Here is a 137,558-nt window from a genome sequence, read left to right as displayed (position 1 = left end):
CACTGTTTCCTCTGAATACATTTCCATATCCCACCTTAACAACCAGAAGTAAGCACTGCCCTATACCAAGCTTCCCACTGCTAATGCGAAGCAGAATATAAGCCCCTTCTTTGAGAAGGTAAATAAAAAATCAGAAATAAATCCAAGGAAATCAGATTTAAAATATATAGGCCAGGCACAGTGGCTCACACCTGTAATCCCAGCACTCTGGGAGGCCGAGATGGGTGGATCACCTGAAGTCAGGAGTTTGTGACCAGCCTGGCCAACATGGTGAAACCCCATCTCCACTAAAAAGTAGGAAAAATTAGCCAGGCGTGGTGGTGGGCACCTGTAAAATCCCAGCTACTCAGGAGGCTGAGGCAGGGGAATCACTTGAACTCGCTAGGCAGAGGCTGCAGTGAACCAGGATTGTGCCACTGCACTCCAGCCTGGGAGACAGAGCAAGACTCCATCTAAAAATAATAATAATGACTCCATCTAAAAATAATAATAATGCTAGTAACATACAGAAATCAAATGGATCTTCTATTTAATCAGGTGCCACAAAAAAATTATTGTCTTGTTTAAGAATGTTTACAGGCCGGGTGTGGTGGCTCACGCCTGTAATCCCAGCACTTTGGGAGGCTGAGGCAGGTGGATCACAAGGTCAGGAGTTCGAGACCAGCAAGGCCAACATGGAGAAATTCCGTCTCTACTAAAAATACAAAAAAAATTAGCCACGCGTGGTGGTGCGCGCCTGTAGTCCCAGCTACTCGGGAAGCTGAAACCAGGGGAATCGCTTGAGCTCAGGAGGCTGAGGTTGTAAGTGAGCTGACATAGCGCCACTGCATTCGAGCCTGGGCGACAGAGAAAGACTCCATCTCAAAAAATAAAATAAAAAATAAAAAGTTTACAAATACTTTGTGAGCTACAGAAAGAACCTCATTAGCCAAATTACTGCTAAAAGCTGAATTTGTTAGGCTAAGATCAAAGACCCTCAGATTTTCACTGTATTTTGCTACAGTCAGTTTTTCTCATGACTATCCCTTGCTTTTCTGAATACAACATAAAAGCTATCTTCAACCCTATTTCCAAACCATTAGTCCTCCTTCCTTGTGTAAAAAACCCTTTCTCCTTTGTTCACACTATTCAGCTACACTACCCTCTATTTTATCTTCTCATATCTCTGCTATCACTTGGAAACTCATCCAGATTGAGGACCTGAGAACTCTGCATCATGTCCTGACATCAACATCTCAGTGACACCAGTGTCTACGCAAATGAAACTAACATTGCAGCTTTACAGTTCCTTGACTTTGAATCAAAGAACCTTCACCTTCACCCCACCTTAGCTACCCACTCCCATAGACACACACTAGATTCTGTCATAACCTGAACTGAACCACACCAAAATCTATTACTATTCTTTTCTTTTTACATATTCTTTCTTCAAATCCAACAGTGCAAAGATAAAAATCTAACTCAGCTCTATTTATAATGTTTCAAATTCAACAAATGTTATCTACAAAAGGTGTCAGGTACTGAAAAAACAGCTTTTATTTTTGTTTTTGAGACTGGATTTCACTGTCACCCAGGCTGCAGCACAGTGGCACAATTACAGGTTACTGTACACTTGACCTCCTGAGCTCAAGTGATCCTCCCTACCTCATCTTCCTGAGTAGCTGGGACTACATATGCATGCCACCATGCCAGGCTAATTTTTGTATTCCTTGTAGAGATGGGGTTTTGCTATGTTGCCCAAGCTGGTCTTGAACTCCTGGGCTCAAGCAATCCACCCGCCTTGGCCTCCAAAGGGCTGAGATTACAGGTGTGAACTACCACACCTGGCCAATGGATATCTACATAAATGTTAGTGAAGAGTGGTGGAGTGTGGAAGAAGCAAATGAAATCTTACTTGTAAGAAGGACTCTGCCCTGATGATAGTATCCAGGAAGTTGGTAAATTCTTTTCCAGGTTTATAATTATTCACCTTCTACCAAATACATTCTAGAGCAGAAACAGTAAATGTAAGCATCTAGCTGTGCCACAATAAAAAAGTGCAAAAAACGTAATTATCACTAAAGTGACAAGTAAATGACAAAGTAAAAAAGCCACTAGTCTCATACATCCTAGCTAACTCATGACGTAGACTAGAACAGATGTTCAGCAACTTGGTAATATAGGGAAAAGCTTATAGTGAAAACAAAAATGGAGAGAATTCACATATAAGATAAGCTTCATATCACATAGTAATCCAAGAAAGTATAAACACCTGAATTGAAAGTTTTAGAATACCTAAACTTCAATTAGGGAAGGCTAGGTATAATGTAAGAATGATAGAAATTTAGTAAGTGGAAATCTAATAAACTATCATACTCTGTTTAAAAGATTCAGAGTAGGAGAAGGAGAATTGGCCTGGAACCAACTAAAAGCAACTTTAACCATTAGAAGAATCGGGAGTTGCTCATCCAGTAATGAAACACTCAATTTGGCGAATAGAAATATCATCTCCCTACTGCCCTCCACCACTGGGGGAATGAAATGCTCATGGTTTACTATGGCCTGGATGAAAGACTTCTCACTGCCCTGTCCTTTAATTCTATAATTAAGAAACCTTCCAATGACAAATTTGGCTCCAATACATGCTGATAGCAGGGAAGGAATATTCTAGTTGGCAGATATGAGCATTTTGCTTACCAGAAATAACTAATCTTATTATTAGTTGACAATCTGGCTTGTATGTTAGTCTCCTCTGAGTTTCATTACAATTAACAGGATGACTCTGGGGGCCTAACAGCAAGTTTCTGGACATACAAAGATGAAGAATCCTTGGATTGTGATAGTCATCAAACTAGAGTCACCCAGAGAGTTTTGGTGGCCATCCAGCAGTGTTTCCTTAACAAAATCCCTCTCCCTTCTTACTCCCTTGAAATTACAACAGAAACATTCGTGCTCTAAATATATGATTACCACAGACATAATGATAGCATATGAAGGTGCTTCTCATCTAGAATTTGGCACCCTTATAAAAGAAACCCATTTGTAAACTATCTTGTCTCAGCCTCACTCAATTCTTACCTTCTTGTATTGTTTGGCTCAATCACTAGTAAGACCTCAGCAAGACTGGCTCATCTCTGACACAGTTAATGTAGTGAAGCAGCACAGTTTTTTAGCACTGAGCCCATCTGAGAGGGCAGCTGCAATGACAGCACAACTGATCAACAGTTAGGTATCTGAAAAGTGGATAGGGGAATCATCATACAGAAAATACATAACAAAAATAGTCTGGGCATGGTGGCTAATGGCTATAATTCCAACACTTTGGGAGGCTGAGGGAGGAGGATCACTTGAGCCCAGGAGTTTGAGACCAGCCTGGCCAATGTATTTTAAAAATACACACACACACACACAGATAGATAGACAGAGAGAGAGAGAGAGAGAGACAGAGAGAGAGAGACAGAGACAGACACACTAAGAGACTGAAACTCACTCTGTCAACCAGGCTGGAGAGCAGTGGTGAGATCTCGGCTCACTGCAACCTCTGCCTCCCAGGTTCAGGCAATTCTCGTGCCTCAGCCTCCGGAGTACCTCGGACTACAGGCGTGCACCACCACGCCTGGCTAATTTTTGTATTTTTGGGTAGAGATTTGATTTCATCATGTTGACCAAGCTGGTCTCAAACTCCTGATCTCAACTGATCCACCCGCCTTGGCCTCCCAAAGTGTTGGGATTATCAGTTTGAGCCACTGTACCCAGCCTGATATAATTTTTTTTTTAATTAGCCAGGCGTGGTGGTGCACATCTATAGTACCAGCTACTTGGAAGGCTGATATGGAAGGATCACATAAGCCCAGGAGTTCACGGCAGCAGTGAGCCATGAATGTGCCACGGTCTGGGTGACAGAGTAAGACTCTGTCTCAAAAAAAAAAACAAAAACAAAGGCCATGAAGGAAGTTCAAATAGAAAATGCAAAGAAGCACATGGTCCAGTCATATACCTCTAAGCAATGGATATTCTGTAAAAGTTGGGGGAAGCTTTGAAGCTGTTCTAGTGGAAATGATTCACTTCTATTCAGACAATCAGAAAGACTCATCTTTTTTCCACATTCTTTAGTGTAGCTACTGGAATTGAGCACTAGTATAACTGACAGAAAATTCCACTTCTAAAAAAAAGATAATAAAACAATCTGTTGATAGACTAAACAGATCACACACCATAAATATAAAAGCAGCTATTAAAGTGTTTCAATTAAAGGAATCTGAATATGGCTTACATAGAATCCTGGGTAACGGACATGTATTTAAATATCTATAATCTCCTCTTAAGATCTGAATGGTTATTATTTCGATTTAACAAAAGAAAGCCATGTAAGTTGTTTGGGCTTTACTTACTCACTCTTTTTAGAGGACAAACATTAGCTGGACCTAACATCAACTTTAGAGGTTGTGGAGCCAGGTCCCTGGGTTTCTTTGCTTCAGGGCAAGCAGAGCTGTCTTCCATAGATTCTCTGAATTCTTCAAATAGATCTATAAATTTGGATATAAAGTACAAGAGAGTAGGTGTCCATAAATTGGAGCAACATAAAGTCTAACACTCCTCATTAATTGAAAATATAGTATGAAATCCTGGACATTTTATTGAGTGAATGGAGAGATCTAATCCATCTGGCAAGTCAGTTAAGAGAGCTTCTGCCATTTCTGTTGACACGTAATACTGTAATAAACTGACATATAATACTGTAAATCTCTGTAAAAAAATTTTAACCTAACCTATTTGTTTAAAGGAGATGTTAACAATTCATGCTCCCTTGAACCTCTTCATTTTTGCTTTTAGGACAGGAGGGTTCATTAACACAATTACTAAACACACACAATCAGTTATTAAAATAAATATTATCAAGCGGTAACCAAAAAATTCAACTTAAGGCTATCATACCCAAACTGAAATATCCAGAAGCCAATTTAAGTAATCCGTGCCTTCTTGGCAAGACTGTACGGGTAATATCTTTTCCTTGCGATAGCAAAATGTATCAATTTTTTTAACCACCTAGTATCAGCTTTTATGCTTTACAGATAAAGCAGACAATGAACATACTGCACAGAAATCTTGAGCTCTTAATTAAAAGGTACACACAGAGTTAAATCTAAATCATTGGCTACAATGATCTAAAATGCACAGTTTTATCTAAATCATTTGCTATGATTATCTGAAACCACTTTTACTAAATCTTATATTAATCACAGGACAAAAACTCTTACATTACCTTTATTTTCAGAACTACAGCCAGTGCTGCTATCTGGTGCAGGCAACCTGTCTTCACAATGCCATGATACTATGTATTTGCCCCCAAGCAAACAGGAGGGAGATCCAGGCCCCCCTTTCAAAAGCAAAAGCCTATAAGAGAGAAGGAAAATCAGACACTGAGATGATTCATTTTAGCAAGAAGTGAACCTGCCACCCCAAAGAGCGTAAACAAAACCTTAAAATTAAGCTGTATTTTATATATTATTCACAAAACTTAATCGCAGTATTTTTAACAAAAATTATAAAACTATTTCTGAAAATGTTACAATAAAATTTCTGTGAGTAAAATGTATGTATTTTAAGTGTACATTTGTGTGTATGTGTGAGAGAGGGGGTTATGAATTAGGAAGCATATGTACCAAAACATTAGAAGTAGTTATCTTTGGGTAATGAGATAACAAATGATTTTCACTTTCTTCTTTATATCTTAAAATATCACCTCAAAATTTACAATCAGAATTCATTATAAATGATTGTATTTTTATTTATTTATGTATTTGTTTATTTATTTAGTGAGACATGGTCTCACTCTGTCACCCAGGCTGGAGAGTGCAGTGGTGCAATCTCAGCTGGCTGCAACCTCGGCCTCCCAGGCTCAAGCAATCCTCCCCAACTGAGCCTCCTGAGTAGCTGAAACCAATCAAAGTTAAGTTTTCTTCAGTTTAAAGTAACATTATAATTATGTTGTTTAGCCTCATGGTAACCAGGAAACAAAAATCAGTAAGAGACACTCTAAACATATTTGGGAGGCCGAGACGGGTGGATCACGAGGTCAGAAGATCGAGACCATCCTGGCTAACATGATGAAACCCCGTCTCTACTAAAAAATACAAAAACCTAGCCGGGCAAGGTGGCGGGTGCCTGTAGTCCCAGCTACTCGGGAGGCTGAGGCAGGAGAATGGCGTAAACCCGGGAGGCGGAGCTTGCAGTGAGCTGAGATCTGGCCACTGCACTCCAGCCTGGGCGACAGAGCGAGACTCCGTCTCAAAACAAAACAAAACAAAACAAACAAACAAACAAAAAAAGCAAGGAATTAAAACACACTACCCGAAACAATTACTTCACTACAAATAAAGACAGGAAGGAAGACCAGGAGGAAAGAAAAGAAAGGAAGAAAGAAAAAGAGATCAGGGAAGAGAAAGAGGGAAGGGAGAAAGAACAAAAAAGTAGCAAAGCAACAAGAAAACAAGTAAAAAATGGCAGTAGTATGTTTTTACCTGTTACTAATAACCCTGAATGTCAATGAATTAAAGAGTGACTGAATGGATTAAAAGACAAGACCCAATTATATACTGCCTACAAGAAACTCAGTTCACCTATGAAGACATACAGAGACTGAAAGCGAAGGGATGATGAAAGATATCCCACACAAATGGAAACAAAAAAGCAAGAGTAGCTATACTAAGATAAAATAGACTTAAGTCAAAAAAATAAAAAATAAACATTATATATAATGAGAAAGAAGTAAACAGCAGTCTAACAATTATAAGTGCATATGCAATCAACACTCAAGCACCTAAATACAGAAGCAAATATTAACGGACCTTAAAGGACAAATGGACTGCAACATAGTAATAGAGAACCTCCACACTCCACTATAACCAACACCCCACTATCGTCAATGAGCAGATCATCCAGATAACAAAATATCATCAGTTAAACTTTACATGAATGGACCTAACAGTTAAACTTTATGTGTATGGACTTAACAGTTTTCCACTCCACAACTGCACAATGCACAGTTTACTGAGTAGCACATGGATTATTCTCCAGGACAGACTATGTGTTAGGCCAAAAAACAAGTCACAACACATCTTTAAAAACTGAATTCATATCAAGTATCTTTTCTGACCACATCATAATAGGATTAGAAATCACTAACAGGAGAAACTTTAAAAACTATACAAATATATGGAAATTAAAATACATGCTCATGAACAACTGATAAGTGAAAAAAATAAAAAGGAAATTAAATATTTATCAAAACAAATAAGAACAGAAACACAGCATAACAAATCCTGTGGGATTCAGCAAAGGCAGCTGTAAGAGGAAAAGTGCATACCTATAAACACCTACACATCAGAAAAGTAGAAGGATCTCAAATAGCCAACCTGACTGTACAGCTCCAGTCAAGAGCAAGCAAAATCAAATACTAGAATTAGAAAAAATATCATACAGATTAGAGAAGAAATTTTAAAAACAGAAACAAAAAAACCAAAAAGTCAATGAACAAAGAGCTGGGGTGTTTTAGAAAACTCAAAATGGACAAGCTTTAACTATACTAAGGATAAGAAAAAAACAAAATCACATTAAAGAAGACATTACAAATGTAAAGTAATTACATTACTAATGTAAAGAAGACATTACAAATGATAACCCAGAAATATGAAGGCTTGTAAGAGATTACTAAAAACATCTATATACAAACAAATTTAAAAATCTAGAAGTGAATAAATTTCTAGACACATAATGAATTCCCAAGATAGAATAATAAAAAATACCTGAACAGACCAATAATGAGTAATGCAATTAAAGCAGTAATACAGAGTCTCCCGGCAAAGAAAAACGCAAGAATCATGGTTTTACTTTCGCATTCTACCAAACATTTTTAAAAGAGCTAATACCAATTTTACTCAAAATATTCCCCATAAAATGAACAGAAAGGAAGGCTTTGAAACTTGTTCTATGAGGACAGCATGACCCTGGTACAAAACCCAGAGCAAGACACAACACAAAAAGAAAACCACTGACAAATATCCCTATTGAACACAGATGCAAAAAATCCTCAACAAAATACTTGAAAATTGCATTTGACCACACAATAAAAAGATCATCTGCCATGATCAAGTGGGATTCTTCCCAGGAATATGAGGATGATTCCATAAACACAAATAAATAAATGTGTGACACCACATTCAGAAAATCAAGAACACAAACCATATAATCATTTAAGTAGATGCTGAAAAAAATCAACATTGCTTCATGATAAAAACTCAACAACATGGCCTGGAGCGGTGGCTCACACCTGTAATCCTAGCACTTTGGGAGGCCGAGGCGGGCGGATCACGAGGTCAGGAGATCCAGACAATCCTGGCTAACATGGTGAAACCCCGTCTCTACTAAAAATGCAAAAAAAATTAGCTGGGCGTGGTGGTGGGCACCTGTAGTCCCAGCTACACGGCAAGCTGGGGCAGGAGAATTGCGTGAAACCAGGAGGCAGAGGTTGCAGTGAGCCGAGATCGCGCCACTGGACTCCAGCCTGGGTGGCAGAGCAAGACTCTGTCTCAAAAAAACAAAACAAAACAAAAACTCAACATGAGTACAGAAGGCATGGATCTCAGCGCAATAAAGGCCATATATGACAAACCCACAGCTAACATCATAATCAATGGGGAAAAGTTAAAAGCTCTTCCCCTAAAATCTGGAACAAGTGTGGCTACTTTTACATCACTTTTATTCATCACAGTACTGGAAGTCCTAGCTAGAGCAATTGGACAGGAGAGTGCAATAAAAGGCATCCAAATTGGAAAAAAGGAAGTCAAAATGTGTCTGTTTGCAGGTGACATGAAGGTATATATATATATATAGAAAGAACCCTAAAGATTCCAGAAAACACCTACTAGAAACAATAGATTTAGTCAAGTTGCAAGATACAATCATCAATATATAAAAATGAGTACCACGCCCATGCACCAATAGTGAAATACCTAAGAAATCAAGAAAGTTATTTCATTACGAAAAAAATGATACCTAGAGATAAACTTAACCCAAAAGGCAAAAGACCCCACAGTGAAAACTATAAAACATAGATTAAAGATATTAAAGCAGAGTCAAGTAAATGGAAAGGTATCCCATGTCCATGCACTAGAAGAATATTGTTAAAATATCTATATCATCCAATGTGATCTACAGAACGAATGCAATCCCTCTCTCAAACTACAAGAGACATTCTTCATAAAAATAGTAAGAACCATCTTAAAATTCACATGGAAATGCAAAATACCTCAGACAGCCAAAAGAATCTGGAATAAAAAGAAAAGCTGGAGGCATCGCACTACCTGATTTCAAAATATACTACAAATCTACAGTAAGTATGTTTCTATCAAAACAGCAAGGTACTATCAATAAAAGCGGTGAGAGAGAGACAGAGGAATGAAAAATACAGACAAGTGAAACAGAATAGAGAAATCAGAAATAAATTCATGCATTTATTGTTAACAAATTTTTAACAATGGCACCAAGAACACACATTCGGGAAGGATAATCTCTTCAATAAATTGTGCTAGGAAAACCCAAAATCCACTTGCACAAGAATCCATCTAGGCTGTTATCTTACCATACACAAATGTCTACTCAAAATGAAGATTTAAATGCAGGACATGAAACTATGAAACTACTAGAGAAGAAAACATAGGATAAACGCTTCACGAAATTGGTTAGGACAAGGAATTTTCAAATAGACATCAAAAGCACAAGCAATAAAAGCAAAGAGGTAATTACATTAAACTTAAACGCTTCTGCAGAGGAAGCAATCAGAATACAGAAACAGCTCACAGAATGGAAAAAAGTAGCTGCAAACTACGCCATCAGGCAAGGGGTTAATACACAAAACATATGAAGAATTCAAACTACTCAAAAGCAAAAATACAAATCCTCTTATTAAAAAAAAAAAACAACAAAAAACTACCCCAAACATTTGCCCCCATCATTATTTACCCGCTTTCCTTTCCTGACCGCCTTTGCCCCCTCCCTCTCGCCACCCTTTTTCTTCCTCCCGCCACCCTTTTTCTTCCTCCATCTACTCCTAAACTTTTTCACCACCATTTCCCCCCACCATCATTTCGCAAAGCCTTCTCTACTCTCCCGCTCATCACCCTTTTCCCCATCCAACTACCCACTTTCCCCACTGTCTTCTCCCACCATCTTTTCCCTTCTCCCTGGCCACCCATTTTCTCCTTCCCGCTCTTATCACCCTCTTTTGCTCCTTCATCTAAGCAAAAACATTCTCCCCCTTCTTTTCCCAAGGCCTTCTCCCAACTCCTGCTGCTCACCTCCCTCTTTTCCCCCTTCAACTACCCAAAAACTGTTTTCCTCATCGTCTTTCCCCTTGCTCCTCCTTGACATTCTCCTTTCCTTCTCCATCTACCCAAAAACATTTCCCCACCGTCTTTTCTCAAAGTCTTCTCCCCACTCCTGCTCACCTCCCTCTCTCCCCCTCCATCTACCCCCCAAAACTTTCCTCACCGTCCTTTCACAAAGTCTTCCCCACTTCCTACTCGTCCTTCTGTTATCCTGCTTGCCACCCTCTTTTTTGCCCTCCGTCTACCCCAAAACTATTTTTCTGTCTTTTTCCCAACCCTCTTTCCCTGCTCCCGCTCGCCACCCTCTTTCCCCTCTCCATCTACCCACTTTTTACCCGCCATCTTTTGTTTCTTCACTGTCTTTCTTTTCTGCCACTGTCTTTTCGCAAAACCTTGTCTTCCTCCTGCTGGCTACCCTCTTTTTCCTTTTCCCACTTACTCTTTTGCTCCTCTATCTATCCAAAAACTTTTCTTCCCACTGTCTTTTCACAAAAGCTTCTCTCCCTACTGCTCACCCGTTTCCTCCCCCCGCTCACCACCCTGTCTTTCCTCCTCCCACTTGCCACCCTCTTTTCCTCCTCCATCTACCCACAAACTTTTTACCCACCGTCTTTCTGCAAAATCTTCCCTCCCTTCCGCTCTCCACCCTGTTTTTCCACGTCTGTTTACCCACTTTTTTTCCCCACCATCTTTTCCCTGCCGCTTTTTGGCAGTGCCTTCTTCTTACTCGCTATCCTTTTCTCCTTTTGGCACTAACAACCCTCTTTAATCCCCTCCATCTTTCCCAAAACTATTTTCCTCCTCCTACCGCTCCAGGTGTGAAGCAGTCTGCTTTGTCACCACCAACGGCAGCTAGGCGAGCGATGGTGTTGCGGTGCCGCGTCTCTAGCCCCCAGCATACAGCCACTCCTCGTCCTCTAAGCCAGGTACCCAGCAGCTAAACAGGAAGATACCATAACTTGGAAAAACACGATTTCTCTTCAGCGTCTTCATCCACTGAGTTATGCAAATGAAGGTTCCTGGACTGCATGTTCTGATTGGATGAGAAAAAAAACCTCCAGGCTTACTCTGATTGGACTTTATTATCATGTTCTGATAGGACAAGAGCAAGTCTTAAGACAACCAATCACAGCATGAAAATAAAGTCCAATCAGAATAGGCCTAGAGGTTTTTCTCTTGTCCAATCAGAACATGTAGTCCAGGAACCGCATTTGCCTAACTTCAGTATATAAAGGATGCTGGGGGCGTTCAGGGTCATATTAGGCTGTTTTATGTTTTTTGGTGAGTTGATCCACTCGAAGGGGCCGCCGCTTGCTGCCCGCTGGAGGCTGGGGCCTGGCGCCCTGCTTGGTTGTGGTTGGTGGTGGCGACGGACAGGTAGGAGGGCGGCCAGCAGCGGGACCTTCTCTTGCTGGGCTTGAGGACTAGCAGAAGAGGCACCACAGCATTCTGGAGGTTGGATCCTGCGCCGCCGCCGCTGCAGCTCACCTTGCTGTGGTTGGTGGTGACATCGGAGACTGCAGCTCGGCCAGGGTGGTAGAAATGTGGTGGAGTAGGTGAGTTATTCAGGGCTGTACTGCCCACCTTTGGGGGAAAGGGTTGGGTGTCCTGTTGGGGCTCACTGCCTGATGCTACACTGCCTGTGGCAGCGGTGTGGTTTTGGGCACTCTCCAGGGTTGCATTACTAGTGGTGGGATGGGTTGGTTGGCTATCAGGGGCTACATTGCCCGTAGTGATGGGGGTGATGGGGGAAGGTAGGTTGTGTACACGAACGTGTACTGCTGGTGGTGGCAGGGACAGGTTAGGGGCGCTATTTTCTGCTGCACTGCCTGCAGGAGGGGGTGGGTTGGGTGGAGTTTTCTGAGGCTACAATGCTGGCAGTTGGGGGTGACTTAGGGGTGTTGTCAGGTGCTTCACTGGACGTAACTGGGGGTGCGCTATCAGGAGCTGTACTGCCTGTGGCGGGTTTGGGGCACTATCTAGTGCAGCAACACTTGTGGCTGGATCAGGTTGTGGGCATTATCGGGTGCTACACTGCCTGCTGTGGGTGGAGGGGTGGCTTGGGAGGATATTGGGGTTACATTTCCTGCAGCTGCAGGGTGTGTTGGGACTACACTGCCAGTGGCAGGTAGCAGGTTAGAGGTGTTATCCATGACTCCATTGCCAGTGGCATTGGCAGGCTGCAGATGTGGCAGTGGCAGAACAGCAGTGGCCCCCTTCCTTCCTGGTAGCTTCCAAGAAAGGGACTATTTTCTTCCAGGACTCTAGACTCTAGAGGGAGAGTTCTTCTTGCTCGTGTGATCTTGAGCACGGCAGGGCCCCCAGAACCACCGTGGTTCCCTGGTGCGAGCCCTCACACTGTGTTGCAGTAACCACCCGGGACTACCAGGCAGAGAGTAGTGGGCACCACGGTGGTGGAGGGGGGACAGCGCATTTTGTGGGTGGAGGCATCAGGAATAGGAACCAGCACTTGGGTTGGGAGGGCTGATTGGATCTGTGTTTTTCCTACTCGGGCTCCCCAGGGAGTGCAGTCCCGGTAGGCCCAGCAATTCCTGGCCAGCTGGACCTGGCCAAGGGCCGGTTTCAGTGAAGGCACTCACACCCACCCCAGGCCCCAGTTCCTGGCCAGCTTTTGCCAGAAGGAGAGGCTGGACTTTGGAGGGTGGGTGTGAGTGCCTTCAATGAAACTGGTCCTTGCCACCCAGTGGCCAGCATGACATAGTGAGTCTCTAATGCTTCCACTCCCTGCATCCTGTTCTGGGCTTTTCTGGCTTGACTTGCCCAGCTGCTCCAAGCCAGGCTGGAAGAGGAGAAGAGTCACTTGTCGTATACTGGAGCCTGCAGGTGGCCTGGCTCTGCAGCTTGCCTCAAGTGGTTGGTGGCGGTGGCAGAGACTGCAGCTCAACCAGAGTGGTAGGGTGCAGAGGGCACCCTCAGGGGCCAGGTGATGATAGGAGCCTTGTAGGGTGGGTTGGTGCATTGAGGGCAACAGCGGTTGTATTGGCATCAACACTAGTGGTGGTAGCAGCAGCAAGTCTGGGGGCCAGGAAGGGGGAGTAGGAGCACTGCAGGGCCCATCCCGTCCTGGGGTGGGAAGGAACCTGCAGGTGCTGTAACGTCGGCCTTGGTGGCAGTGGTGGAGGTGCACCTAGGGCAAGGCGGAGTCCTTCCTCTTCTGCAATCTTTGGAGGGTGCCCTCCTGCTGGTGCCTGAGCCAGGTGTGAGTGGCATCATTGTTTCGTTCTTAACAAAATTTAGGGGGTGACTATTTGTAAATCTTTTTGCTTGTTTTTTGTTGTGATACTCTTGGACTTACTTAAATTTCATAAATTGAGGAAGGGTAAAAGGTATCCTAATAGGCCTTCTAATTCCCACACCCGTTCTTTTTCCTTTCTTCCAGTCTGTATTTTCTTCTTCCCATCTTCTTCCTCTTCATTTTCTTTTGCTGCTGCTTCTATTTCATGTTTCTATTCTTGTTTCTCTTCCTCTTTTTGTTTATGCCAAGCTATGGCCTTATCAAACAACAAACCAAAACTGAGTTAAAAATAAACTGCTTGTCACTGTGTTGTATTTTAAAAATAACTGGTCCCTTAACTACGTTTTAGAGATGAGGAAAAAAAAAAATCAGTTGTATAGTTACTTGAATAGCTATGCTTTAATGATTGTGTTAACCCACTTATGTCTAGTGTTCCATTATTGGAATGCTAAGCATGTGGGAGTTACTTATATCCTACTGCTCAAGGTCACAGACAAGGTAAGCCCCCTAAGGATAATAAAATTGATAACATTATGGATATTAGTCGTGTTTGTTTCAGGTGCAGGATAGTAATAGGGTTGTGGTGCTTGAATTCAGGTGAAGTGCTAGGAATGCGGCAGTTGTTAGGATAAAATAAATAATTAGGTTAAAGATGGTAATGTCTGATAGTAGGATGATGGCTAGGGTAACTTCATATGAAACTTGTTGGGCGACGGCTCGTAATGTGCCAATTAGTGCATAGTTTGGATTTGATGCTCACCCTGATCGTAAAATAGAGTAGACAGCCAGGCTCTATGTGGCCAGAATAAATAGGAGGCACAAATTTAAATTAATTACAGGGTTTGGTATGTGGAGTGGAATTCATAAAAGAAGGGCAATACAAAGGGCTAGGGTTGGAGCAGTAATGTAAAGGGTAACAGTAGATGTTGAGGGTTTTAGGGGCTCTTTGGTGAAAAGTTGTATTGCATCAGCAAATGGTTGAAATAGTCCATAGGGGCCTACAATATTGGTTCCTTTGTGTAGTTGTATGTAACCTAGAATTTTTCGTTCAATGAGCATAAGGAATGCTATAGCGACTAGAGTAGGTGCCATAAGTAGTAGTTTGATCATAGGCATGTTGTTTAGAAGAGAAATTGAACTTCTGATTATAAAATTTTAAGTTTTATGCAATTACTGGGCTCTGCCACCTTAACAAACCCTATTCTTTGGTAAGATAGGAGGTGATCGTTAGATTAAGATATTATCTATAGGGCGAGGGCACTCTATGAAGTGGGCCCTGTTTCTCTTGTTCTTTCATAAGGGTAGAACAAATAAAATAGATAGAAACCGACCTGGATTACTCCAGTCTGAACTCAGATCTCGTAGGTCTTCAATTGTTGAACAAATGAACCCTTGATAGCGGCTACATCATTAGGATGTCCTGATCCAACATCAAGGTCATAAACCCTGTTGTCGATATGGACTCTAGAATAGGATTGCGCTGTTATCTCTAGGGTAACTTATTCCGTTCATCAAATTATTGGGTAAATATATGTATAGTAATTAGCTTAAACTGGTTTAGTCTTAGCATAGATTGCTTGGAGGTTAGATTATGCTCCAACGTCATCACAACCAAAATTTTTAATGCAGAGACAGTAGTCTAAGGCCTATGGGCTTATTTGAGTTTTGTTTGCATTAATAAATTAAAGCTCCATAGGGTCTTGTCTTATTTGTTCATGTTCGCCTCTTCACGGGTAGGTCCATTTCACTGGTTAGATGTAAGAGACAGCTGAACCCTCGTGGGGCCATTCATACAAGTCCATTCATACAAGTTATTCAGGGAACAAGTGATTATGCTACCTTTGCACAGTCAGGTATTGAACATACTGCTGATATGATATTGAACATATCACAGCCATTGAACATATGTCACTGGGGAGGTGGTGCCTCTAATACGAATAATGCTAGAGGTGATGTTTTTGGTAAACAGGCCGGGTAAAATTTGCCAAGTTCCTTTTACTTTTTTTAACCTTTCCTTAGAGCATGCCTGTGTTGGAATAACAGTGTAAGTAGTAAATTTGTTGGGCTGTTCATTAACTGTCAGTGGGTTATTCCGGTCTGATGTAGGCTTATGCAGGGGGGAATGTTTTCATGTTACTTAAACTGACATCATTGCTTCTATAAAATAATAGATTAGTCCAATGTGATATTAGGAGTTCGGTGGTGTGATTAGAATTTGGGATGGTTGAATGTTGCAAAGATAAAGTAAAAATACAGCATTACAATCTTGTGGGACCACCATCATATATGTGGTCTGACATTGATTGAAACACTGTTGTATGGTACATGACTATATTCTGGGCAATAAATTTACTAATTTTTTTATTATATAAATCTCAAAAAATGTTTTAAAAACTTGTGTGTATTTCTAGGTTTTATACAAAACAGGCAAAACAGGAGGTAACTTTTGGTCCTAGGCTCAGGAATGAGTGGGTTTCTGTGTCCCAGGAGAACTCACACCAGGAGACACACTGTGGTTTCGTCATTAAGGCTAATCACATATTAAGTTCACTTTACTTCTGTCTGTAGCACATTGTTTGGAAATGCTTCATTGTCTTTAGCAGGTTCATGGAACTAAAACTAAGGAGGCTCTCCCAGCACAGGAAGTAACAAGTAGCAGAACTTCTTGTTTTCTGACAGATGCAATTGAACATATTATTTGATTTTTTTTTTTGTAGACCTTGATTTCTTCACCTGTAAAAATGGAATAATAGTGTGATTCCTGTCTCATTACTGTCCTGCTTAAATCATACCATTTTATGTAAGTGCCCAGTACTGTGTCTAGCAGATCAATAATGCTTAAACAGTGAGTTCTTCACATATTTTGTGGCTGTTGGTTTATAGGTGGTTTTTAAGCTCCCAAGTGGAAGTTTGTCTAAAAAGAGAGTCAAAATAAATAGCAGTGTCTCAGAGTATCATCTGAACAAGAAAGGAAGGTGTTCTCCATCCGTTGAAATGGTCTCAGTCCTCTTTTATTGTTTAGCTCTCATGTGAGTCCTCACAGATAACTTCAAGAATTGCTACAACACAAATTGAGAATTAATTCTCATTGAGGTTTAGCTCAGTAGATTCTGGGTCCTAAACTTTACTGATTTGCTTGCTTTTAAAAATTTTCCCATTTAGAAATATTCAATTTAAATCTTCCTTCAGTAAGTAATTAGCTATTAACCATAATATTATAATAAAGTCATAAATAACATTTATTACTTTGGTTTTCCACTCATATTGCTTGCGGTCCACAAGCATACAGCATTTTGGTCTTTCCAAACATCTGAAGGTAAGATAATCAAAATCAAACTAAGACTCCTACTCTGAAGCCATATCTCCCTAAATAGATTGCATATTTATTGAGGGTAATGAGTATATTTCCTTTTCCAGAAGAACAAAACAAATGCAAGGTTGGGCCAAATTGAATTCAGTAGGGGATGGAGAGGGGAAGGAGTCAAGGTTCTTCATCCTTTTCCATGCTTTGTTAACTCTATCTGTGGGATTCTAGTTAAAAGAAAATAACTAGCTAAAGAAGTAAGTGCTTGAAAGGTCCACTGTATTAGGAGACTAGGAATCGTTAGCTTGAAAAGACATAAATGGGAAGAAAACATAATACAAAGAGACAAAATACATGAAATTTGTATTATGGTACACATGTGCTTTGTGGTCATGCTTCTGTGTCATTAAAAAAAAAAAAATTCTGTAAAGCTTTACCATCCCTTGTGAAGGGGGAGCTCCCTAATGCCCAAGCTGGGTGCCTAACACCCAGGGGAGCTGCCCAGTGTCCAAGCTGGGTGCCCTGGGGAGCCACCCAGTGCCCTCTCTGACCTCCATCCTTGCTTTGAACAAGGGTCTGGGCTGCTTCCAGAGGCCGTAGCACCGCCTCCCCGGCTCCATTCTTCACGGCTGTCAGAGAAACCAAGGCCCTCAATTCCAACCCAGCCTGGGCCTGCCCCCCAGGTTCCGGGCAGCGCCTCAGCTTTCTGAGTCTAGGTGTGTGTGGGAGTTGGTGATCCCAACACTGTCCCTGGGACCTTGCATGAAGACCCTGGGCAGCAAGAGGGTTTGGGGAAATGGAGGATGTCAGGTGTTGGGATGTAAGGGGAGGAAATCATGGTGTGGAAAGAAGGAAGCCAGGTGACGACACAGGGAAGGTAAACAGCTTCTCAGCCTCCACGTGTCTTGAGTGTCACTGCCCTCCTGCCTCCCCAAACCCCCCCGTGCCGTCCAGACCCGGCACTCACTCTTCTCAGTGCTTAGGGAGTGAATGGCGTGGTACCCTGCATTGATGAGGCCATGGTTGGCACCCATGGCCATCATAGCCCAGTGCACAGTCACACAGGACACCTTTGGAATGTGCAGCTCCCAGCCCAGCTCCCCAATGAAGGACAGCCGCATGGCCCAGACCTGGGGGACAAAGTCATGGCTTAGATGTGTCCAGGTAGGATAGCTGAGGTCCAGGCCCAGGCCACCACTTCCTGGTGGACAACTCCTACTGTCACTATGACTACCAGCTGGCCCTGGGTCCCAGACGGACTGCCACCAAGAAATGGGGTCTTCCAAGGAAAACTCCCTCCAGCTGCTCTGGAAATCTTTGGGGAGAAGTAGGGGATCACCTTTGGGAAGGGGAGATAGCGGATTTGCCATTTGTGGACCTCAGATCTTCTACAGAACTGGGTTGGTTTCCTGTCTGTCATAACAAATGACCACAACTGGTGTCTTAAAAAAATAACAGTAAACTCTCTCAGTTCTGGAGGCTCAAAATCCAAAATCACTGTGCGGGCAAGCCATGCTCCCTCTGCAGGCTCTGGAGAGGACCCTTCCACTCTCCAGGGAGAATCCTCCCGAGCACCTCCAGACACCCCTTGGCTTGCGGCTGCATCACTGTGATCTCTGCCTCAGCCCTCACAGTCTCCCTTCTGGGTCTCTGTCTTCCAAGAACACTTGTCACTGGATTTAGGACCTTCCCTAGCCCTAGATAATATCATCTGGAGATGCTGATGTTAATTACACCTGCAAAGATCCTATTTCCAAATAAAGGCACATTCACAGGTTCTGGCGAGTTAGGATGTGTAGACATATGTTTTCGGGGTCATCGTTCAGTCCACAGTAGTGACCTGGGGCAAGCTTCTCACCCTTCCTTGTCTGTAAGATGGGGTTGGGAGCCTGGCTTTATCTGTTTCAGAAGCTCTGAGACATGTCTGCAAAGGGCAGGGGGAAGGCGGAAGCACGGCTCAGGGGACACCACCCTGGCTGTGCTTGGTGGGGACAGAGGCATCGGGGAAGGGGACAGCCAGGTGCCAAGCCCGTTGTCTGAGGAGCCCATCACCTACCATTCTGGTCAGCCTCGGCCCAGCACAGGGCTCTAAAGACAGCCATAGCCTCTGCCCTTCAGGGCTTGGTTTGGCCGTAAGCACAACCATGTTCTGGGTGGGGAAGGGGCTGGAAAGCCAAGGCCCCTGCCTGGGGCTCCAGACCAGGCTGGCAGGCAGAGCAGGAGATTGCCATCGCAGAGGGGCTGTCCAGGTGAGGGTGCAAAGGCCCAGCACTGGGCAGCAGACATGGTGGGAGGCAGGAGAGAAAGGCCTGTGGGGCTGTGGATACCTGACTGAAAGACACAATGGCCCCAAGCCCTGCGGAAGTGACAGTGCTGATTATCATGTGCTCATGGGATAAGCTTCATCTCATCCCCCCACGGCCCATGCAATGGTGGGAACACTGTCAATAATGTCCCTGGGCTGAGGCAGACACAGGCTGGGCAGACCCAGCTCTGGGAGGATAGCTGGTGTCTTTGGGAGCGTGTGTCCCGCACACCTGCACACCAGGCTAGTACTCAGCGCATGGAGGCCACAGGCAGCCTGGGGGGCTCCCTGCACAGGAGGCATGATTTTCTCTGCACACTTGGTTCGGGTGCGTGCCGCATCCACACCTAGAAACTGGAGTCTGTGTCCACCTTCAGGCAAGCCCTTGAACCCACTGACTCCCATGGGAAGGCCTGAGTGCTCAGCCCTGGGACCACAGAGCTCACAAAAAGAATGCAGAGAGCTGGGTGGATTGCAGGATCCCAGACAGCAGAGGAGCTGATTCCACCGCTGCTCTGAGTGGAAAGGCCCGCGCTGTACAGCTCCTGCTGGGATATGCCTGTGGGAAGAAGGGCGGAGCCTGCTCTCTCATCCACAGGAGCAGCTCCTTATAAACCTGACAGTTTAATCATATGACCGCTGAGGGGCTGGATTCTAAAAGCTTTGGAAACAGCGCAAATTTGCTCTAAGTTGCCATTTGCCCACGCCTCTTAAAAAACGCAGAACTGACACAGAAAATGTACTGTTGACATTTCCCTGCTTTAGGCCCCTGACAAAGATGGCCTTGTCAACGGGGTTCTAATTTTAGACAGCCTGTGGAGGAGCTTGGGTCTCAAAACCAATCTCATTTTGAAACAGGAAAAATAATTTTTAAAGTGCACCTATCCACGGCCCTCCCATTGTGGATCTCTTATTCAGACAAAGACCCATCATCCAGCTCAGTGAGAAGGTGAGAGTTCACGGGTGGAAGGAAGGGAGTGGTCCCTTCCTTTCTGGCTCCAGCAGCTCAGTGAAGATGGGGTCAACTGGGTCTGGGTCTCCATCCTACCCCATGCACAGCCTGGCCCAAGAAACAGTCCCTGAATGAAGGAGGAAAACGGGCCACACCTGATTTCTGGCAAAGTGAGGGAGTCTGGGGAAATACAGGGGCCTCTCTAAGTTCAGAATCACTGGTTGTTGAGGCATCTTGCATTTTTCTCCACCAAAGCAGTGAAGTGGGATCAGTCCCCAGTTCTTCCAAGTGGGGACCCACAAGTAGAGGGACAGGCCGATTGAGGACATCTGGAACACGGTCTCCCTTTCAGCCAGGCTTGGGTGGGGACAGCATCTCCCAGTACCCATGGGGGTCAGCCCACTCGGCCTCAGTGCCCTCCTCTGACCCATCAACCAGGGATGGTGTGTGTGTGTACCAAGCACGTGGTCCCGGCACGTGGTCCTTGGCCACCCTGGCTCAGGTGGGCTCTGAAAGCCCCAAATTGCAAGATGGAACTCCTGGCCGTGGATGGAGTCACAGAATTGTGGAAGATCAGCAGGAAGGGCCTAAAGGTTTTGTTTAAATCCTTTCCACATCCTGAAAACTCCATGCGAAAACACTGCTTGAAACTATTAAACGAAGTCAGCAAAGTTGCAGAAAGCAAAGTAAAATGAACCATCACATATGTGGTCACGTGATCTCGACAAGGGCGCTGAAGCCACTCATGGGGAAAGAGTCTCCAAGAAGTGGTGCTGGGAGGATCCGATAGCCACGTGCAGAAGCGAGAAGCTGGTCGCTTAACTTACATCATGTCCAAAAATTAACTAGACATGGAACAAAGACATAAGGGTAAGATCTGTGCTGGTAACACAACACTGGGACTGTCTGCTTCCTGAGTCCTCCGTGGCTTCTACAGCCCTGCCAGGCATCACTGTCCTTCAGCACAGGGCTCCCCTTTGTCAATTTCCGCTGTACCTTTGGTGATGCCTCCAGGGCTGCTGACCAAAACCCTCAGCAGCCTCTGGCGCTGGGCTCCTCTAGAGGCTGGGGAAGCTGCCAGCGCTGAGAACAAGCACGTGTTTCCTGCTTTAGGACAGCTTCAGGCGTGTTTGCGGAGGTCAGAAGAAGCCGCAAAGCCAAGTTGGCATCTCCCATGAGCTCCCACATCCTTGACAGCCAGAGTCCCACAGGCTTTAGAAGCTGTGGGTGTGGAGGTGCCAGAGGGGGCCCTGAGCACTCCCTGGGAGGCAGCAACGAGGGACTCGGGCACTGAGCCGGCCCTGCTGCTCAGGCACTTCATGACACACACACCTCCTTCCTGCAGGAGCTCCCTCTTCCAACACCTTGAACAGATGTTCTGCCACTAGAGCAAGCTTTGGGGGAGATGGTGGAAATGAACGCTTTCTTCCCTTTAGGACTGGCTACAGAACCCAGTGCGGGACCCAGTGGGGGCCTTGTCCAAAGACCATGAAGAGTTTCAAGGCACTGACAGCAGAGCATGAATCCAAGCTGAGCCCTTTCAGGGCAAGGGGTCCCGGGCAACCACAGGGTCAGACCCCAATGAAGCTGGGCTTGCACCTGTCCCAGAGGCCCCAGGAAGAAATCTCCTCATGGATGCCTCCTAAGCTGTCCCTGGGTTCTGAGACTCTGGGCTCAGGCCTTGGCTTTGCTCCTATGTCAGATTCGTAGTGAGACGTCACGCGTCTCCCTGGGGTGGCGCAGGACAACAGCTGTGCTCTACCTGTGAGTGCTTTACAACACGGCTGGGCGGGCCAGGGCAGAGGCTGGCCTTGCTCCTTCCGGGACAGCTGTTGGGGAGAATGCCCCTGTGTGGTGCAGGTTGCTGCAGGGGAGGAGGCCCCCCAAGACTCCTCACCTTCACCCCCGCATGTGGGAGCCAGGTCCCTGGGCAGGAGTGATGGGCTGCCAGGTGCCCCGTGCAACCAGCCTTGCCTGCCCACTTTGGAGCAAGAGGAACAGCAAGCAGGCTCCAGGTGATGGCCCTCCCAGCTCTGGTTCCGTCTCTCTGCTTGTTCCTTGGAGGGGCCCATAGGGGCCTGATGCCCAGGAGCCTCCGGGCACCTTGTCTTGGATCTGCTCTGTGCTGGCTTCCAGGAAGGAGGAGCCCCTTCCCCCACCACATCTCATGCCAGCCTTGGAGCAGCTCCGGATTGCTGAGTTGGAGGGGGAGGCTCAGAACAGTGTGGCCTCACCGGGCCCCAGCCCGTCACCTCAGCCCCCACCTCACCCCATCCCCAGCAGCACCACTTCAGCTCAGGCCTGCCTGCTGGCAAAATCTCCATACAGAGGGAGGAGTGGGGAGAGGAAAATGCATGATTCCTCCTCAAAATGGAGTCCGCCAGAAACAGCATGAATGCAGAGCCTGAAGAGACTCCTGGGGGAGGGGAGCCTCTGCGGGCCCAGCCACAGGCCAGCCCAATGGGGAGGCTCATCCGAGGGACAAGCAGAGGGATGGACCCCCGCGGTGGACCCCAGCTATGCATCGCGTTGTGGTGGGGTGGGAAGTGGAAAGTGTACTCGTCCCCCAACGGCCTAAGGTAGGCGTAGTTCTAGTCCTAGTAGTCTTAGTGCACTGGCTGCCATAAGCCCAGTAGTAGTCATACTCGAGGACCTGGGAAGAAAACACGTGGTCCTCAGCCTCCCTGCCTTGTCCCTTCCCACTTTCCTCCCCAGAGCAGGGTCCCGCTGAGGCTGTGATGGAGTCAGGCCTGGCGCTGCCCTCGGGGATCCCCTGCAGTGAGTGCAGGTGTGTTGTGGACACGGGCAGGGGGCTCCCATGAGGTCCAGGCAAAACAGCAGTACAAAGGAGGCAGGAGCCTCACCTCATGGGTCTGAGAGCCCAGCTGGGGCCCAGGAGGCTGGAGGAGAAGCTGGATGCTTCCCCAAGGTGGGGAACGACAGGGAAAGACGGTTACCCAGGACCTCAGCCAGGGCTGCTCCCCAGAGCCACGGCAATCCCAGGCCCAGCTCCTGCTCTGGGCCAGGACCTGCTGAAAGTGCCTTATGCTCCTACTAGGCATGCCCCTTTCTACAGATGAAGAAACTGAGGTGCTGAGAAGTGACATCTCACCCAAGGGCACAGACAAGTCCAGGACTGGGCAGTGGCACGAAGCCAGACAGGTGCGTGGGCTCCAGAGTCCAGCTTCTCTGCCATTGCTTTGGCATCACTGGTATCTGTGCCCCTCTCAGACACCCCACGGCCCCATGGCCCTGCTCGGCCTCTGCTCCTGCAGATAATCCCCCCCACCTGTCCTCCTAACTACTGGCATGGCACAGCTGTGAATGCAGGTGCGGGCAATTCTTTGCCTCTCAGGGCTGCCAGTCCTGTCTGCCCACCCCAGCCTCACCTCCTCTTCACACACAGGTGGGAGCCAATGTGAGGTTGTAATGGAGTCAGGCTTTGCTGGCATCTGTGTGGAGTCCCCTCCTTCCCCAGCAGGGACATCCCACCTGCTGCATCCCTGCCAAGGTGTCCTGGATATGCAGTTTGGCTCCCGGGTAGGGGTGCAAAATCTGCCCATCTTGGGACCTGGGGTGTGTTCCTGACTCTTGCTTTCCTCTCCTCTCCTCTCCTGTCCTCACCCAGGGACAGGGGACAGGGGAGAGGGGCTTCCAAGGCCAGATCTGACTGGAAGACAGTGGGCTGGGCTTCAAGGCAGGGTCTGCCCAGACGCCGCCTCCCCGCAGGGTTCGTGACGACTGCATGTCTCTAGGGGCCAGCAGGAGAAGAGACAATGACCAGCAAGGCTCTGAGGACACTGACCCCAGAGCCAAGGCCCTGTTAGCCAGCTCTGGTTCCCATCTCCCCTCCCGATGCCCTGGAGCTCTGGAGCCTGTCCTGGGCTGCGGGTTGCCATGGGGATGGAAGATGGGTGCACCAGAGGGGACTGGTGAGACGTAGCCCCAGGAAGGGGATTTTGATTTCCCTAAATCCCACTGCCCGCTCTCCTGACATAAACGAACAGAGTGGCCAAAAGTAGATGCACAGAATTAGAAGTTGCTCCATTCCTCCTGCAACCTGGGGGAGTCTTGCTATCTCCCCACCGCGGGACATAACCTTCTGCTCTGCCACTTGGGCCATGGAAGGCCTGGCCGGGGCAGACGGGGAGTGGGGACTGTGTGAATGGCACAAAGAATGCACCGAGCCTTGGGGGCCGGTCGGTGGGGCTCGGCTTGCTGTGTGCAGAATAACTGATCACCACAGTGGAGCCACCTGGGGAGGTGGGGTACACAGAGGGGCAAGGGGTTGACAGGGCAGGGCCTCCCAGCGGCACAGCCCAGCAGACGCTACTCACCAGAGCTGGGCCTCGGGGATGAAACCATCCTGGTCGTTCCCAGCTGTACCGCTCCTGGAACACGCAGCCTTGTCCAAGGAGTTCCTGAGCAGGAGTGGGGAACAGGCACTCATCACGGCCCGATACCCCTGCACAGGGCAGAGTGCCACATCTGCCACTTTACACCCAAGGGTGCAGAGAGCAAGGAGACCGTGACTCTTGGAATCAGGCCCCCAGCCCAGTGTTTGTAGTTACCCTCACTGCCTCACCCTGAGAATCCCATGCATGGAATTACCATCTGCCTTGTCTGCCCTCGCCCCAAGAACCCCATCTACAGAATTACCACCTGCCTCATCTGCCCTCATCCTGAGAACCCTATCCTATAGAATTACCACCTGTCCTGATCTGCCTTTGCCTAAAAACTCATCTATAGAATTACTACCTGCCCTGAGCTCCCCTTGCCCCAGGAATCCCATCTATAGAATTACCACCTGTCCTGATTTGCCCTTGCCCCTAGAACTCCCATCTATAGAATTACCATCTGCCCTGAGCTGCCTTTGCCCCAGGAATGCCATCTATAGACTTACCACCTGCCCCATCTGCCCTCACCCTGAGAACCCCCATCTGTAGAATTATCACCTTCTCTTATCTGTCCTCCTCCTGAGAATCTCCTTCTATAGAATTACACCTGCGCCATCTGCCCTGACTCTGATAACCCTCATCTGTAGAATTACCACTTGTCCTGATCTGCCCTTGCCCTGAGAACCCCTATCTGTAGAATTACCGTCTGCTATGGACCGAATCACATCCCCTGCTAAATTCATATGTCAAAGCCCTAACACCGATGTGACTGTATTCGGAGATGGGATCTTGAGGTTAAGTGAAGTCATCAGGGTGGGTCCTAATCCCATACGGCTGAAGCCCTCATAGGAGGAGGAAGCAATGCCAGGGCCCTCTCCCTGCTGCATGAGGACAGTGAGAAGGTGGCTACCAGCCAGGAGAGCCCTCTCCAGGAACCCATTGGCCGACACCTTGATCTTGGACCTCCCAGTCTCCAGAAATGTGAGAAAAAAAAAGTCTGTTGATGCCTCCCCACCTGCGGCCTTTTGCTGTGGCTGCCCTAGCAGAAAGAGGCACCATATGACTCAGCAATTCCACTCCCAAGTATGCATAAGAGAACCGAGAGTAGGGTTGCAAACAAATTCTGTCACACATGTTCATTGAGCTCTGTGCGCAACCACCAAACAGGGGAGAGGACCCACGTGGTCCTCAGCTGATGAGTGAATCAAGAAAGCATGGTCTGCATACACCATGGAATATTATTCAGCCATTAAAAGCAATGAAATTTGGACACATTTTATGACATGGATGAACCTTGAAAAGATGCTACAGGAATGAAGCCAGACACAAAAGGTCACGTATTGGATAATTCCCTGTATATGAAGTGACCTGAACAAGCAAATTCATAGAGACTGAAAGCAGCTTAGTGGTTGCCAGGGCTGGCGGGAGGGAGATGAGGAAGGGCTGCTTACTGGGGATGGTGTTTCCCCTGGGGTGATGAGAATGTTCTGGAACTGGGTATTGGGAATGGTTGCACAGCACTGCTGATGCACTTAATGCCACTCAATTGTACATTTTTGAGCAGTTAAAATCACTCATTTTAAGATCTGCCTACTTAATCACAACAATGAATGTAATGAACACGCTAGAGAAACAGAGTGGGAGATTTCTTTAAAAATAAATTTGGTTTGGGAAAAAAAAGAATCCCTACTCTCGGGTCTGGAAGGGCCCTACCCAGGGGCTACCCCATCTGACTGGAATAAGGCCCCGAGACCAGGCCTGAGAGAGCCTTGGGGGCTGCATCTGGTTCTGGATGGGTATGTTTTTCTTATTTAAAATATTACATATGCTCTCAAAAAACATTTTTTACTATAGCTGTTTCAAAAGCACAGAATTGGGTGAGCTTATTATAAAGAATAGTGATGAGAGTTTATTCTCCTAAAATAGTAGTTTCACGTTTATTCTAGTATCTCCCCTTTTTGGTATTTTGTATGTATGGTTAGAATTCTTGAATCCACTGTTCGATTTGCCTGTTAGGATATAGATTGTTAGGAATGATAATCTTGTGGATCCTTTAGTTTATAATTCTATCAAAGAGAACAAAGAAAACTCATATTGAGTAAACTTCAAAATGCTTAGCTCAATGGGAATCAGCTCTCACAGACACATCTACTGTACATAGGCTTGTTATGCATGCTGATAATATCATACTAGACTTATGTGCATTAGTGGAAATAAAGATTCACCCTGGTGAATCATTTCCAGTCATCACTGGTAGAGGTTAATAGAACTAAAATCAAAGTACCCAATAAGAAAATTATGGTTTTAGATAACCTACATTTTGTATGTCCAATATTTTCTATCAATTTCTCAGTACCTGTCTTGAAAATGGCATTGTTACCTTTTTTTCTTTCTTTCTTTTTTTTTTTTTTTTTTTTGAGATGGAGTCTTGCTTTGTCGCCAATGCTGGGGAGCAGTGGTGCAATCTAGGTTCACTACAACCTCCGCCTCCCGGTTCAAGTGATTCTTCTACCTCAGCCTCCTGAGTGTAGCTGGCATTATAGGTGCCTGCCATCATGCCTGGTTAATTTTTGTATTTTTAGCAGGGACAGGGTTTCACCATGTTGGCCCGTCTGGTCTTGAACTGCAGACCTCTGGTGATCTGCCTGCCTGGGCCTCCCAAAGTGCTGGGATTACAGGCATGAGCTAGTGTACCTGGCTCTACTTCTGCTGTCTGCAAGAGTGAGAAAAACAAATCACTCATTTGTTTCTAATAGTTTCTACAGTGACTAAGGTAGCCCTGATGCTAGAATGTCCTTCACATTCTGTACAGTGTTCAAGAGCATATACTGTATATTCTGTTCTATTTTGAGTGAGAATGTATATGCCCTGCCTTAGGTGAAATGCAGTTCTGTAATATGTAAAAAGTATTGTATAATAAGTAATTTGGAGAATGTTGCATATACTAGAGTACAGTAGAATCATATGGTATTCTTATTCAAATTTTTCTTATTATATTTGCTATGAGAAAAAGGGAGAAATCCATGTTAATTAAGTAGGCCATGCTGCCATTTAACTCAATGAGCATATTGTATGGTTATGAGATGGCAATATTCATGTAGACTTTTTATTCAATAATCAGTTTCCTCTGTAGAAGACATATTTCCAAACTAAGTATAAACCTGAAAATGAAAACATACTGTAGGTTTTCTTGGCAAAACACAGCCAATGTACTTCTGCTATTTGGCAAAATAAATAGCCTTCCATTTCTTATTCTATGTTGGTTTACTAGTACTGTTGGGCAGGAGGGAAACGGCTTTTGGAAATGAAGTTCTGACTCTGATATGACCTCAGTGCATTCTCTTCTTGGTATTTCAAAATGTGCATTAAAGTATTAAAAACTGAAAAATTCTGCATGGTGGAGATCTGGGAAAGGAAATATCTTAGCTGACATGGAGCTGATTTGTATTTCATCTGACTTTCTCAGGAATCTCATTTCATTGATTATTTGTGCTTTCTCAGTCTTAAGTTTCTTAGTTCTTACCACTTTCAATGTGCCCCATATTGTAAAGCAAACAAGCATGAAGCGCACACACTCATGAAAGTGCACGTGCGAGTTAATGAAATATCACACTCAGCTGCTTTTACGTCTCGTTTAAAAATAAGTCTCTTTATTCACTCACATTACGTCATTTCCCATTCATTTCTTTGTACACCAAGAACTGAAATTTAACCCAGCACTCCCAATAAACCTTTCAATGGCAAGGTTTCAAAAGTCGCTAAATAAAATAGAACATTTTTAATTCTTACCTTGCATATATTTTAAGAATAATTTAACACTGTTAACTTCCCCCTTATTTTAGAACACACACTTAGCTTAGGTTTTATGTTTCCATGGTCTACTTATTTTAAAATTCCATCTCTCAATTAACTGTGCAGATTCTTCTTGCTATACCTGATCCCTGAGTTTTCACAGTTGTTTTGTTCTGGTTTTCCCAAATTTTTATCATTCAACACACTTAGTAAACTCAGGCACTCCAGTGGTTTCAAGTTAAATTTCTAACACTGTCCTTTTTTCCTACTCTAGAACTATCTTTAAAACAATCAAATATACAGTTATATATATTTACACATAAGACATTCCAACTTTTATCATTACAGCAGCAATAGGGCTGGTTGGGAATGCTATTGGGTGTTACACTGCCTATGGCAGCGGGTGGGTTGGGGCCGCTATTGTGGTTACACTGCCGGCGGCGTGGGGGTGGGTGGACTGATGGGGTGCTGACTGGTCTGGCTTCATTGCCCACAGTGGGGTGAGGGTGCTATCCGGGGCTGCACTGCCCACCGCAGGGGATAGATTAGGGGCAGTATCTGGTGCTACACTGCCTGGGGGGTGGGAAAGGGGATGTGTGCAGGGAGGTTCTTGGAGGGGCTGGTTTCGGGTGCTATCGGGTGCCAGACTGCCCATGATAGAGGGCGAGTTGGGTGTGCCATTGGGGGTTACACTGCCCGCGCAAGGGGCAGTTTGGGGGCGATACCGCCCGCCAGTGGTAGGCGGGGTGGTGGGGTGGGTTGTGGGCACGGTTCAGGGGCTGCACTGCTGTCAGTAGGGGGCGAGTTAGGGGCCCTGTCAGCTGCTGCACTGTTTGTGGTGGGGGCCCGGTTTGGTGCGCTGTCAGGACCATATCTTGGCAGCAGCATACGGGTTAGGGCTGCTGTGGGGGGCTACACTGCCCACCGCAGGGGGGCAGGTGGGGTACGCTATTCAGGGCATCATTCCCTGTGGTTGGGGGTGCTATCTGCTATGTGGGGCTGCACAGCCCGTTGGGGGGAGCGAGTTGGGGGCCTTAAGGATCTGTGACTGCACTATTCACCGCGGGGAGCAGGTTGCAGCGCTTTCTGGGACGTCACTGCCCAGCGTGGGGGGGATGGGTTGGGGTCCCATCAGTGACTGCTTGGCCCACTGTAGGGGGCAGTTTGGGGGAGTTATCTGGTGCTGCAACGTCCGACGCGGTACGGGTTGGGGGGGGGCTACTGGGTTCTACACTGCAGCTGCGAAGGGAGGGTGTTAGGGGCGCTGTCCTGGGACCAACAGCAGGCGGCTGGTTAGGGGCACTATCGGGGGTGCCCTGCCGGTGGCGGCAGAGGTTGCAGCAACAGCAGTGGTCTCCGAGGAAGGAGCCTTCCTCCTCTCCCTGGACCTCCAGACTCTAGAGGGCGACCTGACCACCTCCTGCTCCTGTTCCTGGAGCGCAGCGAGTGCACAGAGTTTCCGCAGGAATCCTGAGCGCGGCAGGACCCTCATACTCGCGTTGGATTCCCCGGCCCGCGCTCTCTCGCTGTGTTGCGGAGACCGCCTGGGACCCCTAGGCATGCCGGACACGGGGTAGCAGACACCACGGTGGGCACGGCTCTGTGGTGTGGGTGGAGGCATCAGGATCCGGAACCGGCACTTGGGTGGGAGGGCTGACTGGGTCTGAGTTTCTGCCCAGGTGCCGCCACCATCTGAATATGTTTCAAAGACAGTGCTGGCCTGGCAACCGGTGATGCCCCACGCCCACCCCGACCCTCACTTCTACCCAAGTAGAGGCAACCCCAGAGACAGATGCCTGGGCGGCAGCCGCTAAGTCTGACAGTTGGCCAGGCGGCCAAAGGACGGGAACTGGCCGCCCACCCCATCCTAGTTTCCACGGAGAAACTGAGCCATCATGGCCCCTGCGCTGTTGGCTCAGGCTAAGAGGAACAGACCCTCAGTTGGGCAGGCGGTGCACTTGGCGACCCTGAGGTCATCAAGTGCCAGCCCCGCCAATCCCCATAGGTGCCCAAGCTGCAGCTGCTACCTGCATGTGGGCAGCAACTGCCTGGCCACCCCTAGCCCACGACCTCAGCATGCGGATCCTGGGGCCAGTTGCCTCAGTGGTAAAGCCAGATGGCCCACTCTGCAACCAGTCAGCCAGCCCTATCGGCACCCAGGCAGAGTGCTCAGCATCTGGGTCAGGCTTCAGACCACGTGGAAAAGGGGCGGACCCTCAAGCCTGCTGGGCTGTGCTCTGTGTCCGCAACCTTGACACCATCCAGGGGAGTTCCGCTTTCCCGCGCCAGTGCCTCAGCTGTTGCGGAAAACTGCAGAACTGCAAGTTGCACACAAGCAGAGATGAGGGAGCAACCCCTGACCTTCTGCACCACCCACCCTACCCGCACACCTGCCACGCACCCTGGGCCAGTGCCTGGGCGCCCAAGTCAGGCAGTCCGCACAGCAGCGGCACCAGGGTGGGAACCTGTTGGTTAATACCATCCCAGTTACCACCAAGAGCCCGCCTCCGCAGCCCCTGCGTTCTTGGAGGAGGCCAAGTCAGAGCACACCTGCGATGAACATGACCCTGAGAACATCAGGTACAAGGCCTGCCAGCCCCAACTGGCGTCCGAGCCGCACCTGCAGCCTAGACGTGGTGCACGAGCAGCAAGTGACTGGACACTCCAGACGAGGCCCGCCCCCCAGTAGCGTGATTCCTGAGGCCAGACACCCAGGCGGCAAAGTCAGGCCATCGGCCCCACCAGCAGTTGCTGTTTCATCGGTGTGGATACAGAGTGCCCAGCGCCAGGGCCCAGGATCCGGAGAGACGTCCAAGAGGAGCTCACCTCCTGGCCAGGTAAGCTGTGCACTCGGCGACCCTGACGCCATCTAGTGGAAGCTCCGCCATCCCGTGCCAATGCCAGATCTGCAGCTGCAAACCATTCGTGGGGCATTGGCAGCGGCGAGGGCGGGTGGGGGAAGGAGCAGCTCCTGACTTTCCATGCCTTTCCCACTACCCGACACTAGCCACACAGACTCCAGGGCCAGAGCCTCAACATGAAGCCAGGCTATCCGCGAAGCCACTCCGGTGGCCGGGAGTACCCTTGCCAGCACCGTATCTGCCTTCCGAGGAGAAGCCGGGCGGGCTGCAAGGCCAGACAGTTCCTCCTCCTCAGGCCGGGCTGGCTGCACGCCTGCGATCCTGGGGCAGCCCAGGCGAGCCCCAGGAGAATCCTCGAGCCTAGTGGCGCCCGCGAGAGCTGCAGCCCCACCTGCTCGCGCGCGCCACCTGTGAGCGACTTCCGGGAGCCAGCGGCCACCGCGGTGCAGGCGCGCGCCCAACGGCTTTGCGAAGCTCACTGGGTCTGAGAGGTCGGAGGCTGCGAGTGTCGCTGCTGAAGGCTGTGGTGGACCGGGCTGGATCGCGGATTTTGGAGTATACCATAGATTTGTGATCGCGGACTGGGGGTTGGATCGCGGATTTGGGGTTGGATCGGGACTTGGGGTTGGATAGGGGATTTGGGGCTGGGTCGGTGGGGGCAGGGGGGCGTGGTGAAAAGGTGACAGGAAGCTGTCCCCGCTCGAGAGCCGGTGGTTGGGGGTCTGAGAAGTCACCACCATGAAGTTGTTCGGCTTAGGGAGCCGCAGGCGCCAGACGGTCCTGGGCTCCATAGACCACAGACTACACGGGTTCAGGGTACCGAATCTGGGAGGCCGAACTGCAGAAGATCCACAGGGCGGCTGTCAAGGGCGAGGCGGCGGAGGTGAAGCGCTGCCTGGCGGGCAGGAGCGGAGACCTGGAAGCCCTGGACAAGCAGCACAGGTAGCAGGGGCTCAGCCCGGGGTGGGAGGCGGGCCCCAGGCCCGGCTTCCCCGCAGCCCCTGGGACTGGGCGTTGGAGGGGGCCGGGCACCCTCCCAGTGGCGGAGCCAAGCAGGCCCTCAGCTGTTTTCCATCCCTCATAATTCTCTGGCTGGAGTAGGTGGAGAATTTGAGTGATTTAACTCACAAAGTTAAGCATATATGGTGTTATTTTTAACGAACTCCTTTAAAACATGGTTTATGTACATTATAGGAGGTGCCTAATGAGAAGACTCATTCCCCTATCAAAAATACCGTGAGTTATTTTCAGTAGGTGAAAAGTTCTCAGATAAAACTGACCGTTTAACAGCCGTATCCACCTGTGTAGGTAGGTTCTTTACTGAAGTTTCTTAGAAACTTGGAAGTGGGAGGTGGGTTCTGTGTTCTTGAATGGGAAGGCTCATTTTTCTCAAAATATGAGCCCTTTCTGTGTTTATCAATTTTACATAGACCCAATGAAAATATCAAGGTTTTAATATTTTTGTATGACACCTGCTGTCTTTCACTATTGTGAGGACATTTTAAAAAAATCTCATAATGGAGTGAAAAAACACTTCTCTAGGTAGCAAAATGTGCTATAATTTCGACAATAAATCGTTTACTGACAGCTGAAAAGACAAACGCATGGAACAGAGTAGAAAACCCAGAAACACTGAAATTATGTAAGATAGAAGGATTGATGAGTTAGGAAAGGATGAATTATTAATAAAAAAATGCCTGCTGTTTGAAGAAAACTAATGAAATTTTATGTCACAAGCATGAGTTCCTGATGGAATGCAGATTGAATTTTTTACATATGCAAATTAGTAAAGTACCAGAAAACACAAATGCTTATTTTACAGGAACATTTTATGTTGACAAAGGCCTTCCTGAGAATGACCTCTTAAGCAGACATTCTGAAGATTGATTTAGCAAACTAAAAATTAAAACTGCCTGTGTTTCGGAAGATAAATTAACGAAATGAAAGAGAGCTTATGTGAAAAATATTGACTTTATTATATATATATATTCAGATGAAAAGTATGTTTTCATTTTATAGGGAATTCATTATATCCCTTTTTAAAAATTTTTTTTGAGTCAGAGTCTCGCTTCTTTGCCCAGGCTGGTGTCCAATGGCACAGTCTTGGTTCACTGCAACCTCTGTCTCCTGGGTTCAAGCAATTCTCCTCCCTCAGCCTCCCAAGTAGCTGGGATTACAGGCAGGTGCCAGTATGCCTGGCTAATTTTTGCATTTTCAGTAGAGAGGACGTTTCACCATGTTGACCAGGCTGGTCTCAAACTCCTGACCTCAAGTGATCTGCCCACCTTGGCCTCCCAACGTGCTGCGATTACAGGCATGAGCCACCGTGCATGGCCTATATTATTATATATTATATGATATATATTACTGATATTTATATCATATGTATTATAGCTGTTATATATGTAAGTTATATATACACATTAGATGAAAAGTTATATATATATAGATGAAAAGTACATTTTCATTTTACAGGGAATTATTTCAAATCAAATCATTAAAAACTCTAAAATTGGGCAAAGTACGTTTCTCCAGATCTACAAGTTACTTATGCACGTAGGAAAAAGTCCTTTGCATTTTTGGTATAAGAATTGAAATAAAAGAGGAATGAAACAGTTTTTTATCCACAATATTTGTTAGGCTGTTTTATACTCCTGCTTAAAGTTTAAGTTGCTGATTACTTTTCAAATAGATAATTTGGTGGTAAGTACATTTAAAAAATGTGTATGCCTTTTACCCATCAATTCCATTACACTAAAATACCTTTAGGAAATAAAGATACATGCACTTTATTTTTCACAGCACTTATTTTAAAAAGACCCATAGAATGGATCCTATAAATAAATTTCAGTTGCATCCATTGGATGAAATATGTGACCATTGAAGGTGGCAATAGATACAGAAGTACGTTGATGTGTGAAGATGTATATTTTTATAGCTAGTGAGGAAAAAATCAGTTAAATTATACATCTTCACAAACATACTATGGTCTTGTTTTAGCAAAAAAAAATGTACAAAATAAAAATTTGTAATTTCTGAGCATTTGTATTTTAAGTAAAGTTTTTTTCCTTTTTCTTATCTGTGATTGCTGCAGTGAGCATGTACAAAATTGTAGTAAAAGTTTATTATTAATGGAATAATCCTTGGGAAGAGAGGAATATGAATCTTGCACTGATAAAAATAATTTCTCACTTTCTATTTTTTATCATTATTGTGTGTATTGTTCTTTGAACTTTTAGCCTTTTCAGAAGTAAAATGGGAATGTTTTTATCTGTTTCCAGATTTTATCTATATATTTTATTATATACATTTTTCTTATACATTCATTCCATTTATGCAAACAATGATAGAGTAATCGTTTCATTTTAATTGTATTCTTTAAGAATAAAAATACATATAAATAGTTATTGTTGCAAAATTGTTACTTTATAGGAGTTTATTTAAAAATACTGAACTCCCCAACTGTATTTATCCATTCTTTCATTTGATTTATTCGTGAAACATAACCTGAATACCTGTTATGTAGCAGACATATTCTATTATCTTTCAGGACCTTTCTATCCTTAAAAACTTCATGTTTACCTGCCCTGCCTGCGCAAGCTGAGAGATTTACAATAGGAATATTGGGACTGAATCTCCTTGAAACTTTATCTCCCACCTTTCAAACAAAAGCATTTCTGAAGTTAGAAAATAGTAGAAGATAACCTTTAACTGCCCTTTCAAAAGTTTATCAGTCTAAAATACTAATATTAATCATCAGAAAGTCTTATTTGCATATATTCTGTAAGTGTAAGTATTGAATAAAATGAGCCATACGTGTATTCATTTGAATCATGAGTTTCCTTTGGCTTCAAGTTGTTTGAAAATCAAATAATTTGTTTAAAAAAATGCATGATTATTTCAGTGCTCTTTTCCCATAGTCCCTTTAAGAACTAAAATGTATTTAAGTTTCAGTTACATGCCTGGAACTGCCCTAGACCTGAGTTACCATATTCTAGTTAATGTAAGCTCTCATGGATTGTGTGATGCCCCGTTATTTTATGTATCAATAAGATAATTTTAAAAATGCTACCAATTTTATTTATAATAAATCATGGGTTGTAAGTGGCATTCCCATGTCAGAGGTGTTAAAATGTCACCTACTCTTTAAACCATCCTGCAAAGTAGGTATAATTGTATCATTTTACCTAATTAAAATGTTTTTGTTAAGTAGTAGTAATAGTAATAATATCTGGCTGGGTGCAGTGACTCACACCTGTAATCCCAGAACTTTGGGAGGCTGAGGTGAGAGGATTGTTTGATGCCAGGAGTTTGAGACCAACCTAGGCAACAAAGTGAGATTCTGACTCTACAAAATTTTTTAAATAGCTGGGCATGCTGGTGCATATCTGTAGTCCCAGCTACTCAGGAGGCTGGGGATGGAGGATCACTTGAGCCCAAGCGTTCCAGGTTACGGTGAGGTATAGTTACATCATTGCACTCCAGCCTGGGTAAAAGAGTGAGACTTTGTCTCAATAAACAAAAATGTTTCAATTATTAAGCTATTGTAGGAACTATTCTAAATACTTTACATAGATTCTCATTTAGGCTTCAAGATGGTGTCCTATGAGATGGCTACTATTGCAATCTTTATGAATGAGGAAGCTGAGGCACAGAAAGGCTAAGCAATAGTTGGTAAGTGACAGGGTTTAAAGTAGGACTCAAGCCCTAGTCGAACTGAATCCAAAGCCTGAGCTCTTTCTACTCAAATAGGCTGCTGTTTTCATTAAGGCAGTGAGCAATAAGAGCTAGTAAGTGTTGTACTTTCTTAAAAAAAATATCATTTGTTTTGAAAGCAGAGGAAAAACATGCTATTCAATTTTTACAATGACATGAATGATGGTAGATTTTGAGATGATGCACTACAGTTTCCTAAAAAGTCCTCTTACTCTTGTAGAACTGCTCTACATTTGGCCTGTGCCAGTGGCCATGTGACAGTGGTCACTCTCCTGGTTAACAGAAAATGCCAGATTGATATCTGCGACAAAGAAAACGGAACACCTTTGATACAGGTATATTAGCGCCAACTCTTTCAGCATGACATGGATTTGATTTACACATGTAGAATTAAAATAAATGGATCTCATTTAAATATAACTAGTTGGTGAAACCTGTGAAATGTGTATTTTGAATTCTTAGAATTTACAATCTGTTTCTTGGTCTAATATGAACAGGCAGTCCGTTGCCAGGAAGAGGCGTGTGCCGTTTTTCTGCTGGAACATGGCGCCAATCCAGACCTTAAGGATATCTAAGGCAACACTGCTCTCCATTATGCTGTGTGTAGTGAGAGCACCTCACTGGCAGAAAAACTGCCTTCACATGGTGCAAATATTGAAGCACCAGACAAGGTACAGTTCAATCAACTTTCTTTCCAAAATATTTGTTTTTAACATTGACATAGGTAAGGGTCAATTTTTTATATTTGGAAGCTCAACCATTCTCTGAAAGCAAATGCAAATTAAGTTATTTTGAAATAATTAATTGTCTAAGATTTTATTTTAAATATTGATCCTTTTAAAGAAGCATTAAAGGACACAGCTTTATAAAATCCACTTTGGAAAATATTTGTGAATTTGTTAAAGGTAAAATCTTTTCAACTTTTTTTTACACAGGGTTATTCTTTTCTTTTTTTTTCCTAATTAGTGTAAAACAACACAGGAAAGAAAATATGCCCTGGAAATAGGCTTTATCTTAAAACTCAAACAAAAACTAAAGCAACTTACAGTAAACGGACGTGTTGTTGCTGCTGATAATTTTCTGAAAAACTGATGTATCATTTCTCAGTGGCACAAGGCTTAAGAGGGAAACATAGGAAGGGAAAAGGAGAGCAATCAGAAATATGCAGGTCACTTGGAAGTTAGATAAGGAGGGAAAATTACAGGAAGTTTTTTTTTTTTTTTAAAGTTCTTCTAGTTTTAATTTTAGGAGGAGTCTGAGGAAACCAGATTGGCAGTGAATGTGTTGACAAAGTGAGAAAAACTTCAGCAGAAGGTGGAACAAATTATTAACTGACTTATTGCCCATCCTGGCAGAAACAGCCACTTAGATAAGAGTCTAAAGACTCTTCTCAAATCTAGCATGTCTTGGTGGGAAGATAGGAGATAAAGAGCTTATAAATAGCAAAATCAAGTGGGAATTTGAGTTTACTTGTCCCTGTTCTACCCATACCCAGGAGCTTTAATAAATGACACCATCTCTTACTCTTTCCTCTTTTTGGCCACATGTCCAACTGGTAAAGGGAATTAGCCATGCAAGTGAGAGATGAGACTGAAGTGATTGCTGCACTAATTCTCAGAATTGAGCGTTACAGTGACCTGAGGACATTTTGTTAAAAATCTACAATTGTAGGCTTTCCCCTGAGGATTTTGATATAATAGACCTAATAAGGCCTGAACCTGTTTAAAAACATCTTCTCAAAGCTGGGCACAGTGGTATGTTCCTGTAGTCCCTGCTTGAGCCTAAGCATTTGAGTCCAGCTTGAGCAACATAGTGAGACTCTTGTCTCTAACAGCAACAGCCAAAAAAAAAAAAAAAAAAAAAAAAACCCATCAAGGGTTTGTATACACAGCTGATTAAGAACTCCGGAATAGATAGGTGCAATATATAAATTTCTGTATCTCAAAAATGTAAGAAATCTCTTAGAAGAGTTTGTGTTTGATAGGTGCTACTTCCTGCAAAGTTTTCCTTTTCATTCTCCTTTTCAAGACTTATCTGTCTTTCTCTACATCTGTGACTGGGATGTGAAAGGGAAATATTATTGGCAGTATCTCTCAGCTTACAGAATAACACCTTTTCCTTCCTGCCATTAATCATTCACTACCGTTCAGAGAGTCTTTAGAAATTTGCTTATGGGTAATCTTTCAATAGGTAGAGGCTGACCCTTTCAGGATTTGATGTCCCTTTGTCACCATGCAGGTGATTATGTGTCAACAAATGTTCATTACAAGTTGGGCTTTCTCAGTTAGAATAGTAGCAAATCCTAAACTATTTCTTTTTGGTTGAAGTTGTATTATGAACTATCTCAGTGTGTTTGTTAAGTTGATAGAGCTTTAGCATAACCAAAATGTCAGTTTTAAATGCTGAAATCCATGAAGTTAATAAGAATACAGATAGGAATTCTTACAATAATTTAGTTCTAGCAGTCCTGTGAACCAATGATCTATTTGGGTAACAATCTGGGAAAATTATATACCAATATATTTTAAATGAATAAATGTTGGAAAAATTCTTGAAGCAAGTATTATGAGTCTTTTTAACCATTTTTATTGTATACGAGAGCCTGAATTTTTGGTAAAACATATGAAACTAGAGAAAGAAAATATTTTACATGCAAATACTTGGATTATATACAACCATTTAGTAATACATTTATAGCAAATATAAAAACAGTAGGGCTATATTCTAATGTGGTACACAGATTGGGTTGCCTCTATAAGTTGAATCAACTTGTAAAATTTAGAAGACTTGTGTAGAAATCTGGACTTCAGGCTTATCCTAAAAAGTCAAATCTGGTGTCCCCTGAGTTTTTATCACTGTTTGGTCTGCTGTGCAGAGGTTGCCCCTTTGTAGAAGGCGTGTATTCTCCAGTTTGCTACTGTGCCCACCTCAGTACTTCCCTTACTCAGGTGACCTTCATTTGTCATTGTAAGTATTTGAGTTTACAACTCTTATGTTGTAATATATTTTGATAAAGACTTCAAGGTTTTTAAGTCAGCATGTGCTTGTTTATGATATGTAGTCTATAGAGTATATAAATCCCCCAGTTATGGAGTTGAATTTTAGAAGTTACAAGTTTTTAAAACTCTTTTCTTTATATATACCACAAATAGTCATCTTCCCATAACAATGCCTAGAAGCCTTATTAGGTTATTCCTGCTTATAGTTGGATAATTTATGAATATTGCAGACATTACATCTTTCTCCTCAGCACTCTTCCTTAAAAATGCAAGTGACTTACTGGCTTTTATTATGCTAGAAATAATCCATATGGATCAGTATGAGAACTTTTATTGACAAGCACTTATGTTTTTATTTCTGATTTATATTTTCCCTAAAATAATAAATAATTTTAAATAGCCATTTAAGTGGAAGCCAATAAAAATGGATTTAAAAAGTAGAGCTGCATTAGGGTGCCGGGATTACCATTGTAATTGAGAATGGTATTTCTTACTGAGCTTTGATCTTTTAAGTATTTGTTTTTAAGTTTTTTAAACCTATCTCTCTTACACAGAACATACTGAGCTTTCTAACAGTAAAGATAAAAATCTATTCTCTCGTATTAGGAAAAAAAATCTACGGACTTTTTAATAATAAGGAAAATAAGTGCATTTGAAGCCAGTCTCTGTTAATTCAGAGCTCATTTCGATAGTGACCATTTGGAGCAGGAGTGCCTGACATTGGCATCTGGGATCCTGACACCACTGATAGAAGTGAATCAAGCAAGTTTGTACCACCCAGAGGAAACCTCCACCTGTATTGGGAAGCTCTGGCAACTGTTTCTCTGAAACTCTTAATTTCTCAAATGTTAATGTTTGCCACAAATAGTATTATCAAATGGGGATTAGGTAAAATTCAAGATATTTCTTGATTATTAGACATAAAATACAGTTTCGTAATATTTCTCAAATGCAGATGGTCATGGAGTCTTTCTCTTGGGGTATACTTCTGGTAAAGCAAATATTCTTTGGAATGTAGTTTAAGAAGCACTGCTTTAGAGAGAATAATTTAGATAATTAATTTATTTAAAAAAACCAAAATATTTGCTACTATGTCTTAGGGTTTTGGGGCTATAGAAACAAAAGATACAGCCCTTGCCCTCAAGAAGCTCTTGGTTTCAGTGGGAAACAATGAAATGATTACAATGTACCATGCTAAGTGCTGTGATCAAAGCAAGGGTTCTTGGGACTGGTAAATGTTTAAAGTGAGTTTTGGTAATGACCACAGTTAATCCCGGGAGACAGAGGAGGGTTGTTAGCAAGGCAACGAGCAGCACATCAGAAAGCGCTGAGGAGTGAGAAGGAAGGGACTGCTTTTCATTTACTTGCTTTCTATACTGCATGTTGAAGTTCAAAGCACCTTAGATAAGATTTTCAATTCAGTTGAGGAATACGTAATTTTGTGAATTATTAATTTTTTCTGCTGTTTTATAGGACAATAATACCCCACTTTTATTTGTTGTAATTTGCAAGAAAGAGAAAATGGTGGATTTTTTATTGAAAAACAAAGCAAATGTACATGCCATTGATAAGCTGAGATGGTACAGTAGATCTTTTTTTTTTTTTTTTTTTTTTTAAAAACCTGTGTATTCTAGAGTGGTAACAGTCAAGTCAGAAATATTAATAAGATTAATGTAATTGTCGTCATATAGTGAAAAATATCACCATGAAGAATCAGACCAGCAAATATTTGAACTGAGTAACATAAAGAACAGTGTATAGTAGAATTCATCTTTTCTTATAATATAGAATGTTTGTTATTTATAATCTGATGTTTTTGCTAGTTTAATCTTTTATTAGCTAAAGGGTTGTGTATTGGTTTTTTAATTTTTTTTTTTTCTTTTTTTTGAGATGGAGTCTCGCTCTGTTGCCAGGCTGGAGTGCAGTGATGTGATCTTGGCTCACTGCAACCTCCACCTCCCAGGTTCAAGTGATTCTCCTGCCTCAGCCTCCCAAATAGCTGGGACTGCAGGTGCACACCACCACGCCCAGCTAATTTTTATGTTTTTAGTAGAGATGGGATTTCCCAAGATGCTGGGATTACAGGCATAAGCCACTGCACTTGGCCAGTTTTATTAATTTTTAAAGTGTGGACTTTTAGTTTATGACTACTAATATTGTCATTATTATTGTTTTTGTTGTTGTTGTTGTTTTCCACCTGCAGATGACTCTTATCTGACCCCTAGCTGATTTGAATTATAATATATCAGACTAGGAAAGCAATGGGGAAATCTTCATCTAAATCTTTGCCTACTTTAGATAAGTGACCCCAGCAGTTTCTTGGCCACCAGAGGACTATAAGTTAGCAAGTTGTATTATGTCATACCCCTGTGGGACAAGAGGATTCCTTGTTGTCCCTTCCTTTTAGCCTTGGTGATAATTTACAAAGATGAACACTTGAGCACCCTAGTTGCTTATAGACCCAAGCTAGTACATACAAATGGTTATTACGTCTACACTGACAGGCAGATATTAAAATAGTAAAGTGTATCCAACTAGCTGTTTAAAAAAGTAGTTATTAAAGTTCTTGAGTGGAGTTACTTCTTTGTTATTTTAGAAAAACCCTCATGTTTGCTGTGCAGTATAACTTACCAGGTATTGTCAACATCCTTCTTAAGCAAAATATTAATGTCTTCACTCAAGACACGTGTGGACGAGAGGCAGAAGGTTATGTTCTTTCTCGTGGGTTGACAAAGTAAAGTGTTTATGTTAAAAGACCAGTTAGTACTAAATGGAAGTTTAAAACAATTGCAATTATTCCATCTTATACATTAGGTGAGAGTTCATAGTTTGGTTCTGGTAGTTTGAAATAGCAATGAGTTTTACCTTTTAGCCAGAAATCAAGCAGAAGTCTAGATTAGTTAGAAGTAGAGGGCAAGATTTTTTTCAGGATTTGTAAGACCTTTGTCCTTAGGGATCTCAATGTTGTTCATTTTATTCTAAGTATAATCCCCATGCATGGGATAAAAGGAGCCACACCTTTGACCTCTTTTCTTTTGCTTTTTTTTTTAATAGACACAAGGTCTTGCTCTGTTGCCCTGGCTGCTCTTGAACTCCTTCTGAGCTCAAGTAATCCTCCTGCCTCGGCCTCTCAAAGTGCTAGCCACCATGCCTGGCCTGACTTTTCTAATTAGTTGTTGGATCTTGAAATGTCCAGTTGAGCAGAAAATCTTGTATTGTCCCCTGGGGCTATCCCCTGTGTCTTCCTTCTTTGAATTTTCCAAGAAGCTAAGGGCTTTCTTAAGTCCGAGGAAGGCAATCTTTCTTCACAAGTCAGAAGAAGGGGAAAAAGGCCATTCTAATCATTCTGTTGTCTCCAGAATGATCGGACTCACTTTTGCTGTATTGTTGCCATTGTAACTGGTCCTACAATCTGATAATGATTGACCTTTGCCACCAGGATACTGTCACTGATTCAGACCCCTCAGTTTTCGTGGTGATTCATACATAGAGTTGAAAGCTACAGTGTTTATTAGTTTATGTATTTATGCTCAATCATTGTCCCCAGCACCCTGCTCTGGCAGCTAGGCCTCCTAGCTGTAGCCATACAAACACTGAGCAAGCTGATGCTTGCCCTACACTAAAAACCTTATTTGGAGCCCACCTCTTAGCTAGACTTAGCCTAGGCCTTCATGGTATGTTATCCTTTGAGAGCCATGTTTGTCTTTTCTTTAACCAATATTAGTTGAACTTGTTCTCAACAGTCAGGGATGTTCAAATAATGTTGCAGGAAAAGATCAGAGCTCCCTTTCCCTTTTGCTATCAGATCGGTACCTTGAGGCTTTTTTACATCCTGTGCAGCAGCTTAGGTTAGATAGTGGAAGGTTCTATGTTACCTTTCCAGCGAGTAGTGGGAACCAACTTGCAGTTGGCCCCTCAAGTAACGTGTCTTTATAATAATGAAAATCTCCTAGGCTAATCGCAACTCTTTCTCAAGTTTTAAATATATTTTAAAATTCTGCCTCACAGGAAGCCATTCAATAAAATTCTCTGAATCTAAAGTAAGTGAGTTGGAGTTAATAGAGCTAAGCCTCATCCATGACTCATGAGTATCTATATATCAAACAGGACCTTGTACTTGTTTCCGCAGTACATATTTTAAAATTAGATCAATACAGAGCAGATAAGCATGGCTGCTGCCTGGGGATTGGCACACAAATTGAGAAAGCATTCCATATTTTGCATAGCCCCAGGAAGGTCGTTTGACTGTTTGCTGAGTAGCTCCAAGGAAGTAGTGTGAGTGAAATCAAAACAGGAGATACCCAATATTGAAATTGTGATTAGCAGTATGAAACTATTGATGTACAGTGATCTCTGAAATGAGAACAGAGCTGAGTAGTAAGGGGATGTTACATGTTGTTAGTACATGTCTTGGGAATGAGAAAATATCAGCTTACGTTTCCTTCATGGATCTGAAAAACAATCAAAGCAGGATTTTGTCTTGTCTGTTAGTTGGAGAGGACCATGGAGATCCAGCATCCTAGCACAGATCTGCTGGCTCAGAGTTTGAGGAGGTAGAGAAGGGGAGTGGTAGTTGTCCAAGCCAGGTTTTGATACCTATTAGTTTTCTGCCCTTGGTGTGATTGATGAGCTCAGTGATAGGAGACAATTAGATAATCTATTTTAATGAGATCGTATATATATATGTGTGTGTGTATATATGTGTGTGTATATATATGTGTATATATATGTATACATATGTGTGTGTATATATATATTAGTAATAAGTTATTAATTAGGTAAAATGCCCTGAATTACAAGCCACAATGAATCCAACTAATAACCAAAATTAGCACTTAATAACATTTTCTGAAAACTGCAACATTTGAATATTAGAACTTACAGAAAAACACACACCGAGCTTTATTTGGGATTCCAAAATGGTTTCAGCAATAAAGTTCAAGAATAAATTATTCCATTGCTTTACTATTTCTCTGAACATTTAAACATGTAATCTCATTACATCTTCCTAACGACCTAGTGAGGTAAGGTAGCAAAATCCTTGTTTTTTAGAAGAAACCATGGAGCCTACGAGAAGCAACTTGTCTGTAAACAAAATACCTATTGGTTACAGAGCGAGGACTTATTCTGAGTGCAGGACATTTTGCATGAGGTCCTGCTAACTAGAGTTAATTTACTGAGCTGTGCTTCCTCCATTTATGAGTACTTCACTTTTTTTCTTCTTTAATTATAAGCTTAATCAGCTTATAAGGTTAAAAAATTTGAAATATATGGGACATTAAAATTCTGATATTAGGTCTGATATTGCCTGAAATTGTTTTAGAATTTAATATGTTTGGTAAATATTTTTTATTTCAGCATTAAAATAGCAATTTTATTTATTACTTTTGTATACATAGAATTAAACAACAAATTTCGGAACATAAAAAGAAGATACTTAAAAATGGCAATCCAGGTAAGACTTCTGATAGTAAATTTCTTATTTCTCTCAGTGATCCTACTCTTGATAAGAAAATAAAAAGTAAGATACAAGATTAAGGTAGTTAGTGTTAATCAAAAAAGGCCAGTTTAAAAATATGTATGAATTGCATGTGTATATGTGTATTTACATAAGTAAATTAATTTTTTAAATTTAACTTTAGTTTGAAATTCAGATTTATTTAAGAAGGTAGTTGTAGCTAATTTATAATCTCAAACATTAGTCTGAAAAAATTCATTTATTTAATCATGATCCCTACAATCCTATATAATATTTTTGCACAAGTAAGAAAAAAGATTTTTAAGTTAGTATGTTGTAGGTTTCCTCTATAGTCACATTATAACAAATTGAACTTGTTATACAAATGGATCTTCTATTTCATTTGTATAATAATTTTTTTATATTTAGTAAATAAAGAATTACAGTTGACCCATGACCCATGAATAATGTGGGGGTGAGGGACTCTGATCCCCGTGCAGTTGAAGATCTGAGTATAACTTTTGATTCCTTCACCTTAGCTACTAATATCCCACCACTGTCTGGAAGGCTTCCTGATAACATAAACAGATGATGAACACTTGTTTTGTTTGTGCTGCATTATTATACACTGTGTTCATACAATAAAGGAAGCTGGAGAAATGAAACTGTTAGAAAGAAAATCATCAGGAAAAGCATATTGACCTTTCATAAAGCATAAGTAGATCCCGACAAAGGTCTTCATCATCATCAGGTTGATTAGGCTGAGGAGGAGGAGGAGAGGTGGATCTTGCTGTCTCTGGGTTGCAGAGGCAGAAGAAAAATCTGCATATAAGTGAATCCCTGCAGTTGAAACCCTTGCTGTTGAAGGGTGAACTGTATTACATATTGATTTGTGTCACTAAGAAAGTAACTGTGGGAACTCAGCAATCCCTTTCTGGTACCATAAATAAATGGCAATAAGAAATGTAAAACTGAACAGCATACATCCATACAAATAGGAGATTATTTTTTGAAGATAGCTACTGAGCACAGAAGACAGAAAAGCAATTCCTTATTGAGAAGCACAAGTTATATTACATATTCTTAACACAAGCAAAGTGGTTTTATCTGTCATACTTTACACACATACACATACACACATGCACATATACACACACACAAAGTTAAAAGTCTTGCTGATTCTTAGTGACCAAATCCAACTGTTTACAGGGAGCAGTGGATAACACATCCTATAGTTTGGATGCAGTTCTTTGGAGTTTTTGACTTGTTTTGTGATGAACTGCCTTTAATGGGTGAATCATGTTTTTAGTTGTATAAGAAACAAAGAAAAAGATTAGAAGCAGTAAACAGGAACTCTATGATCAGTAGTAGACTATTACAGTATATTCAATAGTCATATGTTTTTCTCCAGTTATACAATTTGCTTGAATGATGCACAATGAATCAATTATTATTATAAGAGATGGGGTCTCTCTATGTTGCCTAGGCTAGAATACAGTGTCTATTCAGCAGTACAATCAGCTCACTGTAGCCTTGAACTCCTGGGCTCAAGCAGTCCTCCTACCTCATCCTCCTGAGTACCTGGGACCTACAGTCTTGTGCAGTTACATCTGGCCTGATACACAATTATTTATTTATTTATTTTTGATACAGGGTCTTCCTCTGTTGCTGGTACTGGAGTGCAGTGGTGCCATCTTGGCTCACTGCAACTTCTGCTTCCTGGCCTTAAATAAGCCTTTCATGTTTAACCTTAGCCTCCCACATAGCTGGGACTAAACAGGCATGCACCACCACACTTGGCTAATTTTCTTTTTAAGGGTTTTTTGCTTGTTTGTTTGTTTAATAGATGAGGTCTCACTATATTGCCCAGGCTGGTCTGGAATTTCTGGGCTCAAGTGATGCTCCTGCCTCAGCCTCCCAAAATGCTGGAATTTACAAGCGTGAGCCACTGCACATGGCCTGCACAATTATTTATATAAAGGAATGAAGCCCAATTGAGTTGCAGAAAATTGACCACCTTTTCGTTTTTTTTCTAGAAACATTCATATTATAGGACATATTGTCAATCACCCAGATCCTCTATTTTTTATTTGTTTAAAATAGGATTGCTGCTTATTTCACATTACTTTGTGACATTATTGTTTCGTTTATTCCTTTTATGGCTTTATTCAATTGGATAGATATAGAAATACAAGAATCTCCAAGTCAAATATCAAGGCAAAAAAAGAAAAACAGATTAGGGAAAGTTATTCTGTGAAATAGCCATCTGATTACAGTTACACGTATCATATCAACTTAATAAAAATCTTATACAATGCATATGTGTCAGGGTTTCCCAAGACCACCCGCAGGTTTGGTGGTTCACTACAAGGACTCACAGGACTCCGCAAATAGTCATACTCAGATCTTTAACTGATTACAAGAAAGGGGACAAGTAAAATTAGTAGAGTAAAAAGGTGTGCATGTGGTCAAGTCTGGAGGAAACGAGGCACAAGCCTCCAGGACTTCTCTCCTGTGGAGTTCCGAGGATCTGCTTAATTCTCCCAGGCTCACATTTTGACAACATATGTGCAGTGATGTCTGTCAGTACCAGAGTCTCATTAGAGACTTAAGTACCCAAGTTACAAGGGAGGTTACTCTCCCTCACAGGTGTCCAAATTCCAGACTTCTAGAAGGAAAACAGCTGTTCAGAGTAACCACACTGTTTCTATAAACACTTGAAACACAGTGAGCCACTCTTCTCAGGGAATGGTGGAAACCCTCCCAATTCCAATTTCCTAAACACCAGCCAAGGGCCACCCTTGCCTGCAGGCCTTTCTAAGGATGGCAGTCTCTTGCCTGCTATATGAAATCTTTTCTGCACAACACTTCTAACCCCAACTTAAACTTTGGTGTTGTTTTAAAATTTCATTTTAGTAACACTCAATATTATGAGATAAGGTAACTTGGTACTAGTTTCTGTTGTATGATCCATCTGAAGTTGTAAAGCTAGTTGCTTTTTTGACTTTTGGTGACAGGTATTTGTATGTAAGTTACCATAGCAATGTTAGGTAATTATAATCTGTCCTTTTTAATTCATTAATCTTTCAGTAAAATGTTAAATAAGCATAATTTCCTAGTTAAAATTAGAATAAAAATAGTCTTTTATTTTGATTACATGAATAATCTAGTTTTCATATTGTGCTAAATCCCTGTTTAGAATTATGAAATAAGATAAAATATTCAATCATTTTATCAATATTTTCTTGCCTACGCATGCAATTAAATTTATTTATTTATCTCATATACTTCAAGTTGTGAAATAATGACCACATGCTGTTACTTTGGTCTTCAATGATCTCTAATTTTTAGGGTCACCGTGTCTTGCTTAAATATATTATAACAACAGGTTCAGTGAATATCTTTTATTTTTTTGTTTTTATTTTTGAGACAGAGTTTAGCTCTCGTTGCCCAGGCTACAGTGCAATGACAATCTCAGCTCATTGTAACCTCCATCTCCTGGGTTCAAGCAATTCTTCTGCCTCAGCCTCCCAAGTACCTGGGACTACAGGCATGCACCACCATGCTCGGCTGATTTTTTGTATTTAGTAGAGATGAGGTTTCACCATGTTGGTCAGTCTGGTCTCAAACTCCTGACCTCAGGTGATCCACCCACCTTGGCCTCCCAAAGTGCTGGGATTACAAGCATGAGCTGCTGCACATGGCCATCTTTTTTTTTTTAATTTTTGTTCTGGAGATCCTGGGATGCATAGACAATGAATATCCTTTTTTGTTTGTTTGTTTGCTTGTTTGTTTGTTTTGAGACGGAGTCTCACTCTGTCACCCAGGCTGGAGTGCAGTAGCACGATGTTGGCTAACTGCAACCTCCACTTCCTGGGTTCAAGCGATTCTCCTTCCTCAGCCTCCTGAGTAGCTGAAATTACAGAAGCCTGCCACCATGCCCGGCTAATTTTTGTATTTTTAGTAGAGACGAAGTTTCACCATGTTGGCCAGGCTGGTCTTGAACTCCTGACCTCAGGTGATCCACCCACCTCTGTCTCCCAAAGTGCCGAGGTTACAGGCATGAGCCACTGTGCCCAGCTGTAAATATCTTTTTTAAGTCAGTAACTTTATTTCTTAGAGCAGTTTTAGGTTCACAGCAAAATTGAGAGGAAGGTACAGAGATTTCTCATATGTTCCATGCCTCCCACACATGCGTAGCCTTCCCTATTATTACTATTTTCCACCAGAGTGGTACATTTGTTACAACTAATAAACCTACATTGACACATTCTAATCACTCAAAGTTCATAGTTTACTTCAGGCTTCACTCTTGATGCTGTACATTCTGTGAATTTGGACAAATGTATAATGATATGTATCTATTATTGTAATATTATTGACAGAACAGTTTCACTGCCCTAAAAGTTCTCTATAATATGCCTGTTTATCTCTCACTTTCTCCCTAGCAACTCCTGGCAACCATTGATCCTTACTCTGTCGTCATAGTTTTACTTTTTTTCAGAAGAGTTATATAGTTGGAATAATACATTGGGTATCTTTTTGAATAGTTAAAAAAAGCTCCATCATAATTGAATGTAGTCATTTAAGATGTACTTTGTCCTTTTGTTTTTCCTTTGCTTCTTTATCATTGTAAAGAATGATATATGCTGATGACATATGCTTTACATACTTAGAAAACATGATTTGTATAGGTATTTGCCACATAATGGAAAGGGTTGAGGAAAAGGACACCATGCAGTACCACACAGCACAAACTGGGGCCTCTTGCTCTATGAGGTGGGTCCAGATAGACTCTCTAGCAGTGAAAGGGGACAAGTTCCAGGGGTTGTACTTTATAAAACTGGAATCACAAAGTTTTTCTTACTTACCTTCGGTTAGAAATAAGAGCAGACAGTGAATGCTATAGGTAAATACATAGGTTCCTCACTGATCCTCTTCCTTTGAGGGATGAGTTTGACAACAGGCTATTATAATGACATGACTCACCTACAACTAGATTCTGTCAGGAGGGATGGCAAGAGAGTTTTGCTTTATGTAAGGTGAAAAAGAATTTTTTTGCCGTTACTAGGGAGAAGGGCAAACATTAGAACATTCTGGTAGTAAAAGGGCATTGATATGGTTTTCTTTCTATGTATTTTCACATCATATAGTACTGCCTGGCAGCCTGCCACACCTCCCCAGTGTTTCTTAAGCTTCTCTCTGAATGTGAGGTGTCGTTTGTAGTGGATAAGCTCTTAAAGGAGTGATATTTCCAGTGGTTTTTCTGTGGGTGGTAAAATGGCAGGTGAATTTGGGCCTTGTTATACGTAGGGCAGAGCAAATAGCTACAACTGTGTAAACCATCCAGCACCTTCCCCAAAGAGTAGTAGCCAGAGTAACATGTTGATCTCTTTTGATCTCTTTTCCACTAGCAGCTGGAAAGTCTTTGCAAGGATTCCTGTTTCTGATCGGATTCCTATGTTTGGCTGGCTTCTGATGATAGGGCGTTTTATCCTAAACTGAACAGTTTGAGCTGAAGAGATAGAGAGGCTGTGTTGTGTTATAACAAAATAAATACAGTAGTTCCCCCTTAACTGTAGGAGATACATTCCCACGCCCCCAGTGGATGCATGGAACTATGAATAGTACTGAACCACAAACTGTTTTTTGCTATACATACATATCTAGGATAAACTTTAATTTATAAATTAAAATAAATCTGATGTTATCTGCAGATAGAGTGTGAGAATTGAATTGTGTCATCAGCAGAAATGATTGCTTGCTTGTTGGTGGGGGAAAAACTCTCCACACATTTGGTCACAGAAGCCTTCTTTGGTGATGATTGTTGCTGTGGCGTGACAGCAGAGAAAACCATGTCAAGTATGTCTTTCTGCACATATGGTGGACAAGGGGTACTACTGTATACTCTGTTTTAACTGCCCCTCATGTTTTGGTTCAGATATCATGCTCTCTGACACTGTTGACTCATCACACTTGTTCTGCTAACAATAACATTTTTACCCAATCTTATAGGGTTTGACTAGGATGACTTGTATACTGCGGTTTACTTGTAGATACCAAATTTTAATACATTTATTCTTCTTTGCTTTTAATAAATACAAAGGGAAGTAACGGTTCTGAATGCATTAATTACCTACCAATAGGTATAATTAATGTTAATTCTAATAAGGTCCCAGGTATGCTTCCAAAGGAATTCTTTGTAACAAAGCATCAGTCATGTGCTTTACAAAAACAAACCAAAACAAAACAACAACAACAACAACAACATGATCTAAAGCATACACACAAGTGTGCATAGTTTTTTTAATGAAGGTAGAGTCTTGCTATGTTTCCCAAGCTGGTCTCAAACTTCTGGGTTCCTCAAGTGATCCTCCTGCCTCAGCCTCCCAAGTAGTTTTGATTACAGGCATGCGTCACTGTGCATTCTTTTGCTTTTAATATTCTGTATATTTATTATTGATTTAAAATGCATTTTGCCTTTTTCTTTAATAGATGTTGGAAGTTCTGATGAATCTGCAGTCAGATAAGATTTTATAGATTTAAAAATTATGTTAACTAAGGAAATATAGATGGAAGAAACTAGTATCTGTTGAGTGTCATAGTCTGGGCTGGACATCCTGTTTATCATCTCATAAAGCCATCACAACATCTGTGTTTCTATAAGCTACTGTTTATTAAATAAACAACTATGGATTAGAGCAGTTGATTAATTGGCTCATGATCCCATAGTTAACAAAGTCGCTGGCCCACTTTGATCATCAGCCTGCCTGCCTTCCAAATCCCTTCTCTTGCTCCTCAGCATAGATCGATAGACATCTGTGTAGCCCTTGGATCAAGGTATAGGTCTGAATCAGATTAATCAGATTCATTAATTTAATGTCTAAATTAATGAGAGTTTAAATACCTTCAACTCTCATTTAAGGTTATCATTAGAATGTGGTTAGTCCAAGAGTTTGTCCTGATAAATTTGACAATTTCAGTGGTAACCAGTATCTTATTTTTACCACAAAGGCTTTAGGGCAGATTTTACTTAGCTATGGCCATAGAACTGTAAGTTTTACAAAATCAAATTTAGGCAAGCCTTAGAAATTATTTGATTTCCCGGTTTTGTTTTCCATTTAGGCTAGTATTTTTGCTTACTTCCATAATACTTTTTTTAGTCTTGTTTCTTTTTCCGTGAATTTTCCATAATATCGTATTGATTTTTTAAAACTTTCTTCTCTGCTTTTTTTGGTGTTTCTTTTATTCTATTATTTTTTTCAAATTCTGCTATGTATTCCCAGTTTTCCTATACACAGAATCAAAAGCACATAGAATTACAGAATTTTAAGGAATCTTAGAATGAATTAAAATACCTTGTAGTATTTTCACGTGTGTTGAATATTCTGGTGAAGTGATTCTTTAGATAGAGAACTTGAGACTCAAAAAGATTAGGATGGTTTTTTTTTAGACATAGGAATTGGCAGAAATGAGATTTGTACTCATTTTAAAGCCCAGTACTCTTCCTTCTTTTTATATCCTATTGGCGTGTGTTTAATAATACAAACGGGAGTGAGCCTCTTGCACCCAGTGGATAGAATGAAGGTGGAATTAGCTAGTGAACCCAATGAAAGTGGGTAAGAATGGAATGAGCAGAGGAAGGCCAAGTTTGAAGAGAAACACTTATCAATAAATTATAAAGATGATGGACATACAAGATGTTGGGAATTATCTACAAAGGCACATTAAAATAGATTCAAAGGAGCTCTAAAAAATTTGCTGCTTTTTTTTATTTATCAAGGACTGACAAACTTGGAAGATTTTTACTGAAAGATGCTAAAACATTTTGAGACACTGGGAGGAGTGTCTACAGCAGATAGAAATGTGGCATCATCTACTTCCTTCCTGACTTACAGAGGGGTGCCGTAGAGCCCCTGGAATACTAAGGGACTGGAGACTGCTGAACTACACAGATCTGTGGCCCAGGACAGGTGGTCTCCTCACCTCTGCCTCTTTTCCCAATTCACTGATGTCCTTCCTTTGTTCATGTAGGCTCGATCAGGGGCATGATTGGCTGGCAAATCATTCATGGAGTTCAGTTGGGGACCTTGGTAGTGTGTCTGTGCTGGGGGCAGGTGATGGAGATTCCAGTTAGCTTGTTTTTCAGGAGCAGGGATATAGAGGGCTCCTACACTTGGTCATTTGAGGCCTTTCTTTCAGGAATCTGTGCTTTCATAGACTGAAGATTTGAAGATTGGAGACTTCTGTGGAGCCTTGCAGAAGTGGAATCTGGAAGCGGGAGCCTATAGGAAGACAGATATTTAGATAGTACTTAGGGAAATAGAGGCACAATTAGCAGGACTCTGTTTTTCCACCAGGCTTTCTCCTTGGGTGTCTGAGTGCCTATAAAAATCTTTAAGGGCTTGCTAGTTTATGTGGATCTGAATAAGGCAGGACATATAGAGTGGAAATAATGGAATTTTATTATTGTTAATGTTTTAATCTTTCTGGGCAAAGTATTCTCAGTAAGAACATACACCTTTGTTGTTTGGTTTTTGTACATTTAGCTTTCATACATTTCAAATATTGCAAGAGAGTCCCTGTACTGATTTAGGGCAAAGGAAAGCAATAGGACCTTCCTAAGTGGTTTCCTTGCTGAGAACTCAAGACTGCCATTTTGAAGTGATGCAGATTAGTCTTTTAACCAGAGGTAGATCATGGACAAGAGACAGTGGATCTCTCTATCTTGTTTTAGGTCATCGATTTTCTTCCAGATTAGGTAACAAAATGTATGTCATCCATTAATTGAATTTTAAGTTCAGCTTCAGGAGAGATAATTTGTGAAGGTAAATTATTGTCAGGCTCTGCCAACATATTGACTGTCACTATTTGTTATAGAGCTCATGGTCAGTTTTCATTGAATATTGTATAGATTTAGACAGGTGGAAGCAGAAATAGGTAACTAAAATCTTTTACTACAGAGGACGTATTTTAATTATATCAAGAATTATTATTTAATATGTAGATCACAGACCTTTCCCCAGGTTATGGTTTCCTTTTTTGAGGGGGAAGCTGGATATAAACTGGCATTTAAAAAAATTGTAAAGAAATCAACTTGCTCATTTTCATTGTACATTTTTGCTCTCAAGCATTTTCCGTGATCTGTGTGTGGATTTATTGCCTGCATCGGATGATGAAGACTTGAGTGTTGCTACTAAGGTAAAGTGATCTCTTGTAAAATTATTTTTCACTCTGAATCCAGTTTTGCATAGTATTTACTTTTAAAACTTAGCAGTGGTATACCTATCATAGTTTTATGGTGGTAATGGAAAGTTGGTCAGAGAAAAACATACATGTAGCTAGTTGATTCAAAACATTTGTTTAACTTTGGTAACTAACAAAGATTGATAAGTCCTGTGACAGGGTGTGAGCTGAAGAAAATGAACTGGAAAGTAAATAGTGACAGAAAAATCACATTAGGAAATGCTTTCTCCAATAGAGGAAACATGAAATTTGGTTAAGGTTTATTTGGATAAATACAACACTTTGATTTTTAAATCATATGAGAGTGACTTTCATAATATTTATGCCTGTATAAATCTTCAGTGGATCAAATTATTTGCAGTAATCATGGACTCCCCCAGGACCTTTTAGTTGCAAAATTGTTGAGCACATAGCATAGAGCTTTTTTTTCTTGGAAACTTACAATTTTGGTATCATACAGTTTTTAGGAGAGATTGTTTCTCTACTTATATTGTTGGTTCTGTAATGAGACTAAAATAGTATTAAAAATTGCAGGAAAAATCACTTGAATGTGGTGGTGTAGACTTGTGGTCCCCGCTACTTGGAAATTTGAGGCAGGAAGATTGCTTGAGCCCAGGAGTTTGAGAAGAGCCTGGGCAACATAACAAGACTATCTGTCTTAAAAATATAAATTGTGGAAATGTAAAAATTTAAATTTATGCTCTCAAAATTTGTATCGCAAAGGGATTTTTGTGTGTTTTATAAGTTGTCCATGAAGAGTTTATATAAAACACTTCATCTAATTGAATAACAAGTATTTTGCTGCAAATAAACAGTTCTAGAAACAGAGACTTGTAATACCAATATGGTAAGACTTTTAACATCATAATTTTGTCATTGTAGTTTATTTAAAATATTTACTTGGCCAGGCGCAGTGGCTCACGCCTGTAATCCCAGCACTTTGGGAGGCCAAGGTGGGGGATCACCTGAGGTCAGGAGTTTGAGATCAGTCTGGCCAACATGGTGAAAGCTTGTCTCAAAAAAAAAAAGAAAAAACACAAAACTTAGCTGGGCATGATGGCATATGCCTGTATTCTCAGCTGCTCAGGAGGCTGAGGAGGGAGAATTGCTTGAACCCGGGAGGCGGAGGTTGCAGCAAGCCAAGATTGCACCATTGCACTCCATCCAGGGTGACATAGCAAGACTACATCTTAAAAAATGAAATAAAATAACCACTCAAAGTCCTTATATCACATTCTGAAATTTTGAGTTTCAGAAGTTTTTATATTTAGTTGTTTAAGTAATCATTGGAAACTCCTGAATACCATGAGCTACTGGAGGTCACTAAACATATTTACATGTATCCTGGAGTACGTAGAATACAGTCTTCCATGTAAGAAGCATTTTAATTGTTGTTTTTTGAGATGGGGATTCACTCTGTAACCCAGGCTGGAGTGCGGTGGTAAGATCTTGGTTCACTCCAATCTCCATTTCCTGGGCTCAGGTGATCCTCACACCTCAGCCATCCAAGTAGTTGGGACTATAGACCTGTGTCACCATGCTTGGCTGATTTTTGTAGTTTTTATAGAGACAGGATTTTGCCTTGTTGCCTAGGCTGATCTTTAACTGTTGGGCTCAAGTGTTCTGTCTGCCTCAGTCTCTCAAAGTGCTGGGGTTACTGGCATGAGACATTCAGCCTTAATAGTTGCTTAATCTGAATAGACAAATGAATTTTTATATAGTGCAAGATTATAAGTAATATAATATACCTCATGTATCTAATGATTAAACTTTTAAAATATTGCTTACATTTGCATTGTTTTTTAATATTTAAGGATGTGTAAGTTTTGATGTGTTATGTTGAGAAATTATACCGTACATAAAAAGGAAATAAATTAGAAATAGGTCATTAGTAGCAATGAGAATTACAATATATTTTCAAGTGTCATTCAACTGGAATCTTAACATTGTGATTTTAGATTAATATTTCTTGTGCTTTTTATTAGCCCCAACTCATGTTCTTTGAAATTTACCTTTTCAAGCCATACATGACTCTTTAGAATTCTGGTGACCAATTCTTTTTCTAGGTGGAAAGTTGAAAGTTCCAGGTTTCTCTCTTTGTTATAATAATGTTCTTTCAGGTAGTGGTAGATGACCATATTTAAGTAATTGAATGTCTTAGAGTAATAAACTGTATCACAGAAGTACTTACAAAAAACTAATTGTAGCATAAATATTTATTAGTATTATTAGGGATATGAAAGACCAAAAGGCTCTGTTACAGATCTGTTTCTCCATTTACTTTATTGTACTTCATGTTGTTTATTTTCTTTCTTGGCGTAAGCTCATATTTCATTGACCAATTAGGCTTGTTTTTTGTTTGTATCTCCCTTCGTTCTCACATTTTAAGTTGAAATTTTTGTGGAGTCAGGGTCTTGTTCTGTTGCCCAGGATGGAGTGTAGTGGCATGATCTTGGCTCACTACAGTCTCCGCCTCTAAATCTCAAGTGATCCTCCCACATCAACCTCCCAAGCAGCTGGGATACAAGCACACACCATAAAGCCTGACTCCTTTTTGTATTTTTGTGTAGAGATGTGTTCTCATTATGTTGCCCAGGCTGGTCTCAAACTCCTGAACTCAAGCAATCCACCCACCTTGGCCTGGCAAAGGGCTGGGATTACAGGTGTGAGCCACCATGCCTAGGCAATATTGAGGTTTATTTAAAGGAATTGATTAGGGCTGGGTGTGGTGGTGCACACTGGTTATCTCACCACTTTGGGAGGCAGAAGTAGAAGGTTTCCTTGAGCCTAGGAGTTTGAGACCAGCCTGGGCAATATAATGAGGCTTTGTCTCTACAAAAATAACAATAAAAACATTAGCCTGTCATGATGGTATGCACCTGTAGTTCTAGCTGTTCGGGAAGTTGAGGTGGGGGAAGATTGCTTGAAGTCAGGAGGTTGAGACTGTAGTGAGCCATAATAATGCAACTGCATTCTAGCCCTGGTTTGACAGAGTGAGACCCAGTTTCATAAAAAGAGATTGATAAGAAACTCTTGATGCAACTTATTATAATTTTTAAAATGGAAACTTTTTCTTGATATTACCTTAGCAGTGTGTCCCCGAGAAAGTGTCAGAGCCTTTACCTGGACTTTCCCATGAAAAAGGAAACAGAATAGTCAGTGGAAAAGGAAAAGGTGAGATTCGTATTTTGTTTAAAAAGTCATTTGATGGAATGTTTCTTTTAAAATATAAGCACTAATATAGTCGAATAGCTAAAGAAAATGTCCCGTTAACTGTATAATAAGTAAAGGAGAGGTAAAATGGTGATAAGTTTTGTCTCTAACCAAGGGTCAGCAGTTGATTCTATTGGGAGTACCACTAAAGGAGCTGAGTTATGAGCTCCATTTTAAGACACTCTAAGACCTGAAGCAAGTCAGGAAAGAGGGAATGGAAATGAACAAAAGAGAAAGAATGAGGAGGGCAGAGTGTACATGGAATAAATAAAATATGCGGGTGTATGTAATGGAGGGTGGTAAACTCAAATTGTTCTGTATAAGAAGGAAGAACATGGTGTTAGAAATAGGAAAGAAGATAAAGTGAGCTTCCAGTACCAAAATGTGTCAGAGAATTAGAGTAACATTTTCCTACTCTTGCTATCATCCTCACTACTGGGAAGGCATTAAGGATTGAGGTACTTTACTACACAGACCTGTGTTTTATCTACCATAGATGAGCATCACCAAAAATGGTCAGCCATGTATGGCTATAATTTAGTTTTATAGAAAATGTTGTAACCTCATGGGATAGTATCATATAGGTCAAATTAACATAATTGAAAAGAATAGTATTGGGTGATTTATGGAGAAGAAATTAATTAGAGAAGGTATTGCCTGATTAAAAGTTCATTAGGAACACTATGGCTTATAATGTAGTATTAAATTCAGGGACATAATAGGGAAGAAATTGAGGCTAGGCCAAAAAGGGCAACTAGGGTAAACAAATATGGAAGCATATCAGTGTAGAACAGGGCATTCAAATTCTCATGAATTAGTTGAGGAGCTTCTGCAAAATGCACATTCTGATCGATTCTGCCTTTCTCATGAATACTTAGGTGATGTTGGTGCTGGTCCTTGGACATAGCTCTGAATAGCAAGGGAATAGCCTTCCTTTAGAGAAATCCGGAAAAAGAACCATTGGATAGCAATTTTAAAAATAACAGAATCAAGGGAAAGCATTGATTTCCTTTTATTTCTGAGCGTGATTCCAGCCATAGGGGAAGGAGAATGAGATGAAAAGAGAGATTACAGGTGTATACTATTGCTGAATACAGATGAAAACAGTGGTCACAATTATCCATAAAAAGCAGTTAGGAAGGGAAGCACGACAGATCTAAAAATCACTTTTTCAAAGGAAGAGGGATTGTGAAAGGACAAGGAGGGAGGAAAGAAAGACATTTGCTGGGGTCTTGGGAGTTAAAGCTAAGTAAACTTGAGACAACTCACTTCCAGTTGCTTCAGCATATACCCAGTCTCACAAAAGAGGTTATTGCCGTGGGGAGTATTGGAGGCAGGAGGGAGTGCTAGAATTGGGGTAAACCACAGCAGCTCATCTCACTTCATAACTGTCAGGTCTCAGAGAGAGAAGTCTCATTGACATGAGTGAATAAGATGTGATTAAGTTGCATATAAATGCTTTGGCTAATTTTTTTTTGAAACAGTCAGTTCTTTGATATGATAGGTGTTTTATAAAAGTCCTTTACAGTGTAAGATGATATACCAAACTTAGCTAATTTTAGAAGCAATAATATTGTAAAATTCATTCTGTGAATACCAAAATTGTCATTTTCAATAAATATTGCACTAATTTTGCAATATGAAAGTGTATTCATATCCAGCAAGTCTGTGGTAATTCAATGTTTTCTTTTTTGATAAATGTTTTGATATTGGAAGCTTATTGTACATGGTTTGTTTGGTGTGTTTTTTGGACTGCCTTGCATGAGTGGATCAAGGAGCTCTAATTCAAGGCCAAATGAGGAGATAGGAGAAATGTAGGTGCTGCAGTAGCCCATGCAGTCATGGGAAAAATGAGCATTTTGATTAGTGTCATTTCATAAATGTGTATCCTAGGTGATCAATTTAGAACACTCTCTTTAATGAGAGGTGAATTGCACATTCATCCAAACTGTCATCTCAACTGTGTATTTCCTCAGTGACAGGACAGGAGAATTTGTTTGTGGTGTGCTGGCAGCAATGCCTCTGATGTGTTGAGTGAAAATGCTCTGTACATTCACCATCAGCTTTGACATTGATTCCCTCAGGTTTGATTTGCTCCTCTGTTTAATGGTCTCTTTTCTCCTCATCAGCCCACGTGTTCACGGTGCTATCCATGGTTTTCTATTTTAGGTATAGGCATTAGAAACATAATCTCACTACTGAAATGTAAACTGCGTTTTAAGAATCCTATATTCCTATTTTTCTCATATTTCTGTCATGTTGCTGTCCTAGGCAATGAAAAGAAGATGTCAAGAAGAACCTCAAAACCTTAAGTAATTATTTTTATAGCCTGGCATGAGAACTCAGCTTGATAGTAACACTGCATGAATGTTTGCTTGGCCCTGTCATACTCATACTTACTTGTAATTGATGACATATCCCCTTTGCTTTGTAGGGCTTCCTGCAAAACATCCTTCCTTGAAGGTAATTCATTATGTATATTTTTTGAATCACTAACTCCATATTGTATAAAATATATATGATTTATGAATCATTTTCTTTTAAAACCCTTTCAGCCTAGCACTGAAATGGAAGATCCTGCTGTGAAAGGAGCAATACAAAGAGAATGTTCAGACATTGAGAGCAGGTATGTTTTCAATACAAATGGAATGCTGGAAATAAGTACATCAAATGATTGAAAGTACTGACATTATTCTTAACCCCTAATTCATTGACATAAATGTTATTGTTGGTATCTACATTTGAATAAAAATAAATTTAGAAGCATAAAAAAGATTTTAAAAATGTAAGCTGTAACTCAGATGTTTCTGTTTTAATGTTTTGAATAGTATAAAGTTTTCAATATAAAATTTTTATACTTGTCAGGGATTCAAAGCAGTGAATTTTGAGACTCTAGGATATTTCCAGTGAGTTATATGCTAGTTGGAGTTCTGATCTTTACCTAGAGGAAAGCTTTACTTATTAACGTGTCAGTTTCTGTTTTAACTATAGAGACTTGCTGCTAGTGTTATTACACTGGTGATCTGAAGCCAATCAGATGTTCCAATGAGCAGACTGTGTGTGTATGTGTATGTATAGGTGTGTGTATGTGTGTGTTTGTGGCATCTTTGATTATTAAAAATTAACGAAGTATTCATTTATAACTGGTAGAGTCTTTTAAAAGGGTTATTTTGAGACTTTTTGGTGTTAAGGTTTTTGAAACATGATTGCATAGAGGCTACCGACATCATAAATCGATTGTTTTTCATTTCAATGCCCTTTTGAAATCTTTATATTGTGATGCTCAGAAATAATATGCATAAGTTTTTATTTGTGTCCTAAAATGGTATGTGAGTGGGTTATACACTCTACATACCTTTCTGCCACTTTCTTTGGTGTATTTTGTATTATATTTTCCAGATGCATCCACACTGATATGATTATCTCTGGTTTAATTCATTTTACACTTTTCATTGTATTCCCTTAAACCACTTTACCACATTTAGTTAGACTCTCCCGTTGCTGATAAATGAAGAAAGAAAGAAAAATAAAAATAATGTCAGATTAAAAAGGCTTTTGTTTAATCAGTTTGTATCTATTAATGTTTACTATATGAGAGTTTAAAGCTGAAAAGTTCAGAATGGAAGCATGCACCACCATAGTTTATAAACGCCCTTAGAACTGTGATTCATGAGCCTTTAGCCTGTGAAGTTAGGACAATTCATTTCTCTGAAGAAGTTTGCTGGGCTGTTCTCAGAAAAGAAAACTGAAAAGAGCAAATGGCATTGTCTTATTTGACCTCTTGGACATCCTTGAATGAAACTGAAACTCCGGGGATACTCAGATCAAAATTCAGAACTAATGTTTTGAACAATATATATAGTTTGTGAATGTCTACTGATCATGAGCCCTTGATGGTGAAATGAACTTTCAAGTTTCACTTTTACCTTTTTTTGCTCTTTTCCTTGACTTGTCTTAAACGCTTAAATTCAATAGTTTTATTTATACAGAAACCGGGAATAGAACTTGTTAAATATATTTCTGTCCTGTCTCACAGCATTGTGTATGCTTCAGATCTAGTGTGAACTAGACTTATTTTTATATGGGAACAATTAGGTTTTTGTGTGTTTGTTTGTTTGTGTTTTTGAGACAGTCTTGCTCTGTCACCCAGGCTGGAGTGCAGTGGCTCAGTCTTGCCTCATTACAACTTCTGCCTCTCGAGTTCAAGCAATTCTCCTGCCTCAGCCCCTTGAGTAGCTGATACTACATGTACATGCTACCACACTCTGCTAATTTTTCTATTTTTATTAGAGAGGGGATTTCACCATGTTGGCCAGGGTGCTCTCCAACTCCTGACCTCAGGTGATCTGCCCACCTCAGCTTTCCAATGTGCTGGGATTACAGGTGGGAGCCACTGTGCCGGCTACAGATAAGATTTTTTAAGGCTATTATATTTTATGCAAATCTTTGGTCTATATTTAAGGCTTCATATATGAATTCTGAAGGTCTTCATGCATTGAGGGAAGATGAAAGCAGTTTTTAATTTAATGTATATTCATTGAAATGTTTTTTGAAGTTTTTGTCTCTAGTACACAGAAACACAAAATAATGTCATGGGTATTTAATCTTAATGTGTTTATGCGCAAAGTTAGTTATTCAAATATTTTCTTATCTCTGAAGAATCTTAATTATTAAAAAAATTATCGTGGAAAACAAAATATATAATAGACATTGTTGAATGATTCAAAGTAAATTGTAGTAAATAACAAAAGCTCAGAACAAAGTGAGAGATTCTAGTTCAGTAAACTTGTCTGAGTTAATAGCAATTATAGGACTTGTAAAATACATTAGACCACGAAGGAGTAGTGTGTTTGTGGGATAGAGGACAATATGGTACTGCTTCAGTGAAGAAAGAATTTTTATACTTTATTACAATTTGTATTACTATTTACATTCTAATAAATGAAAACTTTATTTTCAGATATTTTAGATTATATTTCTACTACTTGAACCGTCAATAGTAAGACTTTTCAAAAATTTGGGAAGTTGTGAGTTGATGATAAATATCTATCACCATCAGTGATGAAAAATCAGACAGCGACCTCAAACTTTGGACATACGAACTTCGTAGTTAAAGAAAGGATTAATCTTGAAGCTGTGTTTCTATCAGGGAATTATACTCTTCATTACCTGTGTGAATCACAGCTATTACAGTAGAAAGAGAGCAAGGAAGGGAAAGAAGCATGGAAAATTTTATTCTAGATTCCCTCGGTTGGCTTCATGCTACCATAGTTCTGACTTGTAAAGTCATTTTGTGGTCAAATGTACTTTGTGTTTACTCCCCTTATGCAGCCTACAGCCAAACATAATGCTTCTTGGCAAGGCATTTGTATTCTTCCTTTAAGGAAAGCAACATATAAATAACAAAGAGAATGAGGAGAAAGAGTAATTTCATTGAGGTTAGTATTTAACATAAATTGGAGTGTGGGTACCATGATTATATTTAGAATTTTGGGGCTAGATTCGAAAATGAAGTAGATGTCTACAGATTTCCTACTCAAACACAATGTGGCTTTGATTCATTTTTACATCTCTAATTTTGCAATTATTAGGTATAATTATATGCAGTGTCACTAAAAATACCTTCCCAAACCAAATATTAAATGATGTCTATGGCTTTCTGTATTATAGTGTTGATTTTTCCAATATTAATGGGAACCATTGAGCATTTGCCTTGTAGTGTCTCCTCAGCTGTACTCACACATTCCATCACCTTGTCTTAATGGATAATCATGCACTAGGAATACAGGTTTTCATTAGAGCTGTATCATTTCAAGATAACACATGAGCATCAAATTTAATTCTGCCAGAACACCCAGTCTATTGATTAACTGCAGAACTATGGGGTCTACTTTACATACAAGTTAAATTCAGTGCTCTTAGTCATATGAGCAGGTGAACAGTAATAAATTATGCATGATTTTTTCACTCCTATAGTTTTAATTTCTTTTTCCCTTTATGTCTAGAATTAACATTTTGTTTTATAAAACATGATGATAATCTTCTAGAGTAGTGATGACAAGCTATAAATCCAAAGTTTCTTACCTATGCAAATGGCTTGTTTGCTTCTATTTTCTCATGAGCTTGGTAGATCCAGAAAGCAGAACTTTTAAAACAAAATCCCCAAATGTGGCAGGGCGTGGTGGCTTGTGCCTGTAATCCCAGCACTTTGGGAGGCCGAGGTGGGCGGATAACCTGAGTTTGGGAATTTGAGACCATCCTGACCAACATGGAGTAACCCATCTCTACTAAAAATACAAAAGTAGCTGGGCATGATGGCACATGCCTGTAATCCCAGTTACTCGGGAGGCTGAGGCAGGAGAATAGCTTGAACCCGAGAGGCAGAGGTTGCGGTGAGCTGAGATGGCACCATTGCACTTCAGCCTGGGCAGCAAGAGCAAAACTCCATCTCTAACAACAACAACCACCACGACCACCACCACCACAAAACCCAAATGCATTTTCTTGGCACAGTAAAACTGAAACAGAAAAAGTATAAAGTAAATACAAGTAACTGAAACAGTTTATGTGTATTATTTTACTTCTCATTTGATAATTTTTATAAAGTAATGAGCAGAATGTATTTCTTTGGGGACCCAGATATATATATTTATTCATTCAATAAAAATTCATTCTTATAACGGCCACTGATACTTATATTCTAAATATTTCTAAAAACATCTCCTCAGACCTGCATCATCTTTGCAACATTGCCTTATATTTTATCTTTGTTCATTTATTTATATGCCTCAGAATTTTATGCTCCTCACAGTATTGAGTTAATTATCTCTAATGTAAATAGATCTGTGAACCACTCCTGAATACCTAATGTCCAAGCATATTAAAGGTTTATATAAGGCTTTCAGAAACTGACTTCTGGGTTGGGCACGGTGGCTCATGTATGTAATCCCAGCACTTTGGGAGGCTAAGGTGGGTGGACGATTTGAGGTCAGGAGTTCGAGACCAGCCTGGCCAACATGGTGAAACCCCATCTCTACTAAAATACAAAAATTAGCAGGCGGTACTGGCACCCGCCGGTAATCTCAGCTCTTTGGGAGGCTGAGGCAGGAGAATTGCTTGAACCTGGGAGGCCGGGTTGCAGTGAGCCGAGATCATGCCACTGCACTGCAGTCTGGGAGACAGAGTAAGACCTTGTCTCAAAAAAAGAAAAGAAAAAGAAACTGACTTCTGCCCAAATCTCCATCCGTAGCCCTTTCCCCATCTGCCTTTTTCTCTGGAACTGCTGAGCTGCTGGTAATGCCCCTCTCACCATTCCTCTTTTGCAGGGAAATACATATGCTCTTGGAGGCTTCTATCCCTCTCTTGGTGCTGCCTGGCATGTGCTCACCCTTTCCTGCCCTCTGCCTCACTTAATCTGGCTAACCTTACTCTCTAAGTCTCAGCTCATGCATGATCTTTAGGAAAGCCATCCTTGACAGCTTTTATTTTCCTTCCTTATACCCCAGTGCCTAATACTTAACAGGAACTCAATAGCTAATTATTTGGCAAAGTTAAGACTGTTTATACAAAGATGATTCAGAAGATTGTCTTCTACAGTCTAGCAGCAAAGGGAATTGACATGTAAAGACATGATGTGCAGTTGAGGTGGTAAAGTGACACTAGAAAAATTGACAAAGTACTAAGGGAGCCCCAAGAAGCAGAAACGTGTGTATGTGGAGAAAGATAGCTAGAATCAAGGAAGACTTCACATAGCATTCTGAGCCTTTTTTTTTTTCCTTTTCTTTTTCTGTTGCTGGAGACAAGTTCTTACTCTATCGCCCAGGGTGGAGTGCAATGACATGATCGAGACTCACTGCAACCTCAAACTCCTGGGCTCAAGGGATCTTCTCACCTAAACTTCTTGAGTAGCTGGGACTGCAGGCACATATCACCATGCCTGTCTAATTTTTTGTAGAGTCAAGGTTAGCTATGGTTCCCAGGCTGGTCTTAAACTCTTGGCCTGGAGCAGTTCTCCCATTTTGGCCTTCCAAAGTGCTGGGATTACAGATGTGAGCTATTATGCCCAGCCTACATTCTGAGTCTTAAAAGATGAAAATACATTTTTCAGAATTGTAGAACATTTGCGATGTAAAAAACGGGGTGCACACTAATTACAGTATAAACAATAATTTTGCAGATTATTAGTAACTGTCAACTCAATTAGTGTGTTGTTAAAAAGATACTGTTATGAAGTACAGTAAAGTGTTACGTTGTATATTTTGAGTGTATTTTAAAATTTTGTTTTGTTTCCAGCAGTTTTGTTTATTTATGTTGGGTGGAACAATTTGTGAGTGACCCTGAGATTGTGTATGGCTTGAACCCGGTGGTATCTAGTGTCTCCCCAAGTGGTTTGTTAAAGTTTTGGATAATTAAAAGTATTTCTTAAATAAGTAAATATTTCAGTAAACATTAAGCTTCATTTAAACTCTCAAAATATAAAATACAAAGAAATTTTATTCTCTATTTGTATAAAGATTATAGTATTTATTTAACTGTTCTTAGTTCATTTGAACTAAACCTATGAATTTTTCAACAGAAGAAGACTTACTAGTGGCTTCAGAGGAAGAGCGAGAAAGGCTTGAAAGAAGTGAAAAGAAGCAACCACAGGTATATAAAAATTTAAGTTTCTTGTCTAATATTGTTTTTTTTTTTGCTTTAATAACAAAGTGTAGTCCAAATGACATGACCTTTTAGACTATACCTTTAGAATCCAATAGATCATAATTTTAAATTTAATTTTTAAAACATTTAACCAGTTATGAAACTTAAGATATTCCTACCATCTGTGGTAACTCATAGCTGTCTTTACCTTTGGAATTGAGGCAAGAAATTTCCAGTATTATCTTGCTCTTTTATTTTTATAACCTTACTCATAATACAGAAGGTAACATGAAATATTGAGTCATATTACTAAGGAATAGAAATTATGAACAATTTAACAATGATAGCCACTGAGTTAAACTAATGTTAAAGGAGTCATCATTGCTAGTGGTTCAAATTTTGCAGTTTCATATTGCTGGTCATCAGTGCCGAGTTTAAAGATTTATTCTGTTTTGTGGTTGCCAGTTGACTTCACTGTTTGTGTTCAGGGAGTGAATGGGGTCATAAAAGTCAACCCAGTTGTCCGTTAAGAGAATTATACCTTGCAGAATGGGACCGTTGGTGTCAGGGTACAAACAATAACTTTATTTCAGCATAAATAAATAGTAAATATTACTAAAATTAAAAAAATCCATCCTCTATCACTAGCAGAACTTAAAATATATTAGAAGTGGATATAAGCAGAAAATCTATCTAGATACATAACGCTATCATAGTTTATCATTTGAATTAGAACTTAAAATTTTGCCTCTCTTTCTGATTGGTGTTCAGTTTGGCTCTTAATAATTTTGTGTTTGCCTAGTCTCTAATCTTCTAATCTTCAGAAATATAAATGCACTGTAGGGGCTCACCGGTATGCTGAGGTAACATCTTTTTAAGAGAGGAAGCTTTTATAATACCACATATCATCTTTGAATTCATTTCTGGTAGATTTAACACATAATAAGTTTAGTCCAAACAAACACTGACAGTTCAGCTTGCCGGTTCATGTTTTTCTCCTATGTTAAGGCAAGGCAAATTATTTTTCACTTTTTAGTTACAATCCCATAATTTAAGAGTAGCAACACATAGATTAAGTTTCACAGTTAAATTTAAATTATTTTCTGATATTTCTTTGTCTATACTTGATTAAAGCTAATTTTAAAACATGCGACTCTGACAGAAAAGACATCTGAGAAACAAAACAAGCAAATTAGTTTTCCACTTGTGCACCTGTGGAAAAAAAAATTTCTCAGGAACCAGAACTGGGTAGGAATTGTGATAAAGGGAATATATCTGTATATTCATGACTTCCTTTAAAATTAATTACAAACAAGTTTAAGCTGAATATTGGTGAAAGTTTTGAAAACTCCCAAATTACTGCTTGCGCTGAGGAAGAGCTCCTACATAGTAACTGTAAAGAGGGATGAACTTAAAGGGAGTGCCCTCTAATCTGATGAATCATGTCCCTGATTTTGAGGAGGAAGATGCATCTGGAGGGTCTAACTCTGTGGCATTCCAGGCAGTGCCTGACAGAGGAAGTCCATATCAAATATCTTTTCATTCCATTCACACTCCAGGTCCCTGAAATACAGTTACCAGTTATCTTCTAAGCTTCATTTAAATGAAAATAGATCAGACTAAGAAATGATAACAAACCAGACACATAGCTTGTTTCTAACACAGATGAAGAAAATTTTTGTAATGATAAAGAAAAATTAAGGAACCCAGTAATTATGATTGAAAGAAAGAGATTAAGAGTTTAACATGCAAATGGCAAAAAATAGAAAGCCAAATACCACTAATTGGAAATTAGACATTAGGCATTGGCCTCAGTCTAGAGATCCTGAAAGTCGTTTTGATTTGTGGTTTACCCACCCCAAAGAAATGAAGCGTATGATTCAGATAGAAAACCACAGTAAATCTTCTGTTACAGATACATATGAAAACAGAAAACCAATACAGTGTTTGTTCCAGAAGCCACTATATGACAATCCCAGTGCTGATAACTACAAAAGCATGAATCTTGAATTATAAAATGTGAGTTATTCTCTACCACATAGTGAGAGAACATAAAAAGTATAGCTAGAAGACTTACAGCAGATATTCCAAGGTTTAAGAATGAGGTAGGCATGTTACAAGTTGAGTTCCTGGCTTTGGAGAAAGACAGTTCAACTTCAAAAATACAGAGGTTCACTTGCTGCTTCTCTTTTTTCTCTTTATCAATTATTTGATTCAGTCTAATTTTCTGTTCAAGAAAATCTCATGTGTACAGTTACAGGGGGTTATCTAAATGTGTAATTATGTGTCAAAGTAGATTAGTTCTGCTATCTAAATAATGGTTCTGGAGAATGTTCTCATAATGTTTGTTCATTAATCAACCTAAGTCTCACTATCAGTCTTCCAAGTGGCATATGGGCTGGGAAACTAATTCAGCCATGTACCATGTGACCTTCTGAACCAGATAAATAAAGAAAGTGCTGAAGAAACAAGGTCTAGATTCTAGATTATTTTTTTCTGTATTCATTTAGAGATGAATTACATTATTTAATGATAGAATGAGAATACAATGGGAGGGAAGCAATGACCGAGAAGAGCCACAAAAACACATCCAGCCTTGAGAGTTGCAACGAATATTCCCAGCCAAAGGAGTCTGTTTAATGTGTTTTCATGCATGCAAGTTTATCTGCTTAGCTCAAACTGTTTGAACTTACAGTCCCATCATGGTTATTTCAAATATTTTTGAAAACAAATATATATTTCCACATACTTTAAAACATTACCACTCTCTAATATTTCTGTTGAATCAGACCTTTATATTATGTTGTTTAATAAAATATGGTAAGTTTTGACATATATGATTTTTATCATATAAGAAGCATAACTTCTCAACCAAAAATTTAGCATTTGACTCTTTAGTAGAAAGTTGAGTTCTGTAGATTGTGTTCTAAAGATGGACAACAATCTGGAGATTTACTTCTTTCAAAGTTAAGCAGATGAGGCCTTTTTCCACCCTCTGAGGCATTAAATTGCTTTGCTTCAGTTAGACTTTTAATATATCTAATTTGATAAATTTATCTGGTAATTTATGTAATTCAGGAATATGGAATTGTATCATATTATTTGGTGCCATGAAATGCTAGGGAATGCCACCTTAGGAGCTTTGGATGAAACATTGAATATGTCTTGACTGGTTTGACTCCCGTTAGCAGTAGATAATGGGGCTAAAGTAGGTAACTGTACCATATGTTTTCCACCTATAAACTTTTGTGGTAATTGAATGTGAAATCTGGGAAGCATCTTGTTTTCCAGAATTCTGCACTAGAAGTTCAGCAATTTCACTCTCCTTTTTGTGTTGTGGCAAACTTTTGTTCCCATAGTTCAGAGAGCACCTTTACTTTTTTGATATCCCAGGATTCAAATGAAAAAACAAAAGAGAGATGAAAGGCAGTGGGGAAAAGAATAGCTTAGTGCAGAAAAGGGAAAGTTTCTTTAAGCTTCTTTACTGTTCCTGAAGTCCTACAAGGTCACATCCTCTTAATCTGGCTATTTCATGTAAAATCCAGGTGGTAAAGACAGAAGACATATGTTATGTCTGTGTCTTTTTATTTCTCTGTTTCTGCCAGATAGCATACAAATTTATATCAGGTGGCAAAGAGTGGATGGGAATAAAAGCACAAAGTGGAGAAGAGCCCTTGTTGAAATTTTGGAAAATTCTTCTATTCACTCAAACAGAAATGAGCAGCCTTTACAAAAATTTCAATGATGAAATAAGAATATCTTACAATTATAATAGTTATGTATAATGATAAAATTAAATTAAGCACAAAATATTTTTATGATTAAAATGGTGACAACCTGAATCAAGTGAAAAAATCAGGGAAAAAGTTTTTTTATTGAATTAAATAATAATTATTTTATTAAAGGTCAAAGAAGGAAATAATACAAACGAAAGTGAAAAAATACAACTATCAGAAAGTCTATGTGATCACACATCTGCTGCTGCTGCTGGCAGATTAACCCAACAAAGAAAGATTGGGAAAACATATCCTCAGCAGTTTCCCAAGGTGGTGAAGGAAGAGCATGATAAGTAAGCCTGTAGGGGTGGTTTTGTTTTTTGGTTTTCTTTTTTGAGATGGAGTTTCTCTCTTGTTGCCCAAGCTGGAGTGGAATGGTGTGATCTTGGCTTACTGCAACCTCTGCCTCCTGGATTCAAGCAATTCTCCTGCCTCAGCCTCCATAGTAGCTGGGATTACAGGCATGTGCCACCGTGCCCAGCTAATTTTTTGTATTTTTAGTAGACGTGGGGTTTCACCATGTTAGCCAGGCTGGTCTCAAATTCCTGACCTCAGGTGTTCTGCCCACCTCAGCTTCCCAAAATGCTGGGTTTACAGGAGTGAGCCACCATGCCTGGCCACTTATTGCAGTATTTAACAGCAGGTAATTGTCATTGTGCTATAAACTAATTCAAATTTGACTAATATTCTTTATGATTAACAAGTTTTAAACTTTTACCAGGGATATTTAGCCCTGTCTGGTAATGAGAAAAATGCAAATTAACATTAAATAAGATATATTTTTTAAAGTCATGCTGATATTTAAAAAGTAATTACTAGTGTTGGCAAATGTGAGGAAAAAGGCATTCTCACACACTGTTGGTGTATGAAATTATTAAATTATTTCTGAAGGGTAACTTAGTGCTGTGTATCAAAATTTCAAATAACCTGACATCCCTTTAACTCGACAACTTCACTTCTGGAACTAGATTTCACGGGAAAACATAACTTGTGTAAACATATACACATTTATTAAGGACATTAATTATATATTACACATAATGAACAATAGGCCAATAAATATATAAAATATATGTAATAGCAAAGTGAATTGAAAGTATTAAGAAAGAAATATAAAAAGTATGGATATGTTAGACTCTTTACCCTAGTTTTGGATTACAGTAATCTGCAGATAGTTTGCGTGAAAGACATGTGAAGGTGCCATCTTACACCGTCAATCATTTGGAGAGATACCTGCAATATTTCATAAAGATTAAAATTTATTTCTGGTGAACTTATACGCTTGTCAATAAATAGTAACTTTAAAAAATTAGTTAATTGTAAATGATCTTTTTAAATTAGGGAGTAATTATGACTGTGTGATTTAAAAAGGTAATTTTGAACTTGTAAATTTACTGAATAATCTCTAGTATCCTTTTTTATAATATATACTAGAGGGACTAGGAACACAAACTTTAGCAGAATATTCTTTCCTTACTACTTTTCAAGTATATGCATTCTTTTGAAGATGTTGAAATGAGAAATTAAATATCTGAGAACTAGAAAGGAAAAATAATCCAGAACATAGAAATTTTGTTAGGATAGTAACATATGAAGAGGTAGATCAGAAGATGAACTTTTTATTTTTTAACAAAATGAATTTTAAGATAAATGTCTTTATCTGCAGTTGCACTTTAAAACAAGAAAATGAAGAAAAAACAAATGTTAATATGCTGTACCAAAAAAAAAAAATAGAGAAGAATTAGAAAGGAAAGAGAATGTAAGAAAGAAGTTGAAGCAAACAACTTGAACCCACTGTTCAGTCACTAGAGATGAAACCGAAGACTGTAAGAAATACTCCAAATCAGGTAAATCAATCTTTGGTAAAAATTCTGTATTTTAAACTTTATTTTAGCAATGTTACTTATAATATCCCCTTGATTTAATATATATTATTTAGGTCTAAAACAAACCAGAAATGTTATCTCATTTTTAAAAATGAATGATGACACTTACAGGTACAATTATTAATATTTATTATAAATCTTGGCATCCACATAGAATATTATTTTATTACAAAGAGCTTTTGAAAACAATTATATACCATAATATACACTTAGTGATAACGTATTGATAAAAATTTTGTTCCCAGTAAAATTGTTCCTTTTTCTTTCCCTTATTTCATACTGATTACCTAATATCATAAAGAAGAAACAAATTACTGCAATCAAAAATAATCTCATAATATTCTAAGAAGAGTTCTATAAATTTTATCTTATTTACTATTGGTGTTTTGAAATAAAAGTTTTGTATTGAAATATTTACATCGCAGAAGTAACTGTGATCTGTTGGAGAACTAGAAGTAGAGTCAGAAGTCCTGGGGAAAATCCTGTAGCTTGCTTATATTTTTAACCTTTCTTTTTCAAAATTGTGGTAACTAGATGAGTTCATCAATGAATGTATATAGGAGTGACTAGTATAATGTCTAGATTTATGATTTAGTAAATGTAATTCTTATAACTGACTTTTAAAGTGTCAAAAGAGTCAAATTGCAATAGAATATTATCAGTGAAACAGAACTGTAATAACTTTGGAAAATTTTATCTGTCCAAATACATGTGAAGTAAGGTTCTTACTATAGGGTGATGAATGGGTTAGATATCAAAGTGTAAATGCAATTTTTTTGATATGTTTTAATTTAGTCAAATTTCTTAATGCATTAATTTCTGCTTTTGGGTTTGTGGTAATTCAGGGAAAGGCTCTTCCATAAAGAGCCTATAAAATTAAGAATATCTTAATTTTAAGATATTCTTAAAAATTCTCTGGTGTGCGCGTGTGTGTGTGTGTGTGTTTACTTTTATAAATTCATTGACTTTAAATACATTTCTGAACTTTTTGGAATTTATGCTCTATAAGGTTCAAAGTTTTGCTTCAACTTTTTCTCCAGTTGGACATCCACTTACAGTAACCTTGTTAGTGTATGGATGTGCAGGTTATTCATTCACTTCAGAGGTAATCATGATAGTTATTTTATTGAGTACTAGGTAAAACTTTCTTTTTGTTTTATTTAGGATTTTCATAATCATGAAGAAATGAAAGATCTGATGGATGAAAATTGCATTTTGAAGACAGATGTTGCTATACTCAGACGGGAAATATGCACAATGAAAAATGACAACCTGGAAAAAGAAAATAAATGTCTTACGGACATTAAAATTGTTAAAGAAATAAACGCTTACCTTGAAAAGAGTATAAAACTCAATGAGGAAACAATCACAAAAACAGCATTCCAGTATTGATACAAGAGCTTCATGATCTCAAGGCTGAGAATACAGGGCTCAATTCCAGACTGTTGAGGGAAAAAGAAAGCAAGGCAAGACTGGAAGCTGAAATTGAATCGTATCAGTCTAGACTGGCTGCTGCTGTAAGTAAACACGGTGAAAGTGTGAAAACAGCAAGAAACCTAAGACTTGCTTTAGAGAGAACACAAGACGTTTCTCTACAAGTAAAAATGACTTCTGATATTTCTGAAGTAGAAGATAAGAATGAGTTTCTTACTGAACAACTTTCTAAAATGCAAATTAAATTAATTACCTTAAAAGATAAGTTCTGTAAGACAAGAGATACTCTCAGAAAAACGTCATTGGCTTTAGAAACTGTACAAAACGACCTAAGCCAAACACAGCAGCAAGTAAAGGAAATGAAAGAGATGTATCGAAATGCAGAAGCTGAAGTGAGTAAATCCACTGGAAAGTGAAACTGTGTAGAAGAGAGGATACGTCAACTCCAACGTGAAAATCTGAGGCTTGAACAGCAACTAGATGATGTTCATCAGAAAGAGGATCATCAAGAGATAGTAATTAATATCGAAAGAGGCTCTATTGAGAGTGGAAAGAAAGACCTCCTGCTAGAAGAGAAAAATAAGAAGCGAATGAAAGAATATAATCATTTAAAAGAAAGTGTCTTTCAGTATGAGAAAGAGAAAACAAAGAGTAGTAAGTGTCAAGGAAGATAAATACTTTCAAAGAAATATTCTAGAAATACTTCTAGAAAGATAATTTAAACATTTGGTTCTGGATACATGTCGAACCCAGTTGAATATAAAAATCAATAGATAAAGTGTGTTTACCATACTGTATAATTCCATTTACATGAAACATCTAGAAAAGATAAATGTATAGGGACAAAAAGTAGATTAATGTTTACAAAGGGTGGGGCTGGAAGCTGGTAGTGACTGCTAATGGGTATGAGGGATTGTGCAGTGATGGAAATGCTCTAAAGTTGGGTTGTAGAGATGGCTGCACAACTCAAGTAAATTTACTAAAAATCTTTTAACTTTATGTTAAAACAAATACTATAGTGTGTAAATTATATTTCAATAAAGCTTTTTAATTAAAAAAAGGAAAAATGTGTTTATTATATCAGCTTGGAAACATACCTTGCTTCCAGGAAATAAAAGGTGGAGCTGAGAGATGATTTACTTTGAGAAAAGACATTGTGTCACCTATGAAATTTTCTTAGGCACAGAGTCATATTTTAAGGTAGATAGTCCTGTGCTGCTGAAGCAATCATTTTAATGTCTTTATGTTGCCACATGTTAAGACCATGATGAAGGTATAAATGGAAATGTTTACACCTGAAATGAGTATTTTCAAAGTAAAATTTAAGTAAGTGATTCGCTTCGTCACTTAATTCTAGATTCCCCAGATGAACTGAAGTGTATTGCTGTGTCTTGTAATACCTTCCTTTAAGTAGCTTTTTATATATTTTAGTTGGTATAAGCTTTGCTATTATTCATATTAATTAAATTTAAATCTGAAAATGTCAGTCTCAAATTACGTATTTTTATGACCACATAATGTTTTAAAGGCACCTACTTGTTATAAAATTATAATTTAGGATAAATGTGATAGATTTTTAGCAAAACCATATTTGATTTGGTCTTCCCACTGGTATTTATAATTTACTTTGAATATTTTTATTAATAGCTCATAATTTTTATTTCAAGACTCAATGACTATCATTTGAATATAACTTTGTCCAGTACAAAGATACTGTAGCTGCCTGTGATTTATGAGTTAGGCATTAGATCCCCATTTTCAGACTAAAGAGGGGTGGCAGGCTTATGTACAGTGGGAATGGAGTGAGCACAGGAGGGAGTTGTAGGAGCTTGAAGTCAGAGAGGGAGGTAGAGGCCTGTTTACCTAGGGCCTCAAAGGCCATTGGAATTTTACTTTTATTCTGAGATAGGAATCTGTTGGAAGGATTTGAACAGGTGATTGAATATGTTAGGAACTTTGAGGTTGAGTTGAGCTTTTAAGATGATCGAATGGTGGGATGAATCTGTTGTGTTAAGTAAGAGAATACCAACTTGGCAGGAAGGTAACACATTCTGCCTCCCTCGCTGAATTCAGTAATAAATAAAAGTGTGTACATGTGATGAAAAGAAAGTGAATTGATGTGTGTGGTGATAATTTTCAAAGTAGGTATATTAGAGTTAAATGTTATTAACATAATAAGGCAATTTATAAAATCAGTAACAAAAATATTTTATCAGGTGGTTGTGAGGCAACTTCAACAAGAAGTGGCTGATCCCTGTAAAAAATTAACTACGTTAGAGTCTCCACTGGAAGGTACATCACATTGTCACATTGATGTGGATAAGACACAGGCCTCAAAGAAGAAATTATTTCAAGTGGAAAGTCAAATATGTATGGAAGTTAACATGTCGACAGTTATTCTGTAGCTGGTTGAATTATAGAACATGTTTTAGGATACTAATTTTGGCAGAAGCTTGATTTTGTATTTTCATTTTAATTATTTCCATTTTACTATCTTTATAATGTACTTGTTTTTTTATATTGTGACTTTAATTCTACCATTTTGAAAAACCATTGCATAGCTTTTCTCTTACAGTATGTGCCCTTGGAAAAATTGAGAATTATACATCCTTCCTCACAGAAAATTGACTTTTTTCCTGTTAAACATATTTTCAAGTAATTTTTGTATTACTATGATGAGGCAGGCTAGATTAAATCAGAGGGGAAGGTTTAATGGAATGTTCCAGAAAATTGTCTTATTTCTTCACTTTTGTGAATGGACACAGAATCTGTATCTATTTATTTCACAGATTCTAGGTTAACTTGTAGAGAAAGTCCATTATACTACTCTTTGAAATGTGCATGTTTTATGTTAATTTACAAACTATTTGAAAAGTTAGGCATTCTCTTTATCTTTTATTTAAAATATACTATAAAAGTGTAGAAATATTTAGATCTGATATAGTATGTACATCAAAAATTGAGAGCTGAGAAAATTATCTTGATCCTGCCATTGGATTTTAAAAACAGTTTCACTGAGATATAATTCACATATCAGACAGTTCAACCATTTAAAATGTGCAACTCAGTATCTATTAGTATATTCACAGCATTTTTGTCACCCTGAAAAGCAACCCCACATCGCCTAGGCATGACTGCAACTTTCCTCCATGTCCCTTCACTTACCCCGTTGTAGGCAACCACCATCTACTTTTGTCTCCATAGGTTTGCCTGTTTTGCATATTTCACATACATAGAGTTCTACAATATGTCGTCCTTTGTGACTGGCTTTTTCACTTAGCATAATGTTTCCAGAATTCATGCATGTTTTAGTACACATTGATAGTTTATTTCTTCTTATAGTTAAATGATATTGTATTGCATGGCTATACTTGTTTTCCATTCATTCATCAGTTGATGGACCTTTAGGTTAGTTTCCTCTTTTTAGCTATTATGAAAAATGCTGCTGCGAACATTCACTTACAGGTTACTACGTGAACATGTGTTTTTATTTCCCTGCTCTTGGACTTTATCCTCAGAGTTAATTGGGCAGATATCAGCACTTGTCTTGCTCATGCTAGCCTTTCTGCCTTCTTAGTTTCTGTTTATCTAGCCTCATTCATTCAGACCTGGCAGACAATTTTTTTGTTTTCCTGAAGCTTTCTCTGACTGTTCTGACTCTCATTGACCTTATGTGTTAGCAATTGTTGTCTAGTCTGTGCAGAAGAACTTAGTCCTTAATTTTACATGGCTTTTATTTTTTTATGGAAGATAATTTTCTCTCATTATAAATTTGCTTAACAGGGGAATAATATATAATAGGTATGCCACCTATCCTTGCATAAATTGAAAATATTTTAGCTTAGAAGTTTTTAGCATACAATTAAATACTTTATACCATACCAATTATTTCTTTTTTGAGACCTCGACACAATAAGGTTTATATTCTAAATGTATTTTTAGCAATTAACTCTCAAATCTAAACCAGTTAGTCTAATAGAGGAGAATCGATCAATCACATGTTTATGTTTTTCTCACTATGAGAAAGAATCTAAATTGGCCTTTTTTCACGATGCAGTCAGAACTGTCTGTCTGGACTGCTACCAGTTTGTCAGCTGAACAGTCTGGCTGCAGCTTGTCTGATGAATGATAGCAGAGCCCTTCAATCTGAGTGCTCAGCAGAGTGTTTGTGAAGGCAGCACCACAGCAACAGTTGCTCAGAGGGAACTGATTCAGGAGCTTCAATTTAGCAGTAGCGTCCAGGGTTTTCGGCTCAGTGTCTTTAGCCTGTCTCTGCTGGTTATGTCAGTTATGTACTATTCAATCCAGGAGGTGCTACTTACATTGTAGTACATGCATAGTCATTGCCTACTGAGTCACACAGAGAGAAAAGCAAGTTGCAAATATATGCCCCCATTTGCTGCAACTCTCAGTGGTGAGAAGAATGATTGCATGCAATTATAGGAGACCACTTCCATTGGCTTGCCACCTGCCTAACATACACAATTTTGTTAAGATATACAATTAAATTATTATACTAGTAGCAAATATTTTTGTAGCTCACTATGTTCCACGTACTCTTCTAAGTGCTTCATGTTAGTCCCCAGTTAAACACCTGGTTGGGGGAGGTGACTCATGCCAGTAATCCTAGCATTTTGGAAGGCCGAGGCAGGAGGATCGCTTGAGCCCAGGAGTTTGAGACCAGCCAGAGCAATATAGTGAGACCCTGTCTCTTAAAAACAAAAAAAATTTAAATACTTAGCTGATGCATGGTGGTGCATGCCTGTAGTCCCAACTACATTGGGAGGCTGTGGTAGGAGGATCACTTGAGCTTGGAATATTGAGGCTACAGTGAGAGGTGATGAAGCCACTGCACTCCAGCCTGGGTAACAGAGTGAGACTCTGTCTCATAAATAAAAAGTTTTGTATAGATTCCCACAGAAGTAAGTTAGACATCAGGCTTAGAGTTATTAGCCACTTTGATGTCTGCCTTGGGAGTAAAACATATAATAAGGGACAATATTAAACCATCTCAATCAATAGCCTCTTAACTTCTTGAGAATGTTCTTTTTTCATGAATTTCTAAGCAAGAGACTACCTGGATTAAGACATTTGGTGGACACCATTTTGAGATGAAATATCTCCATTAGGAGGAAGGGAGACCTCTACTTGACTGGAGCTTCCCAACTGATAGAGTGTCCCCCGAAAGAAACTTTAGAACAAGACTTTCATCATGCCATATCTCTATGGCAAAGGAAACTCTTTAAAAGAAAACAAAGGCAAACAAGTGATAATCTGATGGAAGAAAAGGGCTGGGTGCTGTAATCCCAATATTTTGGGAGGCTGAAGTGGGTGGATTACCTGAGGTCAGAAGTTCAAAAACAGCCTGGCCAACATGGTGAAACCCTGTCTCTACTGAAAACATAAAAATTAGCCAGGCTTGGTGGTGGGCACCTGTAGTCCCAGCTACTTGGGAGACTGAGGCAGGAGAATCACTTGAACCCAGGAGGTGGAAGTTGCAGTGAGCTGAGATGGCACCACTGCACTCCAGCCTGGATGACACAGTGTGACTCCATCTCAAAAAAGGGAAAAAAAGGGACAAAGTATACTGGTCCAAAAAAGAAGAAAGAAAGAAAAAAGGGACAAAGTATACTGGTCAGTATCATAATGGTGAGACTGTCCCACTTTGAGATTAGAAAATAACAGTATACTCAAAGTAATATCAATAAGAACCAACAGAATAGACAAGAATAGAATATACAAGATCCACTATCTGCAAAAGTAATCTGCACAAAGTAGCAATGTATGAGTGTGTGGCTGAGAATATTGTCTATAATATGTGTACTAGAAGGAAGAGGCCTCAAGATGAAAGGTCAGAGCTGGAACTGTAGATTAGAGAATCTAGGTCAAAGTTTTGAGATTTTAGGAGTCCTGAGATAATTTAAAAAGTGGAATAGCAGCTGGGCGTGGTGGCTCAGTCCTGTAATCCCAGCACTTTGGGAGGCTAAGGCAAGCAGATCATGAGGTTAGGAGTTCAAGATCAGTCTGGCCAACATAGTGAAACCTTGTCTCTACTAAAGATATGAAAAATTTGCCGGGCATGGTAGCACATACCTGTGATCCTATCTTCTTGGGAGGGTGAGGCAGGAGAATTGCTTGAACCCAGGAGGTGGAGGTTGTGTTGAGCCGAGATCGTGCCACTGCACTCCAGCCTGGGTGACAGTGGGAGACTCCATCTCAACAACAACAACAATAAAAACAGAAAGGCGTAGGGCTGAACAACAGAGGTTGCTGCATTTAGAAATCAAGTGGGGTCAGAGGAGCAGAGGGAGCATTTGGTCACTGCTCACAGTTGCTGCTGAGTAAAGCAGGATAAAGTCCTTCATGACCCTTGGACTTTTTTATTGGAATTATTAAAAATTAGATTTCACTGTTAAAAACAATTAGTGATGAAAAATAGATTACTGGATGAGACCATGTGTCATAGAGTCCAATGGAAGGGGAGAAACAGGATAATAGAAAAGCCACAAAAAGTAGAAGTTGTGTTTTTGTTTATTATAGAAAAAAAAAAACCTTTATTTAAAGAGAAATGGTTAAGAGAAAGGGAAAAACTGAGACCTATGGGTGAATACTTACAGAGAATGACAGTATTTAGCTCAACCTGAAGACAGATGAGGACCAAAAATGTAATGGGAACTAGATAAGAGTTTTCTAAAAATCGTCTTAGTAAGATGTAATTTAAGAAAAGTTGGAATATCTTAAACTATTAATGAAAATGTTTCTAGAGCATCTTTAAAAACTAAAATGTAAATATAACTCTTTTTTTTTTTAAATTAACTCTTAGTATTTTGTGTGTAAAACCCCTCATTTGTAACAAACATTTTTGGCAGTTTAACTTTCAGAAAAGATGATGAAAGTATGAATCATTTTTAGCATTTTAAGAAAAGTGACTGTTTTTGAAATCTGCCCTTATTGGCATCAGGCTTATAAAAAGCACTTTATAGCCCTGCCTAAATACATATTACTCATCAACTTGTGAGAAATAATATTTTTAAGTTAAAAGAGGGTCTCTGGATTTTACAAAACTAATTTTAAACACTTTTTTTTTAAGCCTGAAGAAAGAAAAAAATGAAGACTTAAGAAAACTTTTTGAGTTAGTATCATCACTGCAGTATAAAGTGAATCAAATAAGAAAGAAAAATCATGAATTAAAAGAAGAGGCAACTGGGTATGGTTTTCATATTATAGAACATGTTAATCCTTTATTAATTGATTTAACTAAATATTATAATATAATATTAATTGATTTGACTAAAATCGAGATACAAATTCATTTTATGTCTGCATTTTCATAATTAAACGAATTCTATTTTAAAATGTATTTCAGAAACTCACTACACAACTTTATAGGCATGTGCCTCATGGGGGCGGGAGTCAGCTAAGCTGTTGGGGCAAGGTTGGGATGAAAAAATTTATATTAAAAATATGTATAAAAGAGAAACAACATAATCTGAAATTTTTTTAGAATGCCAAAATATACTTATTTTATTTTTATTTTTATTTATTTATTTATTTTTGAGATACAGTCTGACTCTGTCTCCCAGGCTAGAGTGCAATGGTGCCATCTTTGCTCACTGCAACCTACGCCTCCAAGCAATTCTCCTGCCTCAGCCTCCTGAGTAGCTGGGATTACAGGCATGTGCCACCACGCCCGGCTAATTTTTGTATTTTTAGTAGAGACGGGGTTTTGCCAAGCTGGTCAGGCTGGTCTTGAACCCCTGACCTTGTGATCTGCCTCCCTCGGCCTCCCAAAGTGACATGAGCCACCGTGCCTGGCCACTTATTCTTTAATGGTTTTGAAAACAATGACAGGCCGGGCGCGGTGGCTCAAGCCTGTAATCCCAGCACTTTGGGAGGCCGAGACGGGCGGATCACGAGGTCAGGAGATCGAGACCATCCTGGCTAACCCGGTGAAACCCCGTCTCTACTAAAAAATACAAAAATCTAGCCGGGCGAGGTGGCGGGCGCCTGTAGTCCCAGCTACTCGGGAGGCTGAGGCAGGAGAATGGCGTGAACCCGGGAGGCGGAGCTTGCAGTGAGCTGAGATCCGGCCACTGCACTCCAGCCTGGGCGACAGAGCGAAACTCCGCCTCAAAAAAAAAAAAAAAAAAAAAAAAAAAAAGAAAACAATGACAAAGCCTTGGACAACGTCAACTTCATTATCTAGTTTGAATTTTTATTTCAGAAGATACTTTTGCTCTCTGTGGTCATCTTTTCTTTTGTAGTATCCTCTGCTGCATTCACATTCTTTAAAGAAGACCTATTTGTCTCATTCTTTATCATCAAAAATTATTTTGATATGTAGCTTATATTTTGTTTCTGCTTCTTTTTCTTTTAGATGTAAAACATATGGAAATTTACTCATTTTACACAGATAGCTCTGTTGTATACATGAAGTATATGTGTTATTAAACTTCTGTTTTACAGAAATAAATTTCATATGTATATAAATATATGTATAACTTAAAAGTAAAATGAGCATTCATGTTTTGATCACAGATTTTTTAAAAATTGAATGTGTCTTTGAAGCCCTGAACACAGCTACTTTTCTGTTTATTTACTGAGCACTTAAGTTGGTTTTCTGATTCTAATCTACATTTTTCTGTCATTGCCTTTCTCTGTATGGTTTTGTATCTCTTTCATTTTGTTGACATTATGTCAGCAAAGATCTCTAGATCTCTTCTTCAAAGTCTTTAACTCATCACACATCTCTCTGCCCCTTTCCTTTTTTCTAAAACTGCCTGTTTCCTTTTTCTCCTTAACTCAGATATTACAGATGTTTTCTTACTTCTCTTTGTCTACATTGAATAATGTCCTTGATGCTTTTTGTGTGTACTTTCTTTTCTTCTTATGGACTGTGGTCAGTGGGTCTCAAAATGTATTTTTGTGTCTTTTTCAAACGTTATATGTATTATTATCTTGGTTACTCCTCTCTGGGTTATGGCTTATATTTAGTAATAGGTTATTTTATCTTAGCATACCAACATGGATATGAATAGTTTATTTACAAAAAGTGTATGGTTAGGCCAGGTGTGGTGGCTCACACTTGTAATTCCAGTACTTTGGGAGGCCAAGGTGGGTGGATCATTTGAGGTCAGGAGGTCAAGACTAGTCTGACCAACATGGTGAAACCCCATTTCTACTAAAAATACAAAATGAGCCCGGCGTGGTGGCACACACCTGTAATCCCAGCTACCTGGGAGGCTGAGGCAGGAGAATCACTTGAATCCAGTAGGCAGAGGTTGCAGTGAGCCGAGATCACACCATTGCATTTCAGCCTGGGCAGCAAGAGTGAAATTCCATCTCAAAAAAACAAACAAACAAACAAAAACTGTATGGTTATAATACCACTTTGCCTGCCATATATGCCATAAAATGGTTCTTCATATTATGTAGCTAAGATTATAATTTCATATAGAATGCTTCCAAACTATGCTCAGTTGAAACTGAAAGGATTGTAGTTTATAGATTTGTTTCTTTGATATGCCATAACATAATATCTGTTTAAACAATTATTAAATATTTACTCTTAAAAATACTTACTAATTCTGTGCATTTCTACAGATATAAGAAACTCCTGGAAATGGCAATGAATATGTTAAGTGCATTTGGAAATGAAGACTTCGGTTGCCATCGAGACTTAAAAACAGATCAACTGAAAATGGATATTCTGATTAAGAAGCTAAAACATGAGGTAATTTTTAAAAAAAATTTATTTTATCTTAACGTCTAGATTACATGTGTGAGATGTGCAGGTTTGTTACATAAGTAAACGTGTGCCATGATGGTTTGCTGCACCTGTCAATATATCACCGAGATATTAAGCCCTGCAGGCATTAGCTATTGATCTCGATGCTCTCCCTCCTGACCCCAACAGGCCCCAGTGTTTGTCGTTCCCCTCCCCAAGTCCACGTGTTCTCGTCGTTCAGCTCCCACTTGTAAGTGAGAAAATGTAGCGTTTGGTTTTTCGTTTCTGCATTAGTCTGCTGAGGATAACAGCTTTGAGTTCATCCACGTCCCTGCAAAGAGTATGATCTCATTCATGTTTATGACTCCATGGTGTATATATATCACATTTTCTTTATCCCATGTATCACTGATGGACATCTGGGTTGATTCCATGTCTTTACTATTGAGAATAGTGCTGCAATGAACATACAAATGCATGTATCTTTGTAATAGAAAAATTTATATTCCAACATACGGTAATTTTAAATCAGTTTTGGGCTTAAAAGTCACGTAATTTGGGAAGATATTAATAGTGGAAAAGCCCAAATTCTGTCAAAATATATTGAGAAAATAGAGGGTAAATATATCTTTTCAGACTTTAAATGCTTCCCCATATCTGGGAAGACCTAGAAGGGGAGAGAGACTGGGTTACATTAATGAGGGCCATTTCAATCTCTTGGCCCTGCAGCAGCCATTTCAAAATATGTAAAAAAAAATATATTTGGGGTTAAATATTTTGATTTCCTTCAGCAGCTTCTCTCTGTGATGCTGTACCAGAATCAGGTTAGAAAGTAAGCCACATTATAAGAGTTAATAAAACCCATCTGCTGAGATTTTATAGTTTGAAGCATGTGATTCCTAGACCCTTTAGATAGAAATTGGGGCCAAAGGAAACAAGGTCTTATTCCTCAATATAAATCTCTCAGTGCTTTAAGCAGTGAAAGATTTTTCATTTAATTTTACAGACTTGATACTAATAAAAAGGATAGTTTTTAAAATACGAATTTTTTTTTCTATAAAAAGGACATGCTGTTGATTCTCTTATGTCTTGAATTCTGGCAAGTGATCTGAAATGAAGCAGTACCTGTCTCCAGATCACTAGTACCAAATTAATTTGTGTGGGAGGGGGGTGGTGCGTAACAGGTTTATTGAGAAATCTTGAACACACCATGCAATTTACTCATTTAAAATATGCAAGTCATTGACTTTAGTATTTTCAGACAGTTATGCAGTCATCATTACAATCAATTTTAGAACATTTTCATCACCCTAAAAACAAACCCCACATCATTTAGCCATCTTCACTAGTTTTCCCTTCCTCCCTCAGCCCTAGGGAACCACCCACCTTCTTTGTATAGATTTGCCTATAAGCCTCTGAAATAAAAAGCAAGTGGTCTACAGTGACTGGCTTATTTCACTTAGCATAATTTTTCATGCTGCATCTGTGTTGTAGCAGGTATTGATGTGGGGTTTTTCTCCTTAGTTCAGCTAAATCTGGGTTCTTCTCTCGTGACCAGGAAAAATTAAGCATGCAGACACACTGAAGGGTGAGGAGGACAGAATTTATTATGTGAAAGGAAAGCTCTCAGCAAAGAGAGGGGTCCTGCCAACAGGTTTCAACCTCACAATTGAATACCAGGAGCACATGAGCTGAAGTGGCCAGGCTCCTCCCCTGCATAAGACGTGAATTCCTGGTGGCTACACCCCACCCCCCCAATGCATGTGGGCCTCCAGTCCGCTGCCGGCATGTCTAGGCAAGACAAGTCCAGTTTCCTTTTATCTGCAGATAACATCTGGTGTAAACACTTAAGGGCTGGTTGGAGATTCTCTGGCGACTGTTCTGTATCTGCCTAGACATTTTGCTGTCTCCTCCTCCATATCAGTATCAGTACTTAATTTCTTCTTATTGCTGAGTGATATTCCATTGTATGGATACATCAAACATTTTATTTATCCATTCACCAGATGATGGACCTTTGAGTTCTTTCCCACCCAAAGGTGATGGACGTTTTGGTTCTTTCCACTTTTGACTCCTGTGAATAATGCTGCTGTAAACATTTACATATGAATTTTTGTGCTTGCATATGTTTTTATTTTCCTGGAGCATATACTTATGACTGGAATTTCTTGGTCACATGGTGACTTCATGCTTAACTTTTTGAGGAGCTACCAGTTTGGTTTCCAAAGTGGCTGTGCCACTTTACATTCCCAGCAGCATTGGATAAGGGTTTTAATTTCTTTACATTTTTCCTAACACTTTCTCTTTTTTATTGAACAAAGATTTTTGTCCTGTGGTGTGAAGTGCTGCCACATGTGGTTTTGATTTACATTTTCCTAAAGACTGATTACATCAAGCATCTATTAATGTGCTCATTATCCATCTTTGTATCTTCTTTGCAGATGTGTCTATTCAAAGTCTTTACCCATTTTAAAAATTGAATTATCTTGTTACTTATGAATTGCAAAGGTTCTTTACATGTCCTATATACATAAGTCACTTATCAGATACATGCTTTTCAAATACTTTCTTTTACTTAGTGTCTTGCCTTTTCAATTCTTGATACTGTCTTCTCAAGCACAGCAGTTTTCAATTTTGAAGTTCATTGAATCCATTTTTCCTTTGGAGTCATAGCTAAGAAAACACTACCAAATACAGTCACAAAGATTTATGCCAGTGTTTTCTTCTGAGGGTTTTATAGTTTTCGCTGTTACAGTTAACTGTTTTATTTTGAGTTAATTTTTAAACAAGATATTTTGTCCAAATTTATTTATTTTTTTGCATATGGATACCCAGTTGTTCCAGCACCATTTGTTGAAAAGGCTATTCTTTTCCCATTTTGTTATTTTGTTAACCTTATATAAAATCAATTGACTGTAAATGTGCAGGTTGTTTTTAGATCATCAACTCTTAGTTTGTTTATGTCTATTCTTTTTTTTTTTTTTTTTTTTGGAGACGGAGTCTGGCTCTGTCGTCCAGGCTGGAGTGCAGTGGCCGGATCTCAGCTCACTGCAAGCTCCGCCTCCCGGGTTTACGCCTTTCTCCTGCCCCAGCCTCCCGAGTAGCTGGGACTACAGGCGCCCGCCACCTCGCCTGGCTAGTTTTTTGTATTTTTTAGTAGAGACGGAGTTTCACCATGTTAGCCAGGATGATCTGGATCTCCTGACCTCGTGATTCGCCCGTCTCGGCCTCCCAAAGTGCTGGGATTACAGGCTTGAGCCACCGCGCCCGGCCGTTTATGTTTATTCCTATGCCAAGGTCAAATTGAATTTACTGAGAAGTTTTTTAAATCATGTTTGCATATTACCAGTTGTCTTATGTCATAATAAAAATTAAATTTAGTGGGATATCTTTAACTTCACCGTTTGTGTCTCAGAGGAGTCTCTGGCCAGCTTATACCTTACTCTAAGATGTGATGGGAAGCCAGGCCTACAAGACATCCTTTATTTCTTTTTTTCTCCTTTCAAACCTGTAGTGTCTTTTCCATTGCCTCCTGCTGTCGTTTTATTTTCATTAAGTTTTGGTCACAGGATCTGCTGACATAGTCTAATATTTAGTGCCTTATGTTTTGCTAACTCATCATAATTCATAGAATCTTCCATAGATGTTTACCATCCAGGAAGCAGAAGTTTAAGTCTGAGCCGCCAGCTTTCCTCAATGGAAATCAAGTGAAGTCATCATCTTTCAGTTCGCAGATCCTCTTTCCACCTGGTAGCTGGTTCTCTTGTGTAGCACTGTGTGGCTAATCCTTTTCTTGGTGCAGATCTTGCATTCTCAGAAACTACAGTTCCCTGTGTTGAGCTCCTTTCACTGAAACAGAGATGCACAGCTCTGCTTTCTAGTTCAGTAGAGGATTCTTGGAATATGAAGTTTAACTCATTCCAAGAAAAAGGAGTGCAGCACTTAAAAATCAGGTAATGTTCAGGCAATTTATCAGAGACACATAGTAGATTAGTATTTTGGCTTTCAAAATTTCAGAGCCAGGTTGTGTTCTATAGAGAAGCCTTGTGGTATAACACAGAGATGGGATAGTCTTAACGTCTCCATACAAACAAGCTTGGAGTAAGGTAAAGGAGAGATTGCGTTTGATTTCTTAACACTCAAAGCACATTGTTTGTTTTACTTCTGCGAGGACAGAAAATCATTCCATAATGTTCTCCTTATTTCCTTATTGAGAAAAGGAAAATAAAAATTAAATACTAGATTGATTAATAAACACTCAAAGCTTACCTTTTAGAATTTTAGTTAATTGAAATTAGGTCAATGTCTGATTTTGATTATGTAACCAAGTATTTCTAGTTGTTTTTCAAATCATATGTCTTCTTGCTTCCCAGTCTTATTTCCTAACTTGAGGGGAACCCTTGCCTTGTTATTAGAGTTCATAATTGAAGGGGTTTTAGGAAAAGTTCCTCCTAAGCAGCTTATGTCTCTCTCCTGGTTATCTGCTGCTTCTCAGTAATGTTTGCCATCAGTAAATTAACCTCAACATTTATTAGATCCTACTTTAAAGGAGACTCTTTTCTGTTGCATGTTGTGTTTCCTGTTGTCTCTTTTTGAAACTTATTTTTCTAACAATTACCCAGAGTTTTGTGGCTTAAAAGAAAAATATATTTTTTTTGTTAATGAACCTGTGGTTTGGAAAAAGTTTGGCCAGGACAGCTTGTCTCTGCTCCTCTCAGCTTCCCTAGGAACAGCTGATCAGTTGGGGAAATGGAATCATCTGAAGCCTTTGTTCACCCATGTGTTTGATGGTTGATGCTGGCCATTGGCTGGAACATTCGTTTGAGCAGGCAGCATGAACACTGACACTGGCACTGCCAGGTTCTCTTAGTGGCCTGCGTGTGCTGACAATCTGGGGGCTGGGTTGTAAGGGAAAGCAGTCTGGGACAGAGAAGCCACATGGTATCCCTTTTACTGCATTCTATTCATTAGGAGGAAGTCAGTAAGGTTGGCCTATATTCAGTTTTTTTAAATGGGATGAATATAGCTTTTCTTTTGACACATATATCCATAATTATGGGTTAGTGATATTTTGATACGCGTATATAGGATGTAATGATCAAGCTGACTAGCACATTTACTACTTCAACTATTTTTCATTTCTTTGAATCATGAACATTCAAAATCTTCTGGCTTTTAAAAAATACACAATAAATCATAGTTAACCATATTCACTCTACAATGCCGCAGAATACCAGAACTCATTCCTCTTATCTAACTGTAATTCTATATCCATTAACCAAACTACTTTCCCCTAGTTCTTTGAGCTTTTTTGTTGTTGTTAAGAGACAGGATCTTGCTAGTGTAGTCTGGGCTCTGGGCAACTGTAGTCACCCGGGCTGGAGACAGTGGTTTGATCATAGTTCACTGCAGCCTCAAACTCTTGGTTCTCACTATGGAGTCATTTGATGATTAAGACCAGTTGGCATAAGAAAAACTTGTGATTTAGAAATCATGTGATACTTTTGAATTGGTCTTAGCTACATTGCTCATTGATCACTTTTTAAAATTATGAATGGATTCTATTTTTATATGACCAGATTACATTAATACTAACATAATTATGATTTCAAATTTTTATAAATCAGACTTAATTATGAATTCAGTTATTAATTTTAATATTGCTGATAAACATTTTAAGCTTCAGCCTCTTTTTTTAACATGTTCAAAATTGCTCTTTGAATCACTGACTCAAAGTGAAAGGCAACAAACATATAATAATTAGGTTATAATTGTTTTAAAAGTATATTCTTTTCATTTGTTTTAGGAACAAGCACTGTATGAAAAACAATTAGAACAGTTAAATAAGGATAATATGACTTCACTAAGTAAGAAGAAACTCAAACTTAAAGATGCGGAATGTAAATTCTCCGAAATGAAGACTGCTTATAAAGAGGTTACAACTGAATTAGAAGAATATAAGGAAGCTTTTGCAATAGCATTGAAAGCTAACAATTCCATGTCAAAAAAATTAACAAAGTAAGTCAAAACATACACTCATAGGGAATGAATTAAGCTCATTAATTTGTTTTGAAAGCATAATTTTTAGTGAGATGGCTTGAGGATATTAGTAGGAAGTGAACGCTAATTTGATCATGTAATTTTGGAAAATAATGTTAATAAATAATCTTACCTTTAAAATGTTAGTCAAGGATAGTTTCTGTCTCTCCTTTCACTTTTTTTGTTTTTTTGCTTTTGTATGGCTTTTTTCCCCTGAAAAGTCTCATGTAGTTAACCTGATCTGTTAATTTTTTTCACTAAGTATTTTTGAAGTTTTATAATTAATAAAGTGATCGTTATAAGATTACTTGTCAGAATTTCCCTAAATAGAAATATTAATGATTTTAATGTAATTTTTGGTAGATCACAACCTAAACCCAAAGTGTCAAGTGGTACTGCTGCTCTGGGCACAATTGTTTTTGATTGTGATCTTTAGTATTATCACTAAAGGGTGCCTCAAGAAAGACTATTTGTGTAACATTTTCAAGATGTTACAGAAAGGCATCCTTATGAAATAGTGAATAATTATCACAGGAATTTAAAGAAGTGTAATTCACAAAGTAGTTAAAAAATAACACCTTGTTCAGCCTGAAGGAGTGTGTGGAAGGCAGAGAGAACAAGTCCCACCTCCAGTGCCTTGGTCACAGTGCTGGGGGCTAATTGCCTTCAGAGATGCTTCAGTTCTTTTTGATCACCAGCCAATCTAGTTCTCCCCTAGGAGTTGTTTCTCTAAATTATTCCTCAGTGCCGAATGTTTAATTGTTCCTAGATAATGGGTGAAATGTACAAGGGTGAAGCCTAAAACTGGTTTACTCAACACAAGTATTCCTAGATATTTTTTGTTCATTTTAGTTTTCTTAACCTGCATTAAGGAGTACAACATGATGTTTTGATATAATTATTTCTAGTGAAGTGGTTCTTATAATCAAGCAAATAATATATTCATTTTCCCACGTTGTTACCCTTTAAATACAAGTATTTCTAATGGAACTTCAGAATCTTACAAGTAGAGCCATTTTAGAAGGCAGCAAGTATTGCCTTTTGAGCCATACATCACTGACAACCATTATCTCTTCCTTGTCTACTTTGTTTGAACTGCTTGTTCAGTATAAATCACCTTAGAAACACAGGTGCTCCTTTAGAATTATTTTAAAATTATAATTCCTTACAACAGATATGCTCTCACACATCTGCGATGTGAAAACACTGTTTAGTGGGTAATTTGGTTTACTCTCCGGGCAAGTTTTTAAAAACTGCAAGTCATTAAGAGTCATTTAAGGAAAAATGAAATACTAAGCATTTGTCTTTGCTATCTTTACAGATTGAATAAGAAAATAGCAATGATCAACACCAAGCTCCTTATGGAGAAAGAGCGGGTGAAATATTTTCTCAGCACTCTTCCTACAAGGCGAGACCCAGAGTCACCTTGTGTTGAAAATCTTCCCAGTATAGGACTCAACAGAAAATATATTCCCCAAATGCCCGTAAGAATTCCTACTTCAAATCCACAGACTTCAAATAACTGCAAGAACGACTTGACTGAGGTTAGTTATATGACCGTTTCTCTTTTGGGTTTCACTTCTCTAATATAATTCTTGTTTTTAATTTGGTGAAATACTGAGTTGTTCTGTTCATTTATGCATGTTAAGTAAAGATCATAATTAGCTGTGTTAACACAGAAAGGAAATGGGAACTTTACATTTTTTAATTCCCTGGAGCTCTCATTTTCAAGAAATACCCGTTTGCTAACTTTATTCAATAAATGTGACTAAACTGACATGTTTAAAATGTCTTTAAAATCTGCATTTAAGTTAGGTTTTAGAAATAGCATGTTATTGCCTGATAACTGATGATATACTTTGAGATGCTTTGGCTTACTTTCTAACTGATTGTAGTTTAGCGGTGGTTCACACCCCCTCTTTTTTTTTTTTTTTTTTTTTTTTTTTTGAGGCAGTGTCTCACTCTGTCACCCAGGATGGAGTGTATGGTGCCATCTTGGCTCACTGCAACCTCCACCTCCCGGGTTCAAGCAATTCTCCCGCCTCAGCCTCCCACGTAGCTGAGACTACAGGCGCCCGCCATTACACCCAGCTAATGTTTGTATTTTTAGTAGAGACAGGGTTTCACCATCTTGAGCAGGCTGTTCTCAAACTTCTGACCTTGTGATCTGCCTGCCTCAGCCTCCCACAGTGCTGGGATTACAGGCATGAGCTACCATGCCTGGCTCATGTCACTTTTAAAGTTTCTTTGCACCGGCCAGGCACGGTGGCTCATGCTTGTAATCCCAGCACTTTGGGAGGCCGAGGCAGGTGTGTCATGAGGTCAGGAGTTCAGACCAGCCTGGCCAAGATGGTGAAACTCCGTCTCTACTAAAAGTACAAAAAAAAATTAGCTGGGTGTGGTGGTGGGCACCTGTAATCCCAGCTACGAGGAAGGCTGAGGCAGAGAAATGCTTGAACTGGAGAGGTGGAGGTTGCAGTGAGCCGAGATCACACCACTGCACTCCAGCCTGGGTGACAGAGCGAGACTCTTATCTTGAAAATAAAAAAATTTTTAAAAAGTTTATTTGCACCATCTCAACTCTTCCCACCCATAATCACAACTGAATTATTGGCATCCAAACACTTTACCCCACATATGGATGTTTATTATATAGTAGAATTCAAAATAATTGCATTTTATAAGTTACACAAAATACTAAAATATTCATTTCCATTTTTATGTTAAAAGCTTTGTGCTTGGCCAGGCGTGGTGGCTCACACTTGTAATCCCAACATTTTGGGAGGCCGAGGCAGGCAGATCACTTGAGGTCAGGAGTTTGAGACCAGCCTGGCCAACATGATGAAGCCTGTCTCTACTAAAAATACAAAAACTAGCAAGGCGTATTGGCAGGCATGTGTAATCTCAGATATTCGGGAAGCTGAGGCAAGAGAATCACTTGAACCCAGGAGACAGAGGTTGCCGTGAACCAAGATCATACCACTACACTATAGCCTGGGTGATGGAGACTCCATCTCAAAGAAAAAAAAAGGTTTGTGCTTTTCTTACTTAAGAGTATGTTCTCTGACTATAAAAATCCTGGAAGAAAACGGAAATACTCTTCTGGACATCATACTTGTCAATTAATTTATGGCTAAGTCCTCGAAAGTAATTGTAAGAATAACAAAAATTGACAAGTATGACCTAATTAAGCTAAAGAGCTTCTGCACAGCATGAAAAACTATCACGGGATTAAACAGACAGCCTAAAGAATGGAAGAAAATATTCACAAACTGTAGATACAGCAAACGCCTATTATCCAGAGTCCATAAGAGACCTAAACAAATCAACAAGCAAAAAATAAATAACACCAGTAAAAATAAAAATGGGCAAAGAACATGAACAGACACTTCCCAAAATAACACATGTAAGTGGCCGACAAACATACTAACAAATGCTTACCATTGCTAATCATCAGAAAAATGCCAAACAAAACATCAGTGAGATACCATTTCACACCAGAACGACTTTTGTTTAAAAGTACAAAAAAAAAAAAAAAAAAAAAAAAAGATGTTGGGGAGGCTGTGGAGAAAAGGGAACACACACTGTTTGGGGCAATATAAATTAGTTTAGCTACTATGGAGAGCAGTTTGGAAATTAAGAACTAAGAATGACCGTTGGATGCAACAACCCCATTCCTATACTAGGGGTATACCGAAAGGACAATAAATCATTGTAACAAAAAGATGCATGCACATGTATGTTCATTGCAGCACTGTGCACAATAGCAAAGACATGGAATCAGTCCAGGTGCCTCCAAGGTAGATTGAAAATTCAAGGTAGATTGGAAAATTCCATATATACCATGGAATACTCTGCAGCCATAAAAAGAACAAAATCATGTCCTTTGCAGCAATGTGGATACAGCTTGAATCCACTATCCTAAGCAAACTAGCAGAGAAACAGAAACCAGATATCTCATGTTTTCACTCATGTGGGAGCTACACATCGGGTGCACGTTGTCATAAACATGGGAATATTAGACACTGGGAAATAAGAACAGGGAGGGACAGAGTGGGCCAGGTGTGAAAAACTACTTATTGGGTCCTATGCTCACTACCTATGTGATGGATTCAATTGTACTCCAAAATTTGGCATCCCTCAATATACCTTTGAAAGAAACCTACACAGGTACCACCTTAATTTAGACTACAAACTAGAAAGAAAAAAAAAAAATTTACTATAGAAAAGTTTGCTATGAGTAGAGAATAGAAATTTCTTTTTAAGATAAAATTTATTGAAGTAAAACATGGATTAAACTTTATAAAGGGCAGAGTTTTGCTAAGAATTTCAAAGCAATACATTCTTTGCAAAAGATGACTTTATTTAATTTTTTGATTTTTTTTGAGACAGGGTCTCACTCTGTCGCCAGGCTGGAGTATAGTGGTGCAATCTTGGCTCACTGAAATCTCCACCTCCTGGCTTCAAGCAATGCTCCTGCCTTAGCCTTCCAAGTAGCGGGGACAGGTACACGTCACCACACCCAGCTAATTTTTGTATTTTTAGTAGAGCTGGGGGTTCCCCATGTTGGCCAGGTTGGTCTCACCCTCCTGATCTCGTGATCTGCCTGCCTTGGCCTCCCCAAGTGCTGGGATTACAGGCATGAGCCACCACGCCTGGCCATCGTTTAACCTTTGTACTAATAAAACACTACCTTTCTAAAATCATGTATATTCAGTAGACCAATATTAACTGTATTTTTGTCAGATTACTCTAAACAGCATTACACAGATACATCCTCTGTTATCTAAACTTAAGTAGAAATTTTACTTTATTTATGTGATTATTTTTCTATTTAAGCAAACTTTCAGTTATGTCTACTCACTAAAAGTACCGAAGGCCACATTTTGTAAGTGACATATTATTTTCATAGTAATGTTTCTTGTTTAACTTAAACATTATTATTATTTTTACTTATTTTAGATGGAGCTGGACTGTTAGAACAAATAATTAGAGAAACAAAGAGAAGTATGTTTCCAAAATTTATTAATTAAATTTAGGTCTATTTTAGAAATAAAATGTAAATAGCAAATGGCATTATTTTTCATTGTTGCGTTAGTAGATACTATGTCAAGTTTTTTTTGTGTGTGTGTTAGACACATCTAATGAAAGATGTGAAAACAAAAACTTTCACAGAGAAGACTGTACTTATGCACCATAAATTTATCATGTTCCATAGCTTAAAAAATTCCCAAGAAGTCTATGCATTTCTTTTTCACTGGCTCTACAATTTCTTCACTCTTGCCGTCCTCATGGAACTGTCAGCCTGCACACTGAAACAATTCTCAGAAAACAAACACATCATCAAGTTCTCAGGATTTTGATAGAGATTGAAGGCCAACAGACCTCAGACTCATTTCAAAATCCTTAGCTGAGCAACAACCCTTCATAAGCAGTCACTTGACAGGTGACATTTTAAATCTCCCGTCATTTACTGTGTCATTGGCTTACGTCTGTTCTCAGGAAAAGTTCCAAATTTTTCACCATGAAATAGAAATACCCATGTCAATGTGATTCTTGTCAAGTTACTCAGCCTTGTCTCTCACCACTTACCACACTCTGCCCTTTGCTCTAGCACCAAACTGGAACTCAGTAGGGCTTTTCCTCACCTCAGGCTCTTTGCCTTCACCTCTTCCCTGTATCTGGCAAGGTTTTCCTTGTCCTTCAGGTATCAACCTATGTTATCTCCTCCACCAGAAAGCCCATGATATTGACATAAAAGTGGGCTAGATGTTCCTTCTGTGTGTTCCAGTAGTGCCCTGCTGTATACCTGTCATGGTATCTATGACTGTATGTGGACATTGCCTGCCTTCTGTTTTTTTAGGTTAATAGCATATGACTGTTGAGAGGTAGACCATACCATCTTCATCTTATAATTCCTGTGCTGGTTCTAGTACCTTAGCACGTAGCTGTTGATTACATGAATGAAGAATGAAAAAGCTCTGATATTTAAACACAATTAGAATTAATGCCATGTGTAAATTATTTAATAGTAATTTTGTATTGTAAATGTACATACATATTTCTCATTCTTATTAACTCTGATAAAGTTCTCAACTCTTTAGTTTTCAAACTCACACTTAGTTAACTGAAGTGTTCTAGGTAAAGAACAAAATTCTTTCTTTTTCTTTCCAGCTGTTGCTGTGTTGGACACTTGCTCCCGTCTACTTTCTTCTCTAGAATCCACCGGTAAGCCACATCTAATGAAGAGAATATTTAACCATGAAATCTTAAGGAAAAATTGTATGATTTAAAAGATTATAAAACTTTATTACTGGGCTATTTACAGAACATTTTAATTGTTTCTCATAAAATATTTAACATTACAATATTTACTGAAGTGTAGGATATTTTTGTATCATATGTATGATGATAATTTATAGGGTATTTTAAATGATATTTTTTTTAGCCTCCTTAAGTTTTAAGTGGATCTTGCAAACAAAAACCATTTTTATTAAGTTTGATGTACTCAAATTGCCCAAATGTCAGCTGTTTAAGCCAAACAACCAAGTCATCATTGATACTTTAGTAAAGGTCATAGAAGGCTTATTTGCATTTTACAGTTTTTATTACTTAGGATAGTTTAGGAGTACCTGCCAGGTTTGTCCATGCTAATGTTACAATTTTCTTTTTGTAGTTCAACCGTATTTTGTATGGAGCTACTTTGAGGCTCTGTAAATATCTGGTTACTCCTCAGAACCCACTAGATTTAGCCTTTCATGGATGACTTGTGTTTTAGCAATTATTACTATGATGGTTGCCAGATGATTATTTTCTTGTTCTCTTCTTTGTTCTACATGGAGAAATGAAACCAATAAATAAGAGAGGAGGGAAAGCTCATGATTCTGGTGCTCCAGTTCCCGAAGATTAGATTTCAAGCTGATTTTATGTCTTTTTGATTTGTCCCTGTTACTCCGTCAGCACTTTTTTACTTTCTGGCACAAGATGTTCTAAACTAATCTTGTATTTTTTCTGCCCCAGCCCTGGAATGAGTGATTTTTCTTAGAAGTAGAGGTGGAGCCACTGAGGAAGCACAAGCAAGCCCTCCCCAGCATGTGCTTACTGGTCCCCAACAGAAAAACCACTGCTACATCCACTGAGGTACCAAGAAACAAACAAAGGGCCTTGTGACTGTCTGGGGACAGTCCTCATGTGGTCCCTGACTCAGCCTCAAAGGTTGTGGATTAGTCTTCGTGTAGCCTCTGTGCTGTGTCTTTAGATTGGGGCTCTGTGGGAAGGGCCTGGGAGACCCAGCAGCACAGGGTGTCTCTTCTGCCAAATGTCCCTCCATTCTTCACACTCTGACACTCAGGAATAGGGTAGATGGCATCTCCAGGCAGTGCCAGGCTGCCTCACTGTCTCTTTTGAGATGGGCCCAGAGGGCCTTTGGGGTGAGTGTGGAGCTGGGCACCTGGAGCCTGAGGCTGACTGTCTCTCCCTGTGTCTTGGAGGAAAGGCAGTGTCCCAAAAAAGACCCCAGGGCCTGACCTCTGGGCACACATGCAGGGAGGCAGGGTCTGTGAGCTGAGGGGGACATTGTAATGAGACTTTGAGCACTGCTGCTCAGGGACCTTGTCAGTAGACCGTGGTCAGAGATGACCTGGTCATCAGGACCTAGTCAGCTGGGACCTGATCAGCAGGGGCCTGGTTAGTGGTGGCCTCCTCAGTAAAGGCCTCATCAGTGGGGACCTGGCAACCTGGTGTGCATGTGTGTTTTTCATGGAAGAATGTTCCTTCGGGTAGATCCTTCGGAGTGGGATTGCAGCGTTGAGTGGTAGTTCTCTTTTAGGTTATTTGAGAAATGTCCACACTGCTCTTCAGGGGATCTGAACTAGTTTGCATTTCCCCCAACAGTGGACCTGCATTTCCTTGCTCATCTGCCCCACCAGCCTTTGTTGTTGTGGACTGCGTGTCATAATTGCCATTCTGACCAGTGTGAGATGGTATCTCAGTATGTTTCTGATTTGCATCTCTCTGATGATCAGTGAGATCAAACATGTTTTCATGCTCATTGATTACTGGTACACCTTCTTTTAAGTGTGTGTTCATGTCCCTTACCCATTTATAAATTGGGTTTTTTTCTGATTTTATTTGTTTAAGGTCTTTACGGTAAATCCTGGATATTAGACATTTTTCAGATGCGTAGTTGGGGAGTATTTTCCCTCATTCTATAGGCTGTGTGCTGACTCTGTGGTAGTTTCTTGTTCTGTGCAGCAGCTCTTTTGTGTTTTAGGTCCCACTTATCAGTAATTGTTTTTGTTGCCATTGCTTTTGGGGCTTGATATATAAATGCTTTGCCAAAGCCTCTGTCAAGAAGGGTATTTGCTAGATTCTCATGCAGGATTTTTTTTTTTTTTTTTTAGTTTCAGGTATTGGATTTTTATGTATTTATGTATTTATTTACAGACCAAGTCTGGCTGTCTCATACAGGCTGGAATGCAATGGAGCAATCTCGGCTCACTGAACCCTCCAGCTTCTGGGTTCAAGTGATTCTTCTGCCTCATTCTCCTGAGTAGCTATGAGTACAGGCACGTGCCACCATGCCCAGCTAAGTTTTGTTTTTTCATTAGAGATGGGGCTTCATCATGTCAGCCAGGGTGGTCTCGAACTCCAGGACCTCAAGTCATCTGCCTACTTCGGCCTCCCAGAGTGCTTGGATTCCAGGAATGAGCCACCGCGCCCAACCCAGGGTTTTCCATTTCAATCTTTGATTCATTTTGAGTTGGTTTACGTACATGGTGACACATAGGGGCCCAGTGTTATTTCTTCTACATCTAGCTAACCACTTATCCCAGCATCACTTATTGATAGGGAGTCCTTTCTCCATTGCTTATTGTTATTGATTTTTTTTCAAATATCAGAAGTCTTCTAGTGTGCAGGTGTATATCTGGGTCTTCTAATGTGTTCCACTGTTCTGTGGAACCGGGTCCCCAGCTTTTCAGTGAAAACAGCAAGCCATTACATTGTCTATGGGTGTTTTCTTGGAGTGTTTCCTTTGTTTTAACATTTTTTAAATACCTTTAGCAGCCTACATGTATGGATTTCTTTTCTAAAATAATGCACACCCTATGTTTTCTTGTAGGAGTTTTGTGGTTTCAGAATTGAGTTTTAGGTCTTTAATGTATTTTGCATTGATTTTTCTGTTGCGTGACATAAGGGTCCTATTTCAGTGTTTTGTATGTGAATATTCAGTTTGCTCAAAATCATCTATTGAACAGGCTCTTTTTTTCCCATTGCATCTTTTTGGTGTTCTTTTGAAAACCGTGTTCACTATGTGTAAATTGGCGTTGAGTATTTGGTTTCCTCATTCTTTCCATTTTCTTAGTTTATGCCAATAAAAGATTGTTTGGATAATTATAAAAGTTTGTGTTTTTCATTCATGCTTTTAGCTTCTAAGTTTGTATTTTTTAACATAATTTCTATGTTTATTATAGTCTAAAGGGTACAAACGCAGATTAGTTACTGCCTTTGGTATATTGCATGACACTGAGACTTGGGGTCTAAGCAACCTTATCATGCAGGCAGTGTGTGGACCCACCAGGTAGGCCTTCAGCACATACCTCATCCTTTCTTTGTTTTTCATCTGATAGTCACCAGTGTCTGTTGTTTCACTTTTACGGTCGGGTGTATTCAGTGTTAGCTCCACCTTAGAAGGGAGAACATGTGGCATCTGGTGTTCTGTGTTTTCCTTATTTCTCTTTAGATAATGCCCTCTAGCTCCTTTCATGTTGCTGCCAAGGACATGATTTCCTTCTTTTTTCTTTTAATTCCTGCCTAGTTTTTTGTGGTATATATGCAACACATTTTCCTTTTCTGATCCACTGTTGACAGGTACCTCGGATGATTTCACGTGTTTGCCATTATAAATACTGCTGCCATGACCATTTGTGTGCATGTGTGTTTTGGAGAGAAGGATTTCTTTTCCTCTGTGTATACCCCAGTGGTGGGATTGCTGGGTCAGATGGTAGTTCTAGTTCAAGTTCTTTCAGCAGTCTCTGAAGTGCTTTCCATGGTGTCTGAACTACTTTGCATTTTCACCAAAAGTGGACCAGTGTCCCCTTTCTCTGCTGCCTCGCCAGTGTCCTTTTTTTTTTAAACTGTGTAATCCCCATTCTGACCAGCTTGAGATATATCTCATTGTGCTTTTGATTTATATTTCTCTGACAATTAGGTTGAGCATACTTTCAATTTGTGGGTTGCTCATCATCATCTTTTGAGAAGTCTGTGTTTATATCCATTGCCTATTAATTATTAGGGTGGTTTTGCTAATTGATTTGTGTAAGGTCTTTAAGGTAGATTCTGGATATTAGAACTTGCTCAGGTGCATAGTTTGGGAACATTTTCACTCATCCTGTATATCGTCTGTCTACTCTGTGGGTAATTTCCTGTGTTGTGTGGTGCTCTTTAGTGTATTATGTCCCACATGTCGATTATTGCTGTTGTTGCAGTGTCATGTGGGGTCTTAGGCATATAAATGCTTTGTCAAAGCTGATGTCGAGAAGGGTATTTCCTAGGGTCTCTTGTAGGATTTTTGTACTTTGAGGTCTTCCATTTACATCTTTCATTCATCTGAGTGCACTTTGGTACATGGTGAGAAGTAGAGGCCTAGTGTTTCTTACTCTTCTGCATATGGCTCGCCACTTATCCCAAGACTATTGAAAAGGGAGTTCTTTCCCCATTACTCATCATTGTGTATTTCATCCAGCATCAGGTGGTATGAGGTGTGTGGGTTTACAGGTTCTCTGTTTTCTTCCACTCATCCATGTGGAAGCAGGTCCCTAGAGTTTGAGTGCAATTTCACATCAGGGAGTGTGATGCATCCAATGTAGTTTGGATTTCTCCTAATATCTTTGGAAATGCAGGGCATTTCCTGGTCTCACATGAACTTCAGCATTGTTTATTTCTATGTCCTTAAAACCAATTTGCTCTCTAGTAAAGGTATACAATTAAAGAGTAGAGTGGGACAGTTTAATCCATGCATATGTACCTTGTGTAATGATGAAAGCAAGGCATTGACTGTCTCTGTTACCTTGTGTAGTTATTATTTATTAGTTCTCTGTGGTTGCAATATTCAGAATCCTTCTTTTTAGCCTTTTTGGAAAATAATATAGGATACAGTTAACTCTAGACATCCTGTTGTGGAGTAGAACAGCTGAATTTATTCCTGTCATCTGAGTGTAACATTGTATCCATTTCCCAGTTCCTGCCCTGGCTCCCCAACCCCCAGGCTCTCTTCACGACTGTGGAACGTTCTGCTTCTAGGAGATAAAGTCGTTTAGAGAGAAAGTTGATCTCATTCTCACTGGCATGGAATCATGCCGTGATTGTCTCTCTCTTCCTGGCTCAATTCATGGAAGATCATGTCCTCCAGGTTTCTGTACATTGCTACAGATGACATAGTTTCATGAATTTCTGTGGTCGAGGAGGATTCCATTGTGTACCGCAGTTTCTTTATCCCTTTATCTGTGCATGAACAGGTAGGTTGATTGGATACCTTCGCTATTGTGCATATTGCTTCAATCACCATAAGAAGGCTGATACCTATTCAACATAACAGATTTCATGCGCTTTCTGTGTATAACCAGTGGTGGTATTCCTAGGTGAACGGGTAGTTGTAAAATGTTTAACGCACCTTCAACTGTTTTCCTTCGTGTGTATAGTAATGTACATTCCCACCAATAGTGTATAAAATCTCTTTTTCTGCACTTCTACATTGGCCACTGCCTGCGAATGTATGGGTTTTTTCTTGTTTGTGGTAAGTTTCATCCTAATTAGAGTGAGAGGTATCTGAGTGTGGTTTGTACTTAGACATGTGTGTGATGATTAGTGAAGTTGAGCAGCTTCTCTTTGACCTGTCAGTCAATTTCGTGATTACTTTTCAGATGTGCCTGTTCAGGTTCTTTGCCCAGTTTTAGCTTGGGTATTAGATTTTGTTCATTTTCCCAGAGTAGTGTTAGTTTCTCATACATGTTAGATTGCAACCCCTTTCACAGATATGTTTCTGCTGAACTTTCTTTCAATGTGTAGGATGCCTTCTTTTTTAAATTATTATTACACTTTATGTTCTAGGGTACATGTGCACAACGTGCAGGTTTGTTACATATGCATACATGTGCCACGTCGATGTGCTGGACCCATTAACTCATCATTTACATTAGGTATATCTCCTATTGTATCCCTCCCCCAACCCCCGGACCCACCACAGGCCCCAGTGTGTGATGTTCCCCTTCCTGTGTCCAAGTGTTCTCACTGTTCAATTCCCACCTATGAGTGAGAACATGCGGTGTTTGGTTTTCTGTTCTTGCAATAGTTTACTGAGAATGATGGTTTCCAGCTTCATCCATGTCCCTACAAAGGACATGAACTCATCAGAATGCCTTCTTTAATGGTTCATTGTTTCTCTTTCCCATGCAGAAGCTCTAAAATGATGTATAGTCCCATGTGTTTGTATTTATATTTGTTAGCAGTGATTTTTGTGTCCCATCCAAAAAGAACAAGAAAAAAGAAAGAAAAACTAATGCTAAATCAATTGCATGGCCTAAGGGTTTGCTGCCATAGATAATTTTTGCTTTTGTTTTCTTTCTTTTTTACAAACTGCATGCATAGACACAAGTTTTGCTGAAATAAACTCCCACTGTTCTTATAGAAGCTTTGTGGCTCCAGGACTGGATTGAAGTGTTTATTTTGTGTTGATTTGGGGGTATCATATTTCAGACCCTGAAATGTTGATTTCTTTGACTTGTTTTTATCTGATATACCACAATGGGGCTTGTGTTCAAATTAAGCTGTGGGACATCCTTTAGATACTGAGTTCAAACAATTCTCTCCTTCCTTGATGTTCCCTTAGGGGAGAGGTGTCAGAAAGTCTGGGAAGATCCATAGTGGGAAAAGTTTATCTGTATTTCCTGGAGACTCATGGCCAGCTCCCTTGTGCACAGGACTTCTGGAGAAGGCCAGCCGTATCACTGGCATAAATACCTCCCATCTCCAGCCCTTCAGTAAATATTTAAGTGATTCATTAAATATTTACAACTTAAAAAAGTAGAGTAACCCAGTGGAACTTGAATTTAACTAGAATTTAAGTTTGAGAGTAACTGGTCAGTAGAACAAGTGACATAGATTGGGTGACATACTGTGGTTTTTAAGTGTTTTTTTGTTTGATTTATTTTTTATTTTCCTTAAACAGAGTTAGCAATAAATAATTTGAATAAAAAAGGAAAACATTAAACGGTTGGCAGGTGTAACGCGAATGCTATTCCATGACTTGTTCAGCCATAGCCTCAATTTGACATGCTAGACTATGAATCCTAAAGACTGGTATACGGTTACTGCACTGGAGTTACTGTTCTCATTCCAACAACTAAAGAACATTCTGAATAGTGTTTTAAAATTTTATTTTAATGAGAGTTAACAAAAAAAACCGTTACTTATACACTAAAGAAAATAAACATAAAATGGTTTCCCGCCTGACATGCAAAAGTCCCATGGCCTGATCCTGGCCAGCAGGAGCAGCTGGTGTTGAGGAGCGGGGTCAAGATGTAGCTGAGCTGCCAGCCACCTAGATGTGGTTTCCTGGTGTCTCCGGTCTGGGTGAAGGATGATGCAGAGCTGGTGATCTGGCCAGCATCCTGGTGGGGTCCCAGGCACTGCAGGATGTTTCCAGCCTACTGGGTTTCAGGCTCCAGCTGACAGGACAGCTTGTAGCTGCAGGACAGAGAGGCAGCTGTGAGGCCATGAGCCACACATCAGGTCCCTTCTCATTGCCTGCCCAGATGGAATCCTGGGTCCCCAGCAGTCCCCATGCAACAGGGCTTGATGCTGGCGGTGGAGTCATGGCCATAGGCTCTCTGCAGCTGTCCACCGGGAGCCTCCTCTAGGCCACGTTGGGTGGCTGACACCTGTACTGTCAGTACTTTGGGAGGCTGAGGTGGGTGGATTGCTTGAGGCCAGGAATCTGAGACCACCCTGGACATCATCGTGAAACCCCACCTATACCAGAACAACAATAAGAGAACAACCAGACATGGTGGTGGATAGCAGTAGTCCCAGCTGCTTGGGAGGCTGAGGAAGGGCTTGAGCCCAGGAGTCAGATGTTGCAGTGAGCAGAGATGGTGACACTGCAGTGCAGCCTGGGTGACAGAGCCAGACCACGTTAAAAAAAAATGGAGAGCCTTCTCCCACCCTCTGCCCATGTGCCAGGCCCTCACCTCTCCTTGTCACTGAGCTGCTCCATTCTTGAGAAACAAGTAACAAATTTCTCCAGAGGCTGAAGCCTGTAATTCATGGCAGCCACTTGGAGCAGCTGCATTTCCTGCAAAACTCGGACCTCCTAGAGACAGAAGGCAGGATGCTGACAGGGCCTGGGTGGAAGATGCTGAGGGGGCCTTTGGCAGGCAGGAAGAAAGGGCTGGTCCCTGGGGAGGTTCTGTGAAGGGGCCCCATGAAGCCCTCAGCCTGTTTTCAGAGTTGGATGTGAACAGGCCCTCGTGCAGGAATTGGTCTTTGATTCCAGTGCCTTTCCCACTCTCTCCACTGGGATAGGTCTCCTCCTCCTGTGTGTGTCAAACCCTCCCAGTAAACCTAAGATGTAGAGGATGGAGCCAGGGAGTGTCCTCCGCAGGGTGGACTGTGACATCCACATCCCCACCCTCAACCAATGTGAGTGCCCCAGCTGCTCACCTTTCTCCTCTTGTTGGTGTTGCCCTGGAAGGCAGACAGAGTCCATTAGAAAGGTTCCTGGCCCACAACCAGCCCCACCCCAGCTCTTCCCATGCTGCACTCTGCCAGGGCCAACAGGGTCAGGGGATGTGCACATGACAGGACTTGGACGTGCCTCAGGCTCTGGGCTCTAGAGCAGGGGGCAAGGGAGCTGAGGCTCGGGACCTTCTGCCCCGACCCTCTCTGATGACAGACAGAGAAACTGAGGTGTCTCATAGAATGAAAGCACTCAGTGACCCTGGAATTGCCTGCCCTTGGAAAGGCTCAATTTCACCCTCCTATTATGGGACTACCCCATGGGGAATCTGAGTCCAGTTCAGCCCACACCTCAGCAGCATTGCAGTCAGGCAGCTCTGCAGCTTCACCACTCAGGGATAGGGACTGGTGGCTGCCATGGAGCCTCCTTCACTCAGCCGTATGAGATGGGTCTGACACCCCCACCCACAGGAGCAGCTGTGAGGCTCTCAGGAGAGGAGGTTTTCCAAGGGCTGAGATCTAAAGGCTTGATCCAGGCCCCTCTCCTCCCAGGCCTCAGGATCCTGGTTCCCAAGCAGCCTGCCCCAGGCTCACTCACATCCAGATCATCCGGGATGGCCGAATCCAACCTGTGTAACTCAGTCAGAAAATCCCCCAGGAAGGGGACCACGCCCTGTGCCATGGAGGAGTGGGGAGGTGGGAGGGGTAGTGGTGATGAGTATTGACCCTCAGGTGCCTGCCCAAGGCCCTGTCCCATGAAATCCCATTGCCCCTGTCTCCCAGAACCCCCCTCCCCAGGTCTCCCAGTTGTAGCAGCCAAAGACCCTCAGCTGCCTTTCCCAATTCTCTGCCTCCTCTATTCCAACTGACCTCCAAGTCTGGCAATCACTCCTAGTTACCTCTATGGTGGGATTTTAACAAGTCACAAGGGTCTGTGGTCCCAGCTTTACCCTTCCCCACATCTACTCTGAGTATAGCTTTCACAGACCCTTGCTCTGGTCTCTCCAAAGGAGGTTTTCCAGGCCCAGTGGCCATAGGAGGACAGGGCTGGGGAGGAAGCCCCCACTGTCTTGATAAGGAGGTCTCCAGCTGGTGGGGAAAAGAGCCCTGTCCTCTGATCCCCTGCGGTCCCTCCATGCCACAGTCTCACTCACCTTCTTTTGCCTCCGCAACCTCATCTGGGCTCTCTGGGGGTTCCTCTCCTTGGTGGCCACCTTAAGGCTCCCTGCCTGCCAGGTGTCAGGGACAGGGACAGTGAGGCTGTCTTCCCTTCCCCCAGTTATACCCCATCCACCCCACACTTGGATCCCCAGGGACTGGCGTGAGTCACCTGGCACAGTGTTCATACCACCGGCCAGCTCCACACTCCCTGTGTGTGTCACCCAATCATGCAGCCAGGCCTCCCTGAGACTGTTTCCTCTTCTGTAAAGAGCCATGAAAACCACAGCTACCTCACAGGGCCTCCTGAGTACTGTTTCCTGTAGCTGTTGTCATTGTTCTCCCCCTCATCCCTCTGAGGAAGAAGCATTCACCAGTCCCCTCCAATTGCTTTCTTTTCTTGAACCTCATTTCTACCCTTTAAGGCCTGCACTACAGACTCAGCATCCCTTCATTTTCCAGATGAGGAAACAGAGACCCAGAGTGGGCAGTGACTCCCCAGGGCCCCAAAAGAGAGGGCATCTCCTCCCCCTAGTGGAGGCTCTGTCTCGGCTGCCTTCAGCCCACATCCCAGCACCACCACCCATCATGGTCTTGTTCTCTGCAGTCTCTGAGTGTCTAGCTCTCCAGCCTTGCAGAGTCGTGATGGGAAAGGGGCAGAGCATTTTAGAAAGCCTGGTTAAGTGGCACCTGCATATCTGAGCCCCACTGGAGTCTCTGCCACACAAACTGGGTTTGCACCTTGCCAAATCCATGGTTTGGCCTCGCCAATGATCCCCCAGGGGAGTTCCGTGCACAGAACTCTCTCTTCCTCCACTCAGGATGTGGCCTCCTGAGGTGACACCTCTGATGGATATGGCAGGTTTTCCAGAATCCTGGGTGAGGTGTCATGTTGCCTTCTCATTTGCATGGAAGATTCTGAGATCTGGTCAGGGAGGATCCCCTAGGAATGCATGGATCCCCCAGATACTTGTCATGAGCATGTGTCACTGCTAACTGGTGAGAATCCTGTGACATGACCATTTCCAGATGTCTGCAAAGGGCAGAGCGGGGAGTCCCAGCAAGCACATACATCTGTCCTGAGTTTGCCCATTGGTACCCATAGCTGGGCAGTCTACTGGACTCCCTGGCACATGAGCTTCCTCTATTGTTGTTCCCTCTTTCCCCCAGTGTGGACTACAGTCCCTGCCCATGGAGGTGCGTTGCAGACAGAAGCAGCAGCAGAGGCCTGACTTCCTGAGGAATTGCTGCCAGTTTGAGGAAGGAAGAAAGTTCCACCTACAATGACCACCCGCCAGCCTGGAGGAAGCTCCATGCCAGCAGCATGGACCAGCATGGGAGCCAGAGTCCTGTTAATGCTGCAGCTCATCACCCCCACTCAGAAGCCCAGCAGCCATTGCCACATCCCATTTCCAGGGCCTCCAGCCCCCGTGCCCCCACATGCCCATGGACACCCACACCTCTCTTCCTGGTTGCCCAAAGTAGGCCTGGAGGGAATTTTTCAAGTCCTCTTTCTGTAGGTAAGTCAAAACATTACAAAATAACCACTGCACACCGGGTCCAATGCCCTTGCAAACTCACTCTTTTCTCTGACCCTTAAGCACTTGTCCCTCATCTCCCAGACTCCACTGTACCTTGATCAGCAGGTCCCTCTTCACTGCAGTGTCCTTTTTGCAGAGTTCTTTTAGATATTTTGTGCTTTTGCTATTGACAGAGGAAAGAAAAAAGGGTAAATTTGGGAATCAGGGAGCAGATTTGTGAGTTCCAATCCCTTTTGTTTGAAAACTCAATGAATCTCGGCTTCCTGCGTGAGAGTTTCCAGTGGGGTCATCTGATGACAAGGGCTCCAGAGGACCAGGGTGGGACTGTCATGCTCCTCCCCTGGCCCATCTCCACTTCACATGAGCCCCTGCGTGTTCACAGTTAGCTTCCAGCTGGACACAGTTCCACTGCTGGGTACAAACACTTGAAAGCCTCCAATTGGCTCCAGTCTGTTCCTGATGGTTAAAAAACCTTACTCCTGAGTTAGAAATCCTTGCCTAGGAGTCCAGGGCAGCTTAGTGACCACACCCACCAGCCCATCCCTGCCTCCAATGTCCCTGGTGTCCAGGAACCTTTCAGAGTCATTGAGGGCACATGGGGAGACCTATGGGTCCCTAGGTCAACTCTGGTGCTCCCGTGGAGGGAGCTCCTCACCTGGAAACTACTGCCCACGTCTTGTGTAGCTGATGTATTGGGTTGCTGCGCAGAGCAGAGACGATGGCGTGCACTGAGGAGAAGTTGTTGAGGCGTAGGCACTCCTGGAGAAGGAAGAGTGAGCTGTGAGGTCCAGAGTTGGAGTCAGACCCACTTCAGCCTCAGCTCCCTCTGCTGAGATCTCCCTTCCTGAATGAAGCAGAGGCCCAGGGAGCCTCAGGAGGGTACACCTGGTGCTGAGTGAATGTCACTCATCTAGAAAGATTTCAGTTCAACCCAAGGAAGATCCCAGGTCAGAAGTGAGCAGCCACTACTGGGCCATGGGGGTCAAGGTCAGGGAAGCTCTGGGAAGAAGAGCCTAGGGGGTGCGCAGGGCTCAGGCTAGAGATATAGATGCCAATCCTGAAAGCCGATGGAGGAGAAGAGGCAGTTCCCCATTTTTAGAGAGGGAATCCCAAGGCCCAACCATGGCTTACCCTGGCCACCTTGATCCAGTGCTCCACCACCCTGGCCCTGTCCTGGGCCCTCATGTTGTGGTCCCTGAGGCAGGAGGTGGTGACACAGTTGGTGAGCCTGTTGAAGTGTGCAATGGTGGCACAAACTGTGGGTGCCACGTGCTCACTCCCCTTCTGATGTCGTTGGCCCCAGATGGAGCCCATGCATTCGTAGAGTTCCACCTTCTTGAACAGCTCCTTTGGGGGAGGAGGAGAGTGTCACGGACACAGCACAGCCCAGCTCAGAGTCACCCACAGTCCCAGGCAGGAAGTGAGCTCAAGTCATCCACAGTCTCTGGCATGAACAGAGCTGGAGCTCAGAAAGCTTTAAAATATGCTCCAGACTTGTGGGAGTCCCTGCGTTTGGTTTTCTGCCCACTGAGGGCCCTGAATGCATTATGGCCCAGAACCCAACATGAGTAGAAAGTGAGAGTGACGTTTTCTTCCAGGCCATTCTCACTCCAAGAACTAGAAGGTGGCTCAGGCCTGCCCATCCTGAGGCCTCTACTTACTCCCATCCCAATCAGCCCTCTACTCCTTCTCTCCATACTGGTGCAGTTTCCTTGTGGCAGCTGCAACCTTGGGCTCTATTTGGGTGTCTGCCATAGAATTTGGTATGCGTCAGGTACCTAATAAGTGCTGAGGGTAGAGAGGCTCCTGAGCAGCTGAGTGAGTGACCCATGGCCCTGCCTGCCCCTCACTGATCACCTGCCCTGTCCTGCTTTCTGTCCATCCCCTGTCATTCAGTCTGCACAGTCACTCTGTGCAGCTGGTACAGGTGATTTCCCATCTCTGCTGTCCACATGCAGACAGGGAAGGCTTGTGGGTGAGGAAACTCATCCAGATCCCATGGTTGGTAAGAAGTGGGGCTGAAACTGGACCCAGGGCATTGGCTGCTCCTCAGGGAGAGGCTGGTCTGAGACAGCTGGTGCCAGACGCACAGCCTGCAAAGCCCAGCTGCTCACCGCATCTATGAGGGTCAGCTGCTCTGCCAGCAGCCTGGGAGGGAAGGTCGTGATGTCAGGCCACTCCTCAGTGTGTTGGCTCTTGACAGTCCCGGGACAGGGACAGGGTGACTCTGGGGCTGATTGTGGCTCCAGCACTGTTCCTGGAGGGGGCCCTTCCCCTGGTGCTGGTGCTGGTGCTGGTGTTGAATGTCGATATCCTTGTGCATCCAGGACTACAGGTGACTCTGGCTCCAGAGCAGGCCGCAGGTCCGCCAGCAGTGGTGGTGCTGGCTCCAGGGCCAGCATTGTTAATGCGTGTTACCCAGGAGGTGGAGCAGGATCTGGAAAAGGAGAAAAGGTTACCATTCCAGTCACTCCTCACTGGGATTTCCAAGTATAGAAAAGACTGGATGGAATTTAAGGGAATTTTAGCCCCCAAACACCACCCCCGGAAAGTCTTCCAGACTACAAGCCTCCTCACCTTCTGGCTTGGCCTCCTTGGGCTCCGGAAGCACCAACTGGCCTAGAACAATTTCCTGATGGTCCTCCAAGCCCAGTCCAGGCCAGGTGAAGGTCATGAAGGCCAGCTTTATCCAGAAAGTTGACCGTTGCAGGGCCTGGCAGCAAACTGAAGTGTTTTCAGGGGGCCAGGTGAACAAAATGGAGCTGGTGGTGCTGGTGATGGAGTGGACAGCTGAGTCAGAGGCCTGGCCTTCTCCCACACAACCCTCCAGGGCACCCTTGTGTGGTTCTGGGTCCCTGGCCTCTTGCTGCCTGTGTAGAGGACCCACCCTACCCCAAGCCATCAGTGCTGTCCTGGAACGGGCAGATCTGGCCATGTAGCAGGGCTGTATGGACCCTTCTGCGCCCCAGCGTCCCACTGACATTCTCTTCCCAATGGCCCTGGAGCACAGCACTGTGCACCTGGCCACTCAAGACTGCAGCTCCAGGCAGATTTGTGAGCAGCTTGCTCATCAAAGCTCCAGCTCTTGTTCCCCTGGTCCTGGGGTTACGGGGGTAGGGGCAGATGTTGGGTGGAGGAGGACAGGGAGAGCTGAGAAGCCACGGTGCTGGGGATGGGTCTCTCAGTGGCCAGTTTTGACCCCAGCCTCACCTCTCCTTTGCAAGGGACCTAAGTCTCCATTTACAGAACTCACTATTTGCCTTTTGCAGGGGAAGTCCCCAGATGTCAGCCTTGTTGTGGGAATTACAAGACATATGAACCCCAGGGCTCCTTTAGTCTCTCCTCAGCCAGAGTCCACATATTTCCCCCCATGTTTTGTGGTTGAAGAGGCCCTTCAGAACCCTAAGTCCCCCCAGTTTATACTTGTTGGGCTCCATCATTCTAGTAAGAATCTGGGAGGATGCCACCATACGTAGAGGAGGCCATGAGGGTTTCCCCTCTAACATTCTGTAGATACGATTTGTTTATTGTGTCTACTGTGAGCACCTGACTCTGAGTAGAATTGAGGCCCAGGGATTGTCATCTGCTTTGTTTATGAAATTATGCCAAGTCACAAGAAGAACGATGCACAAATGAAGTGTTTTGTATGTATGTGTTGAATGAGTGAACCCCAACCATTGGAGAAACTCAGTGAGCCTCTCCAGATGTCTGAATGGGCCTGTGGCTCCTTTTTCAGCATGAAGGGACCCCTCTTCTGTCTGTATCAAGGAGCAAGTCCAGCCAGAAGGAAACTCAGACATCGTTTAGCAATGCCATTGCAGACTTGCTTTCTATGTGCCTTTCCAAACAGTAAGAGAGATGGGTCATTGCGGCAGAATGCTGAGAGCTGCTTCAGTGAGGGGGAAGAGAAAAGTAATAAACATGAATCACAGCACCCACAGCAGATTGTCCAGAGTTTTAGGCTCTAGGGACCCCTTTGTTTGCTGTGTCTTAGATCATTCATTCCCTACAAGAACGCTGTGAGGTTCATCTTCTCATTACTCCCTGTTCCAGAGGAGCCAACTGAGGCTCCAAGAGGTGCATCTTCAAGACACAGCCAGTATGGGACAGAGGCACCTCGGTGCCTTGGAGGGGATGGACACTCACCTTCTAACCAGTAGTTCCAAAAAGTGTGGCACGGTGATAAAGTCCCAGGAGGGACCCAGGCAGGTAGCATAAGAGGAGATGGGTTTAGTTAGAAAGGCTGGAACCAGGGACTCCAACAGCTTCTCCCCTGTGCTGGGCTGGAAAGTTGGCATCCTGCAGATCTCATTTTCATACTAGGGGGACAAGGAGGGACATGAGAGTCAGTGGTAACACTATGAACCACCAGAGGATCGGGATCTGGAACTCACACCAAGAAGCATCAACCCTTCAGGGATTTGTGCATGTTGAGAACCTGATTGCCCATGGTGAAAAGGGTTCTAGGCTTTCAAGGTAAAATTGCATGTGAGGATGGAAAAAGATAAAATGATTCATGCCTTCAAGGCATCAGCACGGTGAATGTGAGCTGTGGGGCAATAACACCCTCTGTATCAACAGCCTGCATGAAGAGGATCATCCCTGCAATCCTCAAAAAGCACCCTCATGGTGGAGAAGAGGAGACGCGGGCTTTTGGATGTGAGATGCTTGCTCAGCAGCACACGGGTCAGAAGAGAGCACCTTCCACAGGGAGGACTGGATGAAATTCCCTCTAGGCCACCTGAGGCTCCACTTCTTATATGGAAGGAAAGGGTCTGGGGAGGTCTCATCCCCTCCTTATTTTAGTGACAGCACACCGGACAAGATGCTCTAGAAGAACCCTTTGACTTAAAGGGATATGATTGTTTTTTTCTTTAACATGAATGTGAGTCTGGAGAAACAGCTACGGCCATCCCAGCCCTGGCCAAGGGGAAAATGCCGGAAGACTCCAGGGTGGGAGGAAGTGCATCCCAAGGCCCAGGATCTGTCAGGCAACTCATGGAAGAGAAAACGCAGGCAGGTATTGAAACCGGGAAAGGTTACAGAAATGTATGGTTTAAAGCGGAAATGAAACAAGGTGATTCTCTCTGCCACATAGACAGCAGATTGACAAAAAGTTAAGAACATGTTAGTATTCAGGGGAGGTTGTGTTCAAAGAAGCAGCTACCTTCAGAGGCTGTTGGTAACGCTGTGAGCAGCTGGAGCCCTTTTGGAAAGTCAACTGGCTACACCTGTTGAAACTTGCTATCTGCACATCCTTTCACCCAGATATCCCTTTCCCGGGTGTGTGTCTTCCGCAGGGGATTTGTGTATTTTATGGGTTGAATTGTGTCCCCTCCCCCAAATGTAACTGTTTCTATTCTCAACTCCAGAGACTCCGAATTTGACTGTGCTTGGACACAGAGTTCTCCAAGAGGTAATTCAGGAGAAGTGAGTTCATTAGGGTGGCCCCTAAGTTAATATGCCTGGGCTTCTTACAAGGAGAGGTGGTCAGCACACAGAGAAGTTCAAGAGAAGGCCCTGTGCTGACTGAGATAGAAATCAGCCATCTCCAAGGCAAGGAGAGAGGCCCAGAGAAACCACCCCAGACTGACAGCTTGACATTGGGCTTCCAGTCTCCAGAATTGTGAGGAACCAGATTTCTGTGGTTAAGCCTTTCAGTCAGCGTGCATGTTACGGCAGCCCTGGCAAACTGCTCCAGCCTGTTAGGACACACATAGGATTATGCTCCCTGCAGAAAGGCTGCCTAGAAAGGGAATTTTATCATGACAGGCTCCACCAGCACTGAAAGGCTGACCCACTGTGGAACATGGCCTCCCTTAAGGAATATTACAGTGACATGCGAGGGTGCAGCAGGTGCCCGGTGGGTCTGCAGGGATGAGTTCTCTGAGATGACACTTTAAAGACAGATGCATAGAGTAACTTCACCTTCTTTTGTTGTAATCACCACCACCCCCCCCAACTTGTTTGTGTAGAAGTGTTGGATTTTAAGTCCTAGAAGAGGTCAGCAGGGCAGGGGAGCTGCCTATTGCTGGACATACACTTAGGGTGGGGAGTTAAAATGATAACAGTATGAGTATGTGCTACAATGTTACCATCATACCCAAGTCTTGTAGCAACATGCTGAGATACTCCTGGCATAGCAGAAAGTGAAAACAGAAGGATTTTCTCGGATCTTCCTCTGATAGGTGAAAGGGACTTTGCCTGTAACCAAGTTACCCCTGGGGACTAATGGCAGCCAGATTCCTTTGGGAGAGGACAGTGGCTCACTCAAGTGTGAAAGCCCTAGGACAGAGCCTAGGGAGTCCCCATATTCGTGTTTGAGTCCTGGGCCCACCCTGGTTTTCTGGAGTCCCTGTCTGTGGAGACCCTTCTGTGCCCAGTCTCACCCCAGACCAGCACTGGCCATGGTTGGTAGAAGGGGGCCCCTGCCCTTCTTTGAAGAAGATGGAGAAATGGAATCCATCCAACAGCTCCTGCTTGATCTGCTGTGTGGAGCTCTGCAAAGAGAGTGAACCAGGTGAAGAGGTGTCAGTGGCCTGCCTGGCTGACCCCACAGTGGGACACCCCCATTAGAACTCCTCCCTGGCGCCCCCTTCCCCAACAGGATTTGGCACATAGGAGCATCTGTGTAGACCTCCAGCCAGAGGAGCTTGAGGTCTCTGGAAGATGACAACTTGAGGTCTTGGGATTCAGATCTGAGCAGACAAACTGTGTCCTCGACACTCACCTTCCCATCCTGAAGGTGTGGTCTGGGCTGTGAACCTGACATACTGACCAGGCTCCCAACCCCTGACAACATACCTGCTCCTGTCCAGGGAGGGCCCCTCTTCTCCTGTTTCCCCCAAACACATGGGGAGGGGCTCAGCACTGCCCTAATGGACACAGTTGAGGCCTGGCCTGGACGGGCCTGCCCTGGGCCCTGTGTTACCTGTGGGTGCCTTCTGGCAAAGGGCCAGAGGCGTCGAGGGTGAGGGTTGTACCAATGTCTATATTCTCGAGAAACAGTCTCATTTTGGCCTCTTCTGCGACGAGGAGCACGGCAGCATGTCGGGACACAGCAGGAGAACATGTTGTTCTCTCGAGTGTCGACTATCAACTGAGCTGGAAATGGGGCTGTGTGTATAATATGGGTGCCTAGTTACCAGAATTCTAAGTTCTGCTGGGGTCTGTCTGTAAGGAAGTGAGGTCACATCTTGTAGGTTCCATCCTGTAACCTCCTCCTTTCCATAAGACCTACTCAAAGGCCCCACTGGGCTTCTGGCCACTCACCCTCCCCCATCAACTCCTTACCTTTCACCATTATGCCAAAGTGTTCCCCTTCAGCACCTTGGGAAGACCTGGATGTAACCAGGGTCCCAGGTTTGAGGAGACAGTTCTGGGTCAAACAACCTTTATCTTAGCAATTGTGAGACCCTAGAGAACTCCTTTGGTGTTTTGGGGCCTCCCCAGCATGCACAATGGGGGTTATGCTAGCATCTCCCTCCTAGGAAACTCATGAGGTGTGTTTGAGATAGATCTTATAAAACTCATGGTGTGGTGTTCCCTGTAGATATTGCACACACTTACAGATGGAGGAAATTCAAAAAGGAGTGAGAAGTAGCATGGAATAGAACTCCAGTGGGCCTGGGGTCCACAGTGTGGTCTCAGGAGAAGACACTTTTGCTCTGGGCCTCGTCTTTCATGCCGCATCAGTAGAGGTTGAGATTAAATGAAATTCAGACCTCCTCCTCTGACATTGTACCTTCCAGTGCCTTCCCGTTTTATTTAGACCCAGATCCTGTGCCTCATCTCAGCCTAGGGTGGGCAGCATCCACAAAGACAGCACTGAGGGGTTAGTGACTCCCTTCTGAATGATGGAATATGACACAGATGATGAAATCGCACTTCTGGGCTAGTTCAGGATGTTACAACAAAGAGCCATAGCCTGGGGAGCTGATCAAAAACATAATTATGGTTCTGCCAGTTGTAGAGGCTGGAAGTTGGAAATCGGGGTACCAGCCTGGTCAGGTCTTAGTGAGGACTCCTGCCCCATTCACTGAGCTTTTACAGTGCTGTCCTTTCCTTGGAGGATGGCTCAAATTTAGGAGCATGAGTAGACTTCCATTCAAACCCAGCTCCCACTTGTAGCTTGGTGATCTTGAGGAAGTCATAGAACATCCCTGTTTTCTCCTCTGAGAAATGGCGTTAGTGAGAATTGCTTCCCTTTTTAATCACAGAAAATAAAGCATGCAAAGAAGTTAACTTGGTGCCATTGGGTGGAGAGTGAGAGCCCAGCAAACCAGAGACATCAGCTTGCCCACATCAGTGGTGACGACTGCGGAGAGTGGGTGAGGCTGGGGCAGGAAGCAGGCCATCCTGCCAGAGCCCAGGAACAGGTGAAGGGTAAGAGGGAGCTCCTCACCCTGAATTCTCAGGGGACACAGACATTCAGGGGCTGTGGGGAGCACAATCATCAGGGCTGCTCTCGTTCCCCTGGTTCCCTCCGTATCTGATGTGGTCCCAGGGCCCCTCTCCCTGTGTTTCCTCTCTGCCCTGCTTTCTTCCTGGCTGCCCACCCAGGACTCACTTTTGGCCTTGATCAGGTGGAGTTTTGAGGTAACTATAGGCCTATTAGTAGCTCCTCTGAGGTTCAACCCACCTTTTGTTGAGACCTCTGAGCTTAGTCACAGCCCTCCTCCTGCTGGAACCTGAGAGAGGGCTGGAGGGAGCTGACAGTGCCATGGCAGTTTTTCCTGGGGCTGCCGCTCCAGGGCCCAGTGGCAGGTATCTGCTGAATTCGAGCTTTCTTTTGTGTCTCTGGGGTTCTGAGGTGTGATTTTCCCTCTGAAGACAGGCGGAGACCCTGGTGGGGGCCTTCGCCTCAGAAATGGGTCCCCCTGAGCTGGGAGCTGTGCTCTACCCTCAGTGTGCTAGGACATCTCTCACCTGGCCCTGCTCATTCTGGCTTCTGAAGCTCGCAGAGAGGGTCTGTAGAAACTGCTAGATACGAAAGGGCTACAAATAAGTCACAGGAAGTGTATTTACATAACTCAGTGGTTTTCAGCCATTACTATACTTTTATTCAGCAGAGAAGATATTTTAAAATGCGAATACCCTGTGTCACCCTGCAGAGATTTGGATTTATTTGATGGGGCAGAAGACAGGCATCTTTGGTTTTTTGTTTGCTTGTTTCATTGTAACAGGATCTTGTGCTGTGGCCCAGGTTGTAGCACAGTGGCATGATCATGGGCGCTGCAACCTTGACCTCCCAGGCTCAAGGAATCCTCCCTTGTCAGCCTCCCAAGTGGGTGGGACTATGGGCATATACCGCCATGCCATGCTAATTTTTGTGTTTTGTAGAGACAGGGTCTCACTACTCCACCCAGGCTGTCCTTAACGTCCTAACCTCAAGCTGTACTCCTGCCTCTGCCTCCCACAATGGTGAGTTTACAGACGTGAGCTACTGTGCCTGGCCCTGTATCTTTTAAGAGCTTCCCTAGTGCTTTGAATAGGCACCCAAGCAAAGAAGGCTTTGCTTGCAGAAGGCTTGTGGAACCCTGTTGAGGCTGCATCTTCTTCACAGCCATCAGATTGTTCCCTGAGGCATCTGCTTAGCAGTGCACAGGCTATTTACATGGAGGGCTTTGGGGAGCTGTTGGGTTTGTGTTTGGCTGGGGCATGAGTGTTGGCTGTGGGATTGTCACAACCTGGTCCTATGGGACACCCAGTCTGGGATCCTTCTTCCCAGACCACCATCCTGCCTGTCACCGCCCCTATGGCAGGTCCACAGCTGCTTGCTGGAAGGGTGTTGGGAAGTATTGGTCGTCCAGCTGTCACATCCTCCTGTTCTGCTGAATCCCAGCGATCCTCACTTGGAGTCTGGGTCTCAGAAGGGTGTGGCCCTGGGTTCTTGGCTGGCTGAGCTGGTGCTTTTGGAGTCTCTGGGGCTCTTGTATGTGAGGCCTGACCTGAGTTGCTTCAGGAAACTTTCACCCCTGAGGCTGCCTCCTGCTTAAAAGCAGAACCTTTGTGTGGAGATCTGGCTGGCCTCCCTGGCCACCATTCCAGGCCTGTCCTCATATTTTTATCCCTCTCATTTTTTCGTCTTCCTCACCAAAGATAGGTTGCTTTATCTTGTCGGGTTTTTTTTTTTTTAATGTGAATTCCTGAACCCCATCCAGCCCCTTGTTCCCTCCCCAGCAGCTCACACTCATTTGTCAAAGCTCCTGGGACTCCCGTTGACACAAAGAACAGCCCCCGACAGTGGACTGTGGTGTTCTGTTTGCACCCTTAAATTTATCGTGCTTACAGAATGCCACTTCTGCAAACTAATCAAGAAGGGGGAAGTGGCTCGCGGATATGCACCCTTGCTCATCCTCTTTGAAAAGGTAACCAGCTCTGATTTCTTTTTTCTTTGAGAGGGAAGATCATTCTTGTCACCCAGGCTGGAGTTCAGTGGCACAATGTCGACTCACTGCTACCTCCGCCTCCCGGTTCAAGTGATTCTCCTGCCTCAGCCTCCCAAGTAACTTGGATTACAGGTATGCACCACCACGTTCTCCTAATCTTTTTTTTTTTTTTTTTTTTTTTAGTAGAGGTGAGGTTTCACCATGTTGGTCAGGCTGGTCTTGAACTTTTGACCTCAAGTGATTCACCTGCCTTGGCCTTCCAAAGTGCTGGAATTACAGGCATGGGCCACTATGCCTGGCCCCAGTTCTGAATTCTTAAGAAACTCTCGAGAGGTTCTAGGTCAGCACTGATAGATCTGAGTACTGCAGGTGCTGGGTGTGGTGGCTCACACCTGGAATGCTAGCACTTTGGGAGACCGAGGTCAGAGGCTCTCTTGAGTCCATGAGTTTGAGACCAGTCTGCACAACATAGACCCCATCTCTACAAAAAATTTAAGATTAGTTGCGGCCAGGCAAGGTGGCTGACACCTGTAATCCCAGCATTTTGGGAGGCCGAGGTGGGTGGATCATGAGGTCAGGAGTTCGAGTCCAACCTGACCAACATGGTGAAACTTCATCTCTACTAAGAAAATACAAAAATTAGCTGGTTGTTGTGGTGTGCGCCTGTAATCCCAGCTACTCAGGAGGCTGAAGCAGGAGAACTGCTTGAACCAGGGAGGCAGAGGTTGTAGTGAGTCAAGATCATGTCCCTGCACTCCAGACTGGGTGACAGAGTGAGACTCCATCTCAAAAAAATAAGAAAAATAAAAAATAAAATTAGTTGGTTATGGTTGTGCTTGCCTGTAGTCCCAGCTACTTGGGACGCTGAGGTGGGAGGATCGTTTGAGCTCAGTAGGTCAAGGCTGCCGTCTGCCATGATTGCACCACTGTGCTCCCACCTGGGGGACAGAGTGAGACCTTATTTCAAAAAAGAACCCTTGCAATGATAGAAATGCCCCATGTATGCACTGTGTGAAATGGTGGCCACTAGTTACACGTGGCTATTGAGGTCTTGATATATGACTAGAATAGCTGAATTTATTTAGTTTAATTAAAAAAAAATTTTTTTGATACAGCCTTACTCTGTTGCCCAGGCTGGAGTGCAGTGGCATAATCACAGCTCATTGCTCAACCTCCTGGGCTCAAATGATCCTCCCTCCTCAGCCCCCCAAGTGGCTGGAACCACAGGCATGCGTCACCACAGCTGGCTAATATTTAAATTTTTTGTAGAGCCTGGGTCTCACTGTGTTGCCTAGGCTGGTCTTGAACTCCTGGGCTCAAGTGATCCTCCTACCTTGACCTCCCAAAGTGCTGGGATTACAGACCTGAGCTGCCATGCCCAGCCTGGTTTAATTTCATTATACATACATACATACAAACATACACACATACATACATACATACATACATACATTTACTTATGATAGGGTTTCGCTCTGTCACCCAGGCTGGAGTGCAGTGATGCAAACACAGCTCACTGAAGCTTTGACCTCCGGGGCTCAAGCAGTCCTCCCACCTCAGCCTCCCAAGTAGCTGGGACCCCCAGTGTGTTCCACCATGCTTGGCTAATTTTTGTAGTTTTTGTAGAGGTGGGGTCTTGCTATATTTCCCAGGCTGCTCTTGAACTCCTAGGCTCAAGCAATCCTCCCCCTTCAGCCTCCCAAAGTGCTGAGATGACAGGCATGGGCCATCATGCCTGGTCCCAAGGCTTATTTTTACTTCTACTGTAGTTCAGCCTTAAGACTGTACCAGCAGATAGAGGTGGAAAAGTAAGATGAATCGAATATCAAATTATATTTATAAATAAAGCAGTTACTAAGTAATGACTTTCTTTTCTTTCCCTTCCTTCCTTCCTTCCTTCCTTCCTTCCTTCCTTCCTTCCTTCCTTCCTTCCTTCCTTCCTTTCTTTCTTCTTTCTTTCCTTCTTTCTTTCTTTCAACAGTCTTGCTGTTGCCCATGCTGGAGCGCAATGGCACGATCTCTGCTCACTGCAAGCTCCACCTCCCAGGTTCACACCATTTTTTTTAATACTGTCTCACTCTATAGCCCAGGCTGGAGTGCAGTGGCTCAATCTCAGCTCACTGCAATCTCCACCTCCCAGGTTCAAGAGATTCTCCTGCCTCAGCCTCCCAAGTAGCTGGGATTACAGGCACTCACCATCACGCCCAGCTAATTTTTGTATTTTTAGTAGAGACATGGTTTTACCATGTTGGCCAGGCTGGTCTCAAACTCCTGATCTCAGGTGATCCACCCGACTCAGCCTCCCAAAGTACTGGGATTACAGGCATGAGCCACCACGCCTGTTCCTGGACTGCTTTTTAATAAAATTTTACTCCTGTTTTGCAACTTGCCTCTATCTGGTATCTACCTTGTGATCCTCAGTCAAAGTCTTTCTTCTGAGGAGGCAAGAATTGAGGTTGTTTCAGTTGTGTATGGATTCACCACCGGGAACTCGGATACCTTCCACCTGTAACAGGTCGAGGATGCTAGGTGAAAATGTTATGGAAGCTGCATGCTTTTTACAAATGTAGTGGTTCTCATGTCCAGCCACAGCCACTGCACCTGTGTGAAAGTCCCCTTAATAAACCTATGTCTTTTTTACTGTCTCCAGATCTCTTCCTCTACCCTTCCACACGGTGCCTTCCCTACTGGAGTAAAGTGGGGTCCCGCAGGGCACCCTCTCCCTGCAATTTTTTTTTTTTTTTTTTTTTTTTTTGAGATAGATTCTTGCTCTGTCACCCAGGTTGGACTGCAGTGGTGCGACCTCGGCTAACTGCAACCTTCACCTCCTGGGTTCAAGTGAGTCTTCAGCCTCAGCCTCCTGAGTAGCTGGGATTACAGGCGCCTGCTATCATGCCTGGCTCCTTTTTTTTTTTTAGTATTTTCAGTAGAGAGGGGGTTTCGCTATGTTGGCCACGCTGGTGTCGAACTCCTGGCCTCAAGTGATCCTCCCACCGCAGCGTCCCAAAGTGCTGGGATTACAGGCGTGACCCACTGCACCTGGCCTCTCTCCCTGTATCTTCATGTATCTTCAAAGCCAAGAAGGAGCTTCTGTCCCCTTGGTTAGGGTCGGGGTCCCAGAGGTCCAGGGTCAAGGCTACGACCGCCTCCCAAGGACGTGTATCCCTGCAAGAGGCTGCATCCAGCAGTCATGGAAGAGGCTCCCCTGGGGCCTGCTCCAATTCATGCTGGGGAAAGCAAGTGGAGGTGCCCCTTGAAGAAACGGGGATGCCACCAGTCTCGGGGGTTCTGTCCTGGCCTTCGGCCCTAGATCGTCCAGCCTCTGCTGGGATGGGAACCAGACCACTCCCTTCTTGGCTGGAGCTGAGGGTGGGGGTCTCGCTTCCCCAAAGGCCTAGCCCTGGATTCCAGCCACAGGTGCTACTGGGCAGCGCCTGGCGCCGCCCCGCCCCTCCAGGCCTGGCACTCGCCCTCAACAAACATGGCGCCGACAGCGTCAAGCGCGTCACATCGCAGGCGCGTCACGCGACAGGCCCGCAGGGCTTCCCCCGCGCCGCCGCTCTCATCCCCTCAGACTGGCTGACAAGACAGGGAGCGGGAAGTATGACCTGGCCGGTGGCTGTGTCCTGGGTGGCTCTCAGCAGCTGTTGTGTGGCTGCCCCCAGGCGCTGCTGGGCGGGATGCTGTACACCCGGGAGAGCGCGTCGCGGGAGCGCAAGCAGCTCCACGGCCTCTGAAGCTTCCCAGCCCACTTCTCCGACAACCGACGCCGGGGCTTCCAGGAGCAGAGGTAGGGGCGACCGTTGGGAGAGGCGCCCGGAAGCCCGGCGTTGGGAATGGCGTAAGTCCCGGCGCCCTGCACCCTCCTTCACCTGAGTGCCCGGGAGCTGGGGGCCCTGAGGAGGTTAAAGGTCAACGGGCTTGGGGGCGCAGTGTTGGAGGACGGGGTAACCGGGGGGACCAGGGGGACCGGGGAGGGCCAGGGCGGAGGAGGTGGGAGGAGGGGGAAGCGCTCTTCTCCAGCCACGTCGGGAGGCGATAGCTGAGCCCGGGCAGTGTCCTTTCTAATATTTATTTTTAGTTTTTGAAATGTTTTTGAGACTGGGTTTGGTCCTGCCGCCCAGGTTGGAGCGGAATGGGGCAATCCTAACTTCTGAGCTCAAGCGATTCTCCCGCCCCAGCCTTGCAAGTTAGCTGGGACCGCCATGCCTAATTAAAAAAAAAAAAAAAGAAAGAAAGAAACTTGGTCGGGCTTGGTGGCTCACGCCTGTAATCCCAGCACCTTGGGAGGCCGAGGCGGGCGGATCACCTGAGGCGAGGAGTTCAAGACCACCCCGGCCAACGTGGTGAAACCCCGTCTCTACTAAAAATACAAAGTTAGCCAGGTGTGGTGATGAGCACCTGTAATCCCAGCTACTTGGGAGGCAGAGGCAGGAGAATTGCTTGAACCAGGAAGGCGGAGGTTGCAGTGAGCCGAGATCAGGCCACTGCACTCCAGCCTCTGCGACAGACTGAGACTCCGTCTCAAAACAAAAACCAACTTTTTGGTTTTGTTTTGTTTTTTAAGATACAGGGTCTCAGTACGTTCTCCAGGCGAACTCCTGACCTCAAGCCAACCTCCCACGTTGACTTCCCAAAGCGCTCATTACAGGCGTGAGCCACCAGACACTAGTCAGGCCTGAGGGGCAGGCCCTGCACAGAGCTGGGCCGGGGGATCAGGAGGAGGGAACAATTTAGACATTCTGAGGTTGGCTCTGCCGAGAGGGGAAGGTAGCTTGGTTTTCAGGGTTCAGATAGAGGACAGACAGTGACATCAGACCAAGGACGCCACCACTGTTGCCCTCCTGACTTGGAATGTGGTCAGCAGAGAAGTGGGATCCGGTGAGGTCTGGGCCGCGTTTGCCTGTTCTAACTCCTCTTTTACTTTGTCTTTTTTTTTGAGACAGAGTCTCGCTGTGTCACCCAGTCTGGAGTGCGATGGCATGATCTTGGCTCACTGCAGCCTCTGCCTCCTGGGTTGAAGCGATTCTCCTGCCTCAGCCTCCCGAGTAGCTGGGACTACAGGCGCCCGCCACCACTCCCAGTTAATTTTTGTATTTTTAGTAGAGATGGGGTTTTACCATATTGGCCAGGCTGGTCTCGAACTCCTGACCTTGTGATCCGCCTGCCTCTGCCTCCCAAAGTGCTGGGATTACAGGTGTGAACCACCGTGCCCAGCCTACATCCTCTGTTTCTGACTTTGTGGTATTCAGTACAAGAGAAAGAGAGGAGAGGGCTGGCTGCCATCGTGGGCCTCACTCACAGTGTCCTAAGCAAAGCTCCCCCATCCCCCTAACCAGCCTTCCTCCCTGTGACAGGCAGTGGGTCATTTGCATCTTAGTCACAGGTCTGAACTTTCTTGCCTCGGGCTGCGATATGCCCCTGGGTTCACCCGTCTCCAGAGATACTGGGTGCCATCCGCTCCAATGAGGATCTCCTGTCCCCACTGGTCCAGTTGTACAACCTGCCCTGGCAGTGGACCTGTCATCAGCAAGTTATCTGTCTTTTCCACCAGGAGTCCCCGCCATGTGTCAGAGCTTGTGCTAGGCCTGGGGGCACAGCTGTGCAGCACACTGGTCCCAGATGCCTTTGAGGGCCTAGGAGCTGAGCCCAGCCCTTCTCTTTGCAGTCGGGCCCCACCTTGGACATACCGGTTCTCTGCATCTTCAATGACATCAGCCAGGACTGGACATTTTGTCAGCTGGGTGTGGTATGAATGGGAGGTGACCCTGCTGAAGCGATGGATCCAGGACCTGTACACAAGAGTGGTGCTGAGGGTTGGCAGTGCCCACTTCTATGCCATTGTGGTCAGTGTGGCCAGGAGCAGGCAGGGCGGGTGGGTGGGCACAGCTGCTGTACAGCACAGGACCCTCAGATTCCACCCACAGCCTGTCTCCTGGGGTGTGACGGTGGGGGGCCTTACCCTGCCCTGGGTGCTGTGCCCTGTGTAGGGGGTAGGTGGCCTGATCTACCCCACTGGGATGTCATTCTTCCTGTCTGGCTGGCAGGCCCCTGAGCCCCATGCTGCGGGTTATGTGAGGGAGTACCCGATAGCAGAGCCCCTCCTCATGTCCCGACCTGCCACCCCCTCCCCATATCTCCTATGTCTGCAGTGGGTGAATGGTGTCCACACGCTAGAGCATGAAAGGGGCTACCTCCCCTTGGAGGCTGACATTAGCAGCCTGTTCCCGGTGGGGCCCCTGCCCTCCCACCTCTGCATCATTGTCACCATCAACAGCACGCTCACCCACCAACCCTGCCACCAGGGACCATCCATACGTGACTGACACGTGCAAGTGGGTACCATCCTTCCTCCACTGCACGCACCCACCTTCCCGCCCCACCCTGTGGTCTTCCTGCCAGGGACAGGGTGGCCTTCACAGAGAGGAGGCCCTGATCTGGGGAGGCAAGTGAACTGAAGGCAAAAGACCCATGGCAAGGGCCCAGCGAACCACAGTCCTCCCAAGGGTTACTTTGTCCAGAACACAGACTTTGACTTCTTCAACTACGCGGGACTGCAGCGGTCTGTGCTTCTGTACATGACACCAACTACCTGCATCGATGACATCAACATCACCACCGGCATGGGGCGAGACAGTGGTGACGGCTTCTGGTAGGATCCTCCCTCAGCAGGGCCCAGGGTGGCTCTGTTTGTTCCCTGTTTGGAAAGCTCTCCCAGGAAAAAGGTTCTCCCAGCATCTCTAAACCTTCACAGGTTCCCATCCATCTACGAAGCTAAAATCCAGGCTGTCTGAGCGGGCACGGGCTCCCGAGATCACTCATGTGGTTGATCTCGCTTGGAGAAGAGGGGTCTGGCCTAACGTCACATAGCTCAGGGTAGCAGTCCTGTCCCTTCCCCATGGTGCTGCTCTCACTCTAGCTCCCCTTGCTACACATCGTGCTCAAGGAACAGGCAGCTTTAGAGGGCCGGGTGTGGTGGCCCACGCCTGTCATCCCAGCTCTTTGTAAGGAGGACTTGGTAGGAGGATCACTTCAGGCCAAGAGTTCAAAACCAGCCTGGGCAACATAGCGAGACCATCACCCCAAAAAATTAAAAAATTCGCCAGGCATGGTGATGTGTGCGGGTAGTCCCAGCTACTGAGGCAAGAGAATCAGTTGAGCAAGGGAGGTCAAGGGTGCAGTGAGCTGTGACCGCGTCATTGCACTCTGGTCTGGGTAACAGAGGGAGACCCTGTCTTTTTTGTTGTATTTGTTTTTGAGCTGGAGTCTCACTCTGTAGGATCCCAGACTGGAGGACACTGGTGCACTCTTGGGTTCACTGCAACCTCCGCCTCCCAAGTTCAAGTGATTCTCCTCCCTCAGCCTCCCGAGTAGCAGGGATTACAGGCACCTTCCACCGTGTCCAGCTAATTTTTGTGGGTTTTTTTAGTAGAGCCAGGGTTTCACCATGTAGGCCTGGTTGGTCTTGAACTCTTGACCTCAGATGACTCACCTGCCTCGGCCTCCCAAAGTGCAAGGATTACAGGTGTGAGCTACCATGCCTGACTGGGATACCCTGTTTTTAGGGGGCAAAAAAAATTATTTATTCATTTTTAATATATCTTTTTCCTTTTGTGAGATGAGGCCTTAGACTGTCGCTCAGGCTGGATGGCAGTGGTGCAATGATTGACAGCTGTTTTGGGGCCACAGTTTTAAGTTTCAAAGAATTTAGGCTGGGTGTGGTGGCTAATGCCTGTCATCCTAGCACTTTGGGAGGCCACGGTGGGCGGATTGCTTGAGCTCAAAGGTTTGAGACTAGCCTGGGCAACATAGTGAGACCCTGTTTCAAAAAGAAGAAATAATTTAAATAAATAAAGAACTTAAATAAGAATCACACAGCAAAGGTGATGCAGCATAGAGCAATTTATTGTAAAGGGAAAAGTATTTTGCAAGTGAAGTGCAGAACAGCCTGGGCACAGTTGCTCACACCTGTAATCCCAGCACTTTGGGAGGCTGAGGGGGGTGGATGACCTGAGGCCAGGAGTTCTAGACCAGCCTGGGCAATGTGGTAAAGCCCCATCTCAAACTCTGTCTCCAAAAAAAAAAACCAGTGAGTTTCGGCACACACCTGTAATCCGAGCTACTTGGGAGACTGAGGCAGGAGAATCGTTTGAACCCAGGAGGCGGAGGTTGCAGTGAGCCAAGATCGTCCCACTGCACTGCTGGGCATGGTGGCAGGTGCCTGTAATCGCAGCAACTGGGGAAGCTGAGGCAGGAGAATAGCTTGAACTCAGTGGTGAGAGGTTACAGTGAGCCGAGATGGAGTCACTGCACTCCAGCAATCCTGAGGAGACTTAAGAACTAAGCATAGTATGGTCTCCTGGATGAGATCTTGGGACAGGAAAAGAACATTAGGGGAAATAGTAAAGAAATCTGAATCAAGATGAACCTTAGTTAGTAATAATGTATCAGTATTGGTTTATTGGGACCGGAGATGGTGGCTCACATCCTAGCACTTTGGGAGGCTAAGATGGGAAGATCTTGAGGTCAGGAGTGTGAGACTAGCCTGGGCAACATAGCGAGATTACATCTCTCTAAATTTTTTTTTTCTTTTAGTTAGTCAGCATGGTGGTATGCACTTACAGTCCCAGCTGCTAGGGAGGCTGAGGAGGGAGAATTGCTTGAGCCCAGGAGTTTGACGCTGCAGTAAGGTGTGACTGTGCCACTGTGCTCCAGCCTGGTCCAATTTTTCATTAAAAAATTTTTTTTCTTTGAGATGGGGTTTCACTCTTGTTGCCCAGGCTGGAGTGCAATGGTGAGATCTCGGCTCAGTGCAACCTCCGCCTCCTGGTTTCAAGTGATTCTTCTGCATCAGCCTCCCGAGTAGCTGGGATTACAAGCATGCCCCACCACTTCCGGCTAATTTTGTATTTTTAGTAGAGACTGGGTTTCTCCATGTCGGTCAGGCTGGTCTTGAACTCCCGACCTCAGGTGATCCGCCTGCCTCGGCCTCCCAAAGTGTTGTGACTATAGGCATGAGCCACCGCGCCCGGCCTTAAATTTTTTTTTTTTTTTTTTTTAACTAAAACAAGGTCTCACTGTGTATCCCAGACTAGTCTTGAACTCCAAGACTCAAGTAATCTGCCCGCCTTGGCTTCCCAAAGTGCTGGGATCATAAGTGTGAGGTACCATGCCCAGCCAGGTTTTTTAGCTGTAGCAATTTACCATACTAATTTAAGATGTTCATAAGAAGGAAGCCAGGTACAAGGGTATGTGTGAACTTTGTGCTGTCTTGGCAATTTGTCTGTAATTCTAAAACTGTTTTAAAATTAAAAGTTTACTCAACTTCCCAATGTGCCGCTAAAGAAAAAATAATAATATTAAAAGTGTTTTATTTTGAAAATATTTCTTATTTATTTTTTTGAGACAGGGTCTCACTCTGTCACCCAGGCTGGAGTGCAGCAGTGCAATGTTGGCTCACTGCAAGCTCTGCCTCCCCAGGTTCAAGCAATTTTTCCACCTCAGCCTCCCAAGTAGCTGGGATTACAGGCATGCACCACCACACCCGGCTGATTCTTGTATTTTTAGTAGAGACGGGGTTTCACCATGTTGGCCAGGCTGGTCTTGAACTCCTGGCTTCAAGCAGTTCACCCACCTTGGCCTCCCAAAGTGCTGGGACTACAGTCGTGAGCCACTGCGGCCGAACTATTTTTTAAATACTTTTTAGAACCAAAGTCTTGTTATGCTGCTCAGGCTAGATTCTAACTCCTGTGCTCAAGCAATTCTCCTGCCTCAACCTCCTGAGCAGCTGAGACTACAGCTTGTGCCACCACACCCAGCCAAAAAGTTTATGTTCCTTTTTTTAAAAAAGAGAGGGCTTAGGACTTCCTGGAGCACAGACTTCAAATAGCAGTTGAGTCCACCGTTGTACTCCCTTCTCTCTGGATCTTTCTTCCTGAATGCCTGTGAAAAGCAAGCTTTGGCCCTGCCTGTGCGGCTCCAGCCCACCGGTGATTGTCATTTCCTGACGGCCAGTCCTGTGGGCTCTGGGCTTGCTTAGCCAACCCCACAAATGCAGAAGCCAAACTTTTACCAAATATATCTATCTATCTAGATGTATGTCTGTATATAGCTTTTTTGTTTGTTTGTTTGTTTGTTTGTTTGTTAGAGATGGAGTCTAGCTTTGTCACCCAGGCATTTGTATTTCCAATACAAACTTTTAAAATGATATTATGAAGCATTAAGTAAAATTCTACATTATTAGGCTAGGGACGGTGGTTTATGCCTATAATCCCAGCACTTTGGGAAGCCAAGGCGGGCAGATTGCTTGAGCTCAGGTATTTGACACCCCCCTGGGCAACATAGCAAGACCCTGTCTCCACAAAAATAGAAAAATGAGCTGGGCATGGTGGTGCGTGGCTGTAGTCCCAGCTGTTTGGGAGGCTGAGGTGGGAGAATCACTTGTCCCTAGGAATTTGAGGCAGCAGGGAAGCATGATTGAGCCATTGCACTCCAGCCTGGGTGACAGAGTAAGACCTCGTCCAACCCCCCAAAAAAAGTTAACATCATTATATAATTGTACTCTAAATTATTAGCAAAATGAAAGAAAATTAAATATTATTTAAAAATAGGCGAGGTGCAGTGGCTCATACCTATAATGCCAGCACTCTGGGAGGGCAAAGCAGGTGGATCACTTGAGGACAGGAGTTCAATACCAGCCTGGCCAACATGCTGGAACCCCATTTCTACTAAAATTGCAAAAGTTTGCCCGTTGTGGTGGTGCGTGCCTGTAATCCCAGCTACTCAGAAGGCTGAGACAGGAGAATCGCTTGAACCCGGGAGGCGAACGTTGCAGTGAGCTGAGATGGAGCCACTGCCCTCCAGCCAGGGTGAAGGAGCGAGACTCCATCTCAAAAATAAATAAATAAATAAATAGCTAAACAGTTGGTTCAAATGGACATAAAGATGGAAATAACAGACACTGGGAACTCCACAGGTAGGGAGGGAAGGAGGGCAAAGGGTTGAAAAACTGCTCATTGGGTACTATGGTCAGTGTTTGGGTGATGGGTTCACTAGAAGCCCAAACCTTAGCATTTTGCAGTGTACTCATGGAACACACCTGCACATGTGCCCCATGAATCTAAAGTTTAATACAATAAAAATATAAACTTAGTGCAAAAGACAATTGTAGATGTTTAATCATAAAACACAAGATAAAATAGCACTTGATTTTTTGTTTTGTTTTGTTTTTTTCAGGCAGTCTCATTCTGTCACCCAGGCTGGAGTGCAGTGGTGAGATGTCAGTTCACTGCAACCTCTGTCTCCTGAACTCAAGCAATTCTCGTGCCTCAGTCTCCCCAGTAACTGGGATTACAGGTGCACACCTTCCGCCTCCTGGGTTCAAGTGATTCTCTTGCCTTAGCTTCCCGAGTAGCTGGGACTACAGGGACCCGCCATCACGCCCGGCTAATTTTTTTGTATTTTCAGTAGAGACGGGGTTTCACCATGTTGGCCAGGATGGTCTTGCTCTCCTGACCTCATGATCCGCCCACCTCAGCCACTATAGCCTTGAACTCCTGGGCTCAAATAATCATCCTGACTCAGCCTCCTGGATAGTTGGAGCTACAGGTGTGTATCATCGTGCCCAGCAATTTTTTTTTTTTTTTGACTTTTTCTGCAGAAACAAGCTCCTGCCATGTTGCCTGGACTGGTCTCCAATTCCTGACCTTAAGTGATCCTCCCACGTCAGCCTCCCAGTGTTGGCATTACAGGCATAAGCCACTGTGCCAAGCCTTTTATCACATCTTGAAGTCAGTAAGAAGTGGATCATCTCGTCTGGCCGGGCACGGTGGCTCATGCCTGTAATCCCAGCACTTTGGGAGGCAGAGGCGGGCCGATCACGAGGTCAGGAGATCGAGACCATCCTGGCTAACACGGTGAAACCCCGTCTCTACTAAAAACACAAACAATTAGCCAGGGTGGTGGTGGGTGCCTGTTGTCCCAGCTGCTTGAGAGGTTGAGGCAGGAGAATGGCGTGAGCCCAGGAGGCAGAGCTTGCAGTGAGCCAAGATCACACCAATGAACTGCAGCCTATGCAACAGAGCGAGGAGACTCTGTCTCAAAAAAAAAAAAAAAAAAAAAAAAAAAAAGGTGGATTATCTCATAGACCAGAGATTTCAGAACAAGCCAGTATTTTGGCTATTCTTGGCCCTTTGCATTTTTTTTTTCTTTGAGACAGAGTTTTGCTCTTGTTGCCCAGGCTGGAGTACAATGGTGCAATCTCAGCTCACTGTAACCTCTGCCTCCCAGATTCACGTGTTTCTCCTGTCTCAGCCTCCTGAGTAGCTGGGATTACAGGCATGTGCCACTACACTTGGCTAACTTTTTTGTGTTTTTATAGTAGAGACGGGGTTTGCCGTGTTGGCCAGGCTGATCTGGAACTCTTGATCTCAGGTGATTCACCTGCCTCTGCTTCCCAAAGTTTTGTGATTACAGGCGTGAGCCACCACACCCAGCCTGCATTTTCATATAAATTTAGAATTAGCCGGGCGTGGTGGCAGACATCTGTAATCCTAGCACTTGGAGAGACTGAGGTGGGAGGATTTCTTGAGCCCAGGAGTTTGAGGCTTCAGTGAGCTGTAATTGCACCACCATACTCCAGCTTAGACAACAGAGCAAGACGCTTTCTAAAAACAAAATTAGAATCAGCTTGTCAATATTTATTAAGAAATATGTTGAGATTCATCCTAATGATGACTGTTTAAAAAAAAAAGCGCTGGACGCAGTGGCTCACATCTGTAATCCCAGCACTTTGGGAGGCTGAGGCAGGCAGATCACAAAGTCAGGAACTCGAGACCACTCTGGCTAAAACCGTGAAACCCCATCTCTACCAAAAATACAAAAGAAAAAAAAAAAAAGCCAGGTGTCGTGGGGGGCACCTGTGGTCCCAGCTACTTGGGAGGCTGAGGCAGGAGAATGGCGTGAATGCGGGAGGCGGAGCTTACAGTGAGCCGAGATTGCACCACTGCACTCCAGCCTGGGTGACAGAGCGAGACTCTCTCTCTAAATAAATAAGTAAATAAATAAATAAGGAAAGAAAGAAATCTGTTTAGATTTTGATAAGAATTACATGTAATCTACAAATCACTTTGAGGAGAACTGATCTTTATGATATTGAGTATTCCAATCCATGAACATGGTATAAATTTCTCCAGACTCACACAAATATTAATGAATGCAAAAGAAAACATAGGATGGTAGGGTTGTTGATTCAGAGAACACCCATGGGAATGTCATTCTGGCACTACTTGCCTTCTAAGGGCTGCCTCTGCTCCTTACTTCCTTTTTCTAGGTTGCCCGATTATTATGTGAACTTGTCCTATGCCCAGTGCTGATTGATTCAGGGGAACGCACCTGCCCAGGCCAGTCCAATAAATGTCTTTACACAGATTTTTCAACTGGAAACAGAAAGAGAGTTGAACCAGGCTCTCTGATTGCAAAATATAAAATTTAGGAGCTCCTGGTAACCATGCTTCAGATTATGTGAACTAGAGGATTGGGGGAATTGCTGAGAAATAAGGTCAAATCTCAAAGAAACGGAGACATGACAAGAGAAGAGAGTGGTGTTTGAGTCTCTGGCTCCACAGAGTTCTTACAGCCAATGAGTTCTGAGAGATAGTCAGAACTATCTTGTTTATGAATTCCATGAGACAGCCCAAAAATCTGTCTTTAGGCTTAAGCTAGTTTGAGTTGGGTTTCTGTCACTTGGAACAAGAGTCCTGACTACTGCAGTTGAGTGGAGTTAAAAGGTATAGCCTCAATAGGTGAGCTAGCTCTCGGTTTAAAAGGCTTCCAGTTTGAATTACACTCCATTCCCTCTGGTGCCCCTAGAAAGAGCCTTCTCTAACACAGGCCTGGAACTAGCAGACATGCTTTTGTTTTTTTTTTCTTTGCAGGAATTGTACTGCCTTGATTTGGGACAGATTATCAGAGGTGGGCACCGTTATCCTCTCTTTCATGCAGGATTAATCACTTGTAAGTATTTGTCTTATGTTTGGATGCTACATTTTGGTTAGAATTTAATGATCATATCTCTCATCAAGATTACCCACATGATCACTCTAAGGCTGTTGTAAGCCTAACTGACAAGTACTCCATATGTCAAGGTGTCAAGTGCAACCCAAAATAAGATGTAAGCACCAAATGGGACTGAGAGAGCAATGCTAGAAATCTTCACCCTTCCTGCCTTTCTTGATGATAACCATGCGTCCTGTGAGGGAAATAGTGTTATAGTGATAGAAAGGTAAGGTTCTGAAATTGGAAGAGATTGGAGGCCAGGTGTGGTGGTTCACACCTGTAACCTCAGCATTTTGGGAGGCCAAGGTGGGTGGATTGCTTGTACGCAGGAGTTCCAGATGAGCTGGGCAACATTGTGGGACCCCATCTCTAAAAATAAAAATAAAAAAAATTAACTGGGTGTAGTGGCTCACGCCTATAATCCCAGCTACTCAGGGGGCTGAGATGGGAGGATCACTTGAGGAGGTCAAGGCTGCAGTGAGCTGTGATCATGCCACTGCACTCCAGCCTGGGTGACAGAGTGAGACCCTGTCTCCAAAAAAAAAAAAAAAAAAGGATTGGAGGGAAGAATTTTTGAAGATACTGTGGTGCAGGAAAAGGGCGTGCTGTGTATATGCAGATGGTCATCAGCTTTCCAAACTTAACTCTGGAACAGGCTACCTTTCATACATTTTATATGCTGTATACTGACAGACCCAACACACTTTTCATAGGACACATTTGAGCCTTTTTTTTTTTTTTTTTTTTAATGTTTTTAAGACAGAGTCCTGCTCTGTCACCCAGGCTGGACTGCAGTGGCACAATCTTGGCTCACTGAAACCTCTACCTCCTGGGTTCAAGTGATTCTCCTGCTTCAGCCTCCCAAGTAGCTGGGACTGTAGGTGTGTGCCACCACGCTCAGTCTGGGCAAGCAGCCCCAAGAACCCAGCCGATGTGAAGGGTCCTGTGGTCAGGCTGGTGGGATGGGGTCGACGGCAGAGCCCCAGGGTTTGTTTGGGTGGAGCCCGTGCTTCACCAGGAGAGGTGAGTGGGCCAGGTGTCCCAGGGGACAGGAAGCTCCAGGCCATGCCAGGCTTAGGCCTCCCCACACCCTGCCAGGACAGTTTTGTGTGCTGTGGGAGAGACCCCTAGATTCCAAACTTAGACTCCAGAAACCAAGAAGGAGGGAGCACAGCCTGCTGTGGGTACACACGGGGAAACTGAGGCTGCAGAGGAAATGACTGGACCAGGACCTGGCAAAGGGGACTTGGGAAGGCCCCTAGGAAGGTGCAGGGTTGTCTGCTCTCCAGATGGCTCTAGTGGAAAGGAGGGAATTAAGATGGGGGGAGAGACCCTGGGTGGACCAGATGGCCACACCATGAACCCTCCCAGAGACTTCAGACAGAGAGAGGTGCTCCACAGCACCCCACGCTACCTCTGCCATCTCTCACACCCTCCTCTGTCCACACAGGTCAGCCCAAGGCCATCCCCTCAGTCACTCTGTTTCCGCCATCTTCTGAGGAGATGCAAGCCAACAAGGCCACACTGGTGTGTCTCATGAGTGACTTCTATCCAGGAATCTTGATGGTGACCTGGAAGGCAGATGGTACCCCCATCACCTAGGGCGTGGAGATGATTGTGCCCTCCAAACAGAGCAACAAATACGTGGCCAGCAGCTACCTGAGCCTGACGCCCGAGCAGTGGAGATCCCGCAACATCTTCAACTGCCAGGTCACGCATGACAGGAGCACTGTGGAGAAAGACAGTGGCCCCTGCAGAATGTTCTTAGGTTCCCAACCCTCGCCCCACCCACAGGGGCCTGGAGCTGCAGGATCCCAGAGGAGGGGTCTCTCTGCATCCCAAGCCATCCAGCCCCTCTCCCTGTACCCGGAAAACCCTCAAACGTCTTTTGTCAACCAGAAATCCTGCTCCCTCTCTTCATTTCTTATCTCTCATATAATTTGATGCTTCTCCTGGGTGCTCAGTGTGGCATTGGGGGAATCCTGGCACCAGTGGGAAAGCAGCCTGGAGGAGAGGATCACAGGCTCCCAGGCGTGTCCCCTGGGGACATAGGCCAGGATAGGAGGAGTCGGCTCACTGAACACCAGTCCATCCATTCTCTCCCACCTCCCCTTCCTCCTTGCAGCTCACCCTCCAACTTGCTGCCTGTGTTTTGGAGGGAGCTCTTTCTGGCTGAGCCTCCAGATATACCCTCTGTCCCTGTCCTGGTCTGGACCTTCCCCTGACCCACGGCCTCTCTTTCCTCAGCCTGGAAATCCTACTCTAGGCCTGGAGTCCCTCTGCTTCTGGCTCTGGCCCCTGGAATGCCGTCCTTCCTCTCTGTCCAACTCCCCACCCCCAAGGGCTGGACTGTCTAGGACACTCCCACACCATCAAATTCATGAGCTCTTAAATTTGGGGCCCACTTTGATTTTTCACCTGACAGCAGGTTCAGAGGTGTGAGAAAAATAGGAGGAAGTCAGGAAGGAAACACATGAAAGGCCTGCAAGAGGCTCAGGACACTTGTAAAAGATAGGCTCTGAGCTCCCCAGGAACAAGTGCAAGAACGGCAATAGGTGCTCCATCATTTCTTTCTTTCTTTTTTTTTTTCTTAGATAGAGTCTCTCTCTGTCGCCCAGGCTGGAGTAAATAGAAAAGAGAGTGGTCAACACTCTAAGAATTTTCCATCTCAAGAAGTCAGGAAAAGAACAAATTAACCTAAAGAGTACAGAAGAAAATACTAAATGTAATAGTAATTGATGAAATAAAAAATGAATAAATAATAGAGACCACCAAAAAGGCCAAAAATTTGGTACTTTTAAAAGACTAGTAAAATTGATAAATCCCTGATGAGACTAATCAAAAGAAAAAAGGGGAAAAGGCACCAAGAAAGCAATGTAAGGAATAAGAAAAGGAACACCTCTGTAGACATTAAAATGGTAAAATGATATTGTGAACAATTTGATATTAAGACATTTCAAAGTTAGATTACATGGATAAATGCTGGGAAAACTATAATCTACCAAAATGGGCAAAATAAATAAAATTATTTAAAAATTCTATATGTGGAATTGAATTTAAAGACTTCTCTCCAGAGAAAACTCTAGGCCAATGTGCCTTTACTGGTGAATTTCACTTTACACTTAAGAAAGAAAAAAATCAGCATGGGTAAATTTACCTAGAGAATAAAAGCAGAGAAAATGAAATCTAACTCATTTTATGAAGCCAAGATTTGAAGAAACTATGAGAAAGGAAAATTATAACCAATTGCCCAGATTACATGAATTTAAAAATCCTAAACAAAATATTAGCAAACAGGATCTGGCAATTTAATAATAAAATAATTTAATAATTATTTGACAAAATAATATAGCACAAGTAAATTACGTTTATTCCAGAAATATGTTGGTTTACCACTTAATGTAATTAGCCACATTTATTAATAGGATAAAGTAGAAAAATTATCATCTCAAAGATTCAGAAAAATCTTTAAAAATTCAACATCCATTCATGATTGGAAAAAAAAAAAAAAAAAACTCTTAGCAAACTAAAGGAATTTCTTTTTTCTTTCTTTTTTTTTTGTTTTGCTTTGTTTTGTTTTTTTGAGACAGAGTCTCACTCTGTCATCCAGGCTGGAGAGCAGTGGTGCGATCTTGGCTCACTGCAACCTCTGCCTCCTGGGTTCAACTGATTCCCTTGCCTCAGCCGGAGTAGTTGGCATTGCAGGCATGCGCCCCCACACCTGGCACATTTTTGTATTTTTGAATAGAGATGGGGTTTCACCATGTTGCCTAGGCTGGTCTTAAATTCCTGGCCTCAAGTGGTCTGCCCCCCTGGGCCTCCCAAAGTGCTGGGATTACAGGTGTAAGCACAGCACCCAGCCAAGGAATTTCTTAATCTAATACATGGTAGCTAACACACACACACACACACACACACACACACACACACACTCATAAAGCAATTGGAGAGATGTTGAAAGCTTTTCCTTTGAGAATGGAACTGTATGTTGATGGTCACTATTGCCACTTCTAATTCTACACTGTACTAAAGTTTCTAGCCAGTGCTAGGGGAGAGAAATGACTGAAATAGAAAAAATACAATGTATTATTTTCGTATGATGTAATCATGTACCATAAAATCCAAAAGAATCTATAGATAGTAGAACTAATAAGTGAGTTTAGGCTGGACACAGTGGCTCAGGCCTGCAGTCCTAGTACTTTGGGAGGCGGAGGCTGAGGCTGGCAGATCACTTGAGCCCAGGAGTTTGAGACCAACCTGGGCTACATAGCGAAACCCCATCTCTACAAAAAAATCAAAAAATTAGCTGGGCATGGTGGCACCTGCCTGCGGTCCTAGCTACTCAAGAGGCTGATATGGGAGGATCACCCGAGCCCAGGGAGGTTGAGGCTGTAGTGAGCCATGATCATGACACTGCACTCCAGCCTGGGTGACAGAATGAGACCCTACCTCAAAAAAGTTAGTTTAGGAAAGTTGCTAATTGCAAGATGAATAAATAAAATGAACTGCATTTAAAACAACAAAAAAAATTTACAAAATAAACATCTTAAAGGGATATCATTTAAATAACCACACAAAAACAATCTAGGCATAAATCTTGCCAAAAATATGCGAGCTTTCTATACAGAAAATGAGAAAGCATTGTAAAGAGAAATTGAAGAGGACCTAACTCAACGAGAAGAATACCTCTGTTTATGGGTTGGATGAGTCAATATTGTAAAGACTTGATTCTCCCCAGGCTATAAATTCAATGCAATTCCAAACAAATTTCTATCCAGTGTGTGTAATTTGACTAGTTGATTCCAAACTTTACATGGAAATGTAGATGACCTAAAATACCCAAACAATTGTGAGGAAAAAGGAAAAGATAATTATACTCCATGACTGGAAATGAGGACGTATTAGAAAGCCACAATAAGATAGTTGTGCTATTGGCACACAGATGAAAAATCGATGAACAGAACAGAAAGGTCAGAAACAGATTCATGTTCTGCAAGGTAGTAAAGAAACGAAAATCTTCTCAACCAGTGTGCTGCAATAATTGGATAGCCATACATGGAAAAAGATGAAACCTGATGCCTTCCGCACACCACACACATAAATCAATTTTAAAAGGAATGAACCTTCTAGAAGAAAATATAGTAGTAAAATGTCCTTTAAACTCAAGGAAAATTGTCTTAATCAGGACCCAAACACACAAACTTTATAAAGGGAGAGCATGGTACCTATGACGGTAATCCAACTAAGAACCTCTGTCAACCAAAAGATACTCCTGAGAGAGAGAAAAGGCAAATCACAGAGCAGAAAAGCTTTCTTGAAATACATTTATGATCAGTAACATAATTGAAATCAGAATACACAAAGAACTCCTACAATCAAGAGAAAAAAGATGAGTAACCCAGGAGAAAAACGGTTAAGAAAATTTAAAATTTACTATACAAAAAAGGATATCCAAATACTTAATAATCTTAAAGAAACTTCCTCAGTTTTCTTAGTAATTATAGAAATGCAAATGATCACCACTGTAAGATGCCATCACACAAACACCCAAAGGCTAAAAATAAAAATACTCAGAATTGCAAGTATTGGGGAAGATATGGAACGCTTGAAGTATACAATACCAGTGGAGTAAAAATTTGTACAACTGTTTTAGAAAACAGGTGACATTATCAAGTAAAGTTCAAGATTCATTACCCTAAGACAGAACAATTTTAGTCCAAGGTATATACTCAACAAAAATTGTGGCCACATGTGCAAGAAGAAGCGTATATTTTTAAAACCAGTATTATTGGGCTAGGCGCGGTGGCTCATGCCTGTAATCCCAACACTTTGGGAGGGAGAGGAAGGCGCATCACTTGAGGTCAGGAGTTTAAGGCCAGCCTGGACAACATGGCAAAACCCCATCTCTACTAAAAATACAGCTGGTGTGGTGGTGGATGCCTGTAATCCCAGCTACTTGGGAGGCTCAGGCACCAGAATTGCTTGAACCCAGGAGGCAGAGGTTGCAATGAACTGAAATCATGCCACTGCACTCCAGCCTGGGTGATACAAACAAACCCAGGCTGATAAAAACAGCCTGGGTGATAAAAACAAACAAAAAAAGCAGTATTATTTATCACAGTAAAAATTGGAAACCTAATATCATAGAAAAAAGGAGATGCCATTTTCAGTTACAATTTGTGTAGGAACGAATTTTTGAAAAGATATGCAAAGACATGATGAAAAAAGTATAAAACATTATTTAAAAAGGAACAAGATAATTCATATGTACAACTCAATATTGCAAAGTTGTCAGTTCTCTCAAGTTAATCAATAATTTCAATGTAGTTCCAACAAAAATCCTAAAAGCGTTTTATTATGGTATTTCACAAAATGACTTTAAAACTGAACATCATAATAAAGTTCCAAGGAGAGCAAGACTATTCTGCCTTTATCAAACTATATTATAAAGCTACAAAAATTACAAAAGTGTGGTAGAGAGAAGTTAGAAACAGTTTTGAATATAGAAATTTAGTATATTACTGAGAGGGATTACAAATTAATGGAGAACAAAATAGCATGCAATTGATGGTGTTGGGACAATTGGCTATCTATATGAAAAAAATACCTCTCCCAACTTCCAATTAGATTAAAGACCCAAATATTAAAAATAGAACTTGAATATTTTTGAAGAAATGTGGAATATCTTCACTACATCAGTATAGGGGTGAATTTCTTAAACATGACAGAAAAGCATGAAATACATACACACACATAGATGAACAAATTTTACTACCTTCAAAATTACAAACTCCTCTCCAGGCACGATGGCTCATGCCTGTAATCCCAGCACTTTGGGAAGCTGAGGTGGGTGGATCACTTGAGTCCAGGAGTTCGACACCAGTGTGGGCAACATAGTGAGACCCTGTCTCTACCAAAAATACAAAAATTAGCCAGGCATGGTGATGCTCGCCTGTAGTCCCACCTACTCAGAGGGGCTAAGATGGGAGGATCGCTTGAACCTCAGGAGTTTCAGGCTGCAATGAGCCGAGATCGTGCCACTGCACTCCAGCCTGAGTGACAGAGTGAGATCATGTCTCAAAACAAAACAAATTTACAAACTTTTGTACAACAAAATAAATCACAATCAAATTTAAAAGGCAATATGTTGGGAGAATGTAATTGCAATACTAAGAAAAATTGGCATTCAGATTCTTGACGAACTCCTATAAATCAATATGAAATATTTTTACTATCATGATACTGTTGGTAACCTGCAGGCAGCAACCACAGAAGACAGCAAGACTAATATGAATGAACACTTAAAAAAGAGGCT

The 137,558-nt window shown here is 42.3% G+C and overlaps 2 protein-coding genes, 1 non-coding gene and 3 pseudogenes across 3 annotated transcripts; 5 read left to right on the top strand and 1 right to left on the bottom strand.

The window, feature by feature from the left end:
- Positions 1 to 22,262: 22,262 nt before the first annotated feature.
- LOC119622771 (uncharacterized) lies at positions 22,263 to 22,920 on the top strand (annotated as a pseudogene).
- A 6,905-nt stretch (positions 22,921 to 29,825) lies between these two features.
- On the top strand, positions 29,826 to 73,847 carry LOC103221030 (putative ankyrin repeat domain-containing protein 20A2; annotated as a pseudogene).
- On the top strand, positions 43,060 to 43,167 carry LOC119622776 (U6 spliceosomal RNA). The gene has a single exon (XR_005239339.1). It is a non-coding gene; the product is annotated as a U6 spliceosomal RNA (small nuclear RNA).
- Positions 73,848 to 88,136: 14,289 nt separating the features above from the next.
- Positions 88,137 to 99,673, top strand: LOC103217757 (ankyrin repeat domain-containing protein 18B). Its single transcript, XM_073007124.1, has 7 exons — positions 88,137 to 88,344; positions 89,687 to 89,913; positions 92,408 to 92,422; positions 93,346 to 93,372; positions 94,540 to 94,593; positions 95,414 to 95,505; positions 99,605 to 99,673. Exons 1-7 carry the CDS (start codon positions 88,181 to 88,183, stop codon positions 99,671 to 99,673), a joined length of 648 nt encoding a protein of 215 aa, XP_072863225.1. The 5' UTR covers positions 88,137 to 88,180.
- A 2,016-nt stretch (positions 99,674 to 101,689) lies between these two features.
- LOC103247865 (ral-GDS-related protein-like) lies at positions 101,690 to 113,075 on the bottom strand. Its single transcript, XM_073007137.1, is given in 14 exon segments — positions 101,690 to 102,108; positions 102,612 to 102,733; positions 103,084 to 103,107; positions 103,697 to 103,771; positions 104,253 to 104,327; positions 105,891 to 105,960; positions 106,453 to 106,556; positions 106,929 to 107,144; positions 107,912 to 108,234; positions 108,375 to 108,568; positions 109,944 to 110,116; positions 112,135 to 112,152; positions 112,154 to 112,297; positions 112,729 to 113,075. Coding segments are annotated over 14 exon segments (1,719 nt in total). The 5' UTR covers positions 112,870 to 113,075; the 3' UTR covers positions 101,690 to 102,068.
- Positions 113,076 to 113,701: 626 nt separating this feature from the next.
- On the top strand, positions 113,702 to 133,282 carry LOC103247153 (uncharacterized; annotated as a pseudogene).
- The last annotated feature ends 4,276 nt before the right edge of the window (positions 133,283 to 137,558 follow it).

This window comes from Chlorocebus sabaeus, chromosome 19 (assembly GCF_047675955.1).
Source record: "Chlorocebus sabaeus isolate Y175 chromosome 19, mChlSab1.0.hap1, whole genome shotgun sequence".
In the NCBI taxonomy this organism is placed as follows: Eukaryota; Metazoa; Chordata; class Mammalia; order Primates; family Cercopithecidae; genus Chlorocebus; species Chlorocebus sabaeus.
This window is presented reverse-complemented; position numbering and strand designations above follow the sequence as displayed.

Excerpts from the sequence above, each read along its gene's own strand:
- LOC103217757 (XM_073007124.1), top strand. The coding sequence starts at position 88,181 with ATGACTTCACTAAGTAAGAAGAAACTCAAACTTAAAGATGCGGAATGT. Across the intron at positions 93,373-94,539 it reads AATTAGAGAAACAAAGAGAA|CTGTTGCTGTGTTGGACACT; the intron begins GTATGTTTCCAA and ends TTTTCTTTCCAG. Across the intron at positions 94,594-95,413 it reads TTCTTCTCTAGAATCCACCG|TAGAGGTGGAGCCACTGAGG; the intron begins GTAAGCCACATC and ends TTTTCTTAGAAG.